General features: G+C 47.7%; 1 protein-coding gene across 1 annotated transcript; it reads right to left on the bottom strand.

Annotated features, from left to right (window-relative positions):
- Nucleotides 1-74,379: 74,379 nt before the first annotated feature.
- FGF18 (fibroblast growth factor 18) lies at nucleotides 74,380-143,360 on the bottom strand. The gene is made up of 5 exons (XM_032196882.1): nucleotides 143,123-143,360; nucleotides 142,750-142,786; nucleotides 118,236-118,416; nucleotides 92,554-92,660; nucleotides 74,380-74,695 (listed from the first exon to the last, which is right to left on the bottom strand). Exons 1-5 carry the CDS (start codon nucleotides 143,314-143,316, stop codon nucleotides 74,429-74,431), a joined length of 786 nt encoding a protein of 261 aa, XP_032052773.1. The 5' UTR covers nucleotides 143,317-143,360; the 3' UTR covers nucleotides 74,380-74,428.
- Between the last annotated feature and the right edge of the window lie 819 nt (nucleotides 143,361-144,179).

Genomic DNA, 144,179 nt, shown 5'->3' with positions numbered 1-144,179 from the left:
AAGATCTGTGTCTTCCTCTGCCCAAAACTGTGGCCTGATCAGAGTGTTTGGCATGAAAATACTGTACAATTCAAATTAACATTAGTGAGGCATGACTGTGATTTTTTTTTCTTTTTTTTTTTTTTTCTTTTTTTTTTTTTCCTCTGTTCCTGGATGATAGACACCCAGATTTGTATTACAGCATTAATAAGTGTGGTTAATTCTTCATGCTCTCAAGATATTGGAAATAGGTATCAGTAGGATGTGCCAGGTAAGGAATTGTAGCATTCACAGCACTGAGAAAGGTAGAAGGCTGCCTAGAGCCCTAGGGCATCCCTTACTTATCATGGTATCATTAGTATCTGCACTAAAGTCTCCAGGAAGAGGCTGTGAGATGGAAAGCTGGAAAACACCTCTGTAATACCTGCACTGCAGGCAGTATTGCCTCTGACCTTCAAAATATCAGGCTCTTCTTGTTTATGTGCTCCTAGCTGCGGCACTATTAGGATTGGGCTGCATTTATGGCTACAGCATACCCCAGAAGAGCCATTTTGGGGCACAGGTCCAATGGGAATGCAGGCTGTGCCATAACTTTTGCTTGTTTGGGGGAAAAAAAAACATACTGTCAGTCCTCTCCTGATCCTACCTAATTTAGCAAGTTAGGAGAAAGGCCAACATTTCAACTGTTCCCACAGGAAGTGATCCCTCTCTGCCCACCCAGGCCCTGGGGCGCCTTTCTTTACATCACACCTGAGGATCTGTGAGGGTGTCGGGTTATTTCAAGTAACATTACTGGTGTAATGATTAGATGAAACAGGAGGAAAAATTTGGAATAAATTTGGTTTCTGTGGAAAAGCTGCTTGTGCATTTGGCCTTGGCTGGAAGTGGCTGGCAATGGCAGAAGGGCTGCGAGCTTTGGGCTTCAGCAGACTTTTAATTCTCATTGACTGATTGTTCAAGGGATGCACTGAAGCAGCTCACATGTCCTCCAGACCTCTTTGCCCATTCTTTTGGCATCTAGCACAGCTGCTTAGGGGTCTGAAGCTGTGCTGGAAATGTGCAGCCAGTGAGTCTAACCAGTAATTTTACCATTTCACCCTGCAGATCTGACCTCTTTTAAGAGTGATTTGATGTTTCTTCAAGCAACACCCCGTCCCTATGAAGAAATGCCAGCAGAGAAGTTTCAAGCTTGCTATTTTTATTTAAACTGTTGGAACAGTATGGACATAATGTAAGTAACTGGACCAGCCAACAGGGTGTCTGTCAGTCAGTGACTCAGTCTTCAGATCAGACAGATGCAAGCCCATATAAATAGGTTCAGCCCAAAAGTCATGATAATAAATAATTTATTTTTGTACATTTCAAAACACCAGATACAGTAAAGTGAGTGTTTTCTTTGGAAGCAGACATTACTGGTCGGCTGTATTTGCTTCCCACATCAGCAATAACATGTTCTGAATGAGCGCAGGGAGACTCCGACCACCATTCTGCCTGAGCTTTCTTGATGCTTGGTTGAAGGCTGCTGAGTCTTAGGAAATCATTCTGAGATAAATTAATGAACTGTTTTGAAGCATGTGGCATCGTCGGGTTTGCACTCCATCACTATGAACACTAGAGAGGGAAAGTCAGCCAGGTGGATGTCCAAAGAAATCTGATTTTAAGATATTTTTTTTCTCTTCATATATGTTGTCATAGAGCTGAGTCAGATACAGTAGATGAAATATCTCCCAGGACATTTAAAGATGATTTTAGGTAATGGGAACTGCCATGTATATCTGGGAAAAGCAGGACTGTGCAGGATGGGAACCCTGCCTTGTTGAGGTCAGGGTGTTCAAGATGAGGACACCAGCAGCTTGCCCAGGGGGTCTGCAGGAGCTCCGAGAGCAGTCAGCTATGCTACAGGGCCAATCAGGCTGAAAAGAGCCTATACCTACAAATTCATGAGGTAGGTGTGAGTGAAACAGATGATCTGTGATGCATTAGGATTTATATCATATGGTTGTGAAGTAGTGGAGATCCCTTTTGGTCTGACTCAGACATTTTAATATCTTACCTGCTCATAGTCTCACTGTCTGTGTGCTACATAAGATTCTATATAGGAGCAAAAAATATGCACAGAGATGCAGATAAGGTTTCCAGATGTTCCAAGTGCTTTATGGAAGTTGTATTCAAAACAGAATTTATTAGTAAACTGGATATGATCTGGTTAGGAGAAAGGAAAAATAAAACATGCAGCATCATGCAGAGCATGTTCCAAGATAGGTGGTCTCTCCATCTGTCAAACAAACTCTTACCCGTGCACCTATCTTTGACAATGAATAATATGAGCTATCATGCAAAACTGTAGCCCAGATCTCTGTTTAATGTGGGCATTTAGGAGGGCTTACAAATATATTTATTTATTTTTAATATCCTCTAGCTGTTCACTTACTGTTTTTATGTGATCAAGGAGAAAATGCAAACTGCTTTTCTCACCCAACTCCAAGTGTAACTTGGCAGATGTCTGCAGCATCTTTGGATGCAAACCTGGGGTAATGCACACTCTTATTTGCAGCAGCCCTGTTCACATATTTGCATTTATAAATTAAGATGTTGATGTGTCTGAATTTACAGATCAAATGCAGCAAATTTACTAGTAAAAAGTGAAAAGCTTTTTGTAGCTGCTAACTCTGCAACCTTCGAGTGGGTTCTGAAAGTCAAAGCTTCTTATGCATTTATTAAGAGTAGCAATAAAGGTCCATCAGGTTGATAAGCATAGAGACTTTTTGTCTTCCCCATACAGCCTACAGTTAGTCATGCAAGTAGCCTTACAGAGCTGATGGGTAAGAAGGAGCGGTTTTTAATAGTCATCACTCCCTAGGGTACAACTACACTTCCAACACCTGCAATGTCTAGCGAACACCTCTGCCAACTAAAACACCTCTCTTCAGAAGAATAAGTCATACTTTAGAATAACGATTAGAAAAACTAATACTTCTTTGAAAAGTTGAGGATTAGGTTCGTGTGTCCTAGATTAAAGCTCCTGAAGGATCAAAGCCATCTTCAGCAGTTTTGAGGCAGATGGAAGGGAAGAGAGTATGGAGTGGGTTGCTGTCATTTTAGGTCCTTTGTCAAGACAACAGAAGGGCAATTGCAGGTTGGGGTACTGAAAAATAAATAGCAAAGCAGGTACAATCACTGACAAAAGATCTTACAAATCAGGTGCTCAGGCTGGAGGCTCCAAGCTATCAAATACTTTGTCAGATTCAGCAAGCTGGTAAATAAAGAAAAGGTTCTTCCACATAAATCTTTTGGAGCTGATCCTCACAAAGAGTGCTTTCAGCCTGAGCTCCTACTTCAATCCACGACGGTTGTGGGAGAGAACAGTGAGTCTTATTTACGCATCCAGCAGCAGTTTATGACGGGCACCATCTCATCTCAAGGGTCTGACATATGCATGCATCGCTGTCCAATTTGCAAATTCTTGCATCTAAAATTTTAATAAGCTCTTCATTTGATTTCTTAATGTTTTTCACAGAAAGTGAACGTTTTTCCTGGCAGAGCAGGGACTGTAAGCTCTTTTATCTGCACCCCATAAAGGGCTGGGATGTCTCTTTGAGTTTGGCCAATAATTTGAAAGTAATCCAGATTTTGTTTTTCCTGCAGGTTTAAATGAAAAGTGAATGTTTTAAGTGGAGGAGTAAGAGGTACATTGAATTTGGAAATATGACCACAGCAGCAGCAGAGCTCTGGAAAAATTCAAGGAGTTATTAAAATCTTTAAAACACGATTGTTTAGAAATTAGGCACATAGTTTAAAAATGACGTTTTGGCAAAGCTGGGTGACTTACCCTTCCCATCATATATTACATTAAACCTCTGCCGTATGGCCAGTCTTAGATGGCCAACACCCAGGAGTGTCCCATGGTTGGCTCAAAATCTACCAAATGACCACACAACCACATTTCTACCCATTGCTCATCAGCACTTGAGGACAACTTGGTGCTTGATTCTAAATTACTGGAAACAAAGGTGAACTTCTGGCCATTAATTGGGAGTAGGTCTGAGTCCTTGGAAAGGGAGGCCACTGAAGCAGATGAGCTTTCTGTCCCATGATAGAGCAAGCATCCTGAGCTAAGCAGCTTTGAGTTTCTTAAGGCAGAGCTGCTTCTCTCACGCTGGAGGAACAGAAGAACATCTGGTCCTAGCTACTGTTTTTCAACTGGATCATCTTGTGCCTCACTAAAATGAATGAGAAACACATGCAGGCTATATTTTCAAAAAGTTGTATTTCATTGATGCAACTAAAGTAGTGATTTTCACATGCAATTAGATACACAGATGTAGACAAGCAACAATTTACACACACACTACATTTCCAACGAGGCCCTACGTACATTCCCATATGCTTTACACATGCGAAATAAGCACATGGTGAGGAGGCATGGGAAAGTATTTACATGTGCAATTGTATCTTCCCACAGCAATGCCTGGGAATTAGAAAGCACTAACTTAGACAATATTTTGGATGTAAAATCTGATGACACTTTCAATTCTGTTCTGCAGGCCCCACTATAAATAACGATAATTATTAATTATGATCTGCCTACAACAGCACTTCAGCAGGCACTTTGCAGATAGGCCAGAGAGTAGGAGCTCAAATCACCCTTGTGTTATTGTATTTTCTAGAAGTGTGTTGGAACAGACATAAGTGTCCAAAGCCCATTAGAAGCATGCTGTATGCAGACATCTCCGAAAGACTGATGAAGAGTGAAAAAATGAGGAGCAACGCCATACACCAAGACCAAATCATTCAGGAGATACAGGTCAAGACTATAAAAACTGTGAGATTTTTTTAATTTGTCTTTTCTAACGGTAACACATCTTGAGCCCTTTCTGAAAAACTATGTAAATGTATTCTTTCTGAAAAAGCTACAAAACAAAGTACCACTTTCCAAAAAGGCTATTTCCTAGGCAGCAGGCTGTCTCTGGAAGAAGCCAGGCAGGCCAAGCTGGCATAGCAAAACATCTCGCCTACAGGGCCTCCCTGATCCTCTTTAGCATCCCTATGTCTTAGTTCTCCAGGTGGTAGGATGGGGTCTATTAGCACCTTATTACTCAAGGTGTATGAAAATAAAGGCAGGGTGTGGTGGGATAAAGATGTGCTAATGGAAGTCAGTGAGAGAAAAACTGCAGTTCTAAGAAAATACTTTTTGTCTGTTTATTCTTTAATCCAAACAACAGACTCTTTAAAGAGCAAATTGGTCTGTGATGTCGTGTAAGACAGACCTGTAAGAACCACTGAAAGATACCCGAACCCTACTACCATTAAAATATTTAATCTTTTAAAGAGCAGAGAGCGTGCTGCTCCAGCTCTTGAATGCCTACTACCATGGAACCAGTGCAGTGAGTTTGCTCAATCTACCAGAAGTCTTCAGTTTAAGAGAGGGAGGTTTGTGGCTCACTGTGGTGACTGTGTGATGCCTTGACCCATGTAGTGATGTGGTCTTTAAAACATGCTGCTCATCTAGGAGGCACAAGCATGCAAACACCAGCCATGCAGGGGGAGAGCAGTGAGGCCCCTAAAGAGTAAGACTGAGGCCAGTGGCAGGAGCTAAAGGTTGTCTTCTTGTAGCTGGGCTATGGAGATGGCATGGGATGGCCCTGGAGAGGACCCTGGGACAGCAAAAAGCCATGGAGAGGTGAGGGACAAGTGAGGGCAGGACGCTGGGGCAGAGGGTGGGAGACAGGGGCTGGGGTGCAGGGTCACGAGTCGCAGCCGCCGAATATCCAGCAGCTGGCTGCTGAGGGGAACGGGCCTTGCACCAGCAGCTACCTGCTCGAATCCTGGCTGAGAGCTTGCAGCAGACTTCCACTCCTTTTTCAAAACAGACCATTTATGTGACCCCTTCAGTCCTTGTTTCTATTAACAGGCTAAACAAGTTCTAAGTGCCAACATACTGAAGAAGTGGAAAAGTTAGTTTATAGAAGGGAAAAAAGGGGAAGGAAAAGAAAAACAAAACCCAAGTTATTTCCACAATGTTTGCATTCCCATGTCTTAACCACAGTATTCCCAGCACGCGGATTTTTATGGTGCATCTGAAAACCAACCACAATGCAAAAGAAACTTCAAAGAGTTTAAGGAAAGGAAAGCCGAGAGGAAGAAGTGTGGAGGGAAGTCAGACAGCGAGGAGCAGAGCACGGGAGCAGTGCCGGGGTTTGCTGCCTGCCTCCCAGCCAGCACCCCACTGGGCAGGGGACCCAGCAAAGTAGTGTGCATTAAGGACAGGGAGGTCCTCAGGATTCTTAATTTCAGACTTTTAGTTCCCTCGTGGCAGGTTGAAATAGCAGGGCATGACCAAAATACATGTAGGTGTAACTCTACAACTGGCCCTCTGGTGAAAACAGCACAGGCCCTGGTACTGTGGGTGTAAGAGGGGTGGGAGGAGGTGGAGGGTGATGCCCACCTTTGCTCTACCTGCTGGCTATGCTGCAGATAGAGAGGGGTGGGCAGGGGCACCTTTGGGATTACCTGGGCCATATGGGCATGGAAATGCGGAACGCTGATGGTGCGATGGACTATGTTTAATAGCCTGAAGGGATCAGTGCATTTATTTGCCATAAACCAGTACAGCTATGAACCACAAAGGCTGCAACAACACCTACATGCTCGTCACCCACATGAGATAATTTGTTATCAATAACATAAGTCCATTGAGAGGCCTGGTGTATTTGGTTAATAAATTGTGTTATGGTCATGGGCTGCATGTCCAGTGACTATGAGAATTAGGTTTAAACATCACCCTACCTGCTAGGTTATGATCTGTGCTGTTACACTTAATACCTGAAGGCTCATTGCAGCTGGTGGGAAGGTCTGCACTGCCTGTGTGCGTTGAATTGCGCGGGGGCTGCAGCATGCAGCAGGGCACCCTGGCAGGAGCCTGCCTGGGCGAGAGGCAAGGAGCTGTGAGAGTTGCCTCTGCGGTGATTTCTTCTTTGAATAATACCAACACCTTCTTGTAAGTACCTGTTATCCAACATTCAAAGAGTCTGACACCAAGAAATGTGAATGCTAATGTAGTAAATGTGATACTAATTAGCAGATACCTGCAAAAGACCTCTAGTCAGTTTGGCTCCTCAACAAGTGGAGCCTAAATCCAGACGAGTGCTCCCAGCAGCAGTAAATTGGGCTGCTCTGTGCAAGAGTTACTCGGCTAACTGAAAGGTAGCCAAGTGCAGTCAAGTATATTCTAAGCAACTCTTATTTGTATTCAGGATTCAAGACTTTCTGGGAAAATTTCCCAAATAAAATGGAAAACTAATTCCTTTAAGCCACTTAGGCATGACTGACATGACGAATGGTGAAGAGGCTACCTGGAGCTGTCACTGCCCAGCCTCCCAGCTCAGCATGTTCAGCTCTGCAGCACCTCTTTGTAAATGACTGAGGTTACTGTGCTTCTCTAAAACCTTTGCTTAATCCACGGACCAGAGCAAGACTCTCAGCTGACTGGAAACAGCATAATTTTATCAAAAGCAGTTAAGAGATAGCAGGGTGCACCATTGGAGAATCTGGGCCACTGTGTTCTTGTGATTTTTTCTGTGGCTTATTTTATTGCATTACACAGTTTTTCACTTAAGGATTGTAATGCCTTTCCCTCGTGGTTTTGGATCTAGCAGCATGCATTGCTGCAGAGAGCATGTCATCAATGCGAGCACTCTGTACCGTAGTCTTACACAGGATCAATATGATTTTTGTTACATTACTGTCAACTTGGCATCAGTAAAGGTTACAAATCTTCTGCCTGGGACATTGTATGTCTTCACTGTAGGAGACACTCTTTGACGTAAAGGTAGTCAAAATTATTTGAATTTGAATATAGTGCATAGAATTAGTGTAAGCAGGCTCTCCAAAGAGCATCACAAACCCCCCCCACTTTGAATTTTGCTGGTGTAACCAGGAGGAATTTCACATCTCCATCCTTTTCCACCAGCATCACTGTGTCCCAGTTAGCACTGACACTGCATCACATCTTCGTAGGATGTCTGGATGTCTGAAACTCAGAAGGGGAACGTGGAGTGTATTTTAGGATGCACAGTGTGACCAGGAGTCTGGCTTATACATTTCCGGGGTAAATAATTGCAGCATGCATGCGTTTAGCTGTGCAGTGCGTGCACCGCAAGGCTAGCGCAGCTGGGATGTTACAGACTCAAGGTCGATGTGCTAGACAGATTTGCAGTTTGCACTCCAGTTTCCATCTCAGGCACGTGGGGCTAACGGCACACATGCTCCGGGAGTGCGTACCCCTCATCCATCTGGGATTCCCTGCTCAGAAATACAGCAGCTCTGAATTTCCATTTCGAGGCTCGTGATGCTGCAGTGCATCATGGCTCTGAGGCTTCCCCGCTTCCCACCATCACTCCTGCTCGCGGGGCAGCATTTGAGGATAGTCAATGTGATCACCAATACCAGCTTATATATTCCTGCAGTCCGTTTTCCACCACGGCATCGTCTCCAGGCACGTGATAGCAGCTGTAGTCACTGAGCTCCCAGAGCGCTGGCCCAAGCAATACTGTGGGCAGATGCCGTAGCCGTTCCCTGCAGCGGTCCCGTCCCGGCGCGGAGCTCCTTTGCTTGCTGAGATTTTTGTCAACACCTTAGCATTATTAAAATGTTGTTTTTAAAGTCAATTTCCTTTTCTTTTCTTTGTAGTTTATAGAGTGTTGCTGAAGAACTTCTCCCAGGCTAAAATGAGGATCAGTTCCAGGTTTCCAATCATATCAACAGTAGGATCATGATTTATTTCTAAGGTGCCTATGTAATTACCCATACCCCACACACACCTCCCGTTCACACTGAGTTTCCCTGTAGCTAATGAGTCTTCCCACAGAGGAGGAGGACTGGCTGGTTCACTGAGCCCCATGCAAATGAATGAGCTTCTGAAACAAATCCAGTCTCTTTGAAGACTGTGTGTCCCAAAAGCCATCAGCCCTTATTGTAAACATAAATGGTTCATTTGTCTCAAATTGATTTATTTTTTTTTTTTTTGCCAAGTTTTGCCAGCAGCACCATGTTGGTGTTCTTTTTTTTTTCCACTATTGTTGTTTTGGTCAAAGTGTTGATGGATTTATTTTGCCTTTATATCTTCTGTCATCTATACCAGCATGTTTCCTACACAAGGCAGCGGAGCCAAACTTACAGCCCCAAAAGATAATACAAAATATTTGGATATCCGGATCCAACCCACGCTGGAAATGTGTGGAGTGGTGAGTATGTTTTGAAATTATGAAATGCTGCCTTAGCTACCAAGCTTAAGTTAAGTTTCTTTGCTGCACACCGATGGAAAGAGCTCTGTCAAGCAAAAAGTATGTTCGGATATCTCTGTGGGGTTACAGTTTTGCACAACTGGGCTGTACATTACAGGCAAGTGAAGCAAACCAGTACTTCTCTGGGGACCCAGAAAAGTTCGGAGGGACCACTTGGTAGCCTCGTGGAGTAGCCAGCTCGATACCAGCCCTGTTGGTATGAGGTAGCTCGGCTCTGGGTTTGAGGACGAATCTCACCACAGGACCACGGCAGCTGCTGAGCAGGGTGCGGGCTGTGGACAGACCACGTGCAGAGCAGCTTGGGGCTGCTGGTGTCCAGGCAGTCTTTGAACTCTGTCTGAAGCGAGCTGTGCATCGGCCCCCAGCATAAATTAGAGCAGTCCAGAGACTGTTATAAATTACATGATGGCTCTAGCCCCAGAGGCAGGCACACATCTGGCCACGCTCCCATCGGGGGAGCAGTGCTGGAGGTATTTGCTTGGCTCTGTCTTGCAGTCAGACTTCCCTTCACTGGGGTGATCTTCTTGTGTCTGGTTATACCAGTGTTAGGGTTCTTGAGCTATGAGAGCTGGGAAGTCATTTCTGTCTTTTCTGGACATCATAATCATGATAGAAAGTGTTCTTAGCTTGCATGCCTGGCTTCTTGCCTGGCTTGAGTCCACTGATCATCTTCTCCCAGAAGGGATCACCCTTGTGTCCTCATCACCAGCAGCTGTCTTCTGGACTCTTTAAAAAAGGAGCTGCCCCAACAGTGGCTTCTTTTCCTCCTAGTGTGAGGATCAAACCCAGGAAAATAGTATTCAGTTCCGATCCACATAATGTGCAGTCTGAGTTCAGACACCTTCTACTGACATTGTAGAACCTTTGTGCTGGGCCACGCTTAGCAAAGAGGCTGGAAGGAGGGCAGATCACCTAGAACAGCAGCCGTTTGCAGCCTCCTGCCCTCCCTGTGCAGTTGTGAGAAAAACCCTTTATGTTCAAACTAATTGATGAATTTTCGCGTTGCTATGAAGCACTTAATTCACTCTGCAGGTAATTTGGCTAATCCTGGGGATGAAATCCCTTTTAAGAATGCTTCCTCATGCACAGTTCAGGTGGGGAAGGAAGAGCAAAGGACAGTGCTTTGCAGCCTGGGTGCTCACCTTCACTGGTGAGCAATGAAAGAAGATTTTTTTTTTTTTTTTTTTTTAAATTGGGCTTTCCAGATGCGAGCCTGCTTTTATTGCACCACTGCACTGGGTGCCTGATGGGAAATGGAAGTTGGGAACTGGATGGGCCCATCTGTCTCCAGAACACAAAATGTTTTGGTAGTACAACATCTCCCAGTTCTCCTGACCATCTCCTAGTTATTTTTCCTGGAGTTAAGGCTTATAGATGAAAAAGAGACATGTTGAGAAAATCAGACAGTTTTCACAAAAGACTGATGAAGTCAGTTATGGAATATTTTCAGCTCATAACTGCAGACGTCTGTGTGAGATAAATACCATCAGTATGCATGCATGTAGCGCATGTGGCCCTATAGGATACCCTTGGTGTCAGAGGACAGTGCTAGCAGTTGCTTGGCCATTCTTGTGTTATTTTTACAATCTCTTCCATTTGTTTCGTTACAGTTCTGGGGCTAGATTTAACTGCCAGCAAGTCTTCTACAATTCAGCTGACTTCAGCAGAGCTGCCTGGGAAAGCAAATTTGGGCTGTTTGTGTTTGTTGTGTGATGCTGTGGAGTCCCTCAGATGAAAGGTGCTACAGAGGTATGAAAAAATGTGATTTCTTTTAAAGTGCTGGGGTGTGTGGGGTGGGTTGGAGGACTGTGCATGGCTATGTCAACCTGGGGAGTACAAAGTGGCTTCCCATATGGTCAGTTTTTAGGATTTCTCCTGTTTCAAATCTGCATAAATGGCCCACTCAAGGAGGCCCAACTATTAAAAACAGCTGACAACAAAAAAGGGGGAGGTGAACGCCAAGCAAGCAGCAAGTAAACTATGTAACTGAGCTGACAGATGGCAAATTAATGTTGTCAAATAGAAAGAAGTACATAAAGCTAAGGAGCACTATGACCAGATTGCTTTCTTGCACATGAAGTCTTTAATCATATGGATATCCTTGCTATTTTTACTCTAATGAGATTGGGAAAGAAAAATAAGACTGAGGCATCAAATTAAAGATGAATTTGCTCTGAATCCACAAGAAACTGAAGCCCTTGCAGAAACAAGAAGAATTATTTGCCAGGCAAAATTAGTGTCACAGATGAACTTGTTTGTGCTTCTGAATTTTGACATGTTTATTTTATTGGTGATATTGCTATAGTGAAGGAGCATAATAGCCAGTGTAGGTAAGCAGTCAAAAGAAGTCTAGTGAAAACTGATGTTTGTGGAAGTTTTTGCCCTCAAGCAAAGGAAAAGGAAAAAAAGAAGGAAAAACAAAACAGAAAAAACATGTCCGTTGTATGAAACATCTTGATGAAATGCCAGTGAGCCAAGTACAATAACATAAAATAAGAGATGCATTTGGCCCATTGTGAGTTTTATTGTAAGAATATGAGTTTACTTTGTTGCATGGATTTCTTTAATGGTAAGCATGAGGATGGCTTTTAATCAGGAGGTTAACATGGGCTCTGACAACTATTAAGGTATTCACACCTCTGATTAAAGGGAGAATCGGCCTGTATCTGAGCAAGGAGCTCAGTAAACAAATACATCAATCATGGGAAAATATCCCCCAGTATGTGTGTGGTCAGAGCAAGCCAGCCAAGGCACTTAAAAGGAAGCAATTTTCCTCAGTGCTTGGAGGTAGGTAATATAAAATAATCCATAATTAAGTTTAATCGTGGCTTATCAGACCTTTCTAGGACTGTGAGCATTGTGGTTAATGTTTAACATCTTACATTTCCTATAAGATTTCTCTGATGCCATTTCATTGATACTACGAGCCCGTTTTATTTGGAAGTGGAAGATGTGACAACTGTGCCTGGAGGCCGGATTCATAGCCGATCATAATCAGGATTGCCACAGCGAGCTCTAAGACAATGTGGGCGGGGTCCTCTGCTACTAAACAAGTGGGTCTGCCCTGCTGAAGTCAGTGGAGCCAACAGAGCAATCCAAGTTATGCATAAGAGCCTGGCCCAGAAATTATGCTTCTGCTGTGTAATGGCTAGAGCCGAGTCCATAAGTCTTTCTGTTGACTTAAGCGAGGAGCTGCTTCAAGCCTTTTCTGTCTAAGGGCAGGAGTCGGTTTGCTGGCAGAGGAGAGGGGTGTGTAGTGCCTGCCACCTGTAGAGAAGTGCTTGCCCTGCTCTTCTTGCCCACCAAGCCAGGAACAACCTCCCAGGGGCCAGCCCTGAGTGGAACAAGCTCCTCAGCTCGAGAGGTGCCAGAGCATGGGGTGAATGGGGCCATGGTGGCCAGGCTGTTTGCTGCCTTTCTTGGACCAGAGAAGTCTGGTGAGCCCTGGTCTACCTACCATGGAGTACAGAGCATGAGTCTGGCTTTACAAAGTGGTTTTAAATTATCAAAGTGTAAAGACACCTCATTGCTCCGCATCCCATCGAGAAAGGGGACAGTGCATGTCCTGCAGTAGGCAAGTTGTCCTTTCATGAAACCAGTGCTGGATAAACAAGGAATCGGGAAGCGAAAGCGATGCTCAGCCTGTGTGGTTTTGACTTGGCCTACACCAGACCCAGGAGGTGATGCCAGGAGCAGGGCTAGGCTCTGGCCCCATGCCGTGACCTGGCGAGAGGAGGAGGCAGCCCTGGTGTGAGAAGAGAGACCTGGTGCCATGTCCAGCATCAGCGCAGCAGCTTTGCACACTTCGTCAAGCACGTTCTCAAAGATTTTTTTTCAGTGGGGTACAAATTATCATATTTTCAGACATTAGCAGATACATTTTGCTGTGCATGGCCAACCAGCAGCAACAAATCACAAAACAAACCTTACCTGTTCACCCATTTGGACGGGATATTTTTAGCAGAAAGAGTAAAGGATTGGAGGCAGATTTGGGATGCTCTGGTGAACCATTCTAAGCTGATGACTACAATCAAGTGCTACCAATGCTGGCAGAGTTGTTGTTTTACTTCACTTTTGCACCAGTGATGTATAACATCTCAAGCAATAACATTAGCTTTTAATAAACCATTTCCTTCAGGAGTGATGTATGGAAATGCCAGTATTCAGGATTACCATAACCATATAGAGAAACGTCCAGTCCCGTAAGCCCTGCTAAAGGGCTAAATGCTAAAATCTCAATCCAACCCTAACCAGGGTCATCAGAGAGGCCTGTGACCATGGGGACTTCTTAAGAATGCTCCCCAAAATATCAGCCTTCTCCCATGCCATTTAAAGAGACAGTTTTCAGACCAGGGTTAGGCGTGCTTTTCACAACTGCTGTTGTACATTAAGTACGAAACCTTTGCTTCAGAGTAACTGTAGATCTTTTTTGTAGTGTCTCAGCATTTAGCTAAAGCTGAACCAAGTTTTGCATGCAGAGATTTTTTTTTCCCATTTCAGAAAGGAATCCAGTTTGGATCTAAGTGGGAACTCTTCATTAATCAAAACATTTCACTTTAATACTGTCAAGTAAATGCTTGTATGTACTGAGATGACATTTAGATAATTTAATTTATAATCTTTAAGAGTGAAAAACACCATCCTGAAAAAAATATATAGTTCACTAAAATAAAAAAATACCCAGTATTAGCTTTGATGAGAAAATTGGAGAAAATATGTTGGGGAGGGGAAAATCTGAAACAATTTCTCTGTTGAACTGAACAATGAGTTACTCCCAGCTCCCCTGTTTAGCTAGCTGGGAGAATATCTGTTGACTGTTTTTCAAACCTGCCCTCACGGCTTTATGTTTCAATGCTCTTTCCCAGTTTTTCATCCAGGCCATCATATTTTCCAGGTCCCTTTGAATTCAGACACATCTGGACTTAGGCAAGCCTCCTTCATTTATTTTCGCTCTGCACTTGCTGAGCCATGCCAGCACTTTCTGCGAGCGTGTGCATGATTTGCAGGGTCTGAGGCTGCAAGTGCCGAGCGCCTTCCGCAACCCCCGGGATCCGTGACTCCCCGCAGAGCTGGGGGATCTGCGCCTGATCCTGCAGCACTGGGTTTCCACAAAAAATTTCCACCCTAAGACTGGGAATCGATGCAAGCATTTGGAAAGGGGGGAACAGAGCCAGACCCACGGTATGGGCAGGCTCCTCTCTTAGGGGCTGAGTTAATCCAAGTGCTTTGTTTTTAGCAAGTCCTGTTGCAGCTGGCTTGTTTTAGGCACGTGCTTGGGTAGTTTTGTGAATCAAGGCTTTGGGTTTCTCAGGACAAGGACTACTCTCCCCACTCTGGGAGAGCCTGCCAGGGTCGAACACAGTGGGAAAATGTTTCTTGTTCAGGCTTCAAAGGCTGAGCACAATCCTAATAACAAGAAGCAATTTGCAAGCAGCAGAAGTCCATCTGCTGTCCCCAGAGGTGCAGTACAAAGGTCTGTAGGTAATTACCTGTGTCCCAGATGACAAAACCTGGAGAAGGGCCTGGGAGGTCTCAGCCATCCCCTGCTTGCTCCTGGCCAGAGGGACCTGTGCCCACCTGGCACCTCCCTGGTAGCACACTGTGGCTTAACCCAGTGCTCCAGGGAGCAAATATGATCTTCCAGAGCTGCAAATATAAAAGCAGTTAATAGATAAAGTGTTTGCTATTTCTTTGGCAAAGAGGAGAACAGCTACAAAAGAAACACCTACAATATTTTTTTGGTATTTTTGTTGTTGTTTTTTTTTTTTTAAGGTGGCTGGATGGGAACTGAAGGTCTGTTGCAAAGACGCTTCTTTGGCTTTGATTTGACACTAGATTCTGGTCGGTCCAATGGAATTTCAATGCTATAGCCAAATATAACATCAAATAATGAAAAACTTCAATGGTAAACATTAACACAAACAGGCATCAAGTATATTAAACATCTTTTAGAATGCAACAGGCCAAATCTGCAAATTGGGAACAGGTCCCTGAGCTGGCACACTATAAAAGCAGGCTTCAGTTTGCCATCTCCAGGACCTGTGGATGGAGTACAGTGTATATCTGGGTTAGACTCCATTACGTGTTTAAATTAAGCTGTGTGTAGCATTGATTCAGCTATTTATCTTGGCTACAAGGAGTTGGTTTTCAACCATGGGTGCCTTAATGGGATGCCCCTTGTCCAAATCTGCATTACGGGGTCTAAGTGCTTGTTTTGTAAGGCTGGCTACCGAGGTCAGCAGCTCAACCCAAGCCTTGCAAAGCCAATATCGAAAGTGGAGCCGATTTTTTTTCAAAGGCAGGAACCTGCAGTGTGTGTTTCTCCACCTGAAGGAGTCTATGAGTCTTTCAAAAGTGCAAAATACCCTGCAGCTTCCAGATTCCAGCCTGGTGGTGTGGGTGCAAGGGGCTGGCGACACCTTCCCTTCCCCATGGCGCACTGCCTGCATGGCACCCGCTGCCCTGGCTGCAGTCATCTGAGGTGGTCACCCTCGCCTTGAGGGCCAGAAACTGGCCAGGTCCCCAGTGTCTGAAACCAGCTGCACCAAAGCAAACCCCCAGACTAGGACATCTCAAGCTCTGCCCTGCTGAAATGGACTCATTCTTTTCCCTTTGACTGGAAAGGTTTGGAGCGGTGGCTACCACACGAGAAGGCCACAGAGCTTAGTGCTAAATGGCATCAGACAGGGTTTGGCTGGGCTGTTTTGCAGGACACTGCACGGGTCATGTTTTATCATGGTAACCAGGAGTCTGATGTTGGAGGAGAGCAGTGGATCGAGGAGCAGTGCCCACAGGTAAGCAATAAACAGCACAACAAATATAAGGAGGCCCACCGGTTAGTTTCTGCCATCAAAATGATTTCTTAGCTGCAGACCTGATTCACGTGTGAACCCTTCATAGCATGCAAAGACACATACGTGTCGCCTGAGCATTGTATCCTTCTGTAGACAACTGGGCTGCAGCCCAAGTGCCAGCTTCCAGCGGGGTTATTTTCCCTACTTTGATTTATAATTACTGATCACATGGGAGGATGGAGAGGAAAGGCCTGAGTTTTTTTGTTCCTTGTTTAATAATTTAATTTGTATTCTGATCTTCAAATCCCAATAGCACCATGTGAAGTAGAGAAACTCTGCAGGGGAGGGGGGAGGAGGAATAAAAGAGGGAGCCAGGGCTTTCTATTTCCATATGGCGAGCCTCTCCTCCTCGTGATCACAGCTTGTCATCTGTCTTCTTTTAAACTTCAGATCCTGTGTAAAAATCTTCCCAGCAAAGAATGGGCAATAAATGTGACACAAAGACAGTCCAAGTGAAGAGATTACATGGGTAGTCATGAAGCATAGTTTTATTGGAGTGTTTCTTTGCATACAGGCATGGGCACGAGCATTCACAGCCTCAGGAATGGTGCATTGCCATAAGGCAAGAGCCAGGCATGGCTGTTACTGACATTCCGGGGAGATCTGCCTGTATATCCCCTTGCATTTACTTGGCAAACAGAATAGTGTGTGCCTTTCTTGTAGTTCTAATTGCATTTGGATTTAAGGGTCAGATTAAACCATGCTGATTTGCCTGGTCTTGGAGCTGGTGGCCAGCACAGCCCATGGAGCTGCTGCACCGCCAGCACGAGCATGCAGTGCTCGGTGGTAATGTCCCACCAGCACAAGGGAAGAAACTGTCCTAGCTTAGATCTGAGATTGTCTCTAAAGTAATAGTGCTGTTGTCCTGTCTTGCAGGCACACAAGAACAGAATCACCTTGCACCTGCTGTTTGTGTAGCCTGAGTTTTGCTCACATACATCATGTTTGAGGATTGATTCTATAAAGTTGCTTTGAATGAACTGTGATTTTTTTGAAAAAGTAATGATCTGTAATCTTAGTGCAATGTCAGCACTTCTGCATATCGTTTTCATGCATACCCTACAGTTACTTAGTGTGCAGCACAGTGCGGGTGCAGGTGTGGGTGGGCAGGGCTTGAGGACAGCCCTCTCTGCAGCTCGTTTGTTGTGAAAACTCAGGACATAGGATGATTTCTTCCAGAAGTCCTCATGTTCCTCCTCTTGCTGAGAAGGGTCTGCTCTTTCAGAGAATGATGGCTCTCTCCAGTCTAAGGCCATCACCTCTTTCTCTCCATCCCATAGCTGTGCTGTGGAGAAGACGTGGAAGACAGAGCTGAGAAGTGCAGTGGATGCACAGAGGTGGTGCAGCCGTGGTGCCCAGCACGCCGCCCAGCCTGGATTCAGCCGATGGTGCATCAGTCTATCCAAATCCATCCAGGTGATGTGCGGTGGGTACAAAAGCTATTTATTTTCTGAAGCTTCCTGTTAGAAGCTGGAGCAGGGCTGCTGCACAGGGCTCTCCCAGGGGTTAGCAGGTGCCTCCATTCCCTTTCCCTTCTCAAACAACAACATCAGGTCACCCCTGTGCAAAACCTGCTGCGTGCAAACACAGGTCTCTGCCCTCCCAGCGAGGACATGAGACTGCAGAAACCACTGCAGGAAGCCCGGTGGCTGGACGAGCCACGATGGGCCACATTGCCTTGGGCTGTGCCAGAGTTTCCCGATGTTACCGCTCTGTTCCGATGAAACATTATACAGAAAGATACAGGCAAAGCATTATGCTCACAGCCTTTGCCAACAAGTTATGTTTTAATGTAATTTAACTGTAATCTCAGAGTGTTTTTGTTAGCTATAATTAGTAAAATATGTCTGTTTTCTGTGTTCCTTGAAGACGTCTGAACTCCTGCCAGTTCCCTATAGTTTTCCTGACATGCAGTGTAACAAGCAGACCACCAAAATGTATTTACCAATAACTGTTTATTTACATTCCATGAAATCTAATAACATTTGCTGCCTTCATTCGGGATAAATGCTGGCCAAAGTGTAAAGCATAAAAAAATAAACATTGACTTAATTTCTAACTCAGTCCACAGAATATTTTATTTTTGCTCAATTTGCCCCGCCTGTTAGCATTTTGGCATTTTGCTGTTTGGAAGTTGAAAAAAAAAAAAAAAACTTGAAAAAGTTCTGTAATGTATCTTCCTGTTCAGTCCAAAACCTTGCAGGGATTTCCTGGACATTTTATTTTTCGTTTCTAAAGTCTGCACGATGTTGGTATTTCATTTCTTTGTTTTCAGCTCTCACAAGCATTGGAAACCATACTGCAGAGAAAATGTCCAGGGCACTGAGCAGTGGCGGTGGTTGGTGTTGCGCTGGTGCCAGTGTAAAGCACTTCTCACTATCCAAGAGTCATTGGCTTTGCTGGTGTAAAAATAATCAGAATTAGGCCTGTATCTTGTTACTAACCAAGCCTGCTCTTGTTCAAGAAAGTGTAAGTGAGGGCAGGATTGTCAACTCGGATCTTCAGCAGGTTCCTCTCCTCCCGTTTCTGGTTTTGTTTATACCAGCACATGCTTTCTCCGAGCCCAGCACATTCAGATGGCGTGAGGAGGAGAGGTCACAGACAGCAGCTGTGGGAGTGATTCGCAGCTGGCAAAATCTGATGCAACCCCGTTCGTGTCAGTGATGCACGGCCCTCACCCAGCCAAGGAGGGGCTGGTGTTTCTGCGTGGCTCTGTCACACCGATGTGCTCACCCGGGAGAGTGTGAGTGCTCATGGTGAGCAAGTGCTTGTCTCTGAGAGCACCATGGGACCATCACGAGATGGGTTTTAGAGGGAACTGGAGCTCATGAGTCGCCTGAGCTGATCTGAGCGATGTGCAGCAGACAGAGAAGCTGAATGCAACCATGTCCCCTCCCAGGGCAGGGAAAGCCGGCAAAGCCTGGATGGCTGCAGCTTCAGCGTGCATGAAGATCTCATCCATTTGGCGTCAGTTCCTGCTCCTCCACTGCTGTGACAGCACCCAGAGCCTGCTATTGCTGGGCTGCATCCTCTTGCTTGCCTCAAGCTGTGCAGGTGCATGGAGCACAGAGATGGAATGGCCCTAACTTATCTGCAGCCATCACTGGGCTTTGGTCCTGCCCAAATGAGCATCCTTTGCAAATTCACCAACATTCTCCCTGGCATGTGGTCTGGGGTGCCTGTCACACCATCAGATCTGATGTCCCAGCACCAGGGTGCTCGGAGGCTCATGCCCTGGCATCTGGGTTCACCATGCAGACTGCAGGGGCGGACAATGGGTTGCAAATCCCCTACCCCACATTGTGCTTAAGCCACAGCTGAGGAGAAGCCAAATCCTCTGCTGGGAGAAGAAGAAGAGATAAACCCAGGAAATCAGGCCTGAGAAATCTCAGCAGCGATTTGGACAGGCAGTGCTTTGCCTCAGCTCTTCATGGGGAGATAGTCCCTCTTCCAGGGGTGCATATACTGTCACTGCTGTGTGTGCACCTAGAGGAGCCCACGGCCCCACGTGGCACCATGGTACTGCTGTAGCTTTGGAGAACTCATTTTTAAAGCTGCTTCTCAAGAAGCAACCTCCGCATCCCTTTGTATCTTATTTAATTGGTATTTTGTTACAGCAGAGCCCACTTGCGTTTTTCTAGATGCTTTCAGTTAAGGAGCTCCGTGCACTACAAGCTAACAAGTTAAGCCTCCAAGCAACAGAGTTACCAGGGAAATGCTGAGCAGCCCCATCCTGTGATGGAGACCATAGGAGACCTTCTCAGCTCCACGCTTCCAAACCGCCTTGAGCTCTCTTGTTTCTGTACTCACTTAAATTGAGGGTAAAACTTTCCCTGACATCAGATGGGAGCAAAATTTGAAAGATCTGGAAGGACTTCATGGAAAAATCCCAGGCTCAACGATAATACAAGTGAAATTCAAAAGCCAGCCCAAACAAAGGCAGATGTTGGTGTGGGCTGAGGAGCCCGTCCTGTTAGCGTCTCCCTCTGAACACGGTAGTGGTGACACGTTGCTTTTTTCTCCTGACACATTCTCCATCTACCCAGGCTTCTGACAGAGCTCAAGCGTAGATCCTTCGGGATAACAAAAATGAGAAGAAGAAAAATTGTTAATTATTGGCTGCCCATTTTTGCTTTCTCTTTGTATTTCCGGGTTTCTGTCATTTTCTTCATTCGGTTTTCCTGTATGTAAGACCTGTGTTGTAGCTGGTTAGATGGTTGTGGAGTGGAGGAAGGGAAGGGTTCTCGATGCACTAAAACGATTGGAAGGTTTCTGTCCCGCCGTTTGCACTCAGTAGGCACCGTATGCTGCAGAATTGCTTCATTGTTCTGGTAGGATGCTTGGAAATTGAGCTGTAAATAACCCAGCAAATTGTTTATTGCTAAAAGCATGTTTCCAAAAGCTTTTGAAAAGGAGCATAGAAGACATGACATGATTTGGGGGAGATGCAAACGAGCCCCGCATTGGGAGGCTTGGCTTTGGCTGTGGTGGGAACCCCTTGGTGCATGCACATCGCGCCCGTCCCTTGCCCATTACCCAGCCCCGGGTCAGAGGTGGCTCAGCAGCAGCCCACTTGCTCAGCCATCACCGAAGCCCATGCCGGGCTTGGCCACCCCTGACATCGGTTTCTTCCATGTGACCCAGCCACCAGCCAATCACCAGGGATGGTTTTGAATGTTAAATGCTGCTGTAAAGCAGCCCAGACGAGCTAGAGGCCAAGAATGTTTTCCGGAGATAATTATAAATACTGGAAAGCGAGGAAAAAAAAAGAGAGAGAGAGAGAGAGAGAAAATGAGAAAATTGGGATGTGCTGACAGAAAGCAAAACCAGAACAAAGTGTTTTCACCCCCTGTTTACAAACAAGCAGTCTCGCAGCGGTTACTGGGCTTAGCAAAGACACAGCTTTGGAATGGGAGAGGAAATCACCTTAGGACTTTTGGACCGCATTAACATTTTTGGAGACAAAGGCTGAAAATAACAAACAAGCCTAGCAAATGACAAAATTCCTCCACAGAAGGAACATTTCCTCCAACATGGGGAGCTACGGATGGGACTGAGCGCAGTCCCTAAGCTGCTAGTCATCAGATGCTTTGTTACAAATTGTGGTTCTTCCTAATTGAGGCTGGACATTTTTCAATTTGCTCTCCATAAAAGCAGCAGAAACCAGTGGTGACAATCTGGGCCCGCTGACGGTGGTGGGAGTGTCACCATAAATGTCAAACAGGCTCGAGCTTGCACCCACGGTTTGTCTTTTGGCATTTAGGGGCCATGGAGTGTGGTGAGAGGCTGGCTGCTAAGTCCATTTCTTTCTTAATTTGGGGTTGGGGCTTGTTGAAGAAGTGCGCTGTCCTCATGAGACACCTGCTAGTACGGGCTGCTGCTGCTCAGCTTTCTGCTAGCCATTTACTTGTAAATACTGCCCACATTTCCAGGCATTTCCTGAGTCTGGTGTATGGAAGTATTTTGGTGCATAGAAAAACGTTAAGCCAACTGTCTTTTTTTTTTGCAACATGGCACAAGCAAAGTAGCCCGTGAAAACTGAGCTGTTCTAATGTATTGAGGTTCATTGGGATTGGGATAGGCTCTTGGCCTCGTTCCACTCAGGATCAAGATTCTTGGTGGAGGCGCGTGGAGGGGCCAGGAGGTCACAGGGCCGGGACTGCTGCTGCCCCCAGCCGAGCCCCGGCGAGGTCTCTTTGGGAAGAATTCGGCAGAGGAGGTGGAAAAAGTAGGTCAGGCTCTGCTCACAAATGCACCACTTACATGCCGCCAATTCTAATGAAATTAGGGAATGAATCAGTGCTAGAACCTGGGCAAAGGAGATCAAAACTTGGTTGAACTCTCATAGGGAGAGAGAGTCCAGCTGTAGCTGCTGCCTAGTCGGTGTCTGAAAAAAAGCTGTAGAAATGAAGTAAAATAGACCTGTGTGTTCTTAGAGGGAAAAAACAGCGAAAGCAAGGGGAAAAAACAACCACCTTCATGCAGCATTCAGGGCAGGCACAGCCCTGGAGGCTCTCCTTTTTGGTACCCCCACCCCTGCACATCTTGTGTACTTCTTGCTCCCTCTTTCCAACAGCCCAGCTATTTTACAGTGACTTATTTCACAATCAAAATCTGCTTTGCAAAAAAAAACAAACACAAAATAAGACCCAAAAAGCTGCCTGACTCATCCAAGCAGGACCCAGTCAGTTTGGATACAGAGTGGGCTTAGGGAGTAGCTGTGGATGAGCATTTCTGGGATGTCGTTTCAGCCCTGACCAAAGTCACTTTTTTTTTTTTTTTTAAAGTACCCCGACAATTAGTGGTAAAAGGTCACTAGTAAAAATGAGTTTTGTGGTTTTGCAACTTTGCATTAAAAAAACCACCACGCTTCTGGCACCGCATCTCCCGGTTGGCAGCCTTTCCGCAGAGCGAATTGAATAAGCATGCAGGCTGAAAAGCCCGTTCACATCGGTCCCTCTAGGTCAGGGTTGCGTTATGTTAGCAGGGTGTTGGGGAGTTTGTGTTGCACCTGCCTGAATACAGCTGGTGGGAGAATTAGAGCAAGCAGAGGTTTAATTTTCCCTTAGTCCCAGCCTCTCACCCTCCGTCAGCCCTGGAATGTATCATTTGCAATTAAAATCTAATGAAATCAAATTGTGAGATCATTTCGAAGTTACTGACCCTAGTGTTTAACAGGTTGTGAATGTTTTTACAAAGGCTGAGGTGGTAGAAATATTTTATTCCATATTCTTTATCCTTCAGAGACCTCAGAGTAATAAACAATTAAGTTGACTCCAAGCTAACTGTGGATAGCACAAATTGGCTTTTATGGTGTGTCCAACGCAGCTTTTTTCTGTGCGCTCCTTAGGAACTGGGACCCAGGCTTGAGGCATTATCAGAGGTGATGAAAGCAACTAAAAATTACAGTTCCACTTCCTGTTGTGCAATGAGAAATGATACCAAATACAGCCTGGAAAGGATGCACAACTGTCATTGGAAGTTCTCGAGATCTCACATCTCCAGAACATCCCAACTGACATTATTGCAGGCAAGCACACAGGGGGCTGGTGCCTTGTTAGCACTGCTTGGCCCTGTCCAAAGCTTCCTTGAGCTGTGTGGAAGCAGGAACAAGTTGTTGTGTCAGGTGTTGAACTTTCAGGCCTGGTTTCTCATGGATTTTGTCTTTCTTTTGGTGTCTCCCCACTTTCCTGTCTATCACACAACCCAGCTGCCTTCCTCTGTGGGAGAACCTCAAGTGTAATTGCATCAAGGAGGTTTCTCGGTGGGATATTTTTACCAAAAAATGACTGTGCCAATAACCAACCCAGTCCATCTTTGGACTGGTTCCGGTCTAGACATGAAATTATGTTTTCTAAAATGTTGTTACAGAAATGTAATCCGTTTTCTCTTCTTCCCAATGGGCAGGATGACTTTGGCAACATTTTGGTGGAACTCCGGGCATGTTTGAAAGCAAGAGCAACAGTGTTTTTTTCTTCAGTGAACTAGAATTTCATTTCTGCACTTTCAAAAGAAGACTGTGACGGGATCCATAGCAAGAGAATTAAGAAATGTAGGGAAAATCTTAACCACTGCCGGGTCTGGATTTCCAAGGACACAGCTGGTCTTTCTCACCGTCTCATGTGGTGGCCTGAGGTGCCTGAATTGAGTTCCGCAGAAAAGAAAGGTAAGTGTGGAGACTGCTGCAAAAGCCAGGCGTGCCCCTAATTTAGTGGTGTATTTAATTAATCATACATTTCATTTGATAGGAGCTGTCTCTACAGTGCTTGGGTGTGCCTCAGTGAGTGATGTCACTGCAGGTGAAATTAGAAGCTTTGTTAGAGCTGCTCATTAACTGCATCCAGTTGTCCATCCACCTGCAGGCATCCTCATCCACCTGCAGGCGGCCGAGCCCTGACCACTGCTTGGCTCTCGGGATGGGTGGGTGCCAGAGGAGCACGAGAGGCAGAGCTGCCCCAGACAGCACGGAGCACTGCATGGCACCTACGTAATGCAGCTAACAACCCTTCGGTGAGTAGCAGGGGACGGGGAAGCTTCCTGCTAGAAAACATTGGGGCACTGCAGTTTGATTTGTTCATTTACTGCTACGCAGAGCATGAGGCGTTGGTTGCCCTTGAGCATCAGGTGACTGCTGTGACACAGCTGGTCCCTTTTCCAGCAAATGTGACTTTGCTGAGTCCAAATTCCTGCGTCCCTCCACAGGAGCACACAGCACCCCTCAAACCCCAATAAACAGAGTGTGATTGCACCAAATGAAGCCCCAAACACTGCTTTTCAGGTGCATGGCTGCTGCGCTGTGAGTGCATTGAAAACCTGGCACAGCAGGGGTACCAGCTGCAGGCACAGCACTTCTCACGTTACCCAGTGGTGAAGTCTTTAAGTGAACAAGAACTCTTGGTCCCATCTCCTGGATGGGTGAGCACTGCGGTTGGGTCGTCAAAGCGCACCAAAGCCTTGAGGGCATGGCAGGTGCCCGGGCTTACCTGACATGGCAGTGCCAGCCAGGCAGCGGGAGGTGGCAGGGACATGTCCCGGTTTGCCTCCAAACCCTGGGCTGAAATGCCTGAGAGAGCGCAAATGCGGTTTGTAGAATTTATTTACTTTTATAAAACAGAATGGTACGAAGAGGATAAAGCGCTGTGTTCCTCCTGCACACTCAAACAAAGCACAGCAGAGGCCCGGCAGCAGCACACGCTGCCCCCAGTACTGCCTCCAGTACCGGGCCTGGTGAACGGGTCAGGCTGGGAACAGCCTCAGGGCCCCTCATGTTCCTCGATCCCAATTCACACTCCTGGTGCTGTCTGCAGGTGACAGCAAGGGGAAGCCGGGGTGGGTTGCAGGGGTTATGGCAATCCCTGAGGTCCCTGAGGGGGAGCGGAGTTTGGCTGGAAGACACAACTAGGGGAAAAGCTGCTGAGGTAAAGTTCAGTGATCAGCACACAAAATGTGAAAAAAGTAATGAGTTTTGTGTTCTGGAAGCCGTTCCCCAGGAACAAACAGCAGCCTCCCATCGCCCTGCGAATACACCGGTGGCTTGGGAAGAGAGGGAGGTCACTGAAGGAGTGGAGCTTGCCCTTGTGGCCGCAGTGGCCACGAGCCGGGAGGGTGGTGGTGGCCAGGGGCCACCATGCCGAGGCCGGGCCCAGTGGCCACGCTGTGGGGTCAGGGCTCGCGGCCTTTGGGCCAGACCGTCCTTCGCTGCTCCCAGCTTTGCTTGCTTTCAAGATGCACGCCGCTCTTCTTTCATCTCTTGGATTCAAATCCACCATAATAAATAAAATTCTTCCTGTCTGAAAGATACATTAATTTTGGTGGTCTCAAAAGTAATGAAAATAAATACTGGGCTTGGCATGCAGAGCCCCGACTGGAGCGAGGAGCAGAATGTGTGTACTTGGAGTTGTTTTTACAAGAACATAAGCTGTGGAAAAAGCTTGGCTTTTAGCTCATGGTCTCTGCGTGTCTGAGGAGAAATGGGGAGATTTGAGAAGTTCAGTCAAACATGCGGCGACGTCGTCAAATGGGAGCTTTTGTGCGGAAGCAGCACCCGTCCCCACAGGTCTTGCCCCTCGGGGATGGCATTGCTGGCCCGTGATGTTTTGGGACTGTTGCACCACTTCAGGAGGGGGGAGCTGCAACAGAACCAGTGTTAGTTCAGTAAGGGGAACCTCATTTGCTGCCCCTGCCCTCGTGGTGGCTGAGGAGCTGGCAGTGGGACATTGTGGTGGCCTCAGCGAGTGGGGACCCAGACCCACAGGGACCCCTGGAGGAGCTGAGCTGCCCCTCGCTGATTGTCACTGTTATTTTTTGTACAAAGGGCATTGGTATCGGGCAGCTAACAATGTTGTGCTAACCAGAGCTGGTCCCAGCAGTGTCTCCCTGCCCCAGCAGTGGGACAATGGAGGCTGACACCGAATGCCATGAGACTTGCTCCTGGCTGGCCGGCGCTCACCTCCGTCCTGGTTCTCCAAGCACGTGGCTGTGCTGCACAGTGTGCCGGGAGGAGGAGGAGGAGCAGCCAGGTTCCTGCTTGGCCACTGCCACCACAGCAGTGGGGACACAGCCGGCCCTGCTGAGAGGCAGCATGAGCACGGTGGTGCCGGTTCTTCCACAAGCTGTAGGTTTTGTTGCCCCCATCACCAAAAAGATGGGCCTATAACACAGACAGGCTTTGTGGCTGCCGGGCGTGAAAGCCGTGTGTTTCTGGAAGGGTGCTTGTTGGTTGAGAACAGGTGCATTGTTTGCTGTTACTCACGTGTATATGCTATTGCAAATTCAGAATTCAGACAGAAGCCATTGGAACAGCTGTGGTAATAATGATTGTTTTTTCCTTTGTCCAAGAAAGATGGGAGCCTCGGGGTATGTTTGTCTTACCCTGAAAACTCAGTCAGACTCCTCCAGTGGACCAGGCAAGTCACAGGAGCGCATTGATAGAGGACTGCCTGGTAGTACAGTGAACGATGAAGTACAAATCTGAGTTTTAATAAGCTTTGTAGAAAATATCTGACATCTAAATATCATACGGTGAGAAAGACATCACAGTCTTGAATTAATGAGTAGCATCACGAAGCCAGCTATAAGACAGGCACAGATATGAATACAAAACAACATGTGTGTCTTACAAAGAACCAAATATCCTATAAAATTCTACAGCATAAAGATGTTAATACAAAGCATAGCTTATTTACGGATTAAATTCATAGTCTCAGGAATACATCCAGAACTTCTCTCTGCAGGCAACCAGAATCATATCCCAGGGGAGACTCCTGATGAGTGGCACCTTACAAATAAAAATAATGTCTAGGATCGGTACTGGGCTATATGAAGGTGAAGGTCCTGCTGGCAGCGAGCTCCACACAGCAGAGCTCTGCCCAAGACCTGCTGTGCTGCACTCACTGAAGGTCAAAGAGCAGCCTGGCCAGAAATAGATGGGCTCTGTGCGCGGGGTTCGTTCTTGGAGCCCACTCATTTCCCTCCTCTGGAAAAAACAGTGGAGACCATGGTACACTGGAAACAACAGTGCTTCATTCAACCTTCCTGGCAATCCTTTCAGCTGTATTTCAATGACTTGTTATTTTGATAAACAGCATACATGCCAAGACCTTTCAAGGTGAAGAAGCGCACACTCAGCATTTCCCAGAAGCTGCAGCATCACATTTGGATGCACGGCTCATGTGATTTCATCTTCAGGAGCTGCTTAGTTTCATTATAATGTTGCTTTGTGCTGGATGTGTTTTGAAAAGTTGGCTACTGTGGTGGACCCAGCCCATGACAGGGTTGAGAAGGGGTCAGTTTAGCTACGGAACATCCAGAAAAACCAGCTGCAGGGCTGTGAGCTCGCTGTGTCAGCTCCTCTCGGCACCAGCAGTGCAGCAGTGATGGCCCGGAGCTGATACAAGTGCTCAGCTGGGCAGAAGCATTCCCTAAGCCATGGCTGTGACACCTTTCCCCTGGCACCACACGGCCGTGACACCGTGTCCCCCAGTGCCACATGGCCTCCCAGCCTACACATGACCAGGAGGGCCAGGGAGAGCTTTGGAGGTATCATTTCAACCAGGTTAATTCAAGATTTCAACAGAGAATTTTGCCCCAGTGTTCTGGGTCAGATGCTCGTGTTTTGTTTTTAGCTTTGGGAAGGAGAAGTCTTAATCAGGCTATAAGTGACTGATGCAAAAAAAAAGGTAAAAAAAAATAATAATAAAAGCTACAGCATTAACAAATACTGAACTAATGACCTTTGATATATGAAGCAAATGCTTCATCCACTAGCCTCTACAATGTTTCATTACCAGCCATGGGAATTTACAGGTGTTAAATTAGCTGCAGGATAGCTCCCATATTGTTGCCTGACCATAATAGAACATACTGAAAAAGTTAATAAAGAACTGAACGCGGGGGCTGCAGAGTTCAGACACAACCTACTCGCCAGTTCATTCTGAGGGCTTCACCCAGCTAAATTCCAGTACAAGCCATTATTTTGTGTGTGATTCTGTTTATTCCTTCTTAATCCTGAAGGACAGCACCCACCGGAGGAGTAAGTACTGCCAAAGAGATGGAAACCAAGAGAGAAGTGGCACAGAAGTGATCTCGCACTGCTCTACTCACACATAAGTTTGACAGCACACCTTGGATTCCTCTTTCACCATTTTTACTACAATCAACAGGTAAGAACAAACTTTTTATATAGAAAAACTGGAGTCCCTTTTCTAAAACTGTTTGCATTAAATAGCTGAAGAATTGTAAAATTGTAAAAAAAAAAAAAAAAATTGAAAATTCACCCAGACTTTCCAGATAGACTGCAGCAATCAAAACCCAACTAATTACCTACGTGCATAAATTTTACAACTATATTTTGAAATCACACACAAAATATTCCTTGTTATTGACAAATCATAATAAAGACAGCACACACATCATTGCTGGAAGTCCTTCGGCTCAGTTCCTTCCCTACATGCTCTCACTGCTTCCATTTCTGTTGAAGTCACTGCCAGTTGCAGGTGCATGGGATTCCTTTGCCTCGTGTCCTGTGTATTGTGTAGATTTTCTGGTGGGAACAGGTTCTGGCCCACTGATAAGAATAGTTAAGGCTTCCTTTCTTGGTGATAAAATTATGTTTGAAAAGTACAGCGTAGTACACTGGGGGCAGGAAGGAAAGATGAAGGAGGGATACTTAAATAGGACTGTCAAACCACTGTTGTTTTCTTAAAACAGGACTTTTTACATTCAGAAATCCTTTGGGGTTGCCAAACTACCAGATTAAATATTGGATTTTGTCTAATAATCTCAATAGTTTTGCAAGACAAAGCCTTTAATATTCAGTGGTGGTACAAATTGAAAAAAAGCAAAAGAAAATTTCAGAAGGCCTTGTTACAGCCCCAGTGTGTGGATAACTAAATTAAGGAGCAATTACAGCTCTAACAGGTGTAGCCAAGTGCAAAACTCAAAGCAAAGGAGCAGGGCAGGGGAGGAAGGGGCAGCCACATCCACCTGCTGACACTGGGGTTTGCGGGCATCATTCGTTTGCCTCGCCGCTACAGAGAGGCCACGCTGTAAACACAATGCTCATCTTCCTTACACAGCATTCAGACAGTGATTTCAAAGCTAAATCAGACTATGTGCATCGTGCAGTGTCCCCCCGTAAAGAAGCAAAAATGTAACAGATGGGAAAATACAATAAAGTAATTTTATGACAGTCGCAACAAGCCAAGAAACTATAAAATGGCAGCTGATAGAAAATAAACTTATAAAATGTATGCGCCATTAGCTCTTGCTAGAGTGGGGGCACTGAATGAAGCAAGGAGACTCCGAAAGCCCTGAACCCAGAAGTGGCTGTGGGATGCCGGGGCTGGGCAGCGGGGCAGGGGGCAGTGGGTGTCCATGCGCTGCGTGCCCCCGGGAGCGCCCGGTGTGGAGGAGCTGTGCTGCAATTCCTATTTCCTGTGGCTCGAGGTTGCCTCGCCGCCCCCTCGCATGGTAAATGAAACACCTCTGGCAGTGCGGTGAGTTTGATTAAAAAACAGGAACTATGGGAGGTAAGACATTTCCAATAATGCCTTCGAAACTGGGGCCTGGTCCAATGGCCCGTAACTCACTGGTGTCAGAGAAGCTATGGCTAGGTAAGAGATGTGCACTCTGTCCTTGCATGCAGTGAAATCAGCTTTGGAATGAGGCTGAATTGTTTTTCTTAATCTTTCTCTTTTGCTTTGCTTTTTTTTATTATTATTATTTTTTATTTTTAAACAAAGGCCCTATATGATTTTCTCTTACTTTGTCTCCTGGGGCTTTGCATTTTCTCTGCTCTTTAGCACTGAATCACAGTATCTTACATTTATATGGTACCCAAAGGATCCCGAAGCATGCAGAAATTATAAGCCAAATTTTGCTCTTGGAAGCATGAGCTCAGCTCATACCAAAGTTAATGGGAGGTGAGCACAAACATCTAAAGGGAAGAATTTGCCCTTCAAGACAAACAGGAATCATTTCACCCACTGCTGAAACGCAGCTGCCTGTGAGGCAAAACATGGCAAATGGTGAAAGGTTCGGCCCCACGAGGTGCTGATCGCTATCGGTGCTCGAAGACAGTGGCCTCGGGGCAGTCAACACCAGCAGCGGGGTGCTGGCTGCCTCGCGGGTGTCTTGGGGCTCCGTCTCATCGATACGCAACTTTCTTGGCTTTTACAGTCGAAAACTTAAAGGGCTCTTAAAATTAACTTTCTTTGTTACTATTTTGAATTGACTTGGACTTTTCAACTCAAAATGTTTCATTTAAGGGCTTTCTAAGGCCAACATTTTCAGACTGGGAAGCCTGAATAAAACCCTTTGGCTTGTGTGCAGCGGCCGTCATGTCAGAGAGCCGTGCTTGCTGAACTTGCACATGCAATGAGATTTATTTGCATGTTCAGAAATGCTCTTTTCTTTTTTTTCTCACTCTAGAGACCTTCAGGTGACGGAGGCCGGTGGTTAGAGGGGGAGCTGAGGTTTTCTTCGCTGGCAGGGAGCTGGGTGTCAGGTTAGGGATGGTGGCTGGTGGCATGCCAAGCTGCCTGCCCACCTGATGTCCAGGCAGGTGGAGGCACAGGCCATGGGATTAAACCCAGAGTAGAAGAGTTGAAACTCCCTTCCCATGCTCTTGTTTTCCTTTAGCTTTGCTAGCAAAGGATGGATTTCAAACTGTTCTGTCTGAGTTCTTTTTTGGATAACTCACCCCAAAGATGCAATCCAGATGCATAGCCAAGTGCCTTAAACCTCTGAACTGACTAAACCAAATTATATAAAATCTTCTGAGTTTGCAAAATCGAGTCGGGAATCTCAAGAAAACAGGCGTGCTTAGGGGATTTCCAGCATTTCCTCCTCCTTCGCAGGTTGGCAGTATCACAGAGCAGCCTCTTCCCATGGTGTTCTGGCACTCCTGGTCTCCCTCCCAGCCAGGAGAGTAATTTGCAAAGGTGCCCAAAGTTAAAAAATTATGGGGGAGAATGCTATTTGGCCTGTTCAAAGCACAGAAGGCTTCTTTTAAGCATGGGACAAAATGATGGCTTCTCATCCAGACAGGTCCTGCTTTCCCCGACTCCATGTGATGGTTAACTGGGGCTGGAAAGCCAAGCGCTGCAGGGACCTGAAAGGAAGAGCAGAAGGCTTTTTTCCTGCCTGTTTCACTAGTGGATGGACTTCAACCAAAAGCTCAGAGCCATGCTGAAGGAAAATTGTAATAAGGGGCCAGGGCCAGTTCTTACAAAGGGCCTCTCGCTCTTCATCAGTGGCACTAAAGCCCCGAGGCCGGACCTTGGCGCTGGGAGCACCTGAAGGCAGCCCCAGCCTCAGCACGCAGCGATGCTCGCTGGGACAGCTTGGCACAGCCCTAAATGCAAGCTGCCATTTCCAGCCGGGCTCTGTCTCTCTCCTAGCCTCTTGCTTTCTTCCAACAGCCAGAAGAGGCCAGGGGCCCGGTCACCTCATGGGGGCTGCCCCAGGGGCACCATCTCCCGCTGAGCTCTGCGCAGGGCTGCTGCAGCCCGTGTGCTCTCGGCTCCCCTCACTAGGGCTTATCAGCAGAGCTTGGTAGCTGGCCTCAGGACTGCTGCCAAACCAGTGCAAATCCACAGGAACTATTTTAGGTTAAATCCTACAGCTTAGATGAATAGGGGCGTGCATGCACGCGCACACACACACAGTTGCTGTGGCTTGGCAGATGAGCAGCAACTCATTAAGCTGCAATAACTCAATCACCCGCTATCAGCCCCATCTCTATTCTCTTAACTCCGTGGTTGGGTTTTTTCAAAGGCTCGGCATGCTTGCAGGTCCCACTGGCAGCGCTGGGGCTTGCAGGTGCTCCAGCCCTCTGAAGATCAAGGCTCTTTGTGCGGATGTCTAAATATAGCTCTGTGCCTTAATTTGGGGTGCCCAGCTTTCAAAGCACCGGCACTCACCCCTGCATGAGGAGTGCCCATGTCAGGAAGCCACAGCACCCGTGGTAGAGGAGCTGATGGGATGAGCACAGAAAAAGGGGCTTGGGTTTGAATTAGGAAGCGCAACACTGGCCCGAATCCTGGGGGGAGATGCAGGGGGGGATGCCTGACCTCGGTGTGACTCCACGAGCCCTCGTGTCTATTTATCGTCGTCATTCCGAGCTCTCTCTTTCAGCTTACAAATGCAATGAACCAGCTTCCCTGAGATCATGTTTTAAATATACTGCCCTGGGGCTACGCTTTAAAATTCAAAACATTGGAGGACACATGGAGAGGGCGTTCCGCATCATTTTTGACACAGAGAAATTCTCCTTGACAGCCCAAAAGGTGAGAACCAGCATGCCCTGAGCCACACACACAGTGCAGCACAGCACTGGAGCACAAAAATGCAATTTTCTCATACTATACCGACTTCTCTTCCACCCAATTTGCCTTCAAATCTGAATCATGTTGCCAAAAGAGTTAGATGTGGATAAGCCTTATAAAGGAGTGGAGATGAGAGGGAAAGTGATGGTGCTGAGGATCAGGCAGGCACAAGACAAGTGAGGGAAGAGCCCCGGTGATGGATGCATCTACCATTAGCCCCAGCAAGATTCAGACAGCTATGGGGTGATGGTCTGAGCCTTCCCACTGCAGCAATGTGCCTCCTTTCCTAAGGCAAACTGGCACGGGGAACATGGTGACTTCAGAGCTCAACCCAAGCTCTGCATTGCTGCCAGCAGCCACCCCAACAGATGGTGCATGTACCTTTAAGTGCTGCTCACTTGCCCCCTAAAAGGGAGACAAAAATATATTAAAAAAAAAAGGAAAAAAAAAGCTGTTAGGAGTTATATTACCTGCAACAGCTGAATTTAATTAGTAGCGCAATCACAACAAATATTTAAAAGGCCTAAGAAGCCACGAAGGGAAATTTGCTTTCCTGTGCCTCGTGCGCGCCGTGCTCAGCGGTGCTCTGCCATCAGTGACTGACTTTGGGGAAACTTCACACAACTCTGGGGTTTTGTGACCATGGAGGAGGTGGAGGTTTGGGTACAAAGGAGAATTTCCTTGCCCTGATGCTGTGCCCTTCCCAGCCACTAGCCCAGTGCTAGGTGGCTCCTGTGCTTCACACCCTGTGCTCCCTCAGCTCTGCCTCCAAACAGGAGGAGTTTTTTTCTCAAATAAGACAAAACCTGAAAAACAGTAACACCAAGCAGCAGGCCATGAGCTTGGGGCACCCACAGCGCTGTGTCAGTGATATGGGAGGTTTTGTTGCCCTGGATCCCAGCAGCCCAAGCCCTGCTGTGTCGCTGGGCTCTACCCCTTCATGTGAGCTGTCTCTCAGGTCCCACTGAGGCAACACCATCGCCTTGCCATGCATCATTCTCCTTTGCCAGTATCTCCAGTGTGGAGGTACTGTGTGGGTGCCAAGGCCAGGCCTGGCTTGGTTCCTGCATTCATGGGCACCTTCACAGGGCACCTTCAGCTCATCACACCCTAAACACACACAGGTGTCCCTGTGCGGGGGCCATCAGTGAACCCCATTCATTGCTTGCCCCCTGCATCCTCCCACCCATTCCGCTGCTGTGGAAGCCCTCCAGGAGCTCCTGTCCCAGTAGAGACCCAGGTCTGCAGTGGGTTGGGACATCGGTACAGGCACTGAGGATGCAGCTCTGAGCAAAGCAGCAGCAGCAGATCTTCCATGGTGCCAGCAGAACAGAGGAGGAGATGCAGGTGACCGACAGGCCATGCACCACCGCATCCATGGGAAGCGTCTCCTTCAGGGCAGCGAGTTGCGGGGTCCTGCCGTGGGACCAGGAAAATCCAGGTCTCTGGAAAGCAGCGAGTGGGCTCCTGCACAGCACTTCATGCTGGGGCAAATTCCTCCTCCTCCTGTGACCTCGCTGAACCCGACAGACGAGGAGGGGACTTGGGTTCATGCCCGCACAAGCACCAAATATACCACACACGCACTCGCCCCCCGCGCAAGCTATCTGGACGCTAGGTCTTGACAAGAAGCAACTGCATGTTACATCCTGATTCACTTCGTCAAGTCAGGTGGGTGAGTAGGAGTGGGGAATTTGAGGAGGTTTTGGGTTATCTCCCACTTCCATTTCCTGCCGCGTCTAAGCACGTCACGCTTTGCTGTTGGTCTAACCCAGCTACTCTGGCCTCGGGGCAAGGAGGAGGAAGGAGGGCTCTGGGCTCAGGCTGGAGCAGCATCTCCAGGAGATCTCCTGGGGCTCTGCGTTTCCTCCCTCCTCGTCGGGCATGGGGCTGCAGCCTCTGGGGACAGCTTGGTCCTACTGCAGGCCACAGGAATGGATGTCTGTTCTCTGCCCCACCAGGGAGTCCCGCGGTGTCCGCGCACCCAGCAGTTGGAGCTGACTTCTCCAACATGTTTAGGCACCTATCATGTGAGCCACTTAGCATTTCACGTCAGTATTTCCTTTTGGCTGGCTCTCAGCTGTCAGAGAAACCTTCACCAGCCACACGTACAGGGGCTTAGGCGGAACTTCCCTTCTCTTCCACAGGACTGCCACCTATCTCAGCAGAAGTTTGATCTCCTGGGGATGGGGTTAGGCTTCAAGAAACGGAGATTTTCAGGAGAAAGGAGTGTGTATGTAGCTCAGTGAGCTCCATACCTACCTCAGTGTAGTCTACCTCACATGTACCTCCCCTTCCAGTGGGTACCAGGTAAGCTGCCCCGTTCTCTCACAGCTTAGCTTGCTTTCTCTGCCTACCACCAGTTTCTAGAGGCCTCCGGTGGGACACCTTCATGCCAGGGAAGAACACGAGGGTTGGCCACCTGTGCCCCAACCACCTCCAGCCTGGGGCGGCACATGAGGCAGCAGGAAGCTCAACACAGCCCCGGGTCCTGCCCAGCACCCCCGCGCTCATTCCTGTCAGTCCCGTCATCCAGCAGCCCATCCAGATTCACTGTCTGACTTCTGCCAATGCACTCCTGAGGTGGAAGAGAAAAAAAAACCTGTCTGGAGCCAAACGCAAAGTCTGGAGCCCTTGCTCTCCGGTGGGACTAGGAGCAGGCCCTCAGCCAGCAGGCCTGGCCGCGGCCAGGGGCTTCCTCGGAAGATGCTGGAGAGGCAGGCAGCCCCCACAGCTCCCCTGCCTCCAGGCACGGCTGAGTCCCCTGCCTGCACGCCTGTTGGCAAGCCCCAGATTTGCCCTTTGTGCATCCCCAGTGCTATTTCCTTTGTGAATTTGAGTTTCGGTGTGGAGAACAAACAGTGTGGACTCTGAGCCCATCCGGACTCAGCCACTTGGGAGTAAAAGCAAATGCACTTTGAGCTCTGAGACCCCAACACGTCAGTACTCAGGCAGGGGAGCACATGCCACAAGGGGCCTGCAGGGCTCTGGCTGGTGCCATGCCACACCTGTAGGAGAAGGGACCTTTCCTCTGCCATATGAGAAGCTGGGACCAGCCTGATGGACAACTGGGGCAAGGAGCTGTGCAGTCCAAATCCTTTCCAGGACAACAGTCAGATGGCCACTAGCAGAAACGGAGGAGAAAGGGGGTGTTTCCTGCACTCCTGTTCTATTTTAAGGAAAATATATGGCACGTTACGTGATTTAACATGCTTTACATACCAAAAATGAAGTGAGCATAAAAGAATCATCTGTTTGGAGAGGGAATCTGATGTTAAAAAAAGGAACCAGTGTGGGGCAAAAGAACCACATAAACAGTTAACTTAAACAAGACACAGTTTGGTGCAACTTGGCTCCGCTCATAGCCAGCACATGGGAACTCTGGGCAAAGCCATATTGCACTAGTTATAGGCTCATCTCATAGACTTAGAGATGGAAAAGACTTATTAGGTCATTGAGTCCATCCCACCTGCCAGTGAAGGATTGTTCCCTGCAGAATTTTCTCTATTGCTTTGTACAGTCCAATTTTAAATGATCCAAGCAATGTGGTCTCAGCCACTTCCTTGGGGAGGCCCTTGCACAGATACGTTTTGTTTAACTCAGCCTTTAAATGGTTAACCCTTTTCTTTCCCAGTTCTCTTCACATTTTTGTTTTATGTTTCAACTTTCTGAAGCACAAAAGGTTTCTTTTTATGTTTTTCAATCTATTGTACTTACACAGTTATAGCCATACATCAATCACTGCAGCCTGCTCCGAAACAGAGCATCACATCTAACTGGCTAAAAACATTAATAACATATCACAGGAAATAAACCAAATTTGCTTTAAACAGGTATGCAAACGAGCTTCTCAAAGCCACAGAACATTCAGGACCTTCCAATATGAAACAGCTATCAGCATGGTGTGGATGCTCAGGTATGTTCCTGTTTGGTGAAAAAGTAATGGATTTTCATCTTTTCATCTAGCTTATGAATATATTTCATCTTCATTGGTAGGAAATAAGCCCAATACGGTTTAGAATTTGATAAGGTTTTGAATGTTCGTAGACTCATCTGAGGTTATTTTTGTTATTTAAGTTCTAGGAGTCAAAATTTAGTCCAGGGACAAGCCTGGCTTGTATTTTCCCCATCTCAATGAAAGACTCTCTAAAAAAAATAAAATGCTAGCTAACCACAGGCTTGTGGAACAAAAATAATAAAATAAAATAAAATAAAATAAAATAAAATAAAATAAAATAAAATAAAATAAAATAAAATAAAATAAAATAAAATAAAATAAAAATCCTGACCTGTCTCCTCTCTTTTCCTAATTCCTTTATTTTCACTTTTCACTGTGAAGTGCGCAGTAAATACTCCATTAACCAGTGGTGCACAGAAATGCTTCAGCTGCAGGCAAAATGCAGGTCAGTGGGAGCATGAGGGAAGAGGCCCCTGATGGGAAGGGATTCTCAAATGGGGCTGTCTGGTGTTTGTTTTTTTCTTCATGCCACCAAATACTGCCAAACCAGCACATACATGTACAGCTCTTTGACTTCAGGAGGTGCAAAGGAGGTACATGGCAGAGGATGTATAGGTTGTACAGCAAGGTTCATCCCTGGGATGCAAAGAGCACAGCAGATGTTGCAATTCCTTGCTGCTTTCCCGCATATCAAAGGTTGGGGACTGCTCCATTAATCTTATAATCCATAGGAGCTATGGGAATCGTGCCATATTTCTGTCTGGAGAGGACGTTTTGTGGGGAGTAAGGTAGTGGGGTTTATCAGACAAGCTGAAGCAGATGAGAAATGCCCACCAATCCCTTAGGCCTGCAGGACAAATACATACGATATTACTTTTTTTCTGAAAACTTTGTCTCTTTTACTCCCTCAGCCCATTGGAGTGGGAACACAACTGCTCATGCTTTAGCACAGGGCTTTTTCTTACCCCTTTCCATTACACAAAAAACACTCGGCATTGGGAAATGGCACAAGAGCACCAGCTGAATGGCCTGACCAAGGAAACCCAGCCACTGCACAGATGGATCCATCCCTGCCAGACACCAGCCCAAAGCAGAAGACTAAAAGCAACTGAAGTGCTGTAGAACTTGTGAAGAACAGCAAGGCAGGTAATCATGATCAGACAGTAGCTTCAAAACAATATATTTGGCCTTTTTTTTTTTCACTAGTTGCAAGTGTGGGTAAGGTGAGCGGCATTTGGTCTGTGGAGGGATGCCCTGCACGCACCCAGCGCAGTTGTGGTGGCACCAGTGGAGTCCCTGCAACTCCAACAGTCACCCAGCTCTGGATTGCTGCTGGGAGAGACCCTGCCAGGCACTAACTCTGGGGTTTTGATATCAAATAAGTTATATTCCTGAGATATAATGCATGTGCATTTATACACATACTTACACATTTAGATTCAATTCTATTTCTGTGGCTTCTGAGACCTTTTTGCCCAGTTACCCAACTGCTGGTCTAACAGTGTGGGTGTCCCACCTAAAGAAAATTTTAATTCCTGGGCATCACAATGAACATTTTATCAGCTTCCCAGCAGCACGTGCATTCATCACATCACTTAAGCCAGGGAGATCATTGTTCCTCGTGTGCTGAACAAGCTGCTCCAGCACCCACCTCTGTGCTTCATTTTCCTTGCCAGTAACGCAGCAGCCAGGTATCGCTGCAGCTCTGAAGGGCCTCCAGCAGGACTGGTGCTGAGGACGGTGTTCCTGCTCCTGCTGGGACCATCTCAGGAGATGTGAGCCTGGTGGCTGCCTGGCCACGCCAAGCACGCTGAACCACTTCAGTTCCGTGTGGTGCATTGTGATGTTTCTGCACCAAAGGTGTGTTCTAGCTCCAGGTAAGCGAAAGACAAGCAGCGGAAACCACAGCCTCCCCGTGTTTTGCTTGTTTATTTGTTTGTTTGGAATCTCCCCAGCCACAGAGACTATTTTTAGAGGCAGAATCAGGAAGCCGCCGAGCCAGAGAGCTGGGAGGCAGGCGGGAGGTGAGAGCCTGCCCGGGGAGGGGACTGGATGGAAAACCAAGTGAGAGCGAAGCGGTGCAAGAGGACACGGAGGAGCTGCGAGGAGCTGCCCGCTGGAGGCCAGAAGTGCAGGAGCGAGTCCACGGGTGGGGACAGGCGAGGGGAGATGAGGTCAGAGAGGTACTGGTGGGTGGAGTGCGTCCCGGGGGGAGGACAAGTCCAAGAGTGCAATTTGTAAAGAAGTCGGAGAGCGAGGAGTTATCCTGTTCGGCGCAGCACAGCTCGGGAGGCTGAGGCTGTCTCTGTCTAAGGTTTCCTTATTTCGAGCTTTTTAAAAGAGCACCTTTTATTGCCTTGTCTACTGACAGACAAATGGATAAATAACCCTGTGTCTCTCCCCCCAGCCTTCTTATCGCACGGGTGTGAGTAAGCCCTCGTGCTTGGATCCAAATTCACACTCCCAGCCTCCTGGGATGCCCATCACGCTATTCTCTTCAGATCTGCACACATCCTCAGGACCTGAATGTGCCCCTGCTAGGCTGCTCCATAACCCCCCACCATTTTCTGTAGGACACCTTCCAGTTGTCCTCCTACAGCCTGTGGGCTTCAGTGAACTCCACAGTCGGAAAAGCCATCTCTCAGATGAAGGGAAGTTTACAAATGTAGCAGGTTCTTTCCAAACTCAGATGCAATTAATGATTAAATATCACCAAGGGGTGGAGATGACCCAGCCATTTCCCAGGCACTGAGCAGAACAAAGGTGCTGTGAAGAGCCACGCACTGAAGGTAACGTTGCCTGAACTCCTCACTGAAGGCAAGAGCTGTCCTCATCTACCCAGACCCTTCCAGGCTCTGCTGAGAGCCGAGCACATTTGAGCACTGTCTTGATATTCCTGCACAACAGCGGAGGTGCATCAGAAGTCAGGAACAAGACCTCAAGCTCACAGTGCAAGATAAAGCATCTTGAGGCTTGCGAAGAAGTTATGTAGATGAATGATAACAGTTGAGATTAGACAACCGCAGCCATGTAAACAGGCTGCTGCTGCTAGCTCACAGCTCTGCGTAGGTGACCCCCCGGGCCAACAGGTCTCACTGGCTCCAGGATGTGTCAGCATCACGATCCAGTGCTAAGTCAGAGAATCCAACCCACCCGGCCTCATTACCATCCACGCTGAGTCCTGAGCCTTTGAAGCTGCTTAGTGCAATCAGTGGGAATCAGGGAGCTCAATATCCTTGAAGATCCTGGCCTGAGGCCACGGAGTTTAGAAAAACATTTGAACATGTGCTTCACTGTCAGCGTGTTGGTGTTTTCCTGCGTGGAGGGACTTACCCAGAGGACGGGGGGGGGCTTTTCTGCACCGCTTCTGGCTGTGCTGTGGGACCAAGCCCTGGGGTCAGCTGTCATCCTGCTGGGGCAGCTAACAGACTACCCTCCGAGGCAAACCCATGCTCCCTGGTGCAAATTGCCTCCCCAGGGGATGAGCTGACACCCCAGGGGGCTGTGCTTCCAGCTGGTGTCTGCTGCCACATGCCTGCACCCCAGGGTGACGCTCCTGGCCGCTGCAGCACCAGATGGGACCTTACAAGTGTCCTGGGGATGTCACTTCTTCAGCCACTTTGAAGCAACCCAGGGGATTTCAACCACACCTTGCCTCACCCAGCTTGTCTGGTGCTCCCCAAAGATATTGCAGCAGAAATTGCAAAATTCCATTTTGCTTGGCAAAACCAAACCCATCGGCTCGGTGACAAGGGCTGCCCATGGGTATCTCAGCCACGCCAGCAGCATCCAAGCCCCTACTCCTGCAGACCCAGCATGAAATGCCTCAGGGAAGCAACAGCACTGCCTGTGGGGTGATTTTCCTGGGCATTGCAACCTATATTTGGAAGGGCTGGGTATAATGAGCGTGCTCCCTGCTCCACCAAACCCCACTGATTTTAACACATCTCCTTGGACTTTCAGCACACAGAGGGCGGTTTGGTCACCTGCATGCAACAAAAGGTCATAGCAAACAGGAGAAAGGGGAGGGGTGAGATGCTCGTTCCTCCCACGTTACAAGCAAGGAAATTAATAAAGTGTAGATGACATCTGCTGCCCTTGGGCTAGAGGTGGCCTGCCTTCAGCCGAGGTGCAGCAGTAGCAGCCTGCACTCTGCTGTCAGGTGCAGGCGCGGGGCGCAGCCGGCTCAGGGTGCACATCGCCTCTCGCACGTCTCGGCCAAGGAGCCCGGAGTCAGGAGCTCCTGGCCCGATGCAAAGAAGTGCCAAATGCTCTCCCTCCCTTCCAAAGGAAACAGCGGAGTCAGCACAATCCTACCTACACCCGGACTCCGCCGAGGCGGCTCAGGGTTGGAAAATCCCATTACCACCCATTGAGACACCGTTAAACAATTTCCCAGCCGCTCCACGTGATCGCACATAGCCTGCACGGGAGCCCAGGCTTCAGCAGCGCTTTCACACTTCCAAAGCATGTCTGCTGGGTCATGTGGAGGCTTTCCAAACCTAGTTAAATTCACCTGGTAAGTGCGCCGCTTTGGCCCAAGCTGGCAGACCCGCTGGGAAGTCAGAGTGCTCAGCACCACCTACGACCACGCGTGCTCCTCACCTGGAGTTTTTCATCTTGCTGCGGCTGGACGAGGAAAATGCAGAGCATACCATGCAAACTGCTGCGTATCTCCCTGCGAGCTTGGCCTGTGGCAGAGCTCTTCCCAAAGCAAGTATTCCAGGCTCGCATATAAATTAAAGCTCATAAATCAGTGGAGAAAAAATCTCCTCTATGGCAATGGCCAACTTGTTAGAAGGGAGCTAAAGGCTACAAATGGTTTTCAATGAAGCCTCGCTAGCTGTCAAGAATGCACGAGGCAGCAGCGTTGTTTGGATTGGGAGCGTGAGTCAGATTTTTCTCCCCTCTTTTGAGGACAATGAAATGTAACAGCTTTTCTTCCCCTCCGAGCTGCACAGAGTGACCCGAGCCGGCAGACAACGGCACAGATACAATCTCAGGAAATCATGAAGTGACCGAAGAATGGCTGAGGAGTTCTGAATAACTAAATAAAGTCCTCTGTGTTTTCTTTAGCAAGTAAAGAAAATACTTTTAGCCTTTTAGTGTGACTTTTGGGGTCAAGGGGGAATCTCGAATCCAAATACAACAAACCCGTGTGGAAATTGCTGCCAAGAGTCTGATAGCTGGGCTGGGAGCTTGCCTTGAGGCTCAGATGTGCAAGAACAGCTCACTGAAGGCAGGCAGAGTGTGTTTTTGTTCTGAGCATGGGGATCTCATCTTTTCCTGTAGATGGTGGGCAGCCCCTGGGGACAGCAGGTACCAGCATCCCAGTGCTTCCCAACATGAAGCCCATTTCCCCATTGAGGCTGCCAGGTCTTCTTCAGAGCTCCCAAAAATGAGGTGCCATGGGGCAGCGGCAGCAGCTCTTCCTGGCATCCAGTGCAGATGATGTGTTGTTAGCAACACATTGCAAGATCCCTGTCAATTTTTGTTAAATGCATTTAGGAAATCAGTGATGTGCTGAGGGTCACGAAGTGTGCTCATGGATAAATCAGGAGGCTGCAGAGATGGAGGTCTGTGAAGGATGAGGCTGTTTTTTAACTACACCTTCTGACTCACACCCTGTTGAAAAACCAAAGCACTTTCAGCAGCTCTTCCCCAGACAGGGCCTTTCAGCTTCCTTCTGTGCCTACTGAAGGCAGCAATGGAAACAGCAGGGCCACCGAAACAGTGTCCACAGGAACACGTTAGCATGGGAGCCAAGAGGAGCTAACAGGCTCAGTAAAGAAACAGGAAAAGAAAATTCCCCATTTCTCAGCTTCCTGATTTTGGATGCATTGCAATGCATGGAACTGCCTTCTCTAGCACACCTCTTAAAGACTTCAGCTTTTTTTTGCCTCATGCTGCTAAAATGGAATCAAGCTTCTGGTGCCATATTCAGAATAAAGTAGAGATGAGTAATTCTGGCTTCAAATACACATTCAGAAGATCTTCAGTTTTTTGTTGTTGTTGTTTGTTTTTGTTTTGTTTTGTTTTTTAAGTTTGCTTAGACAGTAGTTGAATACTTGTATTAGCATATCCACCAGAGACGCACGAGGCCCGGTGCCAGTTTCATGTACCCCACCTGTTGTCATTGGCACGGCTGGAAGGACTCTCCCTCCACGATGAGGCCATGAAGAGCAGCACCCGTGCTGCAGAAGCACGCACCATTGACTTCTAACTCCAGCAGCAGGATTGCTGTAGACATGATGTGCAAAGGAAACAAGTGAGGTTATAGAGAGATGGTATCTTTTATTAGCCAGGAAAAAAAAAAAAAAAAAAAAGAGAGAGAGAGAGAGAGACTAACTTTCAGGCACACAAGGGCTTCTTCTGTTTGTTTGGGGTTTTTAGTTTGTTTTGGGTCATAACAGCCTAATGAAAGATATCACCTCTTTCTTCAAAATGGTCTTTCTTATTCACAACACTCCACCGAGAGAATTCTGGATTACAAGAAATATTCTGTGTGTTTTGTCTTATTTTCTTCTGTTCCTGTTTGTGCAAACCAGGTGCACCCAGAGTTCCCACAGCCTTGCCTCTACCTTGTACAAAGTTGTATTGCACAGCTTCCTCATGAAGCCATCTGCTCTCACAGAGGAGAAAGCCAACGTCTGACATACCACGTACCATCAAACAGCCTCAGAAGGACAGCAGTGGGCAAATGATACCCTGCATCTGCTCAGCTCACATTCATTTCTAGCCACCTAAGGTTTGGCTGCAACAGCTCTTCTAAACCCAAATACATATGTTGGCTTAGAGGCACCATAGTAAAGTAGCCTAACAAACCAAAGCAATTGGTTTTAATAAGAATCTTGGCTTGTTTTGACAATGCACTGAATCTTCATGTTGGCACCACGAATGTTTTTTTAGGAAAATGTATGCATCTTTGCAGCTCTCAGCAACTAAATCCTCTCTGCACTTCATGGAAAGGGTTTCCTGGCTATCCGCTTTCTGGTGTATTCCAAGTTCCTTGCAGCTGATCGTTGTCTGGGCTGGAAAGGCTTTTATATTCGGCTCAGCCATTTGCCACCATTGCATGCTGTGAGCGGGCTGTGCGGGTGGCACGCCGTGCCCTTCATCCGTCCCGCACCTACAAGCGGGGCCGAGGCTGCGGAGGCATTTTGATGCTTCCTGAGTCGCGTCGCGCAGATGTGTTTGGAATAGCTACGGAAGCGGCTGTCTCCTGCTACCCAGCCTCATTACAGGCAGTAGCAATGCTCCCAGAGTTCAAAGGCATTTCATGCTCACTGAGCGTTTTTCAGCAAGAAATCTGAGATTAAATAAACTCAAATCCTCTCCGAGGAGAAAGCAGAAGATGGAGGGAGAGGCACTGACTCTCCGCTGCACAGCATGCGTCTTGGTGTACCTTGGAAAACACCCAGGCGAGGTGCTCCTCAAACCCACGCCTGGCCAGGACATGTCACTGCTGGGGCCAGACCTGTGCCCACTGCAATACCGTGGATTTGAATGGGTTTGTGCCAAGGACAACGACCTGCTCAAAACCTGAACGTCACCCTGGACACTCCTGAGCACTTGTCCTAGAGTTCTGGGCAAAATCCCGAGGGGCTTGGAGAGGACGCATCGGATTTACAGCTTTTCTCCTGTTTTCTTCTATAAAAGATGATAGGTTAGGTTGTCATCAGCAGAAATATTTAGATTTAGTGAGTACAGGCACAAGACCTCCTCTCTAGAAAGAGTTACTGCTGACCTGCCAACAAGCAGAGGACCGCATCTTGCTCTTGTGCTAAAGGAACAGTGCCCAGGGCACATTTCTGGCCATGGACAAAAAGGTGGCTCCGCCCGTTGCTCAGCCAGGATTCAGAGGGCACAAGAAATCAAGTTGTTTGATGTTTTTCCTCTCCCTAACAACACTGGCTCTGTGGGAAAAAGAAAATAGTTGAGTCATAGAAGTGACTGAAGTGTCATTCCTGGTGACTGGGATGTTTACCAAGGCTCAGCTGGTAGAGCACGGCCCTGAGCAGGCTGCAGACGTTACTTTGCACCCTCCACACCCTCAGTGAGTGCTGTGGGCTCCCTACAAGGCAGCCAACCTCGCACAAGCTTGAGGCATTTTGCCTCTGTACATCTGCAAGACTGAGGTCCAGACATGAGGTCATTCCCTACGAGCCTGAGGAAGTCTTGTGCTGGGCATCCTGGATGTCACCAGGCTCGTGAAGGTGGTGATGGTCCCACAGATGCAGATGACATCCAAGAGAATGGGGCATGGAGATCTACACCCGCAGCACACTCAGCTACTTAACTCCCATCGACTTCACTGAGACAAAGACATTTAATAACACTGAGGATCTGGGCCCAATGTGGTTTGGAATATCCTGTTGGATACCATTCCTTATCTTCAGGTGACTAAGGACTCCCAAAATCCAGTCCCAAATGCCCTCAGAGACTTTGGACAATCAGCATATAACACTCTCCTGGGCTGCCCAGTTAAAGGCCACTGTGATGATGCTGGAAAAGCCATCCAGGTTAGGCCTGACCATGAAAAAGCCATCAAGCTTATAAGTTGGGAATGATGCAATGGCAATTAGCACATCTTCTCTGCTGTAGACAATACGCTGCGAGCCCAGGATAGATCTAAAAGCCTGAGAGGCAGGCAGACAAGAGTGTTATGTCCTCTGTCTGAGAGCCGAATCCCAGGGAGGGTGGAAATAGCAATGCAGGACAGCTGTGAGTATGCTTAGTATTAATATCAAATATAATAGTAATTCAAAACAGAATCTTTTGGTACAGATCTGAACTGCACGAGCCAAGTTATGAAATGATATTAGCATCTGGATCTGAGAAGCAGCTGAGACTAAGCTGGCCAGCGTTTGCCATATGTCTCATCTGTGGAGAATATTTAAATAAGTAAACACAATGAGTTAATAAATACATGAAATAACTTTGCAAGATAAGCACCTCTCTGTGCTAGTGGCATGGCAGATTGTCAGAACAACCACGTCCAATGGAAACTCTGAAAGGGGAAAATTCAGATGGCACAATACTGGCTTTTCTTTTGAGTATTCAACTGGCTAAATAGCATAGCCCAGAATGGTGAACATTTACAATGATTCTTATCTGCTGGCAGGTGAGAGAATCCTGCTGTCGTTGCCAAAGCCTTAACTCATCAGAAAATCAGTGGTTCTTCTTGGAAACATGAGCTAAAACCTTTCACAGACCTTCTAGCTACATCCCTGTGTAGGCAAAAGGGGCTATTATTTTAACAGCATCAAAGGTACAGAAAGTCGTGCTGCTTTCCAGTAATTCCCTGACAACACCTAGAGGGTGAAACAAACCTGCTGGTGGTCTGATCTGAGCTGAAAAAAAAAAATACTGAATGCTGATTCTGGGAAAGAGATTACTACCTAAAAACAGGCTAGTATCTTCATTTCATTTTGATTTCTGCAAGTATCTAAATGTCTCCAGTGAGGAATTAACCAAGAGAGGATTTCAGGATTTGGCCCAAGAGAAACTCTTCAAAGACTGCCACAGCACAGGCTTTTATTAAGAAATCTCTCCCCTTTGAACAGCGGATGGAGGGCTTGAGTACAAGGTCAATGGCATCCAGTTGCTTGGCCATATCCACGGGCTCCTAAACACATCCAACCCCCTGAGCAGTTTATTCTGACTCTGGATCACATTCCTTTATTGATGAATAAGGGAGAGAACTTTTAATTGCATACCAAGGACATTTTTACACAGAAACTGTTGATAAGCTCAGCATCGCCTTAGAAGACATCAATGGTTTCATTCTAAGAGGCTCTGGCAATACTGTGTGCCCTCAGTTCATCAGCCCCAGCTTTTTTATTTTGGGTGGTACAAAATGTTCCTGAAAATTGACACTGGTATTAGCAATGGGTGCCCAAAGTGATCACCTGCAGTAAGTCTTAAAGAAGTTCAAAGACAGAGTTTATTTTGGCTCTCCAAACTAGAACATGTAACATTATTTTAATTTAGAACAGGACCTTGTTTCAGTTCTCCACGGGTGGATACGAATGGGACTGAACGTCCTGAAGATACATGAGCTGAGTCCCACAGACTTCATTCTTGTTCACCTCCCCTTTCGCAGGGCTACTGACAAACTGGGTTATTCAGAAGAATCGAACCACATACAGTCAGGTTTCATGGGGCTTAGTTTAAACAGGTGCAAAATCCCCATGAAGCATGAAGCAGTCGTGCCTCTCTCCGTGAAGTCTGCCTTCACCAAGAGGTGTTTACCCCACAACAAAAGAGGCAGGAAGGCAGACGGGTGCGTAAAGATCTGATACACAAAAGCAAGTCATATCTGCACAAGCAATCGATACCTTTTTTCCTTTCCCCTTTCATACAATTTCTGAACAAAGTTAAATTTTCTATAGGCTGATTATGGTTAGTGGATCAAACGATTCTGATGCTCGGTGGATAAAAGCTTCAGGAATCAGTCTGAGGGCAGGGGCTGCACAAAGAGACCCAGCTGCAGCTCCACACACGCACAGGGTGCAGCAGGGTCCCAGCCAGCCGGTGGGTAAAGCAGAAGAGCTGGGCTCTGTGTGCCTGTATTTTAGCTCACCACACCTTCCCGATTGCTCCCAGTTCCTATGCAATTACAGTAAGGATCCGAACCCGCAGCAACCGACCTCAAAGGTAATGTGCACCCCCCCGCCACCTGAATCAAAGGGGTGAAGCACTCTGAGTGGCATTTTTTTAGTGATAGGGGGAAGAATAAAATACGTTCTTGTGCATGAAACCGAAGGGTGAAACGGCTTGAACCAACTAGATGGAGCAATCAGTCCAAGAGCACAAACACACAGAAATATGATGGGTATGAAATCATTCAGAGCCAATCAGTAAGCTCCCAACTTCTAAAGCAATTTCATAATTGAGTAATGGGACACAGCAGGGTCTGAACTATTGTGTATTATAATCTGAATGGAATGCTGTGAGAAGGCTCGAGCAATCTGATCGCACCGAGCCCTCGCTCACCAGAAATGCCTTTGACATATTTCCTTAAAGCGCAGCAACGAGAGCGAAGTAACTGCTTGTTAATGACACCCTGATGGGTTGTCTGCAGTGCTGAAACTGAGATAGCAGAGATTGGAAAGCCTGTGCCTCTCCTTGGCTGGAGTTAACACACCAGCCCCCACAGACTGCCCACCCACTTCAACCTTAATCGCCGGCGTGCCTGTACAATCACCAGTTTCACTTCACTACATATTTCCTCCCCCAGAACTTTGCTTATAAAGCAAGAGGCACTAATAATCTGTGATGATCCCGCGCCAGCCTCCTGTCATGGCTTAGTGCTCGTGCTCCATGGCTGGAGCATGCTGGCTGAGCCACGGCTATCCGCACAGCTATGTAGGCAGGGCTCGTTGCCTCTCTGTTTTTCAGTCCCTCCTTGGATGTGCATCCATTAACTCCACCAAAAAGTTCTCAGCTCTTTCTTTTTTTTAAGGACATCACTCTCTACTTGCAGACAAGTTTGGAAGGAGACAAAAGCCTGGGTTTGGAAGGGCTTGACAATGAGACGGCATGGATGGTTGGGGTTTGAGTGCCAAGGCGTGCTGCAGGACCTCAGTCCACTGGGAGACAAAGCTGGAATGTGTTCTCCATGCTCAGACCCACATTATAGACATGAGCTGAATATTCCCCACTGGGATGTGGGAGAGAATCAGAAAGGTAAAATTCCAAACCATCGTGAGATAAGATAAAGACAGTTTAATAGGTAAAGCAAAAGCTGTGCATGCAAGCAAAACAAACTCCTCCCATCAGCAGACATTACCGGGAAAGCTGGGTTCTGTCACACATCATGGTGATTGGGAAGACAAATGCCATCGCTCTGAACATCCTCCCTTCCTCCTGCCCAGCTGTGTCGCCTCCCAGCTCCTTGTGCACCCCAGCCTCCTCTCTGTGCAAGCACTGCTCAGCAATAGCTAAAACACTGGTCTGTTATCAACACTGTTTGGGTCACAAATCCAAAACAGACCACCAATACAAGTTACTACAAAGAAAATTAACTATTGCAGCAAAAAAAGTAATAAGGGTCCTGGTGGAGTCAGGCTGGATGAGAACAATCTCAAGGCTGGTTCTCAGCATCTCTGTATTCCTGCTCTCAGAAATGGCCACCCTCATTTGTCTGAGGATGATTTACTATCTGGAAAGCAAACAATGATGCAGTGCCTGTGAGCTCATGGGGACCGTCTCCCCTCCATGGTTCTCACCACATACATGAGCATGTGGTGCATAAGACTCAGGGTAACCTTGACCAGGTTAGCCGAGGTCTGCTGCGTCCCATGTGTAGTTACAGCCTCCTCGCAAGAGCTGCAAAATGTTACTGCAGCGAGGTTGTGGGCAGCAAGCAGTCTGACATGCCCAACCAGCCAGGGCCCAAAACAGCATGCCCATCAGGAAAAAAAAGTAGTGGTGGTCTCAAAATTGACCACAAATGGGACTATGGGACACTACTGCAGCTTGCTAGTGATGGCATACATGGGGCTGGATGGCCCAGGAGCTGCATTCCCAGCCAGTCCCACCCACCCCTCACTGTCCTGAGTGGCGCCTGTGGCCCAGGTCCTCTCAGATGTGCAGGTGCTCAGTTCCTTCTGACAGCACCAGGGGCAGCACAACACTTCCAAGGATTTGGAGTCAACAGGAAAGCCAACAGGTACAATCAAATTGGGAATGGGCAGAAATGATGTAGGAGAATTGAAAGATATCAGGGATTGTACTTTGAAACTGGAAAAATGCTTTCAAAAAAATGTATTCCGCATAATTATAGTCCTGTACCTACCTACCTGTCCTGTCTCCTCTGCCCAAGAAGTTGATTTCACAAAACCTGTCTAAAACTCTCTTGCTAAATTCTGAATTGATGAGGATGCTGCCTGAAGCTTGCTTGTGCTTGGTACTGGAGGATGCTGGCGGCTGAGCTAATAAATGGATTTGTTTTCTGAATTGACAGATTCTGAGCCAATATTGAATCAGGATGGATAACTACAGCTGGTGCAAGTGTGGGAGAAACCTGTTCCTGAAAATAGCTTACAGCCTTCAAATCAGACACACGATGCACGGGCCACCCCGGGGCCCAGTGGTGGCAGCGGAAAGGCTCCCTCTGACTTTAGACGGACTTTAATCAGGTCCATGTGAGCTGTGTGCATGCATGCAAGGCAGTCTGGGTTTGGACTATCAAACACTCACAACAAACAACTCACTAATAAGCTGCAGACCGAGATTTTCTTTTTTCAGAGATTATTCAATAAACGTTTCCAAATAACAAGTTTCTCTGGGAAAAATCCAGCCATTTCCTACAGAGAGCTCACATACCAGAAAAAAAAAGCAACATTACTGACATAAATTATTCATTACAAATTACTCACCCAGTTCTCGCAGCCAGTGGTGCTTTTCCTCTACCTGGAGCTGTGGAAGGGCCAAGCTATGTCCCTTTGGAGAGAGGGGACGGGTTGTTTTAACCATCTTTGGGACACTCAGCCAGCCTGAGCTGCTTGCGGGATCTCCTGACACCAACGCAGTGTTTGCCGTGGGGACCTGTTTGCCACCAGGGTGCTGGTTTTCTGCCTTGCCCCTCATCCTCCCGGGCATACCTGGGTAAGCAGAGCTGACTACAGTAGGGAGGCAACTTCCACGTTCAGCTAAGCTGGGCTGGAAGGCTTGGTGGAGACCAGGCGTAACGTGAGAGCCCTGGCAGGAGAAGGCACAGTTCTCACATTTGCACTGCACTGCCAAGTAGTGAGAGAAGGGTTCAACATGAGAGAACCTGTGGCTGGAAAAGGGACTAGCTCCACTCTTGGCTGCTTCTTGAAGCTAGCTATTTTGCAACATTAACAAAACCAGCAAGCCCATCTTTTGCAATATGTGTTCTAATTTCTCCAGAAAACCCAGAAGCCCAGGAGAGTTCACTCCAAGACCAGGGAGCCAGTACTGCTTCTTCAGAGCTTTCCATCTGCTTTGGGACACGCAGGTGCAACTGAAACATACGGTAAATCAAAACTCACCACACAGGCCGCAAGGAGGATCTAAAGACATTGCACAAGTTTGTGGTGAAACACCTCGCCGACATCGTGCTGTCAGGATGACCACAGAGCAGCAACAGGCTGGGGCTGAATGGGTGCAGAGATGAAGGTATCTTTGGGACCCAAGGTGGGGACATCCTTGCTGCCCCTTCTGCCAAGGTCCCTTGTCCAGCAGCTCCCACTGACAGAACATGAGCTCACGGTACTGATCTGCTGCCTCTGGAGAAGCTTATGGGGAAGGCACAGGGTGCTGCTGAAGTCACAGCAGAAATGGAAAGATATCCTGTGTTAAATTATGTGTTTGCGTGTTCATACACAGACGACTTATTTTGTAGGTCTACAACACATTGCTGAGCATCAGAAGTCTCCCCTTTTGCCCAAAAATGGTTTGCCTTCGCACCTCTAACCTTCAGTTTGCGTCAAGAAGCAACCATCCAACATGCTCCAAGCACATTGTCATTAAAAGGAAAAAAGAAAGAGCAGATAGAAGACAAATAAAGCCCTCACAGAGACCTCCATAAGGTGTCCCTTGTCCCAGCACAGCGCAGGCAGCAGCCAGGCTGCACACTGGCATGCAGCAATGTCCACCTCCCAGTCCCAATGAACCAAGCTGTGTTCTATCAATGAAATGAGGTATCCCAAAGCTTCAGCACAAATACTCCCCTTCCTTTGGGTCACAGCATTACCCCTCCTTAGGGTTCTACATCAAATATGGCTTCAATAATTTCAGAGTGGTATCCTTCCTTCTTTGTGCATCCAGAAGCCTTATTTACTCCCATAAACCTATCACTCACTTCTTCCAACTATAAAACTCCTAAGACAAATCCCTCTGTCCTGTAGCAGCCCTAACGCACAACAGTTGAGGAAATCATGGTTTCAGGCATTATCCTGCATCTGTGACACTGTTTTGGTGCAGCCTGGGTCAGCGTTACAGTGTCTGTGGCCACTGCAGCTCCTCAGGCTGTGCCGCGCTGAGCTCGGCACATAGACAAAGCAGTACTTAGTACGTCTTCAAAAACAGGGCACATATTTTTCTAACTGACAGCTCCTTTTAAGTGTTAAATGGATATTATTTTCTAGCTCTTCAAGTACATACTTTAACTAGTTTAAAAGGAATTACTGGAAATGAGGCAACTGTGGACTTCATCATTTTTTTTGTCTTTCTCTGAAGCGGACAACAGAACAATGTGGACTTTCAGACTTACCAGACGGTTGAGATCCGTGTGCCATGGGTGTACGTGAGAGCCAGTTTGAAGAGATTAAATGGCAATTTGAACCAGCAGCTCCCCAGAACTGATGTTCTCCCTTGGCAGAGGTCCCTCCAGCAGAAGACACGAGTGCGCGTTCCAGTACATGCATTCCAGTGAACAACTCTTCTTGCCATCTTCCTCCTCCTTCTGCATCTTTCATCTGCTTGAAATTTAGAGGACGATTTAGCAGACCTGAATTTGGCTCCTAATGAAGGCGTTCTGACTTGTCAATCTCTCCCCTGGCTGTTGCACGAAGCCTTGATAATAACTTGGGTTGTATCCACCCTTAGAAGCCAGTGCCTAATGCTAGGCCATCTGGACACCCACAAAGTGCCAAACACTGTCGTTCGTATTTAGTCCAGCTTCCTGCTCAAGTCAAATGGTATTTTGATGAGTGACTGCTAAAATGCTCAGGATTTGACCCTCGTGTGTCTGTCTCGCTGTCTCCAGCAGTGACGATGGCCTGCTCGTCAGCTGTTTACTCAGTTTGCAATAGAGCCAGCTGAAAAATTTTCAACAGAGCAATTTCTCATCCAGTACAGTCTATTCAAAATCAAAATATTTCTCGGCAGTTTGTCAATTTCAATGAAATTTTACAACAGGAGAATGTCAAAACATGGTGTTTCATCACCGCCACAGTGGTTCTTTTCAATGGCATTGACGTGTTCCATTTCATTATGGTCTTTTTGCTTCCATGGCTGCACATATTTGAATATTAACACAAATGCTATACAGATTTTATATTTTGTACTGCCTAGTGTCTTACTTTTTCCGTTTTTATACAATAGGAAAGTAGAAACAAAACCAACGTCATTTAAATAAGACTTTTTTTCCCCCCGAGTAGTTTCTAAATATACATTTCATGAGAAATTTCCAAATTTCACTTTTTCATCTCAATTCATAACAAAAAGAGCTGGGGAGTGTCAGGGCTTCTCCTGGAGCGGAAATTCCACCTCCTAACCAGCTCTCATTACCACTCAGTCCTCACCCAGCCGCAGCTCCAGCTGAAATCCTTGGCTCTGTGGGAATGTATAAGGTAGATCTGATTCACAAGCCTAGCAACAGGCTGGGAGAACACAACTGGCAAACTGTCCCTTTGCAAAACTCCATGAATCATCATGGCTTTGATGCAGACTGCCCTCCTCACAAGGAAAATGTACCTCAGCAACAGAAATAAGATCTTAAATCAAATCAGATGCAGCTTGAAATATTTATCTGCTGCTCTTCTGGGAAGAGGAATTGTAGTGGAACAAATTCACATAGTTATTTTACTGCTAAGATGGGCACAAAAAATTCTGAATGTACCTTGACCAAAACCAAGAGAGAGACAGGAATGTGAAGCTCCAAAATTAAGGCCACTGCAGTAATAATGCCACGTGATGGTGGCCACCCCACCCCACAGGCTTTGGTTGAGGAGCTAGAGCCCATGCCAGGTCCCACCACAAGCAGAGGGATCCCTTCCTGGGGTGAGTCACATTACGAGTGCTGGTGAAACGCAAGACTGCCCTGCGTACACCGCGGTGCTGCTGAGCGAGTTCCAGCCAGCCTCTCCTCTTCTGTCTGTAGTGCCTTCAGAGACATGCTCCTGGGGATAGGGACGCTCCTTCCTTTCTGAAGCAACCTTCTGGAGTGCCGGGACTTACTCATCTGCATTTGTTAGTGTTTACTGGTTTCACGTGATGCAAGTCCCTCCTGCTTATTTGGTGATCACCTGAGAGCAGAGTGAAGATGAGGGCACTTTGCTATGTAGGTTGGTACAACACAACACAACAGTCATCTGCAGAAGGACAGAGGAAGCATCAGTTGCCGGGATGAGATCTGATCCAAAACCATGTTGGCAAATCTACCACTATTTCCCCCTTTGCTTTCTTTGCAGGTTTCACCCTTCTCAGGAGTCTCTGCTGGACTCAGAAGCCTAGTAGTATGCAGGGAGTGCTTGTCTTAGAAAAAAAAATAAAAATAAAATAAAATAAATCTTTGGAGTTGTTTTAGAGAATAGGGTTGTTTCTAAGCTCACACACAAAATGATTTCACCTCTGCAATGCAAATCAAGGGTAATGCTGTAGTCCTAGGAGCCGAAGAACCTTGTTAACCATTGGTAAGAGAACTTACAACATCAGGTGCTTCCATGCTTATCTGGACCAAATTGTCCCACTTCCATCAGCCTTTGCTGTTGTGCCCACTCAGTCAGCTGTACCTAAGCTACAGCCTTGGGATCAGACTTAAGAAGAATTTATCCAGTCTGAGAGCTTTTTTTTGGTCAACTTTCCTGAGGGTTCTTTGCCATTTGTCATCCAACTGGAGTCAAATCCAGCATGCAAACAGAATGACCATGCCCCATCACAAGAGTGGGGTACCAAGTTACTCAGCCCACAGATGCCCACCCCCAGCCAAAAGGTTACAAACTACAAGGTTAGATCATAAGTAAAACAGGGTGGGGACTTCCTAGCAGAGCGAGGAAGCCTCTTAGGGTAATTTCAGTGCAAGAAAACAAATAATAACCATGTATTTCAAATGTGACTGATGTAGAGCCCCAAGTATTTGAGGCCAGCTACCCTCGGACAGAGCCTTGAGGCCCCATGCTCACCCCGAGGTGCTGCGGCCAGCAGCACGTTGGCCATGCAGCAGCAGGGAGCAGAGAGCCGCATCCAGGCTGTGGTTTCACAGCTGCACGGCTCTGGCCTTGGGTGATGAAATAAGGCCCAGGCAGGAAGCAGTTTTCCTCAACAGTAAGCTGCTATTTTTACACATTTCGCTTCTCTGACCAAGGAGACGCTTGAAGCCCGTGGACTCTGCTCCACTGCGCATTGCTCCAGCACCAACACCCAGAGGTGTCCCCTGGCCTGCTGAAGGCAGGGCACGGAGTTGGGGAAGCTCTGGACATATCCCCCTGTGTGTACATGGGGAGTGAAAGAGCTCCCACAGGTCCAGCACCCTGTGGCAACAACAAGAGGGCAGATCGGGGCAGGAGGCAGCCTGCTTCATGGCCTGGCTGCTCCCCTGCTCCTCACACGTGAGGCGCTGAGCACAGCCTCAGCCTCAAGTCCTTCCAGAGGAGGGGCGGCCTCATCCAGAGCTTTGCTCTGTGGCTAGTTCATGGTGCTGCTTATGCTCAGGGCTTCCTACAGCTCCTGCAGCCCCTGCCCGCAGCACGGGCAGGCCTCAGGCCCCGTCTCTCCCCCCCGGGGGCCGTGGCTCTGTCACAAGGTGACAGCGCTGGTTGCTCCCGGCCCCCTCCCTCCCGGCCCCCGGCAGGGAGTGGCGGCGCTTCCCCGGTCCCAGGGTGACAGATCTGGAGTGAAGTCACGAAAAGCTGCAGCTTCACGGGAACAAGCTGGAAAACAGAGCTGCGAGGGGGGAACGGGCTGTTTATGCCAGAACTGCCTGACATCGAGTAACACCGAAAAGCGAGAGCGGGGAATCGCGTCGTCCAGCCCCTGAGCAATTTCTTTTCCTCCTGTTTCAGTGCCCAGGTGTGGGGAATCTGAGTGCAGATGGTGTGGTGGGATGGACAGGGGGTGCAATGGGGTGGGCAGGGGGTGCAGGTCTGGCAAAAGGAGCCCCTGGCCGGTAGTCCTGCAAAGAGATGTGTGGTGGAAACCCTGGTGCAAAGCTGGGGTGGATTGAGGCAGATCCATGCCCTCCTCTTGCTGCTAGTCAATATTTCGTGAATTATTTGAGCCCTTTGCAGCCTCACTCCCTGCATCTGCATGCATGGTGACTAGGATGTCTCTTCTTACTGCCCCTGTTCTCCCTCAGGAGCAGGAAAAGTTCAATACCAGAAAAAAGCCCTCATGGCACCACGCTCACCAGCAAAATCTCACCAAAACCATGGTGCCACCTTTGTCCCCCAGCTCAGCTAGGGCCCATCCTGCCTACATGGACAGCTCGAGAGGCTGCAGGCTGGACTTAATGAAAACATAAATTAACATGTGCCTCCTAGGGGGGTTGTTAGGCTTAGCTCATTAGCAGTTAAAGCATATCCAATGCTCGAAGTTATTTGTTTGTTTGTATTTTTGCAGCTGTCCTTAGTTCTCTTAGGTCAAGTAGAGGTGTGAGGTCCAAAATAGCATCGGGATGGCTGAGCTTATGTTTCCAGCCCTGAAAAAACAATGAAGCGCTAATAAAAAAAAAAAAAATGCCTCGTGAGAAAGATTTCACTCCAAAGCCCTTCGCAAACAATGCACACAAGCATGGAAATGCAGGAGCCTGCACACCCTGGGGAGGGGAGCTGCTGCCAGCTACTTTGGGAGGAGAAGTGGAATCTCGGTGGCTTGGGGAGGAAACTTTGGACACATCTCTGTGCATCGCTGGAAGTGAAAAGCTCTGGTTCCTGCTCCAGCTGGCGATGCTGGAGTGGACCTGCACGCTCCTGCATCCTGAGGCTTGAATAAACATCTCACTGAAGGAGAGGATCCACACTGCTGGAGGGAGCAGGGCTGGTTCCCCAGAGGGCTTGGTCTTGTTTTAATGGTAAGTGTGTGCTGCTGGGCTGGGATCTGCTGGGTGGGGGCAGCCCCGCATGGCAGCTCTGACTCGGGGCAACGTTGTGCAACTTGCAGGGTAGCACATGGCTCCTCATGGCACAGTTACCACTAGGTGCTGTAAAACCAGGCAGAGACTGCAGACTGACAGAGAGGATATATCAGGACCTCTCCACTTGCTTTGTCTCCATCAGGGATGAGCCGTCATTCTTGCAGAGCAAAATTCCACCAAGAAAGTGACCTCTCTGCTCATGATGGATTCCCAGCTCCCGGCTATACATATTGCTGGGGGGTTATGGAAGGACAAACTGCCAAGCGACACACCGATGGAAACCTTGACCCTGGAAAAGTCCCTGCTCAGTACAGCTCTGCACCCTGCCTCTGAGCTCAGGCAGTCATCCTACAATATTTTGTTCCTTCTGTAACAGGCACTGACCGCAGTCTCCTTTGCTGCAAAGAGAAAAAATAGCTTGGGCGGTAACAGCCATCCTTCCCAGAGAGGATTAACCTGGTAGCTAGCAATGGCGTGACTCCTGGAGAAGCAGAGAGGCCCCTCAACTCTCCCTTCAATTAACGGCAGCCTCTTAACACGCAGTGCCTCCCCAGGCATCTTTGCCCCATTTCACATTGCAGGTTTGGTCTTAAAAGACTCACAGCCCAGGCAGAGCCACCAGGGCTTTCCTCTTGGCACCCAAAGCCCACCAAACAGAGGTCAGATGGGCACGAAGAGGCTCGGTTCCAAGCAGAAGAGACACCCCGTGGTGGCAGGAGGCGTTAAACGAAGCAGCTCTCGGAAAAGCGGCGCTTGCGGCTGCCCCGCACGCGGCTGCTGCGTGCTCGTGCGCCCAGGACAGGAGCTGCAGGCAGGCTTCTGCTGCCGGTCCGACTCAAGCCCGTTCGCAGCCAGTTCTGTTGTTTTGGTCTTTCTTCGAGGGAATGAGCTCAGATGAAACTGAAGCAGGTGCTAATTAAAAACAGGGCTATTCTTCAAACTGGGCTTTTAATTACTGTAAAAATATGTCAAGGAAAGTTGCAAAGGGGAAGAAAAATAGTAATTCCTTGTGCTACCTGCCATTTTCACTTGATTACCATCACACTTTTCTGTAGAGCAAAAACATCAGTCCTTCATAACAAACTCCTCTCTTGGGGGCTAGTGTGAATTGAGAGCTGTGAGGCCCTGCCATGGGCTCCAGAACTAGCAGCATAATGTCTGTAACAGACATGCTACCTAATTAAATTGTTAGGGAACAGGCTTTTATATCTTTAACACCTAATTTACTATTGTTTCTTTGAAAGTGTTTGGCTTCCCTGTGGTTTTTTGGGCCTCCCTTCTCAGTTTTACGACGGCTTTTAAGTTTTTCGTGTGTGTTTCAACTAAATAACCATTTTGGAGGTTTTGTTAGGGTCCCGGCTCGAGTCAGACCAAGGGAAACAGGGGCCTGTTTTACTGTTGTTCATGCTGGGCGAGTTACCACTACCGTGCTAATTATGTAATTACCCAATTTTAATAGCTATTGTATACTGCTTTATTGCTAACAAATCTTATTTCCTCTTTCTTTTCTCACTGATTGAACGGTAAAAGTATAAGGACACACACAAATATTATACTGCACTATAAACCACGATACAGGCCTTGCAAGAGTTCGCAGGGCTCTAACCCTAAACGAGCATCTTGGTTTATCCAAATCTCCCTGGCAGAAGTGATGATGTAATTTTTGCTTACCAGGAAGACACAGAATTGCATTCCTTTCTCAAATACTATCTGCAATGCTGCAATGACTGTTGCAGGGCTCTTAATGTAGGTTTGTACCTCACTTCCCACAAAAAGCATGGATTATACTTAGGATGTCTAGATTGCACTGTACCAGAAATGAGTAATGAACACATTAATTGATTAATTCCTCAGCAATATTTAAAGTGAAATGAAAGATTTGGGCCTTGAGAGGTAGGGGAAAACCTCGGCAAACATATTCCTGACCTGCTCCATTCCCTTGTGTAAGAGCAGGGGATAGAGCCAAGGGAAGCTAGAAGGTCCTGAGGGCTGAAGCCTAAGAGAAAGGGATGGGTGTTTTCCCGGGAGCAAATCCTCCTGTATCCTGATTTCTGAATGCTGAACTATGCCAATATATTCTGTATTTATAGATACATACATGTTCTGATGCTCTGACCATGCTCTTTTTAGATTAAAGTAAGCCTACTCTACATAAATTCCATCCTTATACAGAAACCTTGCTATTTTCCCTCTCTTCTTGCTTTTCCTCCCAGACATCATCCCCATTTTATCCCAAAGGAATCCAGGTAAAATGCACATAGATTTCAGCTGGACTTCCACCCCCACGATGCTGGTACATCCCCAGCATGTGACAGCAAAAGCTGTCCCCCTCCTGGCTTTTGCCATAGTTTCTGTTGGACTCCAGAAGCCCCAGAGACCCATTCTCATGGCAAGTTAGGCATTGGCAAGGGTCTGCTGAGCACACAGCAGCCCAAGGTCCCCGCTGCCATCCTCCAGCCCTCCCTTGGCACCTGGAGCATCTCTGCACACAGCAGCAGCCCTGCTCTCCATCACATTCCTCCTTAAATCCATCCTTTGCCAGCATATCTACCGAAAAAATTGACAGCAAAAAAATGAATTAGGCTGCTGGTGTGCTAAGACCACTGTCTATCATACTGAGCAATATTGGCTCATCGTCCTCCTGCGCTCACTCTCTGTCTGCACCCATCTGCTGCCTGCAGGCTCGTGCTGGGGTTCGAAGCAGTGATGCTGCAAGGGCGCAGGTCGGGGACAAAAGCTGTGGGGTGCTGGGGTGGCAGCAGCAGAGAAGGAGACACAGTTCTATGTGTATGTGCGTGCATGTTTCTGTATACATGTGTGGAGATATCTTGATCTGTAATTCTATTCCTATTCCTATACCTGTACCTATAACTACACCTATATTTCTATATCTATACCTATGCCTACACCTACATCTATATCTATGTGGGGGGGGGAGGGGTCAGCCTTTGTCAGTCAGTGCCTCATTTCTGCTGGCTGGGTGGGGAAAATAAGGAAATAATCCCATTAGAAAATGGGATTTGGCTGACATCTAAATGTCTGTAGAGTGAGATCTCTTTGAGCTGCTTTGTCCAGCAGGGAAATCAAAGTGTTTCCTTTCATGCCAGACCCACAGGAAATCCCACATCTGCCTGGGCCATCATGGAGCACCACAGCCAGACACCTCCAAGGAGCTTGGGGCAGCACAGCAGCAGGGCCATGGCGAACCTCAGGGGACAAAGCTGGATGAGAAGGGCTCTGAAAGAGCCTGAGGATGAGGGGACCTGGAGCTACAGGTCCAGGACACACTGGACTGCTCAGGGAACACAGTGAGGAACATCAACCTAGTCTGATGTAACACCAGATGGTGTTTCCACAGTGGAATTTCTCAAAATTTGTTGGTTAGATGTTTCAATATTCTGGATTTTTGCTGTGAATACCTACCAACATCTATTTCAGTGCCTCATGCTAAGGAAATGCTGGGCTGGAGAGACCAGGTGTGTGGACACTGTTGTACACCCTCTGCTCCTCCTTCCAGCATGAAATGGACAGGGGAGTGGGGCAGGTATGTACTACATTATTTTTTTAAGATGCCAGGGTAGAAGAGCAGAAAGCAGAAGCTAGCTCCCTTCATTTCTATCTGCCAGCTCATGTCTCAGTGACGCACTGTTTCTGGGGCACACTGGCAAGCTCAGGAGAGGGTTTGGAGCCCCTTTCTCTTGGACTGCCCCTTTTACCCAACCCACACCAGGCCAGGAATTACAGAAGCTGTCTTTCAGAAGGCCCAGAAATTGAGGGCTGGTGCACAGAGCCCAAGACCAATATGTTTATAACCTTTAGCTAGAACTATCACCTCTCTCTGCTCAGGTGCTTCTCTAGGTGTTGCCCAATGCCGGTCAGCTGCCTCATCACCCCTTTGCGGTCCTCAGGCTGGCCTTGGCATCACCACAGTGTCAGCCATGCTGCAATGAAGGGACAAAGCCCCAGACATCACTCAGCCCACGCTGCCACCCATGAGCATCTTCTCTGACCACATAGCAATGGATTATCCCAGTTGTGCAGCTGCTGGCCCAAGCCCTGGGTGCTCCATCCAGGTGTCAGCAGAGGACTCATGCAGAGGAATAACTTTCCAGCAGCTGTTGAAGGCATTGTCCAAGACATGCCTGTGATCTCTATGTTTCAGACCCCTCTTTCTGCCCCTCAGAAGGACCAAGCCTGGCCGACCCATCCCACTCCCTCAAGCCCAAGAGCTGTATGAGTGTTAGGTCTTGGGGTAGAGACACAAACTGCAAAGCGTCACCCCCCCCATTTCACAAATGATTTCCACAAGCTTCTGCTTTCCTCCAGCACACACTACCCTGAAAGAGTTAAGAGGGATTTACAATATTTTAAACTTATATTACTCACTTGTATTGAATTATTCTTGGATCACATATTAAATGGAGATTTTCCATATAATATCTGTCACAGATGGGAAAAAAAAATCATCTATGGATGAGTGTAATCCATTCATTGGTTTACGGATACAGCCCTCTCCGGGGATTGTCAGAAATAAACACGATGTCCCTGTTTGCAGGATTTTGCATTTGGATTGCTGAGCTAGCTGAAAAAACGTGTGAAATCACATGTAAGCCGACAGCTCCCTATTGACTCGGCATACGAACAAGCTCACATGTGTTATTTATTCCAGCAAGCCCATGGACTGTGTCGTGCACATGAAATGCTATAGCCTGCTCTGAAACTAGAGGGGATAATAATCAATAACGCTTTGTTCCTAACGCATCTTTCATGTGCAAATACCACGGGGTGTCGGGGTGCTGAGCGCTGACACCCCAGATGCTGCGAGGGGGAGAGGTGGCGATGCCCAGGGAGGCTCATGCAGAGCATCCCTCAGAAAGGCAGTGCTGGACCAGTCCCTCCAGTCCTGACCAAACATTGTGCTTCTCTTGGACATGTTAAATACATGGATTTGTGGTTGTTTGTTCGTTTGTTTTGAAGGAAAGAGCATCTGCCGAAGCGGCTTTCCAGTTACCTGCCATGATGCGTCACAGCGGTTAAAAGCCGCTTGTTATTTTGGGAACTGCCTTGAGGAATTAGGGATATCGGTGTGCCCAACACAAGGCTAGGAGGAGAGGGGAGATACCCCCTGGCCCTCAGCACCTTGTCCCTACTCCTGACCTGAGGTGTCCCCTGCCCAGCCTGGCCCTCACACCACGTCCCCCGGGCACCCCACACACCCTCCCCAGCGGGATGGCACGGCCGGTGTGGCACGGCTCCAGCATGGCACGGCCCTCACCGCACAGCTACCGGCTGGGGGGATAATTAGTGCCTGCCCCATCTGCTAGATGAGCTGGGGAGGCGAGGCAGGGGAGCTCTGCCAGCCTGCGCTTAACTCTTCCTTCCTCAGATATCTCCTCACTGAGGGATGTCGCAGTGGGAAGGGTCCCATGGGGACCAAAGGCGAGGCTCGGGGTCACCCAAAGTATCCACCGCTGGATGAGCAGATTTGGGTTTCTCAGCCACAAACCCCCTCTGTGCCCCAGCCCCGTCCAGAGCAGCATCCTCCCTGTGCCTCTTTAAATCGGGCGCTGGCATTCGGGAGATGAGGGAGGATGCTAACAACTGCAGAGCAAATGCAGACACGGGATTAATGCTGCTCTCAGCAGCAGACTTCTTTCCTGCATTAAAGTCAACACATCACCCAACACTTACTTCACACCATCCCCGGGGTGGCCGGAGAGTTCCCTTTATAAGGTTAATACCTTCTCCGCCCCCACCCCCCAAAAGAAACAGGATATTTCCTAGCTAATTTGTATGTGTCTAATTTTCATATCAACAACACCAAAGGCACGATCAGGGGCTTTTTTAGATTTGCTTTATTTCTCTCCACGTTGCTGCTCTCGCTGAGTCCATTTCGATCCTTCCTCTCCTTTCCCAGATTCCAGTATCCACAGGTTTCTGGGTTAACAACAAAATAACACATGCTGGAACCTGTTCAGATGGTGGTGTGTGTGTTTTTTTTTCTTTCTTTCTTTCTTGCTTGGAAAACCTTTTCCCCTCTCTTTCACCCTCCCCGTCCAAGGGAGTTCAAAGGGACATGTTCACAAACACGGCAGCGCTCGCCGCACCCACACTTGCCACCTTGAGGGAGGGAGCGGCACAAAAACTCGCTGGTGAACATTTGTGCAAATATTCATCTGGCATCTGCTAATGTCAAGTCTGGCTGGATTGGGGCGAGGAACTGTCGAAAAGCATAAATGAGGCGGGCAGACAGCAAGCACCGAGCTGCTTCGTTATGCAAACAGGAGCCGCTTGCAGCAGCCCTGGCTGCACCGAGAAGGGGCTCCTGCTGCAAGGCATTTCATCCCTGCTTTGCCCTGTGCTGCCCTTACCCTGACATTTCTCATGCAAAAGCCCTGCCGTACTGAGTGCTGCACAAACCCACAAATGCAACCCGTGGTCCCAGCCGCATCCCTGTGCCCTCCGCATGCAGAGCAGGCAGCAGCTGAGGACACTGCAGTGACCAGCTGGGTGCCAGCAGGACCAAAACGCTCCAACAGCTGCAAACAGCACTTATCTTAAGCCCCTGGCATTAATGGGGCAGCCACATCACTTGTCTCATTAATAAAACATCCTCAGGTAGCAGTGGTCCCCTTCACACCCTGAGTGGAGGGCTAGGGAAGCCAGGAGCATTGGAGCACCAGGACAGAGCCCCGACGGAGAAGCCCTGGTAGGAAACCCAAGAGGGTGCTCAAAGGGTGCTTGGGACACCCTTTGGCAGGATCAGGCCCATCCCTCCTGCACAGGACTGGGGGAGCCTTCAGTGCACTGAGCTCCTCAAGGTCAACGTTGGCCACAAGGAGCAAAGACAGACCCATCCTGCCCTGCTGCAGTGCAGGCGGTGGGCTGGGATCCCGTTTGGGCTTCATCAGCTAATGAGCCCTGGTGCAGGACAGGAGGACGAGCCTCGTGCCCTGTGCCTGCCCGAGCATCTCTGCGGGACCCCATGGCACTGAGCAGCAGGGCTGTGGGTTCCTGGTTTGGACTGGAAACGTCGGGGAGATGGATCTGAATTCCTTCTCATCAGCCTAAAGTCTGCTTTATTATTTATGACTGGGAACGCTTCCCACTAGGAACGTGTAGCTGGTTATAATTTAAATGTTTCTTCTAACTCGGGAAATTTCCAGGAAGGTCTAATAGTAAACACAATAATGTGCCCACAAGTAACAAATCAGCGGTCCTGTTTGTTTAATTCATTTGCCCAGAAAAATAATTAATGCAAAACTGATGGTGGATTTTGTTTGTTCCCTAAAACAATGTTATCAGTACATGCCCTCGGTGCATTTTTACTGCAATTATGAAGGTTTTTCCAGCTGGAAAGAGAGTCAGCTTAACTTTTTTCTTTTAAACTAATGACCATTTAATGTCAGATAAAAGGTTTAGAGGAAAGGATTAAGTACCACTTTCAACAGAGATGCAGGGAGATAATTGACTCAATTTACCCCAGTCCACGTGGGTGCAGGGACTCAGCCTCCTTAGCAGGTGTCCCTGCCCTCCAGGAAGATGCGGATGTTTCTGGTCTGGAAGAAGCCACGCTCTCCAAACAGCGGAGGAGATATTGCGGGACGGATGTGAAGTCGATAATAAAACCCCAGAAGCAGATAATGAACCAAAATGCTCGCAGCAGGGTCTGTGCCAGGAGGCGTGGGCGCAGCCCTCCCTGGCTCTCCAGCCTCCAAGCCCAGCCAGAGCCCCGCTCTCGCTCTCACCCACAACCTCTTCTCTGGAAGCTTCCAGACCAAACTGCTTCTGCTCATCCCCACCTGCCCCTTTGATGCGATTTTTCTTCCCCCATTGGTGCTGTTTCCGATGCCTTGTGGTTACCCATCCTGGAGCTCTGTGTGTGCCCGGACCTGGGGCAGCTCCAGGTGCCTCCGCTCCCTGCCCAGCCTCCAAGGCGCTGCCTCGCCGCTGAGTAGAGGCCAGCACGGCCCTGCCTTTGGCTGTGAAGCAGCAAAAAAGGGTTTGGTTTCCATCCTGGTGCCTGAACCACTTGGCTTTGGTGGATGAACAGCATAATGCAAAGGCATGCACCCCGACACCATGCCTTGCTCCTGGCTCCTGCACCACACAGTGCCGGGCACGAGCCACCTGTAAATTTGCAAGGGGAGGCTCTGGATGCTCCAGGGAAACAGAAGGGTTTCTGCAGGACCCGTGGACAAGCAGGTGGTGGGACAGCAGCACCCCCAAGCACATGTCCCACCACCCGAGCCTCCTGCTTGGAGCAGCTGGCCGGGGAGGGCGAGGCTCTGGTGGTGTTGAGCACATGACGTGGTCCCAGCTCACACCTCGTGCAGGTACGAAGCAAACAGCCAGCCCTGAACCACCTGGCTCCTACAGCAGATTGGAGATTAGGGCACTCCAGGCTAGGTTCAGACCACCTACGGGGACGGCTGGCAGCAGCAGCAGCAGCAGCAGCAGTGAGGTTCAGCCGCCCAGGACATCCCGATCCCTGCACGGCCCCGCTCTGCACCCACACTGCTTCTCCACCCCCCAGAGCAGGACCATCTGCACTTAATTGCTTTTGTGGGACTATTCTGGAGGAAGCCAGGTGGCTCCATGGAGGCAGAGCCGGTTGTCCTCTCCAGCTCCAACCAGGTGCACACAGCTGCCATGTGAGCAGGCGGGCCTGTACCTCGTGGGACGTACTTTGGGATCCACCACGAGGAAATGCAGGATGGTGTTTGCAGGCAGCGTGGCTCCTTGGGGAAACATGGCTCTGGATCTTCGTGTAGGGGTGGAATGGTAACGAAGGGAGGAAGGACCCCAGGGGGCATCACGGAGCCCCTTGGCTGCTCCCTCAGCCAGCACAGGAGCATGAGAGATGACAGGGGTGTGTGCTAGAAAGGGAAAAGACTCCAAAGCACAATGGGAGGTGTCTTGTGCTGTAGTGGGTTTACGTGGCAAGGTTTTGGTAGCAGGGGGCTATAGGGGTGGTTTCTGTGAGAAAGATCTAGAAGCTGCCCCATGTTTGGGAAGGGCCCCATTGTTTTCCAGATCTGAGCCAATAAGCGATGTTGTTTGCGCCTCTGTGAGAGCATATTTGAGACAGGGAAAAAAAACGCTGCGCCAGACAGCAGCCGGGAGAGTCAAGGGAGTGAGAAACAGCCTGCAGGTGCCAAGGTCAGTGTAGAGGGAGGGGGAGAGGTGCTCCAGGCGCTGGAGCAGAAGTCCCCTGCGGCCTGTGGTGAGGACCATGGTGAAGCAGGATGTCCCCCTGCAGCCCATGGAGTACCACGGTGGAGCAGGGTTCCACGCTGCAGCCCGTGGAGGAGACCACGGTGGAGCAGGTGGCCCTGCACCGACGGAGGCTGCCGCCTGTGGAAGACCCCTGCCGGAGCAGATTCTGGGCCGGACCTGTAGCCCGTGGAGAGGAGACCACGCAGGAGCAGGTGACCCGGCAGGAGCTGCTGCCCGTAGGGGAGCCAGGTTGGAGCAGTTTTCTCCTGAGGGATGGACCCCGTGGTACGGACCCATATCTGGAGCAGTTCTGGAAGAGCTGCTGCCTGTGGGAAGCCCACGCCGGATCAGTTCATCAAGGACTGCATCCCGTGGGTGGGACCCCACAGCACAGGGGACGAGAGTGACCAAGAAGGAGCGGCAGAGAAGAAGTGCTGTAGACTGACCATAACCCCCATTTCCCCGTTTCCCTGCGCTGCTTGGGGGGAGGAGGTGGAAGAGGGTGGATGGGGGGAAAGGTGCTTTTGGTTTGCTTTTTTTTCTTTGTTTTCTCACTTCTCTCGCTTGTTAGTAATAGGCAATAAATCTTACTATCTCCTTATGCCGAGTCTGTTTTGCCCGTTACAATAATTATTGCGTGATTTTCTTGTCCTTATCTCAATCCTTGAGCCCTTTTCACATATTTTCTCCCCATTCCTCTTTGAGGAGGGGGAGTGAGAGAGCGGCTGTGGTGGAGCTCGGCTGCCCACTCGAGCGGAACCACGACATGTGCAGAGCTGGTTAGCATGAATAAAGCAGGGAGAAGCCACCACAGCTTTCACCATGCGGAAGGGGAGAACCGCCCATCCATAAAGATATGGTGCTAAGTGCCCTCCTTGTCCAAGGCAGGTCTCTCAAAACAAAAGTCCTCCATTGCTGTGGAGCAGGTCTTAATTTTGCATCCTGGTCCCCCTCCCCAGATCAGAGCTATCACCAGCATGGATGCACTCCCAGAGCCCAAGCCCCAAGGGACAAAACCCAGTCCTGAGCCCTGTCCCACCAGCCGTGCCCCACACCCACCTCGCAGTGAGTCCCAGTGGTCAGTCCCAGTGGTCAGTCCCAGTGGTCAGTCTCCAGCCCCTGTGCTAATTTTCCCCAAGCCCAGAACCAATCTCTTTTACCAGGTTTGAAGCCCGCTGCCTTTCATGGAATTTCCCCGCCTGTGTTTTGGGAGCAGGTGAGCAGGCAATCCCCATTCACTTTCCCTGCAGTCTAGACTATTCATTACTTTCCTGTCTCTAAATGAGGCGGGCACAGTCCTTTCAATACCTCTTCATAAAGCGTTCCCTCGCAAGGCCTCTAATCGTTTGCATTGTCAGCCTCTGAGCACTTATTATTCCCCCTACATCCCCTCCGAGATCAGATATCCAGCTCGGAGCCCAGCACTTCAGCACGGGTCTCCTCGGGATTCCCGACATGAGCAGGCAGCCTTTCAGGAATACTTTTCGTCCCTCTCTTTAACCATCCCCATATTTTGTTTTACTTTCCTGACAGCAAAAAGGAAAAATACCTCGGAGTCGTCGAGGATGGTTCAAGAAAAGTGCAAGTGATTGCAATTAATTTGGAGCCCTCGGAGGTGTGCGCAGAGCTCAAGCTATTCCTTGCAGAGTGCCGTGCCCCGTGGTTGCCAGTGGTGAATTTTAGCTGCCATTGTGCTGCCCATTCACCTAGCTTTGTGTGGTCTGACAATATCTCAACCCAAGGTGGTATATGGTTGCAGGCACTGCCGCTCTCGTTATTTACAATGGCTAATTAAGATCCTGCTACAACCTTCATCCCACCCTTAATTCTTATGAAGCAGCCAACAAAAGGTTTTGATTTCCTTTTTGGCTGGAAGACCTTTTGGCTTCTGCAAAAAGGGGATTAAGAATGAAAGCACATAAAGGTATGTGCACAATCACAAAGTCATAACAGCTCTCCCAGTGCAGTCTCCCAGGAATGAAACGCAGCATTAGCAAGAAGGGCTAATTGGGACTGGTTTAAGGAGCGCACATTGTGTAGCAGAGTCCGGTAACACTTTTGATCAAGCAGACAACACAGCCGCAAATTGCTTTCTTCCCTCTCCAAAATATCTGACCCCAGAGGAAATGGTATTTTGCCTTTCCCTAGCAGTTCAGATGGACAGATGGGATGGGAACTGCTGGTGCACAGGGACATAGCCTGGACAAGGAGACAGGTCCCCAGCACTGGCTCTGATGGCACTCACCAACGTCATGGCTGTCACAGTCCCATAACTTGCCTAAAGCTGTGGGCAGTATTTTGGGGTTTCAGAGCCACACCGGAGCAAGCAGGCTCCATTCCCTCTTGGCATTTGAGCAGAGGTGGGTGTTACACCCAGTCTCAGGTGCCTCCTGAGAGCCTCCTCGCTGCAAACCTTGCTCACAAGGGAGGCAAAGAGGATGGCCTCCCTCCTGCTGCCTCCTCCACAGGCAGCAGCATCCACAGAGGGCTCTGCTGGGTGCTCCCCTCCCAGCCCAAAGCTTCCCCTCATGGTCCCCGTGTCCCCGAGCCAGGTCTGCGAGCCAAGCTGGGGAATCTGGTTCGTTAGTTCTTGGCAATGCCACCCCCCAAAATGTCATGGCATGCAGAAATCTATGAAAACCAGAGACCTGAGACATGTGTTTTTGTTTGTTTGCATGTGCCAACATTTCCAATGTCTCAAAAATGTGTGCCTGCAAAAGCTGCATGTGTGTTATTCATTTAGGATCATTTTCAGCCCTTATAATAGGAGGCTCATTTTATCCTTTTGAAAACTCTCGAGCAGAGATGATCACAGCCCTAAAGCCTGCCATTGCTGTAAACAACATTTAAGCTCCATGTAGCTGACTCTCCTTGGGAAATAATAGTGCCATGAAGGAGTGGAAGGGTTTTCACTATTTGCCTGTGTCAGATACATGGGTAGATAGGCAGCTAATTCCTTTAGGCTCCTTTGTAAACTCCAGCCAAGATTTTTACATTCTGATTCATGCAAATACGGTCATATGATCAAAGTAACATGTGCTACCTCCCAGAAACTAATGCACTAATCACTTACGTGCCCTGGGCCATGGCCTATCTCACACCATCACTTTGCTCCGTGGTTCCTGACACTGCTTCCTCCTGTCTTTGCACACAACATCCCTCAAGTAGACAGCTGGCTCCCAGCTAGCCCAGGACAGGGCTTGCTTCAAGCTGGGAAGCATCACAAAATGCCCCAAAAGCCATTGCCTTCTCCCTTTCTTCTTCGCCCATGCCAAGGTTGCTGAAGGTACATTTCTCCCGGCTACTGATGGTGACAAGGGACAGCAACACCCCAATAGAGCTGCGTTCCTCCAGATTCCTTAGCTGGAAAGTTTTGGGATGAAATCTCCAAATTACAGCTTTCTCCCAAGATTCCCACAGCTCCTCCAGCTTACTCAGGATGCAGTTTCGGAATTGCCTGCTCTGACAGCAAAAGGACTTCCCTTGCTCTAGCAGGTGCAAATGCAGCTGGGCTGAGCAGGTTTGGGATGCTGGGCTAGGAGAGGGGTGCTTGGGGTCTCCATGCCCTTCCCTGGCCCCATCCCTTTGGTCTCACCGGGACCCCCACCACCCATATGCTCTGCCACGGGGCTCCCAGCTTGGCATGATCCATGGCCTTTTGGATCCATACCCCCACACAGGTATTGCGCCCTCCTACATGAGGCTGGTTAAAACACCATGGGATAAAGTAAACCATGCTATGAGCTCTTTTCCTCTGGTTACGATTGCTCCCCTCATCAGCTGAGATTCATGTCCTGGAGACAAGGGGGTGGTGGTGGAGGAACAGCAGGAACGAGCAAGGCATGGCTAACCCAGGAGGCCTGGGGCCATGGGGATGGCCACAGGCTCCAAGGAATATCTGTGGGTATCTTCACACAGAGCACACCAGTGCTTGGAGTGGGGTGGCATTTGCTGAAGAGACAAACTGCCACAGGGACAGCATTTTAGAGGGGGGAGTTCAAATCTCTTCGGATATTTTGAAATCAGTTTCCACTGAAAAATAAGCAGGGGAAATTTCTTTCAACACCAAATATTGTTTTTTGTTTTCAACGTGAAGTTTCTGATTTGTCTCTGTCTTTTTTTTTACCTTTAAAATCATCTACACTTAAGAGAAGAAGTAAATTGTTAAATAGGTTGAATTAAATGTTTTTGGTAAACCCAAATCTCTCCACCCAGTACTTTGTCTCACTTAAAAAAGAAAAGTTTCAGTTTGACCTGATTTTTCCTCCCTAATTTTTCAGCTCACACCGTTGGAAATAACAGAGTCTACGTAGGTTACATCATTCGTGAGGAATCTCCTCTCATCCGTCTCCAAATGAATAACAACAAACATTCAAAAAATAATTGAAGTTTTATATATATCCCTTGGCCATTCAGGTGGTATGGCTGGCACGAGACAGCGGCACTTTAAACAGCTGTTGTGAATCTTAAGTGTAAACTTCCACCCTTTGGCAGTAAATCAGGAAATTATGCATAGGAATATACCTGCTTTCCCTTGGAGTAGACAAAAATTGCAATGTTTAATGCCTTGAGAGAGAATGGAGGAGAAAAGTTTTTCCCCAGGGTCACCCAGGCTTTGTCCTTCCCTTTCTGCCACTGCCAAGGGCTGAGTGAGGGAGACCGGGGCAGGCAAAGGGCTTTGCAGAGACTGTTCAGAGTCTCACCGGCATCCACACACCTCCTCCTTCTTTGTAGGCAGGTACCTGCCTTGGAGATTAAAGAACCAGCACTGCTCCACACACATGCACTTCTTCACATAACACAACCTTATTTTCCAAAGCTAGGTATGGTAACGCAGCGTGCTCTTCCATCCAAGTTCACATGTGTTTTGTGTTAGCCAACCCATCCCACCTAGAGCCAACCCAGTGTCAGAGTTTTGCTGGGGGACAAAGTCTCCCCAGGGAGACAAATCGATTGACCATCTTCTACAGCCCAGCCTGGTGGGGCCAAGCCTGCAATGACAGCTGCGTTTGTTCAAAAAGGCAGAACAAAAATATGCCGTTGTTGAGCAGGAAACACCAAACCAGCTTCTGCTGGGGTTAGCCGTGCTCACCTGGGCACCTTGCATGGGGACCCGGACACTCCTTGGCCTCTTGGCTGGTGCTGAGCCCCAGGCAGGGTGCAACAAAGCTGTGGTGAAGGTTTGCTGCACCCTTCTCTGCCCAGAGCTCCATGGAAGGCGAGGTTGAAAAGGGGAGGGCTGATCTTAGCACAGCACAGACAGCAGTTCACGAGACCCTTTAGTTGGGTTGTATCTGCCCCGATGACAGCTGGACCTGTTTCTGTCCAGACTCATTCCCTTCTCATTGCCCCTCAGACAAGAGGTGCTATGGGAAGCACACCGGTGCAAAGTTTAGATCTGGACCAGGATCCAGACTTTTGCAGAGCTCCAGTGCTTCACCTTGGGCTTGGGCTCTGCTCAGGACAGCCTCAGAGCCCAGCTGGGCATGGACCACTGACCCATCACTGTCATGGGACCAGCACAGGAGAACGACCAGGAGAGCCACCACACAGAAGGTCTCCCCAGCCAGCAGTTCAGTTTGTGCCAATCACTCAACGTATTGACAAAAAACTCTTCTCTGGACCTACAAAGTGTCCCCCCTAGGACAGACTCACATTTTGGCATGCCCATGGGCCCTGCAGCACCTGCACCCAGCTCCATGACCAACCCAACCATGGCGTTCCCAGAGCATGCCACGATCTGATCCCAGCTAGGAAAACATCGCTACACATCTAGCCGTAGTTCCTCGAGCCGTAGTTACAATCTGCTATTATGAACTTCAATTAAGCCGTGTATTTGTTTAAAATGTGCCCACCCAGAGCTCCACACACATTCATGCCGTCAGTTGCTTCGAGCAATCGCCTAGCGCTACACCCCTTGCTATTGAGGTTATTTCCACAATAGTAATTAAATCCTCATTAACAGTTTTCAATTATAAAGTAAATGAAAGGTAATAGCCTACAAAGGGAACCACAGATCATATCCAGGGAGCCTGAAGAATTTCTGAAAGGAAGAAATAAACGCAGAAAAGCTTCTTCTCCACAGAGAATGGGGCTGCTGGCAACCTCCGGCCTAACCATGGGGCATGACCCAGGCCTAGAACCACCATGTGCCCAGTGGCTGTCAGCATTGGCCTGCCCAGCTCTTGGCATGTGGTGGATTTCCCCTATTTCTTCTCATTTCTTGAGTGTCTCTGCTCCCGAGCACCCATTTGCCCTTCCTGAAGGTGCTCTGAAGGCAGCCTGGTGATGAAATCGTCTCATCTATCCTTCTGCTTTTTGTGGTTGTTGTTTTAATGAAGTGTGAGGAGCGGATGTTCAAACACACATACACAGCACACACCATCCTCAGCCAACAGAGCTCTCTGAAGGCACCTAACCCAGGGTGCTATTTTCTCACCACAGTGACTTTTCACAGCCTGAGGAGCCCACCTCACTGCTATCCACCAACTATTTCTGCAAACCACAACTGTCAGAAGCCCCTGTTGCCAATGCACAGCCCCTAGTTCACACTTGCCAGACTCCAAACCCCTTCCTGTGGGCATCATGGAACAGGGAGCAGATCACCCCCAGTTGGTCTTGGCCTCACAGGAGACTCCTGCCCAGCCCTTCTCCATCACTCACTGCCTCCACCCCTTCTGATTTCCCCAACGGCAAACAAACCCTGTCGTGCTGACAGCGATCCTCAGTGCTATGGGCCATGGCTGTATTTCAAGGAGAAGAAAGGCATCCATAAACCCTTTCTTGCTCTGGAAAGCAACTGGGTTTCTCCTCTTGGATGAACTCACACAGCAAATGTACAGCCGCTCCCCATCGCCCACCCCCAGAGCTTCTCTGAACTCTCCCCAAATCTCTCCCACGTGAATCAATCTGAAGGCAAAACTGGCAAAGCCTTCCAGCCCCCACCAACCATATCCACCACCGTGCCATCAGACAGCGAGGTCCCGCTTCGGTGCTGGTCCCCAGGTGGGTCAGGAGTGGCTCCCACTGGAAAATGGGCTGCCCAAGCCACTGCCCACAGACATGGGTAGGGCATCACCTGTAAGGCTGCCCAGCCTCTCGCTGAGCAGCTTGGCGTGACCCCGCTCAGCATTGTTCATTTTTCTCCAGGCTTGTGAGGTTTGGAGATTTGCTCAGATAAGCATCCTCAAGTTTGCATGCTTATCTGCACCATCTCCCCAAACGGCTTTGATCTGCAGGATTTGGCTGCAGCTCTCAAAGCTATCTTGAGAAAGCTTGTTCTTGGGAGAGCCGTTCCTCTGATTAACAAGAAAAAGCTTTCTGAGTGGCTCTGAGCAGTTGGAGCCCTGGCTGGAATCAGGGAGTGCAGCAACGTGCGCACACTGCAAGAAGAAAGTCAAGCGAGCTTTTCCTTAAAGCTTCACTGGGGCTCAGTTGTCATTTCAGCAATGATTTAAGGTTGATTGTTCCACCTTTTTGCTGGTCTCTATTTAATATTGTCTCACCTACCCCACCAGGTGGGTCAGTACATGCTGCTGGCAAACAGGGAGCAGTGCTTCATGTTTACATGTGGCTTTACAGCATCCAAATTCTCTGCAAAACACTTGCAAGGAAAATTGGCTGTGCTGAGGAGGAAAGCAAATCAGCGAGAGGCTGGAGGAACCGGGCAAGGAGGGAATGGGTCTGTTTGGGGCTTTGCTAGGTCTAGGGAGAGTTTTAAAAGATAGAAGAATACTGAATCACGTCGACTCCATGGAAACAAATAGACCCTCTCAAAAACTCCTGTGAAGGAAACACGAACTACACGTAAGAACATGTTAATTGAGTCATATGCTAATTTTCCAGTTTACCTTCTCCTTGGCCAAAGCTTTAGGAAATATTTGGTGTACTGAAAAGTATCAAATTTAAGCCTCGCTCTTGAAAAACTCCAGCACATCAGCCCATCACCCCACATAAGATTTCTCCCTTTTGGAAATGAGGGAGAAGAAAGACGACAATCTAGAGGAAAAGGAGGAATCACAGAATTAAATTAGCAATGATGTTTATAGTGGGGAAACCATCTCAAACATACTGTATAGCCCTCACATCAAAGGTAAATGTCCATCCAAAAAAAAAAAAAACAAAAAAAAAAAACAAAAAAAAAAAAACAAAAAAAAAAAACCAAAAAACACCACTATTCAGCAAAGGGAAAGAAGCATGAACAGCAAAAATATATACATGTGTTTTAAATAATTTTTTAATTGTTGAGGCAGTAATACTTGGTTCATGGAACTGCAATATACAGAGAGGTGAAATAAATAGCTTATATATATATAATATATATAATATAGCTGGTTTTAAAATATTCCCTTATCATTGGTGTACTAGGTCATTTTGTAGTCACTTGAATGTATTTAGCAGCATTCTCCAGAACTGAGCATAATGCAGGATCACAGAGCCGTGACACCTTATGTCGTCAGAAAGGTTACAGAAGATCGATGCGTCGAGAACTCCACGGAAACTCAGTCACTGCGGCACACACCATCTTGTCTCGGTCCAGCTTGCAGCAGACAATAAATAGATTACTGCAAAACTGGCAATTTTCAGGGCAGGGTCTCAGTAACTTTGGGAAAGAACTTTGGTTTTCTTTGGTTTTATTTATTTATTTTTAATAATTACTTTTTCCTCTGGGGATATGCTTGAAAAGTTGTCCTTTCCAAAAAGAGAAATAAGCACCTGTGTGTCATCAACAACAAGAAGTCAATTTAAATAGAGCAGTTCATTTTGTTTTTCAAGTCACAATAAATCCCTAACAGCTTTTCCCCAGCGTTTGCCATCTAGTCTTTTATTAATTTTTTTTATTTTTATTTTTTTTTAAACACAATGTACAAAAATAGAGCTTCTTCCTTATTTTTAATGTAAAAATATTCCTCTGGTGCAGTTTTTTTTTGTGGTTTATTATTGTGACACTGTTTTGTCTATTTTTAACTGGGGTTGGTGGGTCGTATTCTCTTAGTCCTCTTGGTGACTGTTGTGTACTTGAAAGGTTTCTGTATCTCCACTTGCCCCTTTGGGTACCTCTTCATAAAATGTACATCTTGCTGGTTCTCCCGGGTCTTGGGCCCTTTTCGTGGCCTCCCTTTTTTGGTGAATCCAACATACCAGCCTGAATATTTTGCTGACATCAGTGCCGTATAGTTGTTTTCTAGGACTTTTTCAATGAAGACACACTCCTTGCTGGTGCCATCAGGCTGAAAAAGAAAAAAAAAATCATTAATCATTATCCAAATGCAAGCACAGTGACCAAAACCCAATTTGGCATAAATAAAATCATCACATCTGGACTCTGGTTTTGGTTCGACATTGATAATCGGAGCAATAACAAACATCAGCTCAAATAGAAATGATTAAAAAACATAAGATCACTCATTATGTGTTTTTTTTTTTTAAGTACTTCTGTCCGAGGGGAGATTTTTCAAAGACAACAGTTTATCCAGTCCAGCTCCTTCAACTGCAAGCAAAGCAAGACATTTCGCTTTGCGTATTCCACTAGCAAGGAGGATGAATTGAGCTTGTTCCAGGGAAACCCCATACAAGATCAGGGGAAGAAAAAAAAAAAAATTCACATGGGCCAAACAACAGTGCTTCTGCTACTACTGCTCACTTTTGATATATTTCCAAAAATACCTTATAAGCTGTGTCCACAACTACCTAAATCCCTCTAAAATTATAAGTCTTGCTCTAAGCTTTCTGAGTGCTTTGAACACTCCCCCAGCCTCCCAGGCATGACAGCAGGCAAATAAATGGCGCATGGGGCTCCTGGAACGAGCCGACCCCACTTGGATTCCCATGTTGGAGCAGCCCCTTCAGGATGGGTCTGCATCCTACACACCTCCTGCACCCCAAAGCCAACGAAGCTTGGGGACAGCTTAGGGACAGCGGTGCCCTGAGCACCACATCCACCCCACAGCACGCCCCTAAATTGCTTGCCTCTTCACAGAGGGAGCCAGGACTGAATGCAGCACTGGAGGTCAGATGCTCCTGAGTGTGAGAGCTGTTCCCTGACCACCTGGGAGCAAAACGCCCGCAGTGCCAGGACTATTCAGACGCAGCCTAATGCAAACACACCTCCCCGTCACTGCCACGGGCCCGTGATGGGACAGCACCCAGACCTCAAACCGCTCACTGGTTTGAGATTTTGGCAAGATGGGTTCTCCTCAGCTTGGAGGCTTTCTGCCAGTCCCAGAACTGGATTCGGAGTGTGACAACATATCAGTCTCGGGTTGGATTCAGGACTCCAATCTGCACAGCACTCACAGCACTGGAGGGGGTTCCAGCATCACCCAACAGCACGTTTAAGTTGTTATGCACAGCAGAAATTCTTCTCACCTGCAGTCCTCTGCCAGAAGACATGTTTTGTCCTTTAACTGCTGATTTACTGGTGTGCACCTAGACCACATCACACACTGAGTGCCTCCTGCACCAGCGCTTTGTTTTAGGCATCAGAAGATATTATGTAGATACAGGCTCACTTCAGCCCTGGATATCGTATGAGCCCTGTGTGTTTTACAGACTCTGCCCAGCAAAGTCAAGTAAGAGGCTTCGGGTACTGCAGGCCCGTGCTTATGATTAAACTCATCCCTCTCCACACAAACACCCCAGTGCCAGACCTTTCTGTCCCTGGGGGAACAGAGAAGCAACAGTGGCCAGCCCCTCCTCACAGGGCTGCTGTGGGCACGATGCTGGGGGAACGAGCCCCTTCCCCACGGCCAGCTCCGTGGGGCCAGGCTGCTGCTGCATCCTGAAAGCCTCCCTGAAGCCCTGCACACCCGCAGCAGCTTGGTGCACTCCGGGGGAGCTGGTGTGCAGGGGCAGGAAAGAAGCACCAACAGTCCAAGCAGCAACATGTGGTGCTAACCTAGAACCATCCTGTCTAAGGGGGTTCGTTACCACACGTAGGTCTCATAAAGAGCGCAGGAGAGATCCCAGCAAGTTCTGCAACAACAGAACAGGACGGTAACAGGCAGAAGGTTTGAAAAATGGCACCGGATGACTTCCTCTAGCATCAAACAGCTAACCCGGGGTCTGCACGCCTACGGGGACAGAGCCAACTGTGCCATACAACAGCAAACTCCATCCTGGGCCAGGCACAAAGGTCCTAATTTCATCATCCGCAATCTGAAGGTTACAAATGCATTAATGAATGGCAGAACTAGGCGAAGCACTGTGGTTTCAGTTCCTGGGGGGGTCATTCTCCGAGCCCTGGGTTTGATCAAAGCCACATGAGTGGGGAAGGGGGAAATCAGTTGACACCACAGGGTTCCACCAGGTTTCAATGTGAGGCCATAAAACCAGCCCCAGGTTTCTCAGGGCTCAGCCCACTAGAAACCTTTCACCAATGAATGGAGAACTTTTAAACAATACCATGGCTGGCTTTCAAATCCACCCAAAACCAGGTGCTGATGAACCGACCGAATTTGTACTGCAGGGGCAGCAGGTAATTGGAACGGCTGTTTCCCTCGCGCTTGCAGAAAGGTCCTGGCTTTGAGCCCTGACCTTGTTGCTAGGAGAATTGAGGCGTTTTCATGCAATTTGGGAGGTTTCCGCTTGCACTGCAATGTCAGTTTCTCATGGAAAACGAAGACTGGAATTAAAAGAAAACGTGTGTGTAGGAGGGGGAAGTTATTCTATTCATAACAGAGAAGTATTTACTTATACCTTCAAATTTGCCGACAGAGGCTAAGACGGAGACAGGAGGTGTAGGAATAACAAGGTGCAACTTCAGGCCAACCTCAGGGCTAATTTGAAGTAAACAAGGTACACGAGATAAAATAACTTCGTTCTGGAAGAGGAAGAGCTAAATGATTTGATAACATGAAATTACAGCAACATTTACAAGTACTTCAAGATAAATCAGGATAAGGACCTTGCTCTTCCCCAAACAGAGCATTCCTGTACGTGCTAAGACATGTCAGAGACAGACAAATGATTTTCAAATACTTACAAGATGATTTTACAGCATCTGTTATAATCTCCAATAGAGCATAAATCACTCACACACGTTACCTACACCATGGAGAGCTGGACCCACAGTAATCTATTAGGGCAAAATAACAATTTGTAAGGGTTTTCAATATTTTCTGTCACCTTGTTTTTATCAGGTGTCAATCATTTCATCACATCCCCATTAAAACAGCAGCCCAAAACTCATGGAGACTGCTGCCTCGGTCCTTCTCTCCTCTGTGGGAGAGAAGGATGGAAGAGAAAAGGGAGACAGCTCTCACCACGTGTGAGTGGCTTTCAGGCCAAGACAGCCGGTGACAAGGCAGCCTGCCCTTCTCTGAAAGCTCTTGATGCAGTTCTTTGCCACCAATATGGGGCTGCAACCTCTCCTGCAACGTCAGCGGGGAGATGCTGCCAAGCTGCATTTCATACATACTTCACTGTCAGGATGCACCTTGCAGAGCACTCACCCTTCAAAACACAGAGTTTTATCTTTTGAACTGATTCTTTAAAATAAACATGACTTCTTGAGAGCCTCGCAGCTGGGCAGGAGCTGCTGAGCAGCAGGGGAGGACCTGCACCCAGCCCCAGTGCCCTGGCAGCCCCTCGGAGCAGGGCTGGCATGAGGGATGCAGACAGACAGAATGCAGGGAGAGGAATCCACCCGCAGATCTCCCAGCTGAGACCCTGCCCCAGGAGGACACAGACATCAGCAGCATTGAGGCTGCTCCTGTCTTTTACTCTCCTGAGGCTGAGGAGCGGGGCTAGCTCAGCCAGAGGTGCTCAGTCCCTTTTGCCTCTGCAGCCTGCTGGCACCTGCCTGCCTGGAGGAGGTCAGTCTGCAGGCAGTTATGTGAATAAATGAAGTTTTAAAGAGAAAAGCTCAATACAGTATAATGGCTTAGGCCTTTCTCCTCCTTTTTTACTGAAAGCAGAGTGTGTACAGCATCCCCGCCCTGCAGGAAGCATCCCTGCCCAGCAGGACCGCCAGCCCCACGCGGGTGCTGTGCCCCAACTCCCTTGGGACCAGTGGCTGTGACACAGCCCACAGCTGCCTCACAGAAAGGGCTGCGGGACTGAGCCTCAGTCTTGCACCAACACCAGTGCTCAGCTCCTGAGACCTCAGCTCTTTCCAGAGAAATAAAGATTTTTATTTTCTAAACACACCCCCAATCCCTGTGAGACGACCCGGGAGCTGTTAGTCAGACTTGAGATAAACTTCTTCCAAAATGCCTGACCTAAAATCCACCCTCCACAGAAAACTCTCAAGCATCAGGCAGGCCTGCAAAGAGGTGACAGAGAGCACAGCCCTGAGGGTGAAACATGGACAGACCCAGTGAGGTAGGCAGCGTGCAGCCGTGGCTTCAGCGGGGCATCTCCAGGAATTCACAGCCGGGCACCAGCTCTGGATGCGCCCAGCGGCGTGGCAGTGAGCTGGAGCTGTGGCAATCTCTTTATCAAGCAGGGCTCGGGCAGCAGCAGCCACTCCAAGTCCAGAAAGGGATCTCTCTGCTGCGGAACTGTTTATCTACCCCAGGCCAGCTTCACCCCGCGTGTAGCGGAAGGCCGCGGAGTTAAGGGAGCTGCATGTGAGCCAGGGTCTCTCCGAGTGCCACGAACTCACCAACGAGGAGCACTGGATTGTTTGTGCAGAGCATTTGGCGACAGCCTCCCCAGTATTAAACGTGAAACATGTTGAACTGACACTAAAGCAGAATTAAGTGCCAAAGCATTTGCTGCTTCTACAATTACACTCCGGAGCACTGTGGTGCTCCTTCTCTCCCGCTCTCCTTTTTTATGACCCAACTTGGTCTTATTGTAGTTTTGCTTTCTTGTTTTAAGTTCTCCAAATGGAAAGGATCAAAGGGCTCTTTGTTGTTGTAGCAGGAGCGCGGCTCTGAGCGAGGCATTACTGCCACTAACAGCTTGCTGCTCAGGGGGAATTCGCGGGAGCCTCTGTGCCACCAGCCTGAGCCAAAGCATTAGCAGGTGCAGCAGCCGCCTCCTCCTCCTCCCTATTAGCCCGCAACACTAAGCCACCTGAGCAGCTTTTTATGGGAAAGGGAGGCCAGGGCAGGTTTTCTCATTTATGCTTCACAAATCTGGCTCAGTGGGCACCGGCAAATCCAAACTTCCTTGGCTTTTACGGCAACAATAAGCTTGCACAAACGGCTCGGATAACGACACGGAGCAGTGAGAGATGCCTCCAAAAACTGAAAGGTTTCTCTGTTCGCAGAGATCAGGGTGCAAATTAAGCCCTGTGAGTAATGCTGTGTTAAGCTGTTGTTCGCTAAGCTTATGTTAAAACACCTCCCTCCCCTCCCCACCAAACCATGCTGAAATTAGGAGCTCATGGAGTAAGGCTGGGGTGACCGAAAGCACTGGTGATGGGCTGCAAATAATGACAAACAAGCAGCCGTATGAAACGTGCCTGTTAGGACCCAGGAATGCTGGCTTGGCACAGGATGCTGTGACACTCAGCGTTTCAGGAGAGACGGGGATGACTCCCCTAATTATCACCTCCCTGCAAGTTCAGCCCCTCCAGGCTCTAAGTGAAATCATGGAGACACGAGCCCCCCATGCAGAGCCAGGACCCAGGAGGAGGGAAAGCTGCTACTCAAGCAAAAGGTGTCCAAGTGGGACACTTGCCTACCTTTTTTTTTTCCAGGAAAATCCCTGAAAACAGACCTTTTCTGCATCCCTCCCTCCCCCTCTGCAGACAGACGTTTCCCAAGCCGCGCTACCCCACGGTGCTGGGCTCTCACACCACCCCAGGTGAGAGGTCCCCCCACGGAGCACAACAATTATTTCAAAGGCTTGCTGAGAATTCCCTTTTAATGCTGGCACTGTTAGATTCGCGCGCCACATTATACAGAAGAAATCCTGCCCTTTGTTTTCTAAATTTCAGAGCAGTGACAGCATGGAAGTCTTACGTTTTCAGGAAATGTCCAGCTCAGGACTCCCAAAGAGCCTCCCTGACCATCCCCGGCTGAGGACCAAAGGCCAGTGCACCTAGCATCACCCTATAAAACCCCAGAGCAGTTTACGCAGCAAGTACGCAGTGGCATGTGATTTTCAGCAAGCATATTACTTCAGTGTTTTTGCACCAGCTCAGCTCAAAGTCAAACAGATGGGCAGCACACAGAGCCTCCAGACTCGCCCCACATGGCTCGGAAAATCCCGAGCGGAGGAAGGTAAGGCAGGAGCTATGTTAACGTAGCAGCTTTTAGCACTGCCACCTCTCCCCCTTCACACGTACACCTTTTAAACGCAGGTCAGAAAGCGTGACAAACGAGGCGGGCACAGCAGCTGGCAGCCACAACCCCAGCAATGCTGTAGGAGAAGTCCCCCCCACAGCACGGCAGATCCCAGTGCTCCGGCTGCCGGTAAGCTGGGTGCAGCCACACTCGTGCACTTTATAGGCATTATCGGGACAGATCTGTCAAAAGCATCCTGATGCTCAGCATCCAGGATTTATGGCAAGGACTCCTGACCACAGAGACACCTCTTGACCCAAATGCATTCTTGCTCCTAGACCGGGCTGTAAATCAGGGAAGCTGCATCTATAACTGCCAAGAGTTACTCAGCTCCATGCGCGTTTCCTCCAGCTCTCTGGCCTCTGAACCTGCACAATCCTCTGAGGAAAATACTTAGGAGTCATGATGGGCAGTTCAATAAAAGTGTCTGCCAGAGCACCGGAGAGGTTAATTACGTACATAGGACATTTAAGTGCATGCATAAAGCAGGGGAAGTAATGCAAAAATCTCCACAGAGGCGATTCTCCAAAGAAGGTGCATCTGCATTTGCAGGCCCAGTTTCAAACTAGTTTTGCCCATGTTTTGCACCTGCCCATACACTGTGGGCACTCCTGAAAGCAAATATGGGCAAATAAATGCAAATATGGGCACGGTCTTGCTTGTGAGGGATGGGACCTGCAGGCTTTGCAGAGCCCTGTCCTGCCCAGCTGCCAGACACAGCACAAACTGCAAGAACCAAGGAAGGAAGGGAGGGTTTACAAGTTTTTCTTTCCTTCTACATTTCACTCAAAAACTCCACTTTTCTAACTGGTATCTGCTGAGCAACCCTCGTACAACCCTTAAAGAGCATTTTGTCACAGGAGAAACAGAAGGATACGGAGATGAAATAAGTACTTGTAGGGGTGAACCCAGCAAGGCTGTGGCTGTGTCAGGACATGCCTTCTAACCTGCTGCTTCTGTCACAGGCAAATTTATTGCTAACAGCATGGCAGGGAGGCACATATCCATAATTGGAGCAAATTAGGATGGCTTCATCTGGAAAGATGCACATTTGGTTAATAGAAATTCCTAACTGCATCTCAGAGAACTGTGTGTACTTACTATTAATGACAAGAAGTGTCAATCACTCTTTAAATGAATTTTATGAAAACTTAGGAGGATGTAATTTAAGTGAGTACTTTGGGTCTCCTGCAATAGGAAGCTAGGCTTCAGGAGATGTGAAACTACAGGCAGGTTTCAGACATGACATCTGAGCAGATCTGTGACATCCACCATTGCACCTACCTGATCCAGCTGAATTTACGCTCCTAGGTGCTAACTGAAGGAAGACGTGGGAAGGTATTGCTACCCATCCATACAAAGCACCACCTGTTAGGTTATATGCAATGCTGGGCTTCATTTTAGAGCAGCCTCCACTGAGACCCACAGGCTAGTTCTGAACTTTCTGTATGAGGTATGTAAAAGCAGCGCCATCCACCCTTCATTATATGGTGACCTTTGCCACCACAGGAAAACTTAAATACTTTTGATTAAAACATCAGGTCCAGACAATAACTGGAGAAAAAAAAAAAAAAAAAAGCCAGACCAGAGCAGCTGCTGACCTCATAGTAGGCCTGCTACATCCTACATTTACACACATTAAACAAACATGTACCGACTTTCTAAGTTGCCATTTCAAACAGGCACAATCCCATTCAGCTGACATTCTGGTAGTGACACCAGTTTCCCTGGGGTGAGTTTAAATCAGCGGAATATAGGACCAAGAAAGGTCATTGATTATCTGCAGAATGGCATTAGTTCTGTTCACATCAAGTTATATTGCTAAGAAAAAGGAGAAGCCCACACTCAAATCAAGTGCTATCCATAAACCATCGAGACTTGCTCCAGCCTGTGAATGACAAACTGTAAACAACAAATGTAAAAAACCGTAACTGCGAACAATGCATGAAAGGCTTTTAAGACTTGTTCTCCTTTAGGAAAACCTAATACCATCCTTTAAGCACCCAAAAGACAGCATAAGAACATGTCAGGGACAAAAACATACTTAAGCAAGATATTCTTTTCATTGCCTTAACAATGGTATTGTAATGGCCACACCAAATGGACTGTCTTTTGCTGCTGTTGAAGCATAGCTTTTTATTCTCCACTAACGAATTAGACTCTGTGCTCACTTCACATCCAAAAACCACTTGAGAGCCGAGCAGAAACAGTCCTTGAGCAGCTGGATCCACCTGACTGCACATCTCAACTGCATCCCCTTAGGGAAGACAAGACCACATTGCTTTGTTCCTTGTTAAATACATCAGCGTATTTGCAAAGTAACATTTAGAAGAAATATCACCCCATCTTAAAGGCTCTCAAGACCAAAAAAATTGCATGTGGGACACAAGATGATCTAAGGAAAGCAATTAAATGCAATTTGATACAAGCGTCTGCACAAGGCACATGCAGCACACCCTCTCCACCCAAACAGGGTGAGGCATGACTAGGGCTCACCAGGGATGATCACCCCCTCTCAATAATTTTAATTAATGTTTAACCCTAGGGAACTGAAATACTCCAACGTGACACACAGCTGCAATCACCAAGAAACACAGACGACAGGATGTTAGCAGCTTTATGGTGACACTTGCTCCTTGAACACAGAAAGGATTAAATTAAATTATCACATAGCTTTCAGGAAGGTGGCATTTTTTGTCCGGAAGGGAATATACAGCTTTCTGCCACAAGCTAAGAAAAAGCTTTAGATGTCAAGCTCGCAAGCCTGGTCTGCAACATGAACCCTGACTTTGCAAAACTCCAGTCTGAGAGACAGAACTGGTAGTACTTAAGATAATAAATACGTAAGGTTTTCTAAAGGGAAACATGAGGTTTGCTAAAGAGGAATTGCAAGAAATCTGTGAACTTATTACACAGCTCTCTGGTGACCAGACAGACAACTGGGACTCCATACCATAAAACAAGAAAAAAATACATTTGTAAAACAAAAGGACAAGTGGTTGTCAAAAGGGACCTACCTTTTGCTTTTTTTTTTTTTTTTTTTTTTGAGCAAGCACCTGACTTAAAGTAGTGTGCCATTACTGAGAAACCTAAGTTAACAGGAGATGCTGACACATGTCTCCAACATGACTACGATGGCCTCTTGACCACCTGGCCTGACCTGTGAAATGATGTATCGAGCACCAGTCCCATCTTGGATGTTTTCACTACCAGCCGAGGAAGCCCTGGCTCACAGGGCGCACAGCGGATGCCACAGTTTGGTTAAAGCAAAACCTGTCTTTGGTTAGCCTCAGAGAATCAACATCCACCTGAGGTTCTTGGAAGATTGCATCAGGTGAAGGTAACACAGCAGGACTTAGCACACACTTTAATACCCACATTATTCTTTTCAGATGCTAGATACCCAACCCAAAAAATGTGAGTGCTCTGCCAGGCAGAGCAGCTAGATCGGAATCCAAGCCCAGCAGCATCGTGCATGCTTAAATGTGCTTAATAACGTCAGTCTATGAAACCTGTGAGCTAAAGCCATCGGACCATGCAGGTAAAATGAACACTCAGCAGCCAGTGCTTTGAAATCTCGGACAACTGAGCAGCAAAGGGAAGACATTGATAAGCTGCCTATGTGGTGGCATAAAGCTCTGTCCGTGCAGTGCCACGAATACCACAACCCTCTAGGTCAAACAGCCTTCAGAGGTTTGGCATCCAAGCGTACATACACAAACACACCCCGAGGCCAGAATCTGTTAAGAATTGATGCAGTTTTTCACCATTTACGAAATAAAGACATCTTCTCCACATAAGCAAGTTTATTCCATCTCTTCAATGTCTCCTGCACTGAGTGAGCTCAAACACCTCCAGCAATTCCTGGCTATCCCCATCCTCTGCGCAAACTTCCCAAGCCTCATGGCTGTTCAGTATTCGTCACCATCCACAGAACTGCTCTCCTGCCTCTGAATACACGGAGCTTCAAAATGACTCTGCTCTCCCTGCATCACCCAGACCTGCTGCTCACCACCCCACAACGCCACGGAACATCTAAATTCCTTCCACAGCATTCATTCCCGGCATCATTTTCCCCTTTCTTTTTCACCTCCAGAGAAACTTTTAAGTAACACCCTGCTGTAAACAAATTGCCAAAAACACAGACCCAGGACAAGGCCCATTGCTAACAGCAAACATTAACGCCGCAAAGGCCCAGTTAACTCACACAAACCCTGACCACTTTGAAGGAACCACTGAGCACCTAAGTCTATTTGCTTTTGTGCCAAGGCAGCCTCAGTGTAATAAACACTGGAAAGTAGTTTCACTGGGTTCAGCCATAAATGGCTTCTTGGGAATCATTACACGGTCGTGCCATTCAGAGCAGGGATTCCTGGAAAAGCCGGGCAACGCTCGGCATCTGAAGGCTGCCCCAGGCGGCCCTCAAGGACAGGAGTTGTTCCAGCGTGGCTCCTGCCCGCTGGGTATGCAAACCCAGAGCAGCCCTCAAGCTGAGATGCTCCATCCCCATGCCACCTACAGCTTCAGAATGGAGGGTAAAAATCATCACAGCCCATTAGGGAAGGTGCATAATGGAGTCTGGCTGGCTTCAGAGAAGTTCCACAACACAATTATCGTGTGTCTGCATAACTTGAAACGGTACAACAGCAACGTCCCTGTAACAATGTCTAGCAGCCCCTGCAACATCTCTCCAGCACTGCAGAGATGTGAAACTGCAGCAAGCGAACCAGATGCAAATAACCCCAGCATCCACAGAAGTTTGAATGCAATGTTTCAGTTCGCCCAGCGATAGGAAAGGAACAGCCGTGAAAGGCTGCAGTGTTACCAAAAGCTTTGTGGTCTGGGGGCTGACAACAGAGGAGGGTGATTTTAGCTTCCACTTGTGCTTTTAATTTTATGAGAATCTCAGCTTCTAAGTTTTCAGAACAAAAAAAAAAAATAATCGAAATTTTCTCCACTGGTCACAGAAAAAAAAAAAAAAAAAAAAAAAAAAAAAAAAATCTTCTTAGGCAAATACAGAAGACTAATCGCTCAATGGGAGGAAAACTGGCATTGTTTTCTCAATGGTTTCAAGACCTTTGCAGTCCTGGAGGCTCTGAGTCAGGATTTTTGGGCACTTGTGGTTGGTTTCAGATCAGGTCCATATTCCAAATACAAGAGGGTTAGAGGTTGGTTGGCTCCAGGTTCTGCTGGGGGTGTTTATTTAGATGACTAAAACTAAAACTCAAAGGGGAATAAAAGCTTGGGAACGACTCATTTTAAAAAAGAACCAATTCCACCCTATATGAAGAACCAGATTGCAGTCCAAAATGAGATCTGAGCGAGATCCAGCAAAAGCCATGTCAAGTTTTGTTTGCAAGTGAGATGCCAAGTCAGAACAGTTTATGATTGAACACATCACAAAGAGATCCGCAAAACGCCTGTTATTAAACCTGACACTCCACTGTTCCTGCTTGTGTTTTTGTTGCCAGTTCAGCATTCAGCCCTAGAAATCATTAGGTTTTATAAGTCCCTTTTCCAAGCAACCCGAACACTGTGCAACTCTGGGAAAAATTCCGGATAAGCATCAAAGCTGTGTGAAACTCGGAGTCCTGCCCCAAATCCAAGATGCAGTTAGGCACGGTTTTAAATATACAAGCTGGGGAGTGCAAGCACCTCATCTGCTGGATCTGAGGACCAACCTACCAACCCCTAGATACACGAAACTGCTGAGTAACAGAGATCACAGCTGGCAGAGTGCCCCCCTACCACACCATGCACCTCCAGAGCAGCTCGGCCCATCTTGGCAGCTGTGACAAGCTCTGGCACAGGGAGGGACCAGGGAAGACCCAGGACCACGAAGGACATCCTCAGGTAGGTAAATGGCCCCAGTCTCTGAGCCCATCCGTGACCATCCTTGTTCTCAGGCTCGTGCAGACCCTTGGCTTTACAGAAACAAATTGTTTGCCCACAAACAATTTTGCCCCTTTGTGTTTCAAAGGTGGCTTTTCAAGAAAGCTCGCCCTCAGTCTTGACCTTGTGTCCACCCAAGTCAACTGGTGAAAAAGTGGATCCAAACACACTAACAAGGCTTTGGAGAATCCACCTGGTGTCTCCCAGCCAGGTAAGTCCCCTGTCCTACAAAGGGTGGCTCCCAGAGAATAACCCCGAGCCCTTGTAACCCAACATGCTCCTTTTCCTGCAAGGCCAGGGGTGTTATAGAGGGCCAAGACTGCATGCAAAGGCCGTAACAAGCGCCTTCACTCTTTGATGCTGTCAGAGGTTTTTTTTAGCCAACTTTCCTGACTAAACACACACATGCTTCAAGAAAACCCCTATTTTAAAGCTGTAATGTAAACAACCCCAAATTATTACTATCCCCTAAAGGCTACTGCTGGCAGGAATCAGTGATAAAGCTCTGCCAGAGCAGTCTGGCATCTAGCAACAATTTGTTTGTTGTCCTGCAAAAATACAGAGAGCCTTGCCATATGGTATTAGCAACTTTCTGGTAACATTAAGAAATATATTGGCTTGGAAAGCAGTTATCACACCAGAGAAAGCCTTACGTTTCTGAGGCAGGTCTATGCTGTAAGCGGCATCAGCGTGGCCGTGGCAGTCAGAGGAGGGAGGAGAGGCAGAACTGTGCCACCTCCAGCCCCAGAGCTGATAACCGGACCCTGGCACTGCCTTGCTGCGGGGCCGAGAGGAGCTGCACTGCAGTGCTCATCTGTGCTTGGTGACTGCCACGAGGGTTTCAGCATGGCAGGCACAGCAGCAGCAAATTTATCCCCAGGAAGCCCCCGCGTTACCTGTCATTGAGCAGAAGCAATGCTCCAGCCACCCCAAATAGCCAGCGGGGTTCCTACCTTGCCACAAGCAGCTCTTTCCCACCGTTCAAATTAAACAAAGGGAAAGCGGAAATAAAAGCAAGCTCATTAAATTGTTATTTTTTTCCCAAATAACGCATAAATATTGTAATGATTTTCTGAGGATGTTTGTATATGGGGTCACTGAGGATTTTTGAAAGGAAACCAAAACAGAGATGGTGCAAGTCAGCATGTGGTTTTAGTGGGAAACTGCCCATTTTATAGCATCCCATAAACTTTGGCTTCAATTCTTCTGAAGGAGCTGAACTGATATAAATGAGAAGAGGCTTCTGGGGACACAACTTGTTTCCAGATTTGACATGCAGTGCGCTTTTCTGTCTGGCAGTTGTGTCGAGGAAATCATCAACCAGAAACACTCGGTCATCACAGCCATCTAGGAAAAAGAGCTGCAGCTTTTCTCATGCTTTTCACAACCACCACCACTCCCTGCTTTCCCTTAACATAAATAAACTGGCAGGGGATGATACTTGGGACAGACCCCCTTCTACTGCTTTTCTAACTCCGCCCCTATTTTTGGAGTTTCCTCCATAGCCACGTCCTGCCCCAGAACAAGGGCTCGCCCCCATTTACAGCGGCACTGGATCTCCTGCAGGCTCACAGTGTCATGAGCACAGCAGCACTACACAACAGACCAGTGACAGCAACCACGTTGTCCTGACAATTCCTGTGCTCAGAGCCCCATCCCACCCTGGAGAGAGGGCCCCAGCACCTGCCCCCCGCTTCTCCTTCCTGGAAGGGTTGAAGAAGTGTCTCCAAGCACTGAGAGATGGAGCTGTGCTCAAAATGCAACCAACAAAGAGTGAGGAACAATATTGCTGTTGGATCCGGAAAATACACAACCCAGCTAAGGCGAACCAGCCGTGGAAGAACATCAGTGGGAGTGCTTGGAGCATCTTCTGAAGAAATTTCTGGATCAAATCTAAGACATGCTCAGCCCTTTCCCCATTCTTCTCAAATCATTTGGATTGCTTCCAGTCATTACTTACCTTCCCTGCTCCTACATATTGCTCTGAAAAAACACGTCTCCCTTGCCATGGTCTACAAGAAGCAGCCTCTACTCCTCCTTCGCAACTTTGCAAGCAGCCAAGGTCCTTTCTCTTCTGCCCTTGTTCAGACCAAAAAACAGGCCTGTTCCCTCCTCTCCCTTTATAACGGGGAGAGCAGAATACTCCTGGTACGGACACCAGCACTCGTGCAGACCACACTGTGTGATCCAATGGGTGACTGCTGCAGGACCACAGGAGATTCCCTGCAACACTCCCCGGGGATCAGAAGGTGCTCCAGTCCCAAGGACCAGCCACTGGCACCAGTTGTGCCCGATGCAAATCTGGGCCTCTCGTGGCTCCCATCTCAGACACCCTTCAGAGTAAGTGGTGGAGGGAGGTATCAACCCCTCAAATAGCACCGGGTCTGCTCTGCCACCTTCCAGAAGACACTGATGGATCTTCAAAGTCTGTGTGTTATGCGAGGCAGTGGGGAAATCAGATCAGTGCCTAAAGGAAGGGGCAGAGCTTTGGTAATCTGGTAATGGTGCCAACAGATCCACTTTAAGCTTCCGACAGATCACTGACCTCTTGCAAACACTCTCTTGATGAGAGGGCTGGGCAGAGACAGGCAAAGGAAATGTCTGCAATGTCCCACAACTCTAGATAGCACAAATTTGCAGTAAGGACAGACACAGCAAGAGCAGTTAGAGGTGGCCAAGCTAATTAACAGCCACCTGCTCACATCCTGATCTGCCATTCCTTGCTGCAGAGCTTTAAAAGACTTATCTTTGAAAAGCATCAAGTCCCCACTTCATTGACATCAATATCTCAATGCATGGGATAAAAGAAGTGGAGACAGAGAGAAAAAACACAAAAGGACTCACCAGAAGAACCACAGTTAGCAGCTCAGAGCACCTCCAAAGTGACCATTAGCTCTTCCTACCCCCCAGATTGAATTATTGCAAATATTCAGAGTTCCTGCATTATAAATGAAAAGTCACCTCGTGTGTTTTGCTGTGAACTCCTACGTATGAAAGAAGCTAGTATTTCTACATGTGCTAAAATAGACACCAAATACCCACAGGCAAAAAATATGAAAAAAAAAAAAAAAAAATCTTTCTTGGCCCTTCCTTAACATAACACTAAGAACCAACCAAGAAACACAATCCAGTTTGTTTTCCTCTGGTGCAGGCCACCTTTAACAGAAAAGTCACTCCTTGTACAACCCATCCAGTTTTCATAAGCAGCACATAAGAACATTGGTGACCTCAGAAAGTGTGAGCTGTGACAAGAAATACTGTCAGAAGCCTGCCCCACCACCTCTGAGCCCTTTGGCCAACGTTAGCTGTGAACACACATGCAGTAACAAATGAGTGAGAAAACACAAGGATTTGGGCTCCTGAGAAAGCTCCATCAGATGGCCTACACTCAAAAGAGCTGGCATGAGTGCAACTTCCAATAAATAAATAAAGAAGCCAAAGGCTGCTCTTCTGAACCCAGTGGATTAATCTGTTTGCCTGCAACGTAACCAGCTCCAAAGTGGGGAGCAAGCCCAGTTTCTGGAGTGCTTCGTCACAAGTGCCAGCTGAGAACAACAACAACCTGCTCCCATTTGTAATGCCCATTGTAGGTGATTATGGGAAACAAGAAGGACTAAATTCAAAGCAGGTTTTCAACTGGGGGGGATCCAAAAATGCTGACTGAGAAGGAGAACAAAGCCAGATGGCATATGCTGGTATTGTTAGGGATTATGCAGTGTAAGGCAATAGGAAATGAGCAGAGAAAAAGAACCAATTTCATCCCATGGCTCCTCTGCTGCCAAATGAACATACCGGGGCAACCGTGAAACAATCAGTTTATGGGTTTCATTCCCCTCCACCCCCAGACTGAACTTAAATATTTGTATAAGCTGAGGCGTAACTTTTATCTAATGTTTTCCTTGGGGTTTACTAGCTGTTTAGAGCATTCAGTCTAAAAAGCATTCCCTCAAACTCTTGCCACAAAAAGAGCTGAAACTATGATACTAATTAAAACCACACTCTTTGGTATCAAGAAGACATGCTATTATTTTCTTTTTTGCTCATGAGAAGCTGTTAATATGGGCAATGCGTCTGGAACATTTTCCTTCCAAACGCAATGCTCAGTACCCCCTCCTGCTCAGGTCGGCTGGTTTATGAACTTGTCAGCAGTCTGGGGTGGGAAGGCTCAGATGGCGTATTTACAAGAATAGATTTTTTTTTTTTTAATAACAAGCTGTTTGCCAACTTAATGTTATAAAAAGCACATCAAGAAAAAAACAAAAGCTTTATGCTGCATGAAAGGTGACAAGCTAAAGAAATGTCCTGCCTTCTTGCCCAGTGGGCCAAATAAAGGGACTGATGTAGCCAAAATATACTATACATTTTGAAAAACAGCCTCTGACTTTGCCAGGATGCTTCTGGACACTCAGCACATACCGGGAAAGAATGTGGGTGGCAATGTGTACCATTAGTGACCCACACTGGGGTAAAATCCATTAAATAAAATGGTAATATATCATGCTCATTTTAGCCCCATCGAATTTGGATGCTTCTAAGGTCTCCATTACTGTGCTACCAGCACCTCATAAATATTAACATATTTATCCTTACAACATTTCTAAGACACGGGGAAAAATGCTATTATCACAGATAAATGATAGAAAACTAAGGTGTAAAAAAATCAGCGGTTTGGTTTGCGTTCAGTGCAATGTTCAAAAGCATCAGCCTGTATCCCAAGACATCTACACTGAGCCAAAACCAAATCTCTTGTCCAAGATCAAGCAGCGGTGTCCCAGTCAGAGCAGGTAATTACACCGCAGAGGTGCAGGAAGCAGAGAGCAGTGCCCACTTTGGTCCAGCTCTCGCATAACACCACGTATTCCCAAGTCCCCACTGATTTTGAACAGCATCCTGGATGCTCCCGGCGTCACAAGAGCAGATCTTCTGTGAGCTAGGCAGGGCACCACAGCTAGCGGCTGCATCTGAGAGATCTGGGCTCAGTCTCGAAAGAAGCATCTGTAGTGCTTGTGAGGAAAACAAAAGTGGCAGGAAAGATCCTCTGGGGAAGGCACTTGTCCCACAAGTGTCACTCTTGGGACCACAAAAGTAAATAATGTTTCATCAGAGCAATTGGTTTCTGGTTTCTGTTTGGGAGTGTGGCTTTCACTGCTCTGCCTTTGTTGACTCAAAACAAAACTCTGCTTCCCTTTTTCACAGCCACAAAGATGCCAGATTTTAATTTCTGGCGGTGCATAGCGTGGGCAGAGGGGGAGGGGGCCTTTTGGGGGTGTTTGGTGATATTTTAGCTTTGAACAACCTCCTGCCTGCTTAGCAAGCTTCTAGGTTCGCCAACAATACAGAAAAACCGCCTAAGTTACAAAAACAAGTTAATACGTAAAAATATGACTTCAGCAAAGAAGTTAAGCTGCATGGGTGAATATGCTGTAATTTGCTGCATGCTTCCATCGAGCAGGGATCCAAAGTAATAAAATATTCCTGTAATGCTAGAACCAGGAGGCCCAGCCCTAATAAGATGTTCGGATTCCAGTATTAGCTTTGCCACCCTACATCCTGACTCACCACTGAAACGAGTTCTCTGTTGCTACCCTTTCTAGCACATCCCTATGTTTCCTTTCTTCCAATTTCATTCTAAAGTCAGAATTGAATCAGGTCATGAAGTTATTGTGGAGATGTCTGTAACACTGTCATGCAGAAATGACATCTTTTGTCAATTTCCTCAACCATGAAATGTAAACCCATATGCACCCAAATCATTGCCACAGAAACACGGTGGCTGGCTGCAGATTTGGTTTTATGGATGTGGAGGAGGCTTGGTGAAGTTACGGACTGCCTCAAAATGCCACGTTCCTGCTTTTCATTTGAGGCTGACAGACACAGCTCATACACACCATTACAGCTTTGAGGAGGCTGCTGAAGGTAACAGTCGCTTTACAAATGAATTAATTGGAAACACTTACCTTCCCCACTAGCTTGCCTTTCCTGTTCATGCAAAGGTAGAAGTCTGTCTCCTTCCCTTTGATCCGGACTTGACTGCCAAAAGTGTCCGTTTCCACTAGAAGCTGGGCTTGTGAAGGAAGAAGAAAAAAAAGCATTTACCAACGTGGTCACATGAAGTTAGAGTGTGCAAAGCTGAGCAGCATATCGTCTCATTGCCTCCCCCTGAACCACACCATGCTGCTTGGATGCTCTACAAGGGAACAACTCAAAGAACCATCCCTGCACTGAGCTTCAGACTTGTTACAGGTGCAAGTCTGACACGTCTCCACTGACTCCTGTGCAGATGCTCCAGATTTAATGCCCGTTTAGCACAGAACATGCACGCACACATGTGCGCTCCATATGTCCGTGCTATCCCATCAGGAATACAACACTAGATGCTCTCCTGCACACTGCAGGAGGGTTCTCAGTAAGAAAGTGGATTTAATTCTCATGCAAGGTACAAGACTATCACGACTAAAATCAATTTCCTTTCCCCACAGGCAGCAGCCCTCAAACGCTTCACAGAAGCATCCCAGCCACACGCTCGTGGTGCAGACATCTCAGCAACCTCCTGAAGATCACTGTGGCAGCTAGTAGGGTAGAAATTCAGCACTGCTTGTTCTGTATGATGAACACCCACGCTCAGAAGTCCTCGGAGCATCTAGATATGTTCCCAGGTCATCTCTGATTTCTTTGTGGCAATCCACTTCTGCCGAGCCCATGACTCATGCTCTAGCTAGGAGAAATATGGTCAATCTCATAATGCCTAGTATTAAGGCTACAATGCTGCTTTGGAGCATTTCCAGCAGCCATGGCAGGGGCTAGATTTCTGCTGCATCTTTATACAGTCCTGACACAATTTTATTTGCAGAATTGGGTCAGGCTGTCACCCAGATGCGTAGCATGCTATCATCATCACTAAAACCTATACACATTCAAATTCAGCATTTCATTCTGTCTCTGATCTAAACACAAATTCCAGTCATGCTCGAGGTTCAGATTCCAAGAATTTCCCTGGAGAGGCAGGAACATGCAGACTGGACATTTTGGTTCAGCTCCATCTCCGATATGCAGGGGAGAAAGTAGACATGGTAGAAACACAATGCAAGAATGTGTAAGTGTCAGCAAGTGCAAATCCACGGTCCTGCTCTGGAAATTCTCACGTTTGTAAGAACTGAGTCTTACCGTAGAAACACAGTTTTTGCCAAACTCTGGAGAATGTTTGATCTGTGCTGCAAAAAGTCACATTCTTTTTGGCATTCATATTTCAAACTTTAAAACCCTCTAAGAGCAAATATGTTCACTGTAAGGATTTACCATGGGGATAGAAATAGGAGTTTGTTTCATTTAAACACATTAATATTTTTCCCACTTGTAAAGTCAGCTTTTGGCTTCTGCAGCAGAGCAAATATCACAAACCTTTAACTCACAGAGGCCCTAAATGGAGTTTTCCCTTTGCAGCTCAGTCACATATGCAAGTTCAAGGTTTGCCAGTTACCAGCTGTTTACATTTATTTAGATATATTAAACCTTTATCACAGGGGATATCTAAAGAACAACTTCTTTCAGACAGCAAATGGGATAACACCTGATTTATACCAGTATAGTACTTGCAAACACACATAAATACAGACATTTATCTCTAAATCTTTCAGAAATGTAATATGTTTTGGGATGGACACCAGCTTGCCAGCAACAGCGGAGGGCTGCAGGCTTTGTGTCTCCACCTGCCAAGGAGGCACCAAACCAGGGATCACCTGCACGCTTAAGTGAGGAACAGCCACACGAACCAGAAATGTTCCACCATAGTAAGGACATAAAGACAAGCAAAGCCAGGATAACAGATTATGTCACAGATCAAAGACAGGGCTACAGGGGAGGCCGAGCCAACTGGTATGTCCTTTGGAGAACACCCACCACTACAGGCAGCTCAGGGGGGCTGCTCGAATGTGGTGCTACAGAAATGGATCAGGCAATGGCCATTTATCTGTAAAGAACTGACTGTGAAAGACTGACTCCTCACATGAGGAAGGACCGGAGCACTAAATGGTCAATCTGAGAGTGGGAGAACAGCAGCCTGAACGCAAGAGGCAGTTCCAGAGCCAGCACAAGAGATGCCAAAGACTGGCTCATGAAACACCATCAACACCCAGAGCTCCGAGGAGCTGCCTGCAGACCTACAGTGCCAAATCCACCCAGTGATGCAAGCGGGGCCACCAAAGGGCTGTCCAGCCATGGCTTGACAGTTTGCACGCAGGCGAAAACAGGACGCTGCAAGTTTGCCTGTACCACCTGCCCCGCTCCTGCTAGCCCCTGCTTGGAAACACGTCTCAGCTGCAAGGCATCCCATGTCCCCCTCAAGCCTCAGCACTGCTATTAGAACTACTAAGAACAACCCTGAATATCAGATATGGGTCTTGTCCAGCCAAAGGAGAAGCAAACGTTGAAAAACTCTCTATTCTATTCCTCTGCTTGGGCTGCTGTCCTGCCAGACGGTCAGCAACCCACACGCCTCCAGCGCTGGGTGCCCCCTGTGCAAGTCCGTGCTGCGATGAACAAACACGGGGCACACCGTCTGCTTCCCCCACCCCCTCGTGCTGCAGCCAGTATGAGTAATATCCAAGCTGATTTTAATTTGAAAAATATCACCTTAAAAAGATGCCGGTTCCCTGCTGTGAAAATTAAAACCATCTGGATGGAGTGATTTCAAATAATTAATCTAGGTCTCCTTTGACACCACTACTAATTAAAATATGATACCTTCCTCCCCCTTTTTAAATAAAGAATTTAAATAAAGTTTAAAGATCTAATAAAATAATGTTATAATTTAGAACGAAATGGGACTCACCTTTCCTGTGGGCTGCAGAGGTTACGCCAGCACCAAAGTCCCTCCCGGATGAGTGCCACCGCATGGACCAAGCAGCAGTGGGTGGGCAAACACCCAGTGCAGCACCACACCAGTAAAGGCACCCACATAACCCCCTGTTCCAACAAGGCTCATCGGCCCCTGCACCTAAAGTCTAGGAACAGGGAGCAGAGGGAAGGAGGCTCAGCAGAAGCTGTGATCCTGGCTGCCAGAGCATGGGCTGAGGCAACTCATGGGTACCGCTTCTGGAGAACCTGAGTCTTAAGATACTGTAAATGTGTTCTTACTTTTAGGTATCCTTGTCCTCCTTTCCTGCAAGAGAGATGAGTCTGGGCTACAGTTCACAACCCAGTTGGTTTCTAGTCTAAGGCACCGTTTAGATTCTCCTTTTAAAAACAGCCACCTAAATGAGGGAGGATTTACCTGTCTCTACCTAAATTCTCTCAACAGCCCAGATAACGTCCATGAAAAACACATTTAGCTTCCAGACAGCTAAAATCAGCTGGGGTGAATCCCAGCCCTGTAAAAGCAAGGGAACTTTACGTGAGTTCTCGACGGAAATCAGCCACACCAGGCAGGGGCAGTGCCCCCACAGCAGCATGCTGCTCACCCCACTGCACTCCTTACTTTGAGCTCCATTTGCCCCTGGATACACTGGGAAGAGATTACAATCTTTATTTTCAAAAGCCCTGCACTCTAGCCTTCAGATCAGGTATTATTGTTTAAATTCTTTGACAACTAGATATTCTGACATATTTTCAAGGAAAAAAAAAAAAAAAAAAAAAAAAAGAGAGAGAGAGACACAGAAAGAAAGGAAAAAAAAAAAAAAAAAGATGTCTTTAGAGGGTAAGATCTTCTGCTACATGCTTTTGCCTTATTGGCCCATTTAACCTAAACCTTCCTGAAAACTCCCACTGGAAGAGACTGGAATTCCTCAAATGTCTAGGTGAAAAGGATTACATATATATGTTGAAAAGCTATCTTCCAGCTAAAAAAACACCAAGTCAGGGAGATATGCAAAGGTGGCAGAAAATATGCCGAATTATCTTTCAAATATTTTCTGGGAGTGCAAGGATGGGAGCCAGAAAAGCCCAGGGAAAGAGAAGAGAAAGAGGGCACAGTAAGCACCAGGTTTATACGATATCACAGAATCCTAAGTGCCAGCTAGTTTCAGGTGCAATGGACAGTATAAAGGAATACGCAAGTAAGGTGCAGAAGGACTAGATAATTATGAACATTTCTGAAGAAGCACTGACCATAATCAGAGTAAACCAATTTGCTTCTTCTCGCTCTGGTTTTGCCTTCAAGGAAAGCTAGATGAGACAGAGCCCACAGGCTGGAGGAGTCAGTCTGCTGACGGTCAGCACAGGAGCCCTTCTAACCAAGTCCTCCTATGCTGTATTTGCACGTTCTGAACTAACAATTTTTAAAAGCCTCGAGGCCAGGCTACAATAGTCTGCATCTTCAACAGGCCAGCTAAGGGAGGCTTTCTGGAGAAAAGGACCTCAGAGGGACCAAGATTCCAGGCTTTTGTCCTTTTTTTTTTTCCCATTACAGTCTCACACAATTCCAAGTTGGGAAACTATTCTCAGCATCTGAAACCATTTCCAGTTAATGAAAAGAAAGGATGTATAGATGAACTGATGCTGTGGTCACAGCTCCTGCAATGGAGAACAGCTTTTTACATAGTTCCCAGCACGTATCACATCTAACTCATCCCCTGAGAGTTTCGGAGAAAAAGATTTATTCTCTTGTAGGACCTTCCAGTGAGAAGCCCAGGCTGGCCAAGAGCAAACTGTTCTGCACATCCATGCAGTTTAAGCTAGTTTGAACACTGCCTACCCCTACCAAAAACCATGAATCCTTTTGATTTTATGTATGACCACAACATCAGAGAGAAAGATCCTGTCTCCACTTCACATTCATGACATAACAAAGAAGAAATAATGCCAAAATTACATAAAGTCTGTAGAGTCTAACAAAGCCTGTAGACTAAGGAGAAGTGAGGGAATCTATGCTGCATCCATAATTTTTTATTTGCTCACTTTTATATTCCTCCAAATTGCATCATTTTAAATAGTTATAGCCCATACAACCCAATCCCCTTCTCCATTGCTCAGGTACAAATCAGGTGTAACTACTGAAATCGGTGAGGCTGGTGGTTGGGAGGGCAGAGCTCTGCCCCACCTCCCAATACCAGAAGCTCATCCCGTCTGTCCTGGGGGAGCACAGGCTACGAATGTCAAATCACAACAAGGGGTGGTCATGGGGAGGTGGAGGAACAACTGCTCCAAGGTTCAGGCCCCCGGTGTTTCCTTCCAAACGCCTCTAAGCACCCAGGTTTGAAGGGACAACCACCACCTCTTGTTCAGTCAACTGATGGAGTTAGGGAAAAAGACTGGATTTCAGGCATGTGAGCCCCTTGGAGCATCAGCCCATTCTTATCCCCCATGGCACTCCTGTGTGCCTGCTGTTGGGGCTGGAAGGGGAGCAGGGCAGAGGGCTCCGTGGGAACACAGGGAAGCTCAGAGACAACCCATCCCTCCTGCAACAGCACACACCAGTGCTAGCAGCTTTCAGGAACCAGACAGGTTAAATATTTGCATGGGAGATGTCAGAAGAAAATCTATAATGCAGCAAAGGCCTCAAAGGCACTTACACTGCAGCTACTTGATCCTGCACATACTTCCACACAAAGGACTTTGCACACCTCGGAAGTCCCTGGAGTGCTGATAAGGATCGCTGCATGGCCTCAGGGTCCTGTCCCTGGGTGGGTGGACACAGGCGGTAGGAGCTTTCCCCTCCCAGCCCTCCAAAGGGCTGTCTCCTCACTCTGCTGCCTGCAACCACCTTAAGGGCTTGAGGAGATAGAAAAGCCCAGGATCCCAGCAGCTTCAACAGAGAAATGAGCTAAAATTCCCTTCCTAGCACACACTTGAGCATCTTCCTGAGGTTTTTACCTCTGAAGTAGCTGATAAGGGCTTCAGTCTCTGGGAAATGCTTCCAGGCACTCTCATCTGCAACCAACAGTCTAACGGCAAAAAGGTGTCCTGTCCTGTTTCCAGGATCCTGAGCTACCCACTCGGTGCTTGCTGGGCACGTCTACGTGACGCGAGGCCAAGACATGTGGAAATATCCGTGCTGGTGCCAACCACACCAGCCCATGTACCCAACCCAATACAGATGTGCGAGCACAACACCCTGCCACGGGCAGTTAATGCTGCAGGGTGCACAGGACAAGATATTCAGCTCCTAAAGGCATTTGGGTACTACAATGTCACTTACATGCTGCTGAAGCATCCACTCTTTAAGCCTGTCACACTGCTAGTGGCTGCACCTTCAGAGATGCCCACCCCAAAATCCCCTGCCAGTCCAGCAGCGGCTAACCAAAGATGCCCAAGGAATGACTTGGAGCTGCCAGCGCTCCCCAAGCATCTCAGGGATCATCTCAGGTGAGCCTGCCTCACAGCTCTGCAGAAGGTGTACTGCTTCTGCCAGAACGGCAATACCACGGGGAAAAAAATGAGTCTGAAACAAAGAAGTACTCTTCTCTGGATTGCCCACTCTGGCTCCTAAAGGAGCTTTCAGACACAATCCCTATAAGCTAACTCTATTAATAACAATGTTCGTCTTGAGAGAAGTCTAAATGAAAATATTCACTTAAACTTGAGGTCTTGAACCAGTCCATACATATGAAAATCGTTTGACAGTTTAGTGGATATAAGACCAGAATAATTATCAAGGTAGGTCTTACAGGTTTTACCCAATTTAAATAAAACAAAACAAAATTATATATGTATATATATGAGGACAACATTAAGACCATAAGTACCATGATACCTACCCAGATCTGCACTACCCAGAGTCCGGTCATCATTTACCCACACGAAAAGTGTGTGTAAAACATTGTCATTCTGACACTGAGCCGTTTGCACCCATTTGTAGGTATATGAAAACAGGATTAAGCACTGGAGAATAAGACTTGGCCTCTTGCAGATGTTTTATACATAATTCACCATAAGAGACACTAAAAATACTTTGGCAGTAGCTTTAATTATGGTGAATAAGCTTATTTAGACAAGATTCAGTAAAACTGCAGGCAATAGGTTGTGTGCTTTAAAAACGTCTGGGCGGGGAGCAGCAGTGAACAAATTCTGAACTGAACTTTACCACCTGCGAGCTTGCAATGACTAAGACGTAGGCCTGGAAAGAGAAACGTTAAAAATGTTAGCACAGAAATTCCTCTATCTCACCAGGGTGTCTTGCTGTCTCCAAACACAGCTCAAGTGGACAGTATTTCTACAGAGGCAGGAAAACTGCTTGAAAAGCTGCCAGGCTCCAAGTCTGGAATTAGTGAAGGATGAGCCTCAAAAAGTTCAGAAGCTCTGTTATGCTTGAAAAAGCACCTAAAATGAAAAATAAAGGGCCAAACCCTGATGTCTTTGATCATTCTCATTTGAATAAACTCCTACTGACATAGTAAAGACCAACAGACAAGGACCTCAGAACCTGGCCCTGAGCGTGCAGCTGAAATTCATCCAAAGTATTGGAGTCTCTTGGGTCTGGAAATAACGTGAACCTTCCCCGTCCCACGGAGGGCTAGAATTACCACAAGAACAAACTTTGCAGAAGTTATTTTGACTCTCTTGTTCCCAGTCTCAGCTGAACCCAAAAAAAATACTGATGTACACAAAAATAACAATAAGCAGAGAATGACAACTATGGGAACCCCATGTACTCTTGCTTCTTCAAAGCTGCTCTCTTTGTGGCCAGAGGCGTAGGACAGACTGTATTCACCCCGAAGCACTCATCCATCTATCTTGGGCAGCCTGGTGGTTGGCTGCTCATCCTCGGCAATGAAGTAGGTGTGATGTTAGCATCACCACATCCCCTCACCGAGGAGTCCCAAGCACATAAATCTCTCCCCCTGCCAACACCGTGATGGTTTCACACACTCCAAAAAGTTAGCCCCATCCAGGTCCTCATGTTGTATTTGTGCATACTCCAAATTGGTGTCAAATCAGGAGCGATGCATAAGGTATTTGCGGTGTTAGTTGAATTAAGCTATCAGCCACATCTGGCACAGAAATGAATGTTACATTCTCCGTATACCATGCAGGTTTTATTATTCTGTGCTGCCCAGTAAAAGTTGAAAATATGACAATTAATTTTACAGATAGGAACATAAGCATGCTTGTGCATTTTCTCAAAGGGGCTCATTGTAACTCTCCTTTCTTCCAACAAGTTAAAATATGTTGAAAATAAAGTTGCACGATGCTACGGTATTTTCAATGGGATTCTTGTGGCTCTGGAACCCAGAAGAGCAGAGGCAGCAGCACAACCTACCTGAAGAAAATGTTCTGGCATAGAGAACATTTCCCCATATGTTTTAAGATTTTAAACAGGGATCAGTGTTACAAACGGATGCAAACACATTTTCAAAGAAATACAACTGGTTTTTTAATGCTCATGCTGCTGACACTCGCTTTTGCCATACAGAATATAATGTACTAGTAAGTGAAGTATACAATTGTCAAATGCCAACATGACTTTTCCAGTAAAGGCTGAAATAGGGGAGCAAGAACTGATCAGCTGCAGAGCCTGGTCCTTCCATTCCAGGGATGCACACGCTCTGAACCAACTGCAGCCAAGGTGTCCCTCAGAGGAGGGTTTTCTATATCAACCCCTTAAAAAAGACCTCTCCCCACAGACATAACACAGTTCTTCCAGCTATTCTCAGAGCAGCAGCAACAGAAATAATAAAAATCTGATAACAAATTAACTCTGTCTTTAGCATCTTTGGTTTCATATCTATTTCTGGAAACATGTTTTTTTCTTAACTATTGCCTTTGGTAGACAGCATATGTAGGACTATTTACCTGCCCTTTGCTTCATTTTAAATTGCATGAAAAGTTTCAAAAGTGTTTTTTTTTTTCTTTTATTTCCATTTCTATAGTCACTTGGGACAAAAGGCATCTGGCATTGGATATTTAAATAAGACCTGTCAGAACTGTAAAATTAGTTTTACATTTTAATAAATGTATTTTAAAAGCTCTAATGCAATTCTGTATTCAAAGCCCAACTGTTCAGATTTAGAAAAGGAGATTCCAAGTTAAATTTCAATATAAAAAATAAATTGAGTACAGAACTAAGCCAGTTTTCTTCTGTGGCATTACGAACAGGAGCAGCAAAGGGGCAATATCTCTAACAGCTTACTGTTATTCTGTGTTTAAAGAACCAGTGTTGATAGCATGAAAATCCATATTATTGTTACTTATTCCAGTTTCAATTTACCTAGAGACACACATCTTCTGTAAAGCTCAGATTTGGTCCCATATTTACATCCAAATGTTTTTTCCCCAAATACTTCAGTTTCCCAAATACTTTAGGCTCTGCTTGTCTGTATGCCCATATGCTCAAACAGAACACGACCTTGTCCTGCTCCAGACCCTTGTCCCAGCTGCCCACATTTCTCCTCTCCCTGCACTAACGGGGGTGACCCTGTGGATCCGTGCAGGGGAAAGTCCCTCGACATGGTGGGTGACGCGCTGGCAGGGATGCTGCTGCTGTAGGTGTCCAGCCTATACCTGTCCTAGCACAGAGGAACACAGCTTATTTAACTTGGAGGGCTCTTTAATCAGCATATAATTCACTTTTTAAAACTTCAGACTTTGGGACAAAGGAAAAACACAAAGGAAAATCCCTCCTCCCAGCCCTTGGTACCCTATGTCCATGATGAGCACATCGCTCCTCCCTAGCTGGACACCTCGTTACTCTCCTCTTATCTCCTACAATCTTTAAGCAGAGCAGAGTACACAGAACAAGTTTCCCCTTGGTTATTTACATACAGTAGAGTTGAAATATTTAAAGGCAGCCCTGATGGCCACATCTTTAGCCTCCATGGCCAGGCCAAGGAGCTGAACCACCATTCACTTTTGTGGCAGACAAAGCCACCTTAGGAACCAGGCCAAGGCGACCAAGTTGCCCCATGGCTGCTGCCACCCCAAACTCTCAGATGGCCACCGCTGCTGCAAGAGGAGCTGCGGGGACCATGACATCCCTCACAGGCAGAGCCCACAGGTGTCTGGGGGCCCAAGGCCATGCCACACAACTAGAGACAGCCCTTGGGAAACAACAGCCTGTCTGAAAGCTTTGTAGCCCCCTGGCAGGGTTGCAGCCACCTTAGGGCTGATACACAGGGGAAGAGCAGTTCCTCCACCTGAAACCTCAGAAGGAGCAAAGGAACCAGCTGCTCTGAATGAAGAAGCTTCTGTGCAAGCTCCTGGCAGGGAAAGGGGACACCCAGGAACCTGCCAGGCCTCTGGTCCTTCACCAGGGAGGGGCAGAGCATAGGCGTGAAATGAGCAGAGACCCTTTGTAGCCCAGGCAGGGACAGGGAAGGGAAATGCCACAGGTGTGAGCAGGCTCCACACAGCCTCCAGACTCCCCACAACAGCTGTGGTGCTTGCCTTGCCTCTGCCTTCCCGACTCAGCGGTTTGCTTCAGGTCCACCTCCAGTGTGAAGAGTTAAAATTCATCCCCAACTGGCAAGAACAAGGAGGAGACAAAAAAGCAGGATGCTGGTGAATGATAACAGTGGGTGGCCGGTCGCCCGTGGCTGGTGCGCTCTGCATACAACAGGCACAGCCAAGTGTGTCTGGCCATAGACAATTATTTCACTCGAGGTGTGTGAACCGGGAGCTCTAAGAGCCATTCTCACGGCGAACCAACCAGCCATGTCAGGGAACAAAACAGCTCGCCGTGAAACGTCCCTCTCCTCGCTTGCGTCTCCCCACAGGGTTTTTCTGTGTTGTCCTTCCCGCTGCGGCATTTGCAGTGCTCAGAAAAAAGCAGGTCAAACATCCTCAAATGGGGTATTTAGTGCTTCCCCTCGGGTTTCTGTGGCTTCCCTGCCATTTTCCTACTGGACTTCCGAGCGCGGCAGTATTTATTGGGTAGCGAACTGACCCCTCGGCTGCGGTGGGCGAGAGTGCCTGACGTTAAGTGCTGCTAATGCGTTTTGCATTTGTGCTCGGGGGCAGGAAATCTCAACTTCCAGTGCCAAGGGGTTAATTATAATTTATATAGCAAGATCTCAGGCTGTGTTTTTTTTTCTCCAGCTAATTAAGAGGTACAATTACCTCTGAGAATCAAAGGGATATTTTGGTACCCAGCTCTTAGAAACAGATTACAGGCACTCAGAACACAAGGACATCTTAGCTTTTTTTTTTTTTTTTTTTTTTTTTTTTTTTAACGTGTGCTTCATTGTTGATTGAGATCATTAAAAATAAATTGTCGTATTCATAATCCACCATTAAAATGTACTAGAAAATGCCTATGAAAACAGTCGCAGTACATTGACATATTGCCCTGCTGCTTTCCCAGGGATTGCCTACATCTCCAACAACACATTTTCCTGGTATGTCACCTGCCACTCTGGGCTCTGGGAAGAGGCACAGATCTGGGCAGGCTCACACCATGCCTGGGGCTGGGGGCTTCCTAGGCGCAAGTCAATCCCCTCACCTCATCTGCCTCTGTCGGCTCCTTTCCTTCATGTTTGCGCAGAGGTTTAACAACTACAGTTCTCTTCCTCACCCCTCCCAGAGGTGTCTGCCAAGCCATTTGCAAAGGGTTAATGTAATTGAATATTCAGACATGGGGGGGTTGGGTTGAAGATGGCAAGAAAAACTTCTGGGGAGCCTTGAGGTCCTGCCCTGGGGAGTCACCACAGCTACACACACAGCACAGGCTGCACCCTCAGCCTGTCTTGGCACAGGCTAGCACATACGTATTGCACCAGACGTTATTTTTTAGGGATGCAGCGGACTATTACTCCGGGAAATGAAGCGCTTAAGTTAGAAACTGGTGCTGCGTAATTGTCAGCAGACCACATATGCTACAGGCAGTTACACGGCAGGCTCTCACGCATCTGTTTCAGCAGCTTTCACCCTGACCTGAAACACAGCTAGAAGCACGCGTGGGGCTGGCGGTGGCACTGAAAACCAACTATTTTTCTACAGAGGATACTAGGAATGTCCACCCATTTGAGCTAGAAATGAAGCATGTGCTACCAGGGCCAGCAGAGCTCAGCAGCTGGTATCTAATGTCACCTGCCTCTGCCCACCACTTGATTAAATCTTCCCAGGTTTGTCTGGCTGCCCTTTGATGTGCAAAAGTAGCTAACTGGCTGTGTTGAATTTGCTGCAAAGCAGGAGGAAGTACACAAACCAAATACACGCTGTGAAAAGCGTTATTGTTAAATTATGAGGAGATAATGCAATCAACACCTCGGCATGGAGAGATGCTGATTGGTACTGCTCATCTCAAAGGAGCTCCGAGAAGTTCATTTGAAACCTGACAATCAAAAGCTCTGTGGCCTTCACACATCCTGCACGTCCTTCCAGCCCTTGAACCACTCCTTGATAGGCAATCCCCAGAGAAAGGGCACAGCAGTTGGCACAAGCTGTGTTACAAGAACATTTACAATTTACCCCAACCTGCAACAAACAGAGCAGTCACTGCATTTCCAGGACTACAGCAGTCACCAAACAGAATGCCTGGTTTCACTGCGGGAGACCGAGTACAAATAAAGCAAGCATTCCTATGTAAAAGTTGATATTTGGGGTATAAGATGGGGATAGTACTTTTTAGAAGGCTTATTATTGTGTACAGGAGGGGGTAAAAAAAAAAAATGCACAAGACCTTCTAGATGGTGCAAGACAGGAAAGCTCTGCTGGAGGGACAAACCGAGACTGCATCACTGCAGAAAAAGCCACATCTCTCTCCTAATGCCAGGTACAGCAATGGGCGCAAGTGCACATAAGGAAGTAGCAGGCTGGTAAAAGATCTGGCTCAGCACTCGAAAAAGCAAGACAGGAATCACAAAACTGTTGCTTTGGAGTCCTAGCCTAAGCCGCTAACCTGCAGAACATCTGGGGGGGAAAAGGAATTGTGAATGCTTGATAAGCAGCACAACCAAGTTTTACAGGACAGAAAAAGAAAGGGAGTTTAGATCCAGAGGGAAATACATATCTACCTTTCCTCTCCTTAAAGCTTGCTGTTTATTGAAGAAGCAGCAAAAACTCCAGCACACTTTAGAATACAAACGCTGACAGTGAAATTCAGAGCCCTGAACAGCTTCCAACAGGGAAAATATACTGACCGCAGTCTGTTTGGAGGTCAAACAAAATCAATAGCCTTTCTCTCCAGTCTGTCTCTAAACTGAGCTTCTTTCAAAGACATCCAGAGAAAATGGCTCATCTTTTGTTGTTGTGTGTGGTTTTGGGTTGGGCTTTTTTGTTTTGTTTTGTTTTTAAGTGGTCAAAGAGTCACAGCAGTATAGTATAAGAAAACTCTTTCCTCCCTCAACATACCTAAAGGATTGTATAAAGGTCAAAACTGCCCATCAGTTTTACTACACAGTGGATGAGTTATCCAATTCTTGGGGAGGAAACCAAGCTGGAAGCTGCTTAACACTTGGTAAGAGAGGAAAAAATAAATCAATGTATTTGCTTGATCAGGGTATGTTTAAAGCTGGTTGTCAATTAGTTCGACACAGTTTGCTGTTAAAGAGCACAACAATTTAGCCCCAGGAGCTGAAATTTGCTGCGTTTCCTCAGGTTCCTCCTGCTGAGAGACTGATATTGGTTTCAGCCAGGTCAGGCACTGAGGAGAAGGGCTGAGGCTGAAAGTCACAACAGCAAAGCGGGGCTCGGAGAAAGGAAGCCTGGAGCGGATACAGCAGGACTGGGGACTCCAGTCTGGAGTCTGGGAAGCAATCTGGAGAGACAGACTCAGGCCAAGGGATTTCCTTCTCTGCCTTTCCTCCCCATTCAAAGTACACAGTAAACTGGTTTAATGTCCAGAAAGGAGTAAAGACAACAGATATTGTTTACAGCACTGGTGCAAAGCATGCCCCTCCACTACACAGAGCACACCTTGTAATGAACTACAGGTTACACCCGTGGTGCAGAAAGGTACCGTCTTTACAAACATGAGTCACGTCAAGCTGAGGGAAAGGGCAGAAGCACCATCATGGCAGCATGGAAAATTTTGACTGCTTCTAATTTTTACAGGCTACAAATTCTTCAAAATCACAAGGAGGAAAGGGAGGGGCAGACCACCACAAGAGGCTTCCTAAGGGTCCCACTGCCTCTGATGAAGAACCACTGTCTTCAAAGTAACTGATCATTGACAACTTGATCAACCAGGTCTGTTCTGATAATCACTGTTGAAAGACACTCACCAAATCACAGAATAATTTAAGCTGGAAAGGATCTCTGGAGGACACCTGGCTCAACCCTCTGCCCACAGCAGGCCCCTCAGGATTAGACTCAGCTGCTCTCCAGCTCCTGTGCAATAGTCTGCTCTCCTCGAGAATGCTGACATCCTTGGCTTGGGTTAAGAATACCTCAGGGTGTATGGTTATTGTGTCAGAGATATCGCTGCAAACGAACAGGCCTGGGCTCCAGCAGCAGTGGAACTGAGAGCAGACCCCAACAGCAACCACATGGCCATGGCCATGCCCATGACTGCCCCCACGATGCCTGCAGCCAATATACGTGGAGCTGCACTGATTCACATTTACTTTTTGGGCATCAGGAAGGTATTAACATCCGCTCAAAATCCAGCCACCATCCACACAGCTCCCACTGTCCCCAGTTTTTCACTCTGGAGGTCAAAGTTTCCTCTCCACTCCCCTACCACACATCTCCCCATTGACTCTGTGCCTCCACACTGCAGCTGGAGGACTGACGTCTGGTGTGCTCCCACACTGCTGATTTTTGCTGCTGTCTGTACTTATTCTAGGTATATCAGAGCTGCTACACGTCTCAGTAACTTCCCTTCTGCCTGCAGCATACACAGCATGCCAGCCCCAGAGCTACACGGATCCTGACTCATGCACCATGCTGCGCACACATATGCTGAAGGAAGAAGGCTTTGTTCCACCAGCCGCTGTAAAGGGCACCTCATTTCTGAGCAAACATATTTAGCATCTCCTAATTAGGATTTTAGCTTCATCTTATGCCCACACAGGTTTGATAGTTCTGGCACTAGAAAACCCTGGCAAAGCCCAAAACAGGTCTCAGCACTGGTGACAGTCAAATGTTCACCCAAACTCATTACAACTGCAAGAACAACCAAGGTGACTCTCCAGAAACTAAAATGCAGTTTCTTTGTTATGCTTTTGAGCTCCCCTCCTCCAGTCCTTCCAGGTGGCTCAATTTATCCAGTGACCATACAGCTCTTATGTTTACTTGTTAGCACCCCCAAATTAGTAGGTGTAAAGTCAATATCCTTTTGCCTATTTGCTCCTAACAAGTCACCAGTCAAAACTTTAACTTGAAAAAAAAAGTCAAGAATGCAGATGCAGAAGCAAATGAAATAAAGGTAAGAATTGCTGCTGACCAAGCGTCACACAAAGAAAAGGGGCTAGCCTGGCCACGCAGCACCGTACTATTGTCATGGGCTAAAACCTAACTGCTTTGATTTGCCTCCCACTGGCTAAAATGGCTTGAAATGCAAGGTCTTAACAAAGGTGCAAGACACAAGAGGAACAGGAGGCACTGCTGGGCACTTAATCTCCTTTCAGTCTCACACAGTCGCTTTGGAAAAGGCTCTGCTGAAGTCCGAGGACTTTCATGACCACAGGCAAGAAGAAACTCAGGGCTCAGTCATAAAAGAGATCCAACACTGTGAACCCTCCAGCTCCACACAACAAACAGAAATTCTGTTCAGGATTTATACTAAAGTTACCCATAGGCAAGATCCAGGCTTCTGAAATCAGAGACAACAAGACTGATGCCAATGAGACAAGACCAGCTTTCAGCAGCTGAGTTCACCCACTGCTTTGACACATGTAATTTCGAACAAGGAACCCCAAAATCTCCTCGAGTGGTGAACAGGGAGGGTTATGGGAAGGATATCCCCCACATAATCCCCCACAGGGGAGCCAGGGACACAGTGCAGACCTCATGACCATCCCTGGCCAAGCACTGGAAGCCATTTGGACATTGCTTTTCCACTTTTTAGGCTTATCTGGTGCATATACGCCATCTGATTCTTAGCTCTTCCCTGCTGCTTCTCCACATCACAGGGTCTTCAGCTCTTGCAGTGGCTGCGGGTGATCTTCTCCTGCTGCTACAGTTCCCTCTTCATATCTGGTTGTCTGCTTCCTCTCCTGCTTATTCTTGGAAAAAGCACTTCAGAACAAAGGGTATAAACCAAACCATACCAGCCACGCCAGCTTGAAGCCTGGATCCCAAGTGTATTTCGCCTACCATATGCTCCAACACCGACCAGAATATGTTTCAGCTTGCGTCACCACCATCCAGGCACAACATCCACTCCTCCTCCGTCGCACGAGCACAGTTCTTTGATGAGGAACAGAAGCAGCTGAGGATGAGGACTCATCTCCACCGCGCTACCTGGGGCCAAATCCTTCCAGCCAAGACAGCTGCCATCCAGTTGTGATCTCTGGGAAGCTGCTCGTTGGAGAAGACCCAAAGCTCATTACTGTTACAAGAAGGCTGGGTCACAGCAGATGGCTGGGTTTTCTCTTACTGCTTTGGTTAGAAAAGCACCCTTTTTAGCAGCTGTAAATGCAAAGGAGAAGGCCTTACAGGCAGTCATTTCAGCTCTCAGACACAAGAGGAAAATAAATTTGAGTGCTACTGAGTGCTTCTTCAAACTCAGTCACTCCAGGTAGCATATGCAAAAGATAGGCATGTTTCTAAAGTGACAACAACAAACATCAGGGACACAAAGCTCAGGAGACATTTAGAAGCTCTCAGCTTCTATGTCACCATAAAAGCCTGAATCGTCTCTTATGGGCATTCTGAAAATACTTAAAATTCATTAGGGACAAAAGCATGCACTATTTATTGCTGGCATGGCTCATTAAGAAAGATGCTCACACAGTGCAGCCATGCAACCATCTCCCTCCAACCCCAACACTCCTCTCTCTCTCACAGTAAGAAAAATAATGATTTTTTATTTTTATTTTTTTTTTACTGGGCCTTCTCTTTCCCTTTACTTCCAGCTTGCCTTCCCCTTCTTGCGAGCGCTGAGGAGACCGCAGACGCTCTACACGTGTTCTCCTCTGCATCCGACTGGCAGGCAGTCTGGAAAATGCCAGTATTGGAACGGCCTGAATTCAGCGGTTTCTGAATGCTGATCGGACACTATTTCGTTCAAGCCACAGATAGTCACTTTTGGGGGGTATTTTCAGCTCCCTTTTTGGACTCTTCCAGATTTCCAAGCGTCATGCATCAGCAATTTCTCGTCTTCAGAGATTGATATTTTTCACCTTTCTGCTCAGCCTGAGGCTCTGTGCAGATTCGGAGGGGACAGGGCTCTTCTCTCCTCTTCCAGACGGCCACGCAATGCTACTGGCATCGTGAATGTTTGCTGTGCTCCACCTCGCGACTGCGGAAATTCCTATCTGGTTTTTTAAAAGTTGAGGTAAAATCTGAGCAATTAAAGTGCCTTAGTTTTTATAAAGCCTAACACCTTTCTTGAAGAAACCCAAACCTGAAAACAGCAATGCCCTCACAGCTTCTGAAAATACCAAAATCATTAGTTTTAACCAGACTACTGATACATTCTCCATTACCACCATCTCGTTAGCACATCCCCATTCATAATGCTGTTATCTTTTGGAAACCTACAAGGGTTTATTGCAACTCTCGTGTTGGAGATCAGGGAGGTACAACCCAAGGATGTTGAGACAGAGGATGAAATTCATGCCATTTCCTCCCAGGTGAGGAGCAAAGGTCTTTACCCCACCACCTAACCTAGTCAGAACACAGTGGTGGAGGTTCTCCAGCTGAGGAACACTGCTGCCACCACTGATATTAAGTCTCCAGCAAAGCAAGCTGCTGAATATCAGTCTGCAAACTGCACTCTAGTGACACACCATCTTATCTTCAAAAGCAGAACTGTGCTCTTCACGCTCCAAGTTTTCAATTTCCCATCCTCTGTTTAAATAGGCATGAAGGTTATCACCATTATTCGTTTCCCCCAAACGTTTCTTACAAAAGACAAACCTCACTGGCCTCTTGACAACTCACACAGTCATCTACAGAGAAGCCAAAAATTACTAGAAGTCAATTTATTTTTATTTTACAAGGTTTTCCTCCTCCCTGCAAAGTAAAAGAAATTTAAAAAGCCCTTCAGAAACATTGCAGTGACTAGCCTATTCTCTGAGTACTCTTAATTGTGTCCCAATAACCAACTTGAATTCATGCTTGTCTGGATGCTTAGATACTGGAAAACCTCAGAAACCACAATACAGTGCTTGATAACAGACATTAAAATAAAACAACTAAAATCAACTCAAGACGAGTTCTGTCAGCACTTTTGTGTACAATCAGTCATGGCCTAGAAATATTTAAAATTATGCAAACATCTTCTAGAACTTTATCTCCCTATAACAACATGAAGTCCCCATGTATAAATTTTGGATAGAAGTAATTTTTGCATGAATATGCCTAGTGCCTATTTAGAATTGCTAAAGAGAAAGGGAAGCCCCAACTTTGTTTTTGTGTTATTTCATCACAGAGAAGAACATTTAGCAAAGCAGCTGCTCAAGCTTCATGGGAAAAAACGTAATCACAGCAAGGCAGGAACAGATAATATCATATTGACCTGTCTTCAGGGTCTGGGCATTCACATTTTCATAAAGTGCCTAGGAAGATAAATCACTATACTAATAATATTTGTATTGATTATCTAAACTGAAGCAGCAATCGACTCCATTGTCTCACTTCCTCTTAAATTGCTCACAGATGGGATCCTATTTCCTATTCTGCATTTCTAATGGGAACACTTAAATCACAGCATAGAATTATATACACAAACTGTTAACAAAAACTCTTTTACGACTTGCATGAAAATAAAGATTTTTCATTTTGTAGCTCACTTTCCACTCTGCACAGAAATTAAAAATGACAAATTATCAGCAGACCTTTATATTACTTCTCTTCATTATTTCTGGGCACCTAACATTTACTGTCAGACAGGACTAGGTTTTTCAAACATCAAGTAGTGATTATAGGGGCTTTAAGTACAGACAGAGCTAAAAAGTGACTCTTTTTTTCCCTGAAAGTAAAGGCTCTTTAAGACAAGTCAAGGCCCAAAAGTCGGGAAATTAAAGATCACTTTAGTGTCAGAGGAAAAACAAACAGCAGCTTCTGCTGTAAGGGCTACTACAGGTACTTACACCAAACAGGGACTGCAGAGGCAGCTGAACTTCAGGTGTGAAACAGGCCACAGTGGGAGTTTGGGGTAGCAGCTATCAAAAACAAAAGTTTAAGAAACCAGCAAAAACGTACATTGTTTGAAATAGGCTTGCCATAAATCAAAAAGCAAAAGGTTTCTATTTTTTTCCCCCAAAAAAAAACTTTTCATCTTGCCTAAGGAGAGCTTTCTGGCACAGACACAGAATAGAGCAGAAAAAAAAAAAGTCTGAAATGTACAGATGGTTCGTATAAGACGATTACAACATATTCGCATGGCTGCTGAACCTTTCAGAGTCAACTCTAAGGTGACGGCAACTGAGCCTCCTCGCCGCACGGGGAAGCCTGGGAGGTCCAGCTCCAGCCCCACTGTTCGTGGCTCAACAAAGCCGCGAGTCGGCTGCAATGCTTCAATTCATCCCGCCGCCCCTCGCTCCCCGCGTCCCTGCGCCTGCTTTCAAAGGAGAACTTTGCCACTGGCTGACTGCACCACCCAGATGAGGAGGGGAGACATTTTAAGGGAGAAAAAAAAAAAAAAAAAAAAAAAAAAAAAGCAATCAGGGGATGTTGGGCAAGAGGAAAAAAAACGAGACACAACACAGCAGCTGGACAGCGAAGGCTTCTCGGGCTTAGGCCAATCACCAGGACCCATATGACTGTACAGCTGCCATGGTGAATGATCATCGCTTACTCTGAGGTCAGCTCTGCCCCCGGGCTAAGTAAGTGAAAATAAATGGTTTAGAAGATAAAAGGTCTTTTAAAAAAAATTATTTGTCTTGTTGTCATGTCAAAACTGTAATGGGAAGAGACTGGAGGCAGCAATACGTAGTTTAAATAGGAAACAGCCATCCTGATGTTTCAGCTGAATAAATTACAAGGCAAATCACAGTGCATTCAGGCTATCTGGCTCATCTACACTGGGCCAGACAGGCCCTTTTCCACATACCTGGCTCCTGGGAAGAAAAGCAGGTTTCTGAATGCCGAGCTTGTGGAAATACGGCTATTAACTAGCCTCAGCCACTGCTTGGGCTACATCTCCCATCTTCCTTGCAGGTTAATTCTGTGCCTTCCAGCCATGAGTCTAGTTTTCCTTCCTGATCTTCCCAGGGGGATCAAAATTGATTTTAACTATTCTAGGAAGGGAAAGGGTTAATCAGTTTTCCCAAGGCAGCTTGCTGTTAAGGTGCCAGAAATACTGAGGGGAAAGAATGACTTGCTAAAGATGGGACAATGGCACTGGTATTTTGCATTTGTTTCCAGGCTTTGAGATAGAACAAATGGGAGTCATTAATGAAATGAGTTTAGGGAGTTCTAAATTAGCTGTCAGGCTGCCAAACCCAAAGAAGTGCTATGTCAGCTCATTAATTCTGGAGAGGGCAGGATTACCCAAACCTAGGAAGGAATCCTGCAAAATTTCGAGTCAATTAAAGGAGGCTATTTTGCTATAATAATATTTTCCGCACATATTACACCTCCTCATGGAACAGAGCCCACTTCTACCACAAATGAAATCTCTGGCGGGATGGAGTGTGGCTGATGTCTAGACAGCTGTAATGCGCTCTCCATGGGCTTGTCCACTGGCATCTCTGGGAAGCTGCACCAGAACAGCAAGCAGGACTGCCAGCTGCAGGGCACATCACCCAGCCCGGGACAGCCCCAGGGAGGATAACCCATCTCACCAAGCTCTGTGCTTCCCCTGCACACATGAGGATGCTGGTTGCAGCCTTCAGAGCTCGAGATCTGCCCACCAAAAAAGAAAGTACAGGGTGCAGTGATGTGTACGCCACCTGTGATGCATGAAGGTTCATCGTGCACGCACAATGCTTTTGCTTCCCTTCTTGGTCTGCCTGATGCCAGTCCAACTCCGTGGACTTCCCATGCATTTTGTTGAGTCCTGAGCTAAAAGACCCTGTGCCCAGAGGGAGTCCTTGAGAGCACCTCACTGGCTTGGGGTCAGTCCATCCAGCAGCCAAAAACACCAGTAGCCGATGGGATGCCGGGGATGAGAGAGACCATACCTGTGTGCTCTGTCCCTTGTGTGGGGGCATCTTCAGACAAAGCCTCCCATAAATGAGAAGATTTTATTTATTTATTTTTAACTGGAATAGACCAGGTCAATGGACAAAATAGCAGTGGGTGATAACCTGTAGCACACTAGCTAATAACCCGTCTATGTACACTGTGCCCTCACCTTAAGGACAGCCAAGTATTTGCCCTAAATAAAAGTTAACTCAAAGGAAAGGGTGAGCACAAACACGCCTCACATCCCCCTCACGTCTGTCACTTCACATTGCCCCTCAGGACAACAGCAGACACTTTAAAACAAAAATTACATGGCTGTGAAATACAAATGAGGCAAAAAATGCCTTCACCCAACCAAGAGAGCTCTGTCTCACCAACTGCACCGGATACAAAGATAGTGAACAAACAGGATAGAATGTCTTCTGCCTTTTGTGAAATGAAAATAAATGAAAGGATCTAAGGTTTCAGGTCACTGATCCCTCTCTTCCCTATCTGTACCATTTATCGGAGGTAGAATATAAAGGTTCCAGGTCCTTTTCTTTTTTTGTCAGCACTTTAATGGTTGTTTTTTCTCCTTCCCCCTTTCATTTTCTGAATGAAAGGACCACTTAGGAACCTGTAAAGTAATAATAAGCTTATAACAGGAATATTGTTTTTCTGGGCCAGTGCAAACTCTTCTGAATAGGTTGAGGAGATTAAAGTAAAAATGCAATCTGTAAATAGATCAGTTATTTAATTAGTTTATAGTCTGTTAAGAGATAATTTTTTGCTCACATAGATCCGTCTGTTATCTAAAGATCTCAGAGCACTTTAGGAACATCAATTAAGCCTTAAAAGAAAACAACCTTGGGAGATAGGTAAGTGTATTTAGATTAATTAGTGTAGCTGTGAGCAGCAGGCATTATTATTAGATTTAATTTAGTCCAATAATTGACTTATCTGTTAATGGATTCTAATTCATCTGAGAAGGGATGAAATCCATCTGATTAAAAGGATTACATCGACTCAATTAATTCTATTAACTGACTTAATTTGCCGTTTAATAATTCCACACATGGGGCCAGATCTTGGCCCTGAACAATGCACAAGCCAAACATCACATACCAGAATTATTATGCCAGTAAAACTATGCATTACAGAGTTGCATTTTTCCTTGCACATGGGACATGTGGGCCCAGATAAAACATTCAGGGGGGCTTCCTCCCGTTGGACTTCTCCTGGCCCCGCAGAATGCTCTCTCGCTGAGCCACGACTGCTCGGTCATTTTGCTGTGCTTGTGATGGCTGCCTGGAAACGAGCAATTCACTGCCTGAGATTTGTCACTTCCCCTCTTTTCTGGGCATTCTCTTCAACCAAGAGGTGAGAAGTTTTACAGAAGTCAATAAAACCTTGCAATAAAACTAACCAACTCTCCCTCCTTCAAAGGCAGAATAACCCTCACACGCCAGCCATTTGGAAGCTCTGTATGTGCAAAAAAATAAAAGGCATCTCTTCACTTGGACACACTGTTCTTTATCCAGTTGTGAATGTATGGGAGGAGAAAGGTGCTAAAATGTTATTAGCTCCCCATCCTTTAACCTGGCTAGTGCTTATTGTTCATGATGAGCACTATGGACCATAGCCATGCTCTCTCTCTCTCTCTCTCTCTCAGAAGTACTTCCCACACTAAGCCCGAGTCTGCACTGCCCTTGTTTAATATTACCTTCTCTTAATTGGGCTGAGTTCTTGGAAGGACACAGCATCACTTTGAAAAGCCAAGAAAACAGCATCTTGCCCCCAGCGCAGAGACTCTTAACACACTCCATCCCCTAACCTCTGCTGAGCCTCCTGCTCACAGCCTGGATCCTGCAGCAGTGAGACTTGGAGCTGGAAGCATACTCAGTAACACTTGCATCTCACAGCTTTCCAGTTTGGCACCTTTCTGCATTGCCTGTGCTTGTGCCCAGGCGGATACAACTGTCCCCCACGACTGCAAAGCTGGAGCCCAGCACAGGCGTTTCGAGATAGCCCTGCCTGGGTTTGTAACACAGCTCAGGAAGGAGTAGGCAGGAGAACTCAGGGCTGGAGCCAGCTCACGTTCCACCTCCACAGGCACCTTTTCCCACATCTGTTGCTTTTTCTCAGATGTTGGCTCCTGCTCGTCCTCTCAAAGCCTTCCCCAGGCTGACATTTAGTCTCTGTAATCCTTCCAACATCAATTCACATCACCTCCACCATGATCTCGCCTTTCCGTGGGGACAGGGTTAAGACAGGGGAAAAGCTGCGGGAGACTGCATCGCCTGCAAGGGCAGCGCAGCCAAGAAAAGGAGTGGGAACTGGGCACTCCCAAATGCTAAGCCTAGCTCTGACTCACTGTGCCAACTTAAAGGCAGGAAAGGAAGAAAGAAGAGAAAAAGGGCAGTAGGAAAAACAGCCATCTGCTGCTTAAGAGGAAAGGTGTCCTCCTACAGAGGCTGTTCTGACCAGCTACACAGATTTGGATCAAAAGTTCGCAACTGTTCAGATCCCCAGACCTGGTTTAAGCCTCTCTCTGGTCTTGATCAAAGGTTACTCCATAATAATGCCTCTGGGGGAGGGGTTCCCAGCACATAATGAATCCTGTGTCATTGCCTTTGTATCCAGTTTTGGCTGTAACACAGATGGTTCTCACTTCAGTAACTCCGACATCTCTCCCCCCTTCATTATCACAGCTAGGAGCTCTGCATGGTCACATCCTGGACCTCCATGCCCCACCTCACTGTCTCCCCGATTATCATGCTCTAAGTGTTCCTGTGCCAAGCAAGATGATGAACAGATTTCCATAACCTTTCAGCATGGCTAGAAATGGGGAGGCTTTGCAGCTTGACACATCAAGGAGTTTTATTAGTGGGAGAGGGGGAGGGAGCAGGCAGGGGTGTTAGCAAATGGCCTCAGCGGTCAGTCAGCGCACATCAGGTTTTTAGAAGGATGCCAGCAACCAGGAGCAGAGAGGATTTGGTGGCGAGCAGCAAGGAGCTCTTCAGACTGGAAATGTAAGGCTCTACAATTGTGCGGCTTCTCCAGTGGTCACGAGCACTCCCCTGCGCTAGGATTTGTTGTTCAGACATGATTGCATATGTATGAAGGGGACAAGATGGGCTTTGACACATAAATTAGCACTTGTCAGCTGCTCACGGGCACACTTCCCTGCTGCACCCCACTGTAAATGCTGCCTTCTTTCACGGAGAAGCAAACTGCATCACGTTACCTGACATTCACCGCGGGCAGGAGCGCTTCCTGGGAAGCTAGCAGCTAGCACACAGCAACTAGTTTACATATCAAACCTTAAGAGAATGAATGTAATAACATGACACAATAATTAGCAGCTGAGTGGCACTTTGCACTCCTGTTTTCTCTGAAAATTTTGGAATGACAAAAGACAAGGTTGAAAATCCCTCAGGGCAGAGCTTTTCCTGAGACTGGGTGAGTTTGCACAACAGCTCTGGGGGCTCATTTCACAGCAGTCAGGCACTTTCTAGCTGACACCTCCAGTGGCACAGCTCTGCACATGTTGGCGTGGCAGTAGCTGCCCCGCTGACAGGCACGGACCGTATGTCATCCTGTCCAAAGTTCCCTGAGGGAATAACAATTCCCATATTTTGTCCTGCCCTTCATCGTACCCCATTTCCACCTCACCAGCACGGCACATGAAGTCAACCTCATGTGACATGTGCATGCCGGCCAACACATACGAACACATCTGCAGTGACACATACGGACTGTATGTCCGTAAGAGAAAAAGGACCATTTCTCAAAACAGCCCTGAAACCCTTCCAACAACAGTCATTCAGGCCTAAAACAACTAGAGCAAAATACCTCTGCCAAAGCCATCTCCAAATGTACCAGCATTAGAGTTTTGTTTTTTTGCATAGTACACTCTCCTGGAGGCATTTCTATCATAATGCTTATGTGCAAATCAAGACAAAAATAGTTGATCATTCTGCTAGCCTGTGCAAGTTAGTTGCATTTCTGCAGGATCTACGTGCCCCAAAATTCAACTTAAGCACTCAAAGCTCAAAAGTCTGCTTAATTTCAGCTCAAAGCAAACACACACACCCAGAAAGATGAGAGGATGCTTCACTCATGCAATGGGATTCATCCAAACTCAAGCCCAGGTCATAACCACAGCTCCCAAGTTGCTAAGCCCAGGGCCCGAGTTCATTGGGAAAAAACATTCCAAGTCACCAACCTCAGTATCATTTACAAATTACACCAGGCAAACTGTAAGCTCATCTGATAGGCAGAAAAATTAATTTTGTCTTCAAGCACCATCATGCACTCATAAACTGGGGCATTATGGTACTGTGGGAACTGCCCACAGCTGGGCACTAGCACTGCAAATTCCACGTTCTTAATCTGAAAAGTTTCTCTCTCTCTTTTTTTTTTTTTTTTTCCCCCCCTGTGATCCTCTGCATTTTATTGCTCTTCTCATTTTTCTACCATGAGGTTCTCAGGCCAACATAGTGAATTCAAGCTTTTGAACTGGAGTCTGGGGGATCCCAGTAAATATTCTTACCATATTTATCTCCATCTTCTCCTTTGGCACTGATCCTCCTGCCCAGCACTTGGATGTGTTTCCCGCTTGTCCTGCTGTAGAGCTGATAGAGCCGGAGCTGCTTCCTGCTCACATCGTCCCTTGCTCGCGTTTGGTTCTCCACATGTATCCGAAAATCTACATTCTCCTCGGCAACAAACATCTGAAAGCAGAAAGGAGGGTGGGGGAGAAAGAGAACAGAATAAACTATGAAACAAAATAAGCATCTTGGATAGAAAGATTACACATCAACCTGCCAAAGGGCACATGGCGCAAGACGACTTAGATTTGGCTGGCCTTCACTTGACAGTCGAGGCCGCGGTATCAGGCACTCAAAATGTAATTCTATCCAGAGCTGGCTCTAGACAGTAAACCAAACCTGGATTTTTACAATCAAACTGTGGGGGGTTTTCTGAGTAAAAACTTCTGCTCGGTCTTGCTTTGATTTAATCCTGGTCAGCCACACTGACCATAAATTAGGCTCGCTTTTGCATATGCATAGACTCTACCAAGTTACGCAGACATGTATGGGAGAAAGGGGACTGACAATTCCATTTCAGAAAATTTGTGCTTCACCTTCAGCAGCTGCATGGATTAATGGCAGGGAAGAAGTCAAGGGAAAAACCTATTTATGCCGATGTTAGTAGACTGGATTCTAGCTACACACAGGCATAAAGTCTAGTATGATAAAAGTGCCATTTGTTTGTGGGCCCTCTTCAGCATGTTTGTTTCCAGCTTTGCTTTAGTGAAGCCTGATCACTGCTGAAGGTCGATTGCTGCATCTTTGTCCACTCCAAGTCAGGGAGAGATCATTTGGACCAGCAAGAGCACAACTGACACGTCCAGCAGAGAGGTCATTACCAGCGGGGTTCTGGGCACTTGCGCCTCTTCCTGTGTTTTTTCTGGCCAATAGATTAAATTAACCTTAGTTAACTACAACCTTAAAATATTACAAGAAACTTTCTCAGCCATATCTGCCCTTCTCTGGAGATACTGTTTCCAATCTTAACTTACGGTTCCCAAGAAACACTGAAACAGGATTCCAGCTTTTGCTTTAGAGTCATCCCAGCTTGCCCAAGGTCAGAGGACCAGGCAACCAAGATGCTCTCAAGAAGGCCCTCCCGACTGGGAGGTTTCAGCAGCACACACCCAAAAGCACTTCACACCCAAACAATACAAAAGACCAGAAATCACTCCATGATCTGCCCTGAGAGCTTTTGCACCACTGTGACCATGCTGCCCATACAAATCCAACAAACAGACAATGTTTTGTTGACAGACTCCCTTCACAGTATAATAAATAATTCAGAAACCAAAAGCAGCAAAATATTATTGAGAAGCACACAAGAACACTACCACAGAACAGGCAATTTTTAATTTGACCATGACAAATAATGTTCAAAGCTTACTCATTGTTGATGAGTTCTAATGCTTTGTACCACTTGCATGTAAGAGATGAAATCCGCAAGAAGAATCCCACGGGAATTTAATATTACCTAGGTTTGGGGCTGGCAAAGGAATGACACTTGTTCCTAGCAGGACTTACTACTTCTACTCCTAACACATTCCAGCTACAGCACGCTTGTCCTTCTAGCCTGAAAGCAGCAATGTTCTGATATATTAGTGGGTGGATGGAGCTCACGATGAAAATGAAAAGGAGTCAATAAGTCTTGTAAAGGTCCATTCTGAGCTAAAACACATGAGAGCAAGTGGTCAAAGCACTGAATATAGACCCTCTTAAGCCTCCTACATCTGTCGTCTCATACCAGCAAGTACTTTGAAACCAAATAACCAAATACTCACTAAAAGTCAAAACTTCAAAAGAACTTTTTAGCTTTTCCAATTATCAAGTAGACACACAGATCAGCAGCAGGAGGAAAACTTCAGGCTGGCAGTGCTGCTTAGCACCAGACCTTCACTAAGCAACACAAACAAAAACATTATATTCAACACGGTGGCAACAGCAATGAGGTTCACAGGGATGTTACAGAATTGCCTTTGCTGCCCTTATTAAATGCTGTGTTTATGCTATTTGAATCCCAAGTCCTAGGAGAGAAACCTATTTAACTCTCTTATTTTACTGTCAGAAGTCAAAAGGAGACTGCAGGAGCTGGACACACACGCTGCAGAGCGAAGATTCAAGGTGATGCTGTGTCTAAACAGACAGTCAGCAGGATGACAGAAGTGATGGGCAAGAATCACACAAGTAATAGCAGCAACATTTCCCACTCCCAGCAAACAGCACAGCAAGAAGCAAGAGCACGCCTAGCCCTTGCACCTGCCAAGAGGACATGGCATGAGGCTAGCAGAGCTGAGCCTTTGCTTGAGCCAAGCTCTGCTTACTTCCCTCTCCAGGGTCACCAGAGCTACCCTTTGAGTAAAGCAAGCAGGATTTGGCTTTTAACATGAATAATATTAATTTTTTTTTCTTCCTACATTTCTTCTTGCTTTCTTTTCAAATAATATTGTTACAAAGGATGCTGACCTACTAAAAATAGAGATGTTCAAATAATGTCAACAGTCTGCCTCATACCCACAAAAGCAAGGCTATTTGCAGTTAAGATTCTGGCTTCACCATTCTAAGATTTAAAACAGATTTTAAATCAAGATGACGTCGCTCCATTGCTTTCACCACATGTTAATGAATTTCACATTTTTTCTAGGAAAAAACAAAACAGGTGGGATTTGAAGTAGGGGGAAGGGAAGGTTGTTTTGCTTTCTTGGAAACTTCAAATAGAAAAGGCAATCTATTTTCCAAAACGTGTTTTAATTGTCTCTTTGCACTGAAACACCTTCAGGGTGGACCAGCATCCCCACACTTTTCCTTTGCTGTGTCTGGTCTCCTATCCGTACCTAACAGCTTTCGTCCCTAAGCCCTTTCCCACAAATTCACAAGGATGAAGCCCTGGGGCATGCTAGGACAAGGCCCAGGACCATCCTCAAAGGCCCTGATCCTCCCTGACCGTACCCATGTCACCACATATAACACAAGGTCTTTCAGTGAAAGACTTTTAACTTGCCAAAGCAACCTCCTTAAGAGGTTTCTCACTAGAGGAGATGAGCTGCGTTCACCTGGAGCTCAAGCACTTGCACCATGAAGGCCCCAGCCTGTAGCCAAAGTGCACACATGGCTTCTGGGCCATGCATGGAGCCACCTTGTGCTGGAAACAGCTCCAAACATGTTTCTCACAACTGTCCTGCATGGTACTGCATGACAACCAGATAATAAAGCGCTTCCTCCCAGCTCGAGAAGGGTAAGCTTTTATGCAGTGGGATGAAGTCAACTATTTCTCCCCAGAACAGGGCTCCCCCCAGCTGAAGGCCTGGCTGGGCATGCAGCTTAACTCCAGCACCCAGCAGCTCATCCAAGCACAGAAGTGGCCTGGCAGGGATCAGCTGGGGACACTGGCCCACCAGCAGGGCCATCCAGGCCTGTGCCACTCTGCCCCTGACGTTACAAGCCTAGCTCTAAAGCAGGGGAAGAAATCCTGAAAAAGGAAGGTGGAGATGCAAGTTCTCTCCTTGTGGCTGACCTGTCCCCCTGGTCAAGAAGCCCTGATGCAGAGAAGCAGTGAATCACTGGGATTTAGCTGTGCGCTTAAAGATAAGCACATGCTTAATCACTCTGTTGAAACAGGATGCTCTGCTGGAGCATAGCCAAAGTGAATTAGCTGTGCCAGCCTGGGCTGCATCTGGCCCACAGCAAAGAGTATCAATATTCTAAAATAAAATTTCATGCAGTGTTGATTTCATGAGATAAAACCTATTTGATCATTGCTGCAATCCATTCTCACAGTATCCCTGCCCTAAAGAGTATACTCCCTCAAGCAGCTAACTTTACTGAGATAAGGAGGTCCATTTATATATACCATAAGAGTGGCTCTCCTTCATAAATCTCAAAAAAAAATTAGTAACATATGCATCCTTCGGTAACTGATCGCCAGCACTCACTCAAAGTCACCTAAAACCAAGTCCATTCACCCCTAAATATATTTTTGTAACAATCACAACCACACAAAAACAAATAATGTCTTCAAGTCCTAGCCACACTTTAAAACTTTAGGGCTTTAAGTTGTATTCACCAAAGCAAAATGAAATCTTTTTTTTTTTTTTTTTTTTTTAAAAAAAAAAAAAAAAAAAAAAAAAAAAAAAAAAAAAAAAAAAAAAAAAAAAAAATATTAATGTGTCATTACTGCATAGAAAACATTACACACAAAATGACCACTTTTGCCTTTTAATCTGATCATCCACACTAACCACCTTGTAACTGCAGATCCTGAAAAAAGCACATAACCCAACTCCCTGGAAATTACCATTGCTTTTCCGTTCACTTCAACGAACCATAGATGAGGCCCTGGGCCAAGCACCTGCATGTGAGCCGTCTGGGGGCACCCAGCAGTGTTACATGCCAGCAGGAAAGTAAATTTGCAGCATCAGATCATAACTGCTGAAATATCCTTACTGCCCGCAGTAGCAAACCTAAAAATCCAAAGTTCATCACAACAGCTTTCCAAAATCAACGGCTAATTGCATCTTCTAGCTCCAGACCAGGAACATGACTTACATTCTCTTGAAACAGAAAAGGATTTCTTACATTACTTTATCTCCTCCAGCATTTTGTTGCTATTTGGCATTGTATTGTGGTCTATTCTGCAAATCTATTCACCTGGTATGGACCTTCACTACCTATGGGGGACAATTTTAGCATCTCCGAAGAGCAGGTGTCATTTAGCTCCATCTAGTTCTCTGCCTGCTGCTTATAGTCTGCAAAGTCTAACAGCATCACATTCATTTTCATTTGTATTCTTCCTTTATTTTCCTTTCCAAACAGTTCTTCATCCATTTATTTATCACTACATTTTTCAGCAATAATACACAGCTACAACAGCATACCAGAAATACAGTTGGCAATATAGAAGTTTATGCAATGGAATAAATAGCAGTCCTTTTGAGGAAAAAAAAAAATCACCTCAAGCAACTGATGCATCTAAAATGCCTCACCAGAAATATGTTCACTTCTGAAAATAAGCAGCTCTCCCTTCTCTTTGCTTTCTGTTTTACTTACCGAAGCATTCAAAGTAGGTCCGTTTAGTCTTAACTCCTACTCAAACAGTCACAGAAACTAGAAGTAACGTCTAATCCGTCTTCTGACAGACTACAGTGGGAAATTTTCAGTGCTTTTTTTGTGGAACGGCTTTCCAACAATGACTGGATTTCATTTGAAATAACTTTACAACGATCCATCAGCTTAAAGAATGACTATCATATTTGTTAAATCCCAGATGGAGGGCAGGGAAAGACAATTTTGCTGATGCTGCCTAGGGTTTCAGCATTAAGTAATCCAAGAAACAGTCAAGAATCACAAAAACCTCTGACAGCAACACCGTGTTGTTAGTCCTACACAAGCTCATGCCACAATTCTGAAAACACCACCACGTTGTTTTGAACTGCAAGCAATCAAAGCCCCGCCAAGGTCAATGAAATCCTTACGGTGCCAAACCATGTTTACGGGATTTGGCTTTCCATTCAACCAACCTCTGCACACTCTTCATTTTCTATTTTTAGCTTTCCGGTAAAAGGGAATGTTAATATGTTATTGTTCATGTCATAAAGCGTTACAGCATTAGATGTCCAAGGCCCACAGCATGGCCAAATTAGCTGGGAGCTGGACTTCAGAATTTCCTGATTTTTTGCTTTTTATCGTACAGAGTCTCCAAGCCTCATCAGAGAGCAAACCATATGTCATTCCCCAAACTGAACTAGAAATACAAAATCCCTCTCACTGAGGGCCTTACTGATTTCAAAAGATAAACAAATCAAGCAACTCAAAGTCCTTTCAAAACCCAATCTGATAAGCAGGAAATACTTATTACCTTTCAGCCATCAAATCAACCTAATATTAATGATTTTTTTCCATGACCTTCTAAACACATGAAAGTTAACTTAATAAGGTCAACAAGAGGATATCCAAGACAGATCTCTCTCAAGTCTGCAAAGGCAAGTAACAAACCGCTTTGCTTCCATGACTTTGGCAAAATTCCTCTATGCCAATTACGAGATTTGCTAGCTCACCATGACAGTCATTCTTTGACATACAGTGAAACATAATGCATTCCTTATTTGCTGTTTTTTCTTATTCTTAACTGCAAAGTCAATCCACAGCCAGAATGTTGTTACATTCACATTATACAGCCCAGTTCAAAGCAAGACATACATGGATGTGGACTGCTTTGAGGTACTCACTTCTCTGTGCTTTTTTGGAAATTAATCTAACAAAGTGCCCCATGCAGGAACCCTAAGCAAAGGGAGAGAGCACTTCAGAGCAAATCTCTGTGCATCCAACAGGAGAGAGGCTATGATGCAACACTGCCAGGATGGCACAAATGTTACGTAAACCTTTCACAATAACACAATAATTTAGATTTTTGTTTCATTGTTGTTTTACAAAGTGACTTCCTTCTGCTATTCACAGAACAGTAACTTTTCCTTGAAAAATAAATCTCAAAAAAGCTAAGTCACTCTCAGTCCTGGCAGATGTCACCTTGAACGATGCCCATGTACCCTACAGGATGCCCAGTAAGAAAGGGCAGCATGGTGCACCAAGAAATTGGTTATTCAAACAACACAGACACAAGACTCCCAGACTCCACAAAAGACCCATGATGCTTACAAAGTATTTGACTTTTTTGTTGTTGTTGTTTTGTTCTGGGGGGATGGGGTTGTTGTTGTTCTTTGGTGAAAACATGAATGTCCTATTTAAAAGCCAAATAATCTCAATTCACAAGAGCTACATTACTGCATAGCCCATTCACAAATTGAGTTATAAACCATTTTGGGGGGGGTTGTTTCCTTATAAGGTTGTTTTAGGACCAGACTTTGCTAATGCTCTATGTCATAAATTCTCTAACTTGTGTACTTACGTCCAGTTTACGTCTATTTATTCTTGTACCAACAGCGTCCTTGAGCTTGAACAACACTTTTCCCCCTTGCGCTTCTCCTTGTGATGCATTCAGGCTGCTCCCTTTCTCCGCTCTCCTCCCAGCCTTCATTTCGCCATGCTGGGGAAGGAAGAAAGCCAAGTACGGCCGTGTTCGCCCGCTCTCCTCGCCAACCACCCCATGCCCACTCCCCACACCAGCCCCCACCCCAGAGCAGCCCGGCTGCCCCCCTCGGCATCCTCTGCCTGTCTGAAAGCAAAGTGCCCACCGACCCGATGCCGGACGGCAGTATTGCTGAGTGCGGCACAAAACCACGAGGAAGTGCCAAAAAACTGGAACCTGAGAAGGCCTGAGGAAGCAAATGTTTTATGGCCTATCACTGAGTACTTGGCTGCTTTCTAGAGAAAGACGATGATGCCTTCGAGAAAACCAAGCTTCTCCTTTTGATGATGGGCTGAATCTCAGCCAGGACTGTGAAAACGCACCATTTGCTAGATGGTGACATTTTAAACTCGTTCCACCCAGGGAAATGGTTCAGTCTGGGGAAGAACAGGGTTTCAGCCTTGATTAATGATGTAAAGAAACAGCCACGCTGTGTAAAACCAGGAAAGGAAAGGGGTGGGAAGGCTGGCAGGACCAGGCCTCTCCAGCCAGTGCTGCCACCGGAGCAAAGCTCAGCACCCAAGTTTTGCTGCAGCGCAGTTCTATCAGACATACACCACCAGCAGCATCCTCCACATCCCTCCATCTGCCTGTTCTCACTGATTCAAAACGAGTTCACTACCTGCAATGCAAGTGACATTGTTAATACATTACCAAAAGCAGCAGCTCAACCATATGCAAGGGCAAGCCCACCCCTTCAGCATCCACTCTTCCCTCCACAATAGCCTGCGTTGTGCCACAACATGGCAGTGCCAAAGGGACCAAGACTGAGCTTCCTGCTCACTGAGCTACCAGGACCATAAGGAACCTCTTTCCCCATGGGATCAGTTCCCATTACCTCCATTAACCAAAGCAAACCATTCCCATGTATCTCAACCACATGGCTATCTGCAGGACACTGCCTTTTACCATAACTAGATTCTCTGTAAACACAATTCAGACCTTAACTTTTTATTTTTCTCCAGTTGTAATTTTTTCTTCTTCTTCAGGATTGGTGTTAATTTTACTACAGCTACCAGTCAATGAGCAAGCAGGGCTTTTTCTTTCTTCCTTTCTTTCTTTGTCTTTCTTTCTAATGCTTGTTATATCTCTCCTACATACTTCCTCCCTGCACAGAAATATCCCTTCAAAGCTTGATATTATTGAGCAGCTTTCAACCATGCCCAGCAGAGCCGTGTATTCTCTGCATTTGTCTGGCCTTTGTTTCTAGGAATGAAATACCAGTGTCTTAACAGTGTGACTTCATTTCACTACTTCATTCCAATACTTGTTCTATTTCTATCCCACTGGGTCAAACTCACCTATTGTGAGACCTCACCGATTTCAATTACATCAGGGATTAATTTGTTCCATGGCGTTGAAGCTGTTAATGCAATCCTTGCTGGCTCTAGATTAGAAAAGGCACGATCAAGACCTCCCTCGCAGGCAGTGTGTTTAACAGCAGTCTTGATCTTCATTTTTTTCTTTTTCTCCCCCCCCCCCCCCCTCCTTTGTGCCCCTTTGCCCCTCTTTTCACAATCTTCTCCTTCCTTTCTAAATTGCCCTTATCAGAACTGGGTGGTCCTCCTGACTTCCACTGTTACTGGCAGAAAGTTGCCTTCCAGCAGCCGCTGCCCAGCATTTGCGAGGGAGCCTTCCCTGCTGGAAGGTCAGCGGTGACAGGTCCGACCTGGCGCTGCACAAGCTCGTGGCAGCTTCATGAAAACAGAGCACAAGGAAGGTCTCAGCAATGGACGTTAAAACCAAGTCCTCCTGCGCTGCCCTCCCTCTGGCATCTCCTCTCCCCAGGATGTCACAGGGAAGGGCCAGCTCTGAGGAGTCACTGCAGGACTCTGCACACCCAGGTGGATCTGCAGGAGCTCAGCTCTGCAGCTCAGAGCATCATTCATAGCAATTAGGTTCTCTAGGAAAAAAAAAAAAAAAATAGATTCACCACATTGCAGGTGGAAGCCTGAAATACGAATTTGTTAAGTGACTCTAGTTCTCCATTCTGGAGAGGGTGTGATCATGGCAACCCAAACTGTGGTGCCAGCACTGTGAAGCACTTAAATGTCACCGGGACCATGACCTCACTGCACTTACAGTGCTCTGGATGCTTCCCACAATGCAGATTAAACCCAGCCTGTGCCATGCAGCCCTTGCAGAGAAGACAGGATCGGCTCTAGAGGATGCGTTACATTACAACAGGCTTCCCAACAGTAATGATCTGCAAAAATCACTGCTTTCACAAGCTTGAGCTTTCCAAAGTACTCCCCTTTAACACTGAAATCTCCTGCTTTAATTATTCCCCAGATGGTTTTTGCTGGGCAATAGCTAAGCTCCTATTGTTGCAGCTTCACCACAGTTATTTCCGACACCTGCAAGTTCAATGAGGGCAAAACAAAACCCAAAACAATTTCCCACCTTCCCACCGTGCCTTCCACAGGGTGCACTCACAGGAGGAAGTTTCGGCATTCATTAATTCACCACACACTCTACATTCCCAGCTCAGACCGACTGCGCTGGCTTTCAGAGCGCCAGGGACGTCACTGAAAGTGGGTCCCATGGGACTTGTGAGCAAGACACAGTATGGCACTGTCACTGTAGGCATAGGAGATAGCAGAAGCACCATCACTTCAGAAGCTGAAGCTCCTAGCTGATCAGTGGCAACATGCTCCAAGCTCTGCAGGAGCCACGGGTGACCCATGGCTCTGTGCTACTGCCACCGCTGCTAGCACCAGGATGTATTTTTTGGAAGTAGATTCATGCTTATGTGCCCCTGCCATCACCAGAGCAGCCCTCCCTCGTGGCATGGATACTGCTGCAAAGAAAACAGTAACCAGGCTTTGCAAAACAGCCTCAGTCAACCTCTGAAATCCCGGATCCACAACACCAGCCGTTGGATTCGGGGAGCTTGCCATACTACAACTGCCTTTGCTAACAACAACGACAACAAAAATGTTTCTTTTCATTAGGGAGAAAATACTCACGCTGAAATAAACTGCCCTGATATGCAGGAATGAAAACTAGCCAGCAATTCAGACTGCTGCAAGTAGTTGTCTCTCAGTGTTTCTGAACAGTTGAAATGTGCATTCAGAAAACAAAACCTGGAGAATAAAATGCCAAGTCTCTTCAGCCTAAAACGCACTCACCAAGCAAATCTGGTGCCCAGCACGGCAGCAGCACAGAAACCCCTGAGCCCACGCACAGATCACCTGCACCAGGAGCCATGAAGGAGGCGATTTTGAAGCAGACCCAGAAGCAGCAAACAACTGCCCCCAAACAACAAGGAATGCCTTCACAAAAAGCGTGGGCATCTCTACAAAAGGCAAAAACAACAACAATAGGGCTGCCCCTGCCCTGCTGCCCATCCCAGGGTGCTGCTGGCCGCGTGGCCCCAAATACATGCCTGGCTCGAGCAGCTGCAGTGCCCCGCTTGGCACACAGCAGCAGAGGAGCCCGGGCTGGCCACGCCAGCAGGCTGAGGTGGAAACCAGGGCAGTCCTCAATGCAGGGTGTTCTGGGACAAAAGCTACACACACACCCCACTAAAAATACTTACAAACAAATTGTTCATCTCTTCAAATGATACCAAAAAAAAAAAAAAAATACCAAATTCAAAACAGTCCTGAGCTTTTCTCTCCTCCCCTCCATCAGCAGGCACATCTTTCTGGGGCAGATGCTCCAGCCATGCATGAACCTGTGTGGCCTGCTGTTTTGCAGCAGTAAAGAGAAGAAACCCAAGCACACTACCCTGAAACAGGTCAGATAACCCTGGAAAAAGGCAGTCATTCCTCTGTAGGAGTTACAGTGACGCTTTAAAGCACAAGCCCATCGGGTCCAAAGTAACATCTCTGGCTCTTCTGCTCAATGCCAGCCCCGCTGGGACCTCCACGAAAACAGTAGCAAAAGCCCAAGACATGGGAAATGCAAGTGATGCTCAGTAAAACACCACTGTCAGGAGGAGACAGACGATCACCAGAGACCGATCTCCCCAGAAAAGAAATAAATATTTGCAGTGGCAGCACAGCAGCAGGGATCTGGTGTTTACCCAGGTAGCTCCTTTCATCCCCGTCCCTTGACATCGTCCAAGGAACACAGAGGTCCCTGCTCCCACTGCAGAAAAGCAACTCCCTCTAGGGTAAAGCATGGCAACTGCTGACAGCACACACAAGTTTAGGGCAGCATTTCCAGAACTCCTTTTTCTACTGAATTTACAAAGGAAACAGAGATGGGAGCTACTGCCCAAGGAGACAGCTATTAGCCACCAGCACCCATCTCACGTGAAAGGTGGCTTCTCCAAAAGCACACAGCTCCCATTTCTCTGCTGATTCAGCGGCGAGGATGCTGGAGACCCTATCGAATTATCCTGTGCCACTTCTCCTCTATCACATTTCCTCTGGAAACCTTTCACTAAGCTGCAGACAGTCCCACTCCTGCTTATTCTGGCAAGATAACACAATGACCTGACATGGGACAGCTGCCAAGTGGAAAGGGACCTGCTCAGGTGTCACCCCATGATTCGGCAGCATCTACACAGCTCTGGAATGTAAGAAAACAGCTGTGGGCAAGGACGGGAGGGTTAATTCATCTAACAGTACCTGGAGGCCAATCTGGGGATTTTCTGGAACTGCAGGAGCCGTTTCACTGGGAAGCTAATTAATTTGTGCTGCCGATACCTCCCTTCTGCCTTACCTTCGTCTCTGCCAGCCTGCATGCGATTTTTATTTTTTCACGCCTACTTTTTGGACGGGCTGGCATTAGCTGTTTGAGATGCCAAAGCCTTCGTATAACTCGTCCCCTTCCCTCCCTACATCTCAAGTTTCTGTTTTCTGTTTCTGTTTTCCTACAGGTGCCTGCAGCTGAGGATCACCTCCACTCCTGCTGTCTCTGCTCTGAATGGAGGTGTCTGCAGGTTCGAGGCAAGGATCAAATCCATTTTATGGAAACTACCAAAGCATCACTGGAAACTGGTAATGCACAGCAGCCCCAGTGTGTTTCCTGAATACCAGCCTGATGAGGCCTGTTATTGAGGGAGAGAAGCCCTGTCTCTCTGGGCTGATCTCTTTCAGAGACAAGTCAATGCCCAATGGGGATGCCCAGCCTGAGGCAGCCTCTTCAGCCTGACCCCGCACAGCACTGCAGGAACCAGCCCCTGGAGCTCTCCGCAGCCACCAGGGACTTGGATAAAGCAAGGTCCTGTGGTAACAACACTGGAGGAAGATTAATCAGGGTGAAAAGTGGAGCAGACCAGCAATTCACCTAAAAATAAATTGCAATTTATGAAGTCACAGCCGTGGAGCTGAGCACCTGTTTCAGCCACACACTTTGCCAATGAGTTTCCTTTTCCTTTCCCCACATTACCGTGACCAAGCACCTGCAATGTTAGGGTCTGTCCCGCATAATCCTCTGCCTGTGTACATGAGAAATTTCTTTATCTGCAAAAATCTTGCAAGTTATTTCTGGAACAGGGCTTTCCAGAGCTGATTTTGATCAGTAATTCACTTATTTGAAACATAAGATGTAAAGTTTCCATCATCTTTGTGTGGGAGATATTTTGCCTTGATCTTGCTGTAAGGTTTCGCAAGGCAAACAAAGCAATTCCATGAACCGTGCTGCACAGCGGAGCTTTCTGAACCCCAAAGACATCCCTGCAGGAACCTGCTGAAGCAGGCGATGGACAGATCCAGTTTCCATTTGAAGATGTGTTACTACTTTTAAATAAATCTCTTCAAATCTGCTTACCTGGGAAGACCCAGTTCTATTTAATGAGTTTAATTGATTTTCACTAACAACCGCCTTTTCCTCTTAAGAGCATTTCTCCAGGGCCATCCCATCTCAAAGCACACTGCAAACCTGCTGCCACCATCCCAGAGGTGAGACAAGCCCCTCTGCAGCACTACTTTAGCAGGTACTGAGCTGGCATGATGGGCAGTGCTAACAGGAGCACTGAGCATGCATTTGGTGCTCCCGGCTTCCCTTTAAAGCCCTGCTGCCACAGCGTCTCCTTTCTGATGAAGCCCGAGGGTATTTATCGCTGCCTGCTCCTGCTTGCAAGTCTGCTTAAACAAATCACCCCCGAGCCTGCTGCCTTGGGATAACGGGCTCTGCAGGCATTTTTTACTCGGAGTTATCAACTCTGCTCTGCCTGCAAAACCCATCAGCCATAAAGAGAGAGCAATAAAAAATACCCTGCCTGGGCTACTCTGCGCTCTTCCTCCAGCACAGCCAGCACCACGTATCTGCTAACAGCACGGAAAGTTTGCTTTCCCCAAAAGTTATTTTCAAGCACCATTATCTCCCCTGTTTACACCACGCTCCCTATATTATCAAGAGATCTCCAAGTAATTTATAAGCCCACCAGCTCCCGTGCTAACGTGGCAATAAATCAGGCTTACACAGAGTGTTGCCTACTGTCGGGAGCAGCGGGCAGGACGTGGCTGGGCGAAGGCACGCAGCAGCAGCCACCCCATGTCCTCTGCAGCCACCAGCCCCCTGCAGATCGGATGGGAACCTGGCTAACTGCCCCACAGCCTGCTCCTGGACAGCACCGTGCAGAGGTAGGATGTAAACCGTGTCTTAGGAACCCAAGAAGCTGCAAAGGGAAGCTCCATTGAAAGTGGAGTGGCTTTTTTCTTCCTATTTTTTCATTTTTTATTCCTATTTTTTCAAGCTGATACCTAGCTAGGCAGTCCTGAGTACTGCATCTCTACAACTCTGCCTGCTGAACCCAGCCCTTGGATGAGACAAGTGAGACAAGGCACGCACCACTGATGTGCTCTTCCAAGTGCTCCACCTTCAGCAGCGCTCAGACGACTTGTTTGGAGTGGGCTGGTTTTGTTCTGAATGGGCTGGACGTTTATTTTTAACTATCTGGGGAGGCTTCCAGTCTGCGCCTCACCTCGCTGTGTTTTCCCCATCCGACACAAATACAAGCACACAAAAGAGGGTTTTCTTTTTAAAAAATCCAACCAAAGGAGGAGGATGTTTTTGGCTATTTTCCTTGAGGAAAGAGGTTGCCCATCTAATAATCCCTAAATGGGCAGTGGGTTGTTGGGTTTTCATCTGCGCCTTTGAGCCTTCGATCCCTCTGCCAGGTTGCTGGTTTTCTTTTCCACAGAGTTGCAAAACCCCTGAATAACAAGGTTTGTGCATGGAAGTGCTGACACAAACCTTAACTACAGCATCCTGAACATGATACCAGAATAAGGACGCTCCCTGTGTGGCCCAGAGTATGGATAAATAAAGCATTTCAGCAGCCAGCGCCGACAGATCATAAACCTCCACAAGCATAAATACCAACAACAACCCAAAAAGATTAGAGGGCTTTACGGGTGAGCCAGGCTGGGATGATTTAGAGTTGGGGTGGAAGGGTCATTATTTCTGAATAGGTGGGGGCAAGCGGGCCAAAGAAATCAATAAACCATTCGGCTGCCAGGGAAGGAAGGGGCCAGGCTGATTGTGCGGACGCGAGCCCGACGCGCTCCGCATCAGGCTGGGGACACCTCGGGCTCACCAGCGCCGACGGCTGCGGGCAGCACACAGCACCCCACTGCCAAACGAGGGCACCCATGGGACAAGGCCAACCTCCGTCCCCACTGCAAGCACGAGCTGTGGGACCGAGCTCACCCCAGGACTAGCCACAGTGGGCTCCTGCTTCCTGCAGCGAGCACAGAGCTTCACAGCCGCCTTCCCAGACCAACAGCTGCTGACCGCGGATTTCAAAGGCCACTAGCAATCCCTCCCCTGCCTTTTTTCTCTTCTCGTTCAGCCCTCCTCGTTCCCAAATCTTGGATGTTTCCTTCCCCCGCTTCCTTTCTAGTGAGCTGAGCAATGACGAATGACTTGGGCTTAACAGGCTTTGCAGTAGGGAGCGAAGCCCGTTTATCAACATAACAAATATATAATGTACAAATAAACACCTACTTGTACCTAATAGGCCAATGCACCTGGAAGCCCACCCTTGGGACGCCACACAGCCGGGCATTCAGGTGCCCATGGACATTGGCAATGCCAACAACTTCCATGAGGAAGCCTGAGCTCACAAGCCTACAGGTGCAAATGGGAAGGATCTCCATTCCCAGCTAACCAGAGCAACAAGGCGGTGCTTGGCATGGGGGGAAAACTACAGAAACCTGCTCTGATGCCTCCCAGTGAGCCAGCCACCCCCTCTGCTGCCTTTCCAACTATATTTAAAGGAAACTCTCTCTATATCAGTTAATAAAATAGCTGGAAACCTGACCAGGTCATGTCAAGCTTAGCGGAGTTAATGAGTTTCAACTTTACGTAGAACCTTGAGAGCTTTTAAAATCAGTAATTTCATCTTCCCTCCAGAAATGAATTCCTCAATGGTTACACTGCAAAAATATTCCTAGGACAGACAATTCTGCTGCTAATATACTAAAGATGGCATAAAAAAATCAGATTAATATTGAGCCTTATCAAACGTACAGTACAAACCATGTGTTGAATTTAATCCAAACCAAACTGTGAATCTGCCTTCGGGATCAGATATAACAAACATGTGAGCCTGGGGCCAGAAATGAAAGCATGGTTTGTTTTCTAATACAAGATTTGTACTGATCTCTATTAGCTGCGCTCCTGCACGCAAATCTTGACACTGCAAATGCCGGACAAATACAATTTCTTATTTTTCCGCTTTGGTGAGCCGGGAAAAGTTTTGTTTGTTTCTAATCAACCTTGCATTGCAGGTTTCCTGTTTTCAGGGAACAACTCTCAACAGTTTCTGAATATAAATCTTTTTTGAAATGTTTCAAATAGGGAAAAAAAAAAGGAGGTATTATAATCATTAGGCACAAAAAGTTTGGGCTGCTGCAGCCCCGCACAGCCTGCCTATACCAAGGAGACCCAACACACTTTGCTGCACCCACCACCAGCCTCCAGAAAGGGACTTTCTGCCATAAAGCCTGAGGTTCCCTGGTGATTCCTTCCTCCGACACCCCAGCATTTGTGCCTGTGTCACCAGGATGCCATAAAGCCCCGTGCCTCATCCCAGATGTCCCCATCCCTGTGCTCACCGAGCATCCTTCTGCAAGGGAACCTGCGGGATGGGTGGGAGTCCTGCCGGCACCAGCATTTGGGACCAGCAATGAAAAAGCACCAACAGCCCCCCAATTGGGCTGGGAATGCCTACAGATCCCCTCCTTCCTGGGCTGCCACCCAGCTAAGGTCACAGCTCTGCGAGCTCAGCCGGAGCTAGTGCAGGTTTTGTTAGACAAACCCGCTGCTTGACCCGGTGTTACTCAGCCTCTTGGCACGCACCGCTACGGCGAAATCATGCTCCCAGACAGAAACGGGAACCACACAAGTAAATTCCATTTTCTTGTTTGCTAAATTCAAAGGGCAATTAAATTCATATTATCTACTCTTTCAATATAAACAGCCAGAAAGAAACTCCTCTGCCTCTCTGGCAGACTATTCCCATCTATTTGCTTCCCCTGCAGATCACCGCGATGCTCACACTGCGGGATCAGAAGCGAGCACGACCCCACACAAATCCCCCCAGCAGCCCCACAGCTCCCTGCCCAGCCCCAAGCCCATCAGATTTGCTGATGATACTGTCTTTCCCTGCAGTTATGCCAGCTTGTCACGCAGCAGCAAAATCCGACAGGGCTTCCCATGGAATTCAAGACAGAGTTTGCAAAAGAATCGCCTGGATAACGGCACCAGGCACACGCAGCACAGTATTCCTAGGAAAGGCCCCCACAGCCAGCCCCACTGGCTTTCCTATTGATTGCTGGGGGGCCGCTTGCCGTTCTGATCTCAGCTGGTCGGAAGTCTCACCAATCGCTGTAAGGTCACGACCACGGGGTCAGAAACCTGCACTACATACATCATAATTTATTTTACAGATAATCAATACAGACCCGCGCCGTGCAGTCTTACAGTGCGGCGTCACAGCTAGGGGCTGATGCTGCTCGTGCAGTATTGTAACCCTAAGGCCTGGCAGCTTACAGGGTGAAAATCAGCTTTCATTTTACAGTTGTAAATCGTGGCTGGAAACCGAGTGCACACCCCACCAGCTATGGGTTGGTACTTTCATACAACTGGGTAACATTCTGCTTACGGTTTGAATCCAGACAGTACTAGCATCTGTTCAGCATCATCTCTGTCGCGGAGATAATTCAACAGGACAAGCCCAAAGAGAGGCTCGGTTAACGTATTGCCCAAGGCGTGCATAGAAGGAGGGGTTCTCAGCTCAGAAACAGGGTCAGTCCCATTCTGGGGGAAAAAAATCCCAGCACTTCAGTGCCAGGTGTGGGTGGCAGGGAGGAACCAAACCAAGACGCCACTCCTTGCCGTCTGAGCAAATTCTCATCAGCAACCAAAGACTCTTCAAATGGATTAATAGCAACAGAGAATTAGCAAAAAGCCCTTCTACCAGCGTTGACTTTCACCCTATTTTCTAATTTGTATTCCCAGGGTTTGGGGAAACACAACCCACCAGCTATGCCCAGGGCACACACTGCAAACCTTGTTATTTGATGGGCTCACCATTGCCTGCTGCAGTTGTGTTAATTCTGCTTTGCTGCAGGAGGGTAGCTCAGGATATTGCAAAAGATACACCAGCTTTTTAACAAGCTGTCCTTGAAAATGATGCCAAAGATGGTATTTTAGCAGGAAAGACAGGAGGATGAGAAATACACAGAAGGAGAAAGAGGAGCTGGGAGGAAGAAACAGCACTGGAAATACCTTGCAGGACAAGCAATCCACTATTAATTAATTGCTGTGCTCTGGTATTTGTGCAAATGCAACATGAAGCGCCCTGGGAAATTCACCAAGATCTAGTGATCAATCTCTAGGTGACCTGTGGTATAAAACGTTACCAGGAGGCTCATGGGGCACACCGCGTCCCACTTCACTCCCCTTTGGTGCCATCCCCCTGCTGTTTGCTGAATGCAGCCCCTCCAAACCACACAGTCAGCAAAGCTGCAGGACAACGAGCTATGCTTCCACCTGCCTCATTTTGTCCCTATGTCCAGAGCTCTCCTGCAGGCTTTTAGGATGCCCAGGGCCAGCCAAATCTGCCCCAATTAGCCCAGCCCAGGAAAGCACTTCCTCACCTTTAATCTCGGTGGTGCGGTACGAGCCCCAGGGCTGGGCTCTGCCTCATTGCCTTTAATTCCCGGGCAGCACAGCTGCAGGACCCGCTGCACCCTCCCGCCCTGCACTGCTCCCCGCTGAGCACTTTCTATCCCATTTCAAGCACCCTCGGGTGAGCTGTGGTCAGCCAGCACCCGCAGCTCTGCCTGTTTCCTCCAGAGCAAAGCTCACCTCTGCCAGCATCACCCTGGACGGGGCGAGCACCACTTGAGCTGCGAAGCAGCCAAGCAAACAGCACCTATCTACAGAGGATGCTGCTGTCACACCATAAGGAAGCGTTTCCCAAGGAGTGTTGGAGCAGAGCGACACATTTCTTATTTCTCCACCTGAACCCTTCTCCAGCAGGCCACAGGAGGAGGCAGGCATGCTCATGGGAACACCACTGTGGGCAGCGAGCAGGGTGTATCGGTGCCCACCCGGGAGCATGTCTCTCCACTAAGGGGGAAGCACTGCCACGCATTTTAGCTCAAAATCCAGTTGTCAGCCCAGGCAGGAGAGGCAGGGAGGAGGCCGAGGGGAGGCTGCCCTCCAAGGGAGCTGGCAGGAGCGGGGGCTCAGCCCCACACCCCCCCGGGGGGATCGGCACGTCCGCTCCCACCCACCGCAGACACCGGCGCGGCGAGGAGCTCTCACAAAAGAAAGCACGCAGACCATGACAGGCTAAGCCTCCTCCTTCCTCTCTCTGTTCTCCTTTCTTTCTCTCTTCATGCTATGGCAAGGCTGCTGAATGCCAATAAGAAAATACTTTGGCAGACTCAGACGGTCTTTTCTATGTTTTTTTTGTTTTGTTTTTTTTGTTTTGTTTTTTTTTTTTCTTATTTCCCCTCCAGCTACTTCTCTGGATGCCTAATCCTCAGTGGGCGTCCCAAGAGATGCTGCAAGCAGGGAGATGCGTGGCTCTGCACAATGCCCGCTCCCACCTGCAGGACCGAGCCTCAGAAAGCCAGGAGAGGGCCAAACCCCAGCCCCACCACCACAAAAAGGTGCAGGGGGCTCAGAAACCCACAGGAAAACCCTCCTTGTCCCCGTGGCTGGTCGGTGGCTCCCCAAGAGAGATGAGCTGCTGCCATGAGCCTCATCACTCCTCCCGTGACAAGCAGGGGTCAGGATGCCCACGGAAGCCAGGCTGGAGTCTGCCCTCACACGCCTGCACACAGGCACCACAAGAAGGCAGATGGCTCCTTCTGAAATATTGCAGTTCCCTGAAAACATTTTTTCACCTGCTCTTATCAAAACTGATATCAAAAGCATCCAAATCTGGGAGAAGTCAAAGCACAGGAAGATATCGCTGGTAGGGAGGAGAGGAGAGCACGCAGTAGGGGTTTTCCCAGCTTCCGAGGAAAGGAAGAGACCCATAAAAATGCTCTGAGGGTCCAGGAAGGAGGTCACAGATCCAGAAGAAGGACTTTTAACCCCAGGGGAGACTTTCTCTTGAGTTCAGACTCCTTCACGGAGCAAGAGCCACTTGCTCAGCTGTGTTCACATCACAGCCTACAGAAAGCCAGCCTGGTATTATCAGCCTACATCAAAATAAAACATCCCGGGTTGCTGCTGATGCTGGTGAGTCCTGGCGATGCTGGTGATCACACCTGAGCTCTGACAGACCCTCGGCTGCCCCCCCTGCCTTCAGCAGCATCCCTATATCCAAAAATGCACCCACAGTGCTCGGGAAGCATCAGCCCTGCCCCTTCCACTCTTTTCTGTCCTTATTTGCTACCTTACAGCCAAGCTGCCGCACAAGCAGCCTTTAAGCAAGCATCCCTTCAAACCCCAGCATCGTTCACCTCCATCCAGTTTTGTTCATGCCAGCTGCAATATAGAAGATAAAATACAGATCAGCTACAACCCCACAGCATGTCCAGCTATCGTGGACAGGGAAATTGGACCCCCCCACCCCCCCAAATACTATTCTCTCCTGCGCGCTCACCTCAACAATGGCCAAGCCCTTCCTTGTTTCCTTGAACCACCCCGCACATCTCCAGAGCTTTGAAAGCTCAATGCAAGCCGCAATATATGTTTGGAGATGGAAGCATCTGAGCAGCAGCTCTGCTTTGCCACAACACACACAGAAACCACCAAGCCCCAAAATACTGAAGCATGCACTCTTGGCTCTGCCTGCTCCACGCTGCCTCCCATTTCTCCAGAGCCCGAGCGTCTCCAAAGACCCAGACAGAAGCAGGGCACGAGGGGCAGGTTCAGGATGCTGCGTTTCCTAGAGCAGAGCGGTGAGTCAGCAGGAAAAATAATGAAATAAAAAAATCACTTGTGGCAAGCAAGCACGGTCATTTCCTTGAGAGCAAGGGATTTAAAACAAGAACCTGTGATTCAATATGCGGTCAGCCCCTGCCTGCTCGGGCTGCAGGCTAGCTGCAGGACAGCCACGGAGCCATGCAAGTGGGTGTTTTGTCCACCCCGAGCACCCAGCCCTGAGCACGGAGCCGCACACACGGCACCACCAGCTCCATCCGCTGCTGGGGCCGTGCTCTCCCTACCACCGAGCTCCTCCGCTTCCAGCTCCAGCAGGTTTTGCTCGTGCAGTTCCTCCTGAGCTCTCGCTGCCTAATAATTGAGAGTTGCTGTGACCAGAAAATTCAACATAAGATTTTCCTGGTCGAGCTCAGCCCATTCTCAGCCTTTCCAAGACCACCGTTAGCACATTTTGTCCTTCACACCAGCACCACTAAAGCTACCCGTCAGCACCCCCGTGGAGGAGCTCATGGGGTAACGCAGCACAGCAGGACAGCTCGGTGCTGAAGTTGCTGGTGATGGTCACAGTCCCAGCTGAGCAGAGATGACAACCATGGCATCTCATCTCTCCCCAGCCCCCGGAGCCTGTCCCCGTGCCTGCTTTGTTCTGGTGGCACTGGCGGCCCCCAGGGACCGGCGCAGAGCCGGGGGAGAAGTGGCCCCGTCGCTGCCGCTCGGCAGACTCATGCCTCTGACATGTGCTGCGCGCAGCCCGGCCAGACCGCAGGATCTGGCTCGCTGAACGTGTGGAAGCAACGCTTCTCCATGTCTCACTTTACAAAGCCCCAAACAATAACTGTCTGTAGCTGCACAGGAGCTTAGGAGAAACATAAGTTACTATTGGCATAGCACGCAGCAGCCTTCCTCTTACACAACAACAGCAGATGTGAAAATAGCACGGTGCTGCCTTGTGCACTCCTCTGACCTCCTGTTTGCTTCTGGATCAGATTCCAAAGCTGGATCTTAACCTACAAGAGCCATAAAAGCAAAGGATTTGGCCCTATCGGGGACCTCTCCATAATTTAAGACAGATGCACGTCGTGTAGAAGAGCACGCCGAGGTTTACCGGGGCAGGGGAGCGGCACGGCCGGGCAGCCCGTGCTGGCACTGCTGCTGCTGCTGCGCTGGAGGCAGCGCGGGTCCAGGAGAGCTGGCAGCTCCCAGCCCTGGCCCCCTGTGGTTCCGCTGGCCTCGTTTGAGGTGAGGAGCTCCCAAAGGTGACACGGTCCCAATGCCATCATCCTCGGGGCTGCCAGAGCCAGCATAATGTGGTGACCCGTCAGCCACATGGACAGTAACACGTCCCCAGGGTGCTCAGAGACACGGGATGCATCGCGGGCTTCTTGGCTATGCTGCCCCCAAAACCAAACCCAAAACCGCACCAGGATGCACAGAGAGATGAGTGCGGGGAGAACAAATCACACCTGAAAGCGCGAGACAGCAGCGGGAGAACTCCACTGGAGAACGCCAAGGGGAAGTGCCAGCAGTCAGTGACCTGCATGGGGTCATCCCTGAAAGAAAGCTGCACGAGTCAAGTGATCTCTCCAGTGTCCCCAAGGACACCCGCTGCCCCTCCTGCCTAGAGCTGCTTTTGGGACTGCAGCAGCCCCAGGCAGCAGAGCAACTGCCCAAGATGGGGATGTGGATGGAGAAGGAGCCACGCTCCTCACAGCCCTACCTGGAGGGGATGCAGTGCAGGGATGCTTGCTGCTGTGTGCAGAGCTGGGATCCCCTCTGACATGGGATGCCCTAGAGGAGCCCAACTCCTCCACAAGCCTAAACCTTGTTCCCAAAGCCCCCCGTGTCCTCACCACCCCGTGACCCCCCCACAGGTGATGCTTCCCCATGTAGAAACACCAGCGTGGGTCAGGCAGGGGCCTTGGTGCTTTCGGGGACGCTTCCAGCCTGCAGGCGAGCGGCGATGCCACCTTGCACAAATCCTCCTGCACAAGGAACCATGGGCACAAAACCCCCGGCACTGCCCCGGGTCCTGTCACTTTCCCATGCAGAGCCACGGGGTGATGCTCAGCAGCCCAGGAGCGCGGTGCTGGAGCCAGCAGGCAGGACGACCCGCTGCTCACGGCAACGAGGGGAGGTGAGAGCCGGCCTTCGAATATAATCCATCCACCCTGAGAATATAATCCGCTCCTAAACCTCCCCAACACAACGCAGAGCCCTTTAAGCAAAACCAAACAACTTCCTCCAGCCTAAATAAATATTAAACCTAAGCGATGCATTAATTTGCTCCAGTTCACCAAAGGCTAACTCCTACCCAAACTGATCATTATAAAAGAAATCCTATAATCCCTCGCTCCCATTCAGGCTCAAAACATGTAATCCCGTGAATAAATCCAGAAAGAAAGTGTAACAGAATGGGCAATAAAAACTTACAGCGTTCACATCTTTTCATCTACCATTAATACTGTAAACACTCACTCGAAGGCCCTTGAGTATGACTAATCTCGTGTTTTGGCTCCCCACGCTCAGCGCCGTAAGAGCTCGCCTCGCGCCGCGGCACCCGCCGCCCCCCGGCCCCGCAGCGCCCGGCCGGGGCGAAGCTGAGCGGCAAATCCCGCAAAATGCTGCAAAATCAGCACTAAAAAGAAAAAAAAAAATCAAGAAAGTATGGTTCTAATAGCACGAGAGCGCGGACTGACTTTTTTTTTTTATATTATTTTATTGCTTTGGAAGCCTGCAAGCTCCAACTGTATAAATGCCAATAACTTCCCAAGTTTTAAGGCTGCTGAAGTAAGAGATCAGATTTTAGCAAGTGCTTTCCAGGCAGAGAGCCAAACTTTTCCTGATTCACTAAAAGCACCGAAGGGAAGGGGAGAGGGAGGGGGCTGGAGGGCTGATTAACTTCAGTTACCACACAATCGCAAAAAAACGTCTCCCTGCTGCAAAGGGTGCCATCGCTGCGAGCCCTGCGCAGCCTGTTATTCCTCGGGTTTGGAAAAAAAAAAAAAAAAAAAAAAGGAAAAAAAAAGAAAAACATCAACAAAAAAATGCACTGGAGCAACGCAACGAACGCCTCCCAACCACAGGGTAATTTACAGCTGTGGAACCCCTCCCGACGAGGAGGCTGCTCCGCTGGTTTTATGTTCGAGCCACAATTTTCAGGGGGGATGAGGGGGGAAAAAAATAATCTGATTTTTTTTTTTTTTTTAGAGGAAGGGAGCAGGGAAGGGGCTGGTTGGGTTTAGGCTTGGCCGGGGGGATGGAGCCCCCTCCCAAACCCATGACCATGCTTTGCCCAGACCCTGCCTAGCTGGAGGATGAGCAGGTGCAACCCTAGCCAAAACTCGGTGCAAGGCCAGGGGTGGCACGAGCAGCCCCCAGCCCAAGGGACACCGGCTGGGAGGTGACGGGGACACGGCACCTGCCCTGCCCACCCCGCAGGTGGGCATCCCTGGAAGCAGCACCCTGGGGAGCCCCAGTGCTGCCGGGGGGCAGCGACCACCCGTCCCCGTCCCACGGGTGCTCCTCCAGCGGCTGCGTTCCTGCCGAGGCAGGATCAAAGGCAGGATCGGGCTTGGATTGCGTTCTCCTGAATAATGGGGAGGGAGCGCGCAGCCTCCTTCTCCTGGCTAGGGAAAGTCGTGTTTTTCAAAGTATCAGTTTTTGGGAGTAAGTTCCCTACGAAGAAGAAAAAAATAAATAAAAATGAAAATAGGGCGAGCAGGAGAGCGCCTGCTATTCCAAGGCAAGTGCATCAATCAACGTTGTGCGAGGAGGAGAGTCCAACACTGCCTCTCACATCATTAGCCAGGCTAATGCACTCCAGAGGATCCCGCTAACGCAGGCTACCGGCGCCCGGCTGCACCCCAGCCCGCCGAGCACCGAGTGGCCACTGGAAAGCGGCTCAGCTCCCAGGGCAAGTGCCACTCCAGCATCTGGCGTGGGGATCATTTTAATGCGGCTATAAAAACTAGAGGGGGAAGAAAAGTGAAAGCCCCAGCCAAAACTGCCTGGCACTCCGAGGTCAGCACGCCGCCTTTGTTTCTTTTTTACAACCAAAAGCGAAAGAGGACAGAAAGGACACGTACCTGTACCTGAAAGCACAGCAGCAGGAAATGTAAACATCTGGAGAGGAGAAAAAAAAAGCAACAAAAGATCAAATGATGCGGTAAAATGGTTAAAGTCGGATTTTTTTTTTTTGCTTTGTTTTTCTTTGCGATTTTTTTTTTTTTTTTTTTTTTAAACGGCGCAGCTCGATGCTCTGCGCATGAAAAGGCTCGGCTCCCCATTCCCACCTGATCGCGAGGAAAACGCAACCGGAGCCTCCAAAAGGAAAGTTTGAAAAAGAAAAGCAATTAAAAAAAAAATAAGAAAAAAATAAAAATATTTTTATATATGTATATATTAAAAAAAAAAAAAGGAGGAAAAAAAAAAAAAAAAAAAAGATGCCGTAATCCTTACAGGCAAGTGCAGGCGGAGAGCAGTGAATACATCGCTGGAGGAGAGGGGGAGGTCGGTGGCTTGCTGCTAGCGGAGTGCAGCCCCCCACCGCCCTGACATGGGAGCGATCCGGCCGGCAGGCTCCGCTCCGCTCCGCACCGCTGGAAGTTGTGGTACCGCCCGCCTTGCCTCCGCCGAGTGACTCGCTCAGGCATCAGCTCTCCTCTCCCCCTGTCTCTCCTCCTCCTCTCCCTCTCTCTCTCCGCCTTTGGGGGGGATGAAGGTGCTTATTGTCAGGAACTTCCGATCGTCAGCCCGTGCCCCCCCGCCGCTCCCCCCCCCCCCCCCCGCCCCGAGCCGGCTGAAGCCTCCCCGCGGCTCCGCGCCCCCTCCCCGGGCATGGTGCGGAGCGGAGCGGGGTGCGGAGGCGGTGCCCGGCCGGGGAGCCCCGCGAGGAGCGCTCGGCACGGCCGCTGCGGTGAAAAATAAAAGGGGGGGGGAGGAGGGGGGAGCACAGCCCAGCTGGGAGGGCTGGGAAAGCGTGAAAAGTATTACAAAAAAAAAATAAGGAAAAAAAAATAAAAAAAATAAAAACACGGAGAAAGGGAGCGGGGCACGACGGAGCGGGCAGAGCCCGAGCCGCGAGGAAAACCCCGAAAACAATTAAATAATGGGGGGGGAGGAGGGGGGGGCAGCCCGCTGCGCACCCGTTTGGGGGGGGGTCCGGGTGGGGGTCTTACCTCGGCGCGGCCGGGAGCGCGGCGCGTCCTCGGTGAGCACCGGGCGGGTGGCAGCCCCCGGACCCCCCCGGGCTCCCCATCACCACCCACACCGGGCAGGGGCATCCCCCCCCGGCCCCCCCAGCCCCCCGAGCATCCCCCGGGGGTGTCCCCGCGGAGCGCCCTGCCCGGCGCGCTCCGGCACGGCTCGCCTGCCCTCCAGCGGCCGCACGGCAGCACCGCAGCCGCGCAAAGGAGCCCCGCCGGCCTCCCCCCCTCAACCCCCCAGGTCCCCTTTCCTTTCTCCTTCTTTTCCTTTTTTTTTTTTTTTTTTTTTTCTTCCCATCGAGGAGAAAAAA

Source organism: Aythya fuligula, chromosome 14, assembly GCF_009819795.1.
Source record: "Aythya fuligula isolate bAytFul2 chromosome 14, bAytFul2.pri, whole genome shotgun sequence".
NCBI lineage: Eukaryota > Metazoa > Chordata > Aves > Anseriformes > Anatidae > Aythya > Aythya fuligula.
Note: the sequence above shows the minus strand (reverse complement) of the source record. Positions and strands in the feature narration are given on the sequence as shown.

Coding starts and splice junctions, on each gene's coding strand:
- FGF18 (XM_032196882.1), bottom strand. CDS start 143,316: ATGCCTGAGCGAGTCACTCGGCGGAGGCAAGGCGGGCGGTACCACAAC. Junction 118,417..142,749: donor TGCTGTGCTTTCAGGTACAG/GTACGTGTCCTT, acceptor TTCTGCTTTCAG/ATGTTTGTTGCCGAGGAGAA. Junction 92,661..118,235: donor AGAAGATGGAGATAAATATG/GTAAGAATATTT, acceptor TTCCTTCACAAG/CCCAGCTTCTAGTGGAAACG.